The sequence below is a fragment of the Stomoxys calcitrans genome, chromosome 3 (genome assembly GCF_963082655.1).
Source record: "Stomoxys calcitrans chromosome 3, idStoCalc2.1, whole genome shotgun sequence".
NCBI classification, from domain to species: domain Eukaryota; kingdom Metazoa; phylum Arthropoda; class Insecta; order Diptera; family Muscidae; genus Stomoxys; species Stomoxys calcitrans.
In genome coordinates this window covers 14,133,626-14,250,357 of record NC_081554.1, presented here as the reverse complement: position 1 = coordinate 14,250,357, position 116,732 = coordinate 14,133,626, and the positions used below count along the sequence as shown (strand labels likewise).

At 35.1% G+C, this 116,732-nt stretch overlaps 4 protein-coding genes and 1 long non-coding RNA gene across 12 annotated transcripts; 2 read left to right on the top strand and 3 right to left on the bottom strand.

Annotated features, from left to right (window-relative positions):
* Nucleotides 1-447: 447 nt before the first annotated feature.
* Nucleotides 448-2,185, bottom strand: LOC106092873 (la protein homolog). Its single transcript, XM_013259817.2, has 3 exons — nt 1,459-2,185; nt 1,073-1,405; nt 448-992 (listed from the first exon to the last, which is right to left on the bottom strand). The coding sequence occupies exons 1-3, from the start codon at nt 2,050-2,052 to the stop codon at nt 792-794; spliced, it is 1,128 nt and encodes a 375-aa protein (XP_013115271.2). The 5' UTR covers nt 2,053-2,185; the 3' UTR covers nt 448-791.
* Nucleotides 2,186-3,614: 1,429 nt separating this feature from the next.
* Nucleotides 3,615-5,418, top strand: LOC106092871 (nuclear FMR1 interacting protein 1). The gene has a single exon (XM_013259815.2). The coding sequence runs from the start codon at nt 3,816-3,818 to the stop codon at nt 5,349-5,351; it is 1,536 nt and encodes a 511-aa protein (XP_013115269.2). The 5' UTR covers nt 3,615-3,815; the 3' UTR covers nt 5,352-5,418.
* LOC106092872 (mediator of RNA polymerase II transcription subunit 11) lies at nt 5,398-6,045 on the bottom strand. The gene is made up of 2 exons (XM_013259816.2): nt 5,933-6,045; nt 5,398-5,872 (listed from the first exon to the last, which is right to left on the bottom strand). The coding sequence occupies exons 1-2, from the start codon at nt 6,003-6,005 to the stop codon at nt 5,415-5,417; spliced, it is 531 nt and encodes a 176-aa protein (XP_013115270.1). The 5' UTR covers nt 6,006-6,045; the 3' UTR covers nt 5,398-5,414.
* Nucleotides 6,046-8,181: 2,136 nt separating this feature from the next.
* On the top strand, nt 8,182-87,520 carry LOC106092874 (serine-rich adhesin for platelets). 8 transcript variants are annotated; one of them, XM_059364333.1, is made up of 10 exons: nt 8,182-8,545; nt 45,679-46,156; nt 46,218-46,418; nt 49,011-49,209; nt 49,274-49,495; nt 49,554-49,808; nt 57,141-57,588; nt 59,818-60,072; nt 67,543-68,487; nt 86,920-87,520. In XM_059364333.1, the coding sequence occupies exons 2-10, from the start codon at nt 45,819-45,821 to the stop codon at nt 87,051-87,053; spliced, it is 2,997 nt and encodes a 998-aa protein (XP_059220316.1). In that variant the 5' UTR covers nt 8,182-8,545; nt 45,679-45,818; the 3' UTR covers nt 87,054-87,520. The 8 variants fall into 8 exon arrangements, with proteins under 8 accessions (XP_059220316.1, XP_059220315.1, XP_059220314.1 ...); XM_059364332.1 differs by having other exon boundaries at nt 67,543-68,544; XM_059364331.1 differs by lacking the exon at nt 86,920-87,520 and adding an exon at nt 79,846-81,026.
* LOC106092875 (uncharacterized) lies at nt 31,875-38,512 on the bottom strand. Its single transcript, XR_001222251.2, has 2 exons — nt 38,424-38,512; nt 31,875-32,502 (listed from the first exon to the last, which is right to left on the bottom strand). It is a non-coding gene; the product is annotated as an uncharacterized LOC106092875 (long non-coding RNA).
* Nucleotides 87,521-116,732: the final 29,212 nt, after the last annotated feature.

The window sequence follows — 116,732 nt, the reverse complement described above, 5'->3', positions numbered from 1 at the left end:
TTAGCATGGATTTTGGAAATTGCTTAGTACAACGACAGCTTTGCACGCCATCACTGTCGGGGTCTCGACCATTGGCACTGGTCCTATCATAGGCTTTCGATTATGAGGACATCGACAAAACACAAAAAAGGGATATTCTACATCAAACTGTCATCAGGCAGATCTAAATAATATACATACATGAGGATATGAAAACAGGAGCGATTAACAGCTACATAATGCATGCCGCAATTGGCTCCCAATTACAGTCCCTACAGTAGACGAAGTTAAATGTCGAAGAACAACTGTCTTGGGTAACTTTTTTAATCAGCCTCATGCAACTAGAAACATGTGAAAAGATTTCAGTTCAGCCTTACAATACCCTAGTCTTTCCCAGAGGGCCCAAAATTTCAATGCAAGCCAATAGACTATGAGTTATAAATGGCCTATGCAAACAATCATAAAAAATTTTGCTAAGTTTTTATATTGGAATTTATTTCTTTTCTTTAGTCACACATGTTAAATAGTACAAAAGATTAAAAATTATTTGTAATATAGGTATTAAGCAATATGCTGGGTAAACCTACTAAGGATCTACTGTGATATTCTACAATATTCTCATACAACATGCTCGCTTGTTGTAAGATTTGAAAAGGAATTCATATATTAAAAACGGAAGAAGTTATTGTCTTCCAACTACAAGTACTGGAGAAAACCAATTAAAACGAATATGTTTCGTTAGGCTGGTGTTAAGAGTATAAAATATTGATAAGTGATTTCCCTACAATGGAAACTAAAAACTATGGATTAGTTCAATCATCACTCTTTGCTTTCTTTTCATCATTGCGCTCGTTGTGGTTGCCACTGCGACGCTTACGATTGAAGCCTCCTTTCTTTTGGTTGAAATGACTGCGACGATTTTTCATGTTTTCCACAGCTTTGGCAAGGAATTCTTTTTCCTCTTCTTCGCTGAGTGTGCGGAGATCAAGTGAAACATCGTCATTAATTTTGAGCTGCAAATAAAAAAAGATGTATCATCAGTGTCATTTAGTAATATGGTGAAATTCTTGCAAACTCTTAGTGAGCACTCTACCTTCTTATCTTCTAATTTTTCCAAATATTTTTCAGCAGAGCCTTCCTCGTGGAATCTGACATGACCATCCTTGTTGCCTCTGCTGAAATCAACATAGGCTATGTCCCAATCGCTGCTAACCTTTCCAACGGCTTCCTTAATGAGTTCACGTGTAACCGCTTCTGTGGCTCCTTCAAAGAACAACACTGAACCTTTGGCCAAGGTAATTGTGTTTTCCTCCTCCTTTTCCTTCTTCTCTTTTTTCTTGTTTGCTTTGGCCTTTTGCTCTTCGCGTTTTTCTTCAATGTACTTCTCTTGCCATTTGACAATTAATGGGGTATCTTTGTACTTGGGCTTTAAAATATAAATTAGTTGGGAGTTTAAATTTTTTGGTTTGCTTGACTTACATTGGCTTTCTCTATGAAATTCTCAGTCTGTTCCTTCTTCTCAAAGGTTGCAAAAACGCTACCCTTGAATTTGTATGTTTTGGTGGGTTTATCCAAATACTTGCGCATATTTATGTGCACGACTTTCTCAAAGCCGGCAAAGTATTCCAACAATTCATCCATTGTGGAATCCAGGGGGAAACCTTTGGCATAAGCTGTGCGAGATGAAATGTCCTTGCGTCTCTCCTCGTTGTGCTCTGGCATTGGTCTTTCGGGGTGTCTTCTGATTTTGCTTTTATCCTCGCTCACTTCCACCAAACCTTCATCTGATTTGGCGCAAGCCTCCGCAATGACAGCAGCATCAGTACTCAAAGAAGCCAAACGCTTGAAGGTCAATAGAACAGAAATAGGTACCCAACCATCGGAGTCTTTGGCAATCTGGTCCAATAGAAACTTATCGCGATTTAAATTGGAATCTCCAAAATAGTATTCCACTTGACGCATGATTTTTCTTTCCACGGGGCTGATGGTTTCGGCCTCTGTAGCTTCAGTTGCACCACCATTGGAAACCTCTTCGACTTTCTCGGGTTTTTGTTCGGCGACTTCAGCGGTCATGTTGGCGATGTTTTTCAATGGGTTTTTATGAATTTAATACGAAAATTTTAAATTCTAAAATAATTTTCCCCAGCCAGAAAACACGTGTTTGTGTATTTGTATTGAGATGCTGTGAGTGAAGGGATCTAAAAATCGACTTTAGACTAATCGACTTGTTGTGTAAAAAACATCGAAAAGTCGAAGTCGACTTTAACTGAATAAAAAAATCGAACAATCGACTTTTAGGCTAAAAAAATCAAAAGCAGGAATAAAAAAAATTATTTTTACAGAGAAAAATACCAAAAATAACTCGAAATGGAGCGTTTTAAAGAAGAAAACACAAAAACCCCAAACACCACCAAAGTCAAAAGTTGATCTATCCAAACAAGATTATTAAAGATTTCGGAGAGTAGAATGAGTATGTTACTACAATAGTTCGCGCCATTTTTCGTTTCCGTGTATGTTATTGTTCTTAACTATCGTATAATATTCACACACAACCAAAACTTGTTGACAGAAAGTGCACTTCGCGAGAAAAAATTATACTCAACAGTTTACGGTACACCACCTGGTAATTATGTCATGACACAATACGAACCAACCTATATAAGTTTTTTTTTTTGAGTGCTGCGCGAGGTATGTAACTGTACCTTAAAATGTGTATCCAAATATCTAGGAGACGCATCACCTCAAAAGCAGAGTATACTTTGCAGCTTTCGGAATTGCTGCAAACAATTTTTAACAAAATATCTTGATTTTTGTTAACATCAGTGTTAAGTCACTTGCCCAGCTGTTGAAATATTGTAATTACAGAGTTGTATCCAAATACACTCTTAAGCACGTTTATATTGAAATGTATATGGTCTGTATTTAACTAAATTAAAAAAAAAAATCCTGTACGTTTCCACTGCGTTTTTGGGGTTTTAAGTGACACAAGTGTGCATGAATGTGCATGTAACACACCTCATACACAATTCTTGAAAACAGTTGCATATTTTGGTACTTTCAAGCGAAAAGCCGAATAAAGTACCAACTAGAGCTGGAAAATTATCGATGGCACTATCGATATTTAATTTTTTGACTGAATATCGATTGATATTTTCCCGATGGATACTATAGCAAAAGTAAATTTTTTTGCAAAACTAATCAAAAATAAGCAATCCGACGATGAATGTATCCTTTAAGACACATTGCGTCTAAAGAGGGAGCAATTTTCATCCGATTAGACTAACATTTTGTACATGATTTCAATGATTTCTCCCATGGCTTCCAATTGACTTTATTAACCTTGGTTTTATTTGGTCTGTGCATTGATATTGTTTCTATACAAATCGATCTCCGGAATTTTACTTCTCATTTTCGTTTGAAATATGGATGATTGCAAATTAACGATAGTATCGATACTATCGATATTTATTATTAAAACTATGGAAAATATCGAATGTTGCGATTACCGATAGTTTGTTAGCTCTAGTACCAACACGTAGCGAGAAAATCCGATTAATGGGTAAATAAAACACCCCTAACGTACAAATTTGTAGCAGTCGCATGATTATTCAACATATCATTTAAAACTAAAACAATAATATATGAAAAATAAAGAAACAATATTTGAAAAACTTTTAAAATCCAAAGTATTTGTGAGGTTTTAATACAACTCTGAGATTGGAAAATTCCATCAGCTGGGCTAGCGACTTTACCTTGTATAAATTCGTGTAGCTGTCATAAAATCAAAACAAGTTGATTTGTTTATTTTTTGCCAGTGTTTATTCAAACTCGACCTCATGGAGAAGCCTTTCAAATTTCTATTACCTTCGCCAAACTTTGGTGCCAAGACCAAGGAAAGCGTTAAACCAAAACCACACTTTCTAACACCTTCAGGTATGACTTTATTACCACGTGATAAACAGCCACCCCCAATGTATGGGAAGAGAGGTGCTACAATACCGCCAAGATATTTAAAGCCTGTTGCTCCACCACCAACAATGACACAACCTTTAAAACAGTACTGCGAGCCTTGTGAAATGGAGCTGGGATCCTTGGAAGATTTCAAACAGCATAGGGCACAACATGAAAAATGTCCAGTGGATGGCTGTCAATATCGAGGCCATCCAACGGTTATGGATAAACATGTATCAGCTCTCCATGCATCAGGATTATTTGATAAATTCAAAAAATTAAGTACCCCAGAGGAAATTGCCGCATGGCGCGAGGAGAGACGCAAGAAATATCCTACAGTGGCGAATGTGTTGCTTAAGCAAAAGGCTCAGGAGCAAAGGCAAAAACGTGGTGAACGTCTGGAGGCTAATAAGAGTCGGTTTGGCAAACAAGATGACCGGAAGAGAGCTTTGCCAAATAAAGAATCTAAAGATGGCAGTGAAACGACCCATGATCGTTCTCAGCCAAAAAACAAGAACAAAAATAAAAAGAAGAGAAAAAACAATCGGGAGAAAAATCATGAGAAACAGAAACCAGTAGGCCCGGATGAAAAAGAACAGAAAAGTTGTGGGGAGGAGGAGGAAATAAGAGGTCCTATGTTTCCTGGTACACTCGGGATGGAAGGATACGAGCATTTTCATAAAAGTCCACCAAACATTCCTGGCAATGCTCTTTTAGGTCTTATTGGCGCATACGGTTCAGACGATAACACCGATACTGAAGATGAAGGCTCCCATAATATTGCAGAGAAAAGTATATTAGAGAAAGATGTTAACTTGAAGAGCACTACTATAATCGATTCATCGAATGCTGAAATGGAAAACTCAAAAATTAAAGAAGGTTCCTTAGATTGTTTAGAAACTAAAATCGAAGATAAGTTACGTGAAAAGTCGCCCCATGAAGCTGGGCCAGATGAGCGTACTCACACGCAGGAACATAGTGAGCAACCGATTGTCGCTGAAGCAATAAAACAGACATTAGGTGAAGACACAAATTTGCACCAACTTTTACTGACGGAGTCTTCCAAACCAAACAAAGAAAATTCCTCCGACGAAGGTCCAGAAGAAACAGCCATAATGCGAACCATGCCTGAATATAAAACAGAAAAACAAAATTCTACTCCACCTACTCCATCTCCCGCTAAACCAAAGGATGCAACTACAGAAAAAAATGAAACGAACAAAAAAGCCAAACAAGCTGTAAAACGAAAATTTGGTTTAGACTATCGAAAGGCGAAAGTGCGCAAACAAAATACCATGTTGGAAAAATTGCTGGAGACTGATATCAGACATGAGCGCAATGTTCTCTTACAATGTGTACGATATGTATGCGAAAATAACTTCTTTGGTGTAAGTCAAACACAAACTCCTCCAAACCCTTAGCAGCCATTCAATTTGAAATGTTAATAATAAAATGATTTTTTCGAAATAAATTATAAAAACTGTTTAATTTCCTCCTCCTTGATTCATATTAACATCCTGTGACATTAAACCTCCACTTGGATTTGCATTACTCCCACCAATGTTTGGGTCTTGTTGTAGCGTTTGCTGTTGAACCATTTGTTGCTGCTGCTGTTGTTGCTGAAGTGCGGCAGCGGCCGCATGCTGCTGCTGGCGTTGTTGCTGTTGTTGTCTAGCTGCATGTGTATATTTTGCCTTGGTTTCCTCCAACTCCCGTACTCTTGAGCGTACATGTGATATGCGATGCCAGGCCATTTGAAGAACTTTGGCCGAAGCATAGCCGGAGCCTTCATGGGGTTGCCCTGTAGATACTTGTGTCAAATAGTTGATCTGCTCGCTTAATTTCATCTCGACATTTTGCAAAGATTTAAGAAATTGGGCAGTCTGTGTTTCGGCATTTTTTTGCGATGATTTCTCCTTGCTAAGCTCCTGTAAAGCTTGTCCTGTTAGAGGTAAAGAAAATTTTAGCAAGGGGAAAGCAATGTTTTTGTGGCCGCCCTTACCAGCACTTTGAAGACATAGGATAATTTCCTTTTCTATATCATCTAAAACATGAATTTTCTCCAGAGGATTCATTTTTCCAAAGCGTTCATACTAATTCTGTCAAAATCTAAACGAAATGTTTACAAAATGACAACTAATTAAAATGCGTGTGCATTAATACAGCTGATTATTTTAAACGTTGAGTTAGTGAAACGCAAATGCTCCTACCTGTTTTAAATATATCTTGGTACCTCTATGGCGAAATAATTAAAGTTTTCATTTGTACAACAACCACAAATTAGATGCTGCGATCCGCCATCTTGTCATCAAGCTGACCGACGTTTTGTGTGCGTACATGAGCAGAGAATATGTGAGAAAAAAGGTAACAACAAAGAGAATGCAAATGCAAATCTACTACTTTCTATCCTGGCCGGCTGTTAACAGCTTTTCGCGTGAGACCAACTTTTTACATCTGCCTTGATCAACAACAAAAAAGTCGAGTACATTATCTGTCAAAATCATTAATTAGTGCATTTCCATGGTACAATTAGAAGGTTTTTTCACACAACAACAAAAATCTACCCCCAACGAAACTATCTTGATTAGGAAATGCCATAACTCCAAATGCTAAAGCGGTTTTTGTGGTTGTTGTACAAATAAGACCACCTTTAATTGTTCCGCCATGAAATAAACTTTGTTATACAACTCATCTTTTTCAAATGTGTTTTATAAATGACATAATACCGTAAACAGCTGAGTACAATTGATTTATGACGAAAGTAAACGGTTATAATACTAGCCGCTAACTAAGCAAGAAAATCTGCTTATAATGCACACTCACACACACGAACGTTATGCGAAACTCGTTAAAAGATAGTGTACTCAACTATCTGCAGTACACGTCCTGGGTTAATTTATCTTAGAAGTGCCATGACATAATTAAAAGGTAGTGTACCGTAAACAGCTGAGTACATTTTTTTTTCGCGAAGTGCACTATCTGTCAACGGGTTTTTGTTGTGTGTGTGTATTATAGTTAAGAACCATAACACACACAAACAACGAAAAATTACACAAACTAGTAACATACACAAAATCAGAGTTGCACTATTAACTGATTTGTGACGGATAGTGCACTCAATGTTTTGTTGTTGGGCCACTGCCACTACCTGTAAATGAATATATCTTGGGAGGTACATAGGAAAAATTGCTCGGGATAAATACTCTTTACAAGGCGCATTCCCGATTTTTTGTACCTCTCCAAATTTTGACCAAAGGAACACGTATCTCAAAACGTCGGCGATACGCTGGAGGAAAATAGGCGAAAAAGTAGGACTCTGTTTATATTGAGGAAAATGGAAAAAAAAATTCAGTGGCAAGGCTTGAAACAATTGTCGGCATCATTTTTGTTTGTTTTATTGGTTTCAATGTTTCGTTTCTTCTATTTGTTATTTAATTAAAACCATGAGGGCAAATAAAAAACTTATTTTGGTATGAAAATAAAAACAAATGATTACTGTCAAATTTCGTTCGAATTCGAAGAATTAAACATTTCATTAAGCTGAATAGAATACCAAACCTTATGTGAATACAAATCAATAATACTATATGATTTTGACAGTGTTGGATCAAATTTGACTAATCTGAACCTTCCTTTAGACGCGCTACGATACGAGTAGTAATAACTACTTGTTTATCTGGCATTTAATAATACGTTGCGGTTATGATTCCCACACTAACCCACCCGAATGTGTCAAATTATGTACGACTCTGTTCGCTGTTTTTCATTACTATTTATTTTTTGTGTGTTTAATGATTCTAAAAATAGTTAAGTAATTACTTTTGGGGGAAAATAAGTGCAAAAGTGTGTTTCGAGAAATAATTTACATAAGTTAATAATCAAGAGTGGTTTGTGTGAGTGTGCAGAGTTGCGGAAAATAAAACAGAAAATGAAAATAGAAAATATTAACAAAAAATCTAGCTGAACCGACCAACCTAATTACTCATCCACACTATTTGTGGGAGCAGAAGGCAAGAGTAATAACTATCTTCAAGTGTTTCTTGCTTTCTTTTATATGTTAAAGGAACGGCGTAAATGTTCTTGTATATTCATGTAAATAAAAATACGAAAAACACAAGATAGCATCATAACTTAAAATTGCCCGATTATTACATGCTATGCTAGTTCCATTTGTTTCTGCGAAGGAAAGAAGAACTGCGACACATATGTACATCCATCCGTATACATAGCAGCAGCAGCAGCAGCAGCAGCAGCAGCAGCAGCAACCCACAACCTCTCCTACAACAACGGCGACAACATACAACCACAAAAACAACATCATTGGTTGCTTTTAATATATTTTTAATATTAGCTGCCATAATAGCAAAAAACAATAATAACCGCATTTGTTGATTGATTCTACTGCCAGTTTTCGTAAAGATACAATTTGGTCTTTACAAACACACAATTCAATTTTGTTTTTATGTTTGGCATAGAAAAGATTATTGAGTTGTGTCATCACATCATCGAGCAGTAAAGGGCTACGCCGCTTGTACGAGTTCTGGAAAAACAAACAAAACAGTGTTCGAAAGATAAATCTATCTTTGCCGGTAGCGTCATCTCGCTAGTCCAACAAGTAAGTCGTTTGTGCTTTTTTGTGTTTATAAACTTATTACATACCTACTATGAAATGGGGGAACACTCATGCATAGATTAATGCGAGAACAGAGTATTACACATCTACATTTGGGTCAAAGACTTGTGGGGATGTCATTGCCCAAGTCTAGTTTGTAAATAAATAATTGAATATTGTATGTATAAAAATATTTGTTTAAATGTCAATGTTATTGCTGAAGCAGTGTGTTGTGTTCTATCTTCTATCTTTCTCCTTATTGGTTCTGTTGAATATCCAAAACCAGGAACTCTGCGACTACGATGAGGTGTGTTTGGAGGGTTTTGGGGCTGTGTCGAGTGGGTCTGGCTGGGCAATGAAACAGGTGACGTTTGTCGTGTGGTGCCTGTTTACAATCGGAAAAGACATCCTGTTCATTGGCTTCAGTTCTAGCTCTATAGGAGTTGAAGTGGCTTCATTTGCCGGAACGTAATTGGGACACAAGTGTTCTGGTTGTTGTTGTTGTAAATACATTTTCGCGTGGAGGTGGCGATCCTCGTCAATCTCCTGTAGGTGAGCAAGCTCATTCCGGTCCAAAGGACCGATTGCCGCGGGAACGGGTGGCCATTGGTTATTTAAAGGCGTCAATAACGCGCCTTGTCATATCGAGCAGCATAGGCACTCAGTATTTGCACAAAAGCCAGTGCCACCCGACCTCTCACTCTCCACTCGATACCGCTGATTGTCCGCGACTGCAAATACAGCTTCTTCCTATGGAGCATTCCACTATCCGCAACCTGTGGATGCGCCCGGTAGCTCGCAGCTAAGCTAAGCTAAGCTCTCGTGACAGCAATGAACACCACATATATCCGAACTCAATGTTCCAGCTTGTATGGTGCTCACAGCTATCCCGTGTCGGGATTGCTCTGATTTGCAGGCGAGATCAATTTCTTCAGGTTCAATGGCTGACGGTCGTTCTCCAAGGATAACATTCCCCGGTAGATGTTCACCGCATGTGCAAGCGTGTTTGCATGAATGTTGTCCACACACGTTTGATATGCGCCTTGATATAGCGGTTCTCTTGTAGCGCTGAACCACTCATGTATAGAGTAGATCCATGCAGATCCACTTTAAGGCGTCTGCGAGGTGAATACCTTTGCACAAGATGATAATTTGGATGGTTTCTGCGATAACAGCCCAAATGTTATGCTTAGACAGCATATAGTTGCGTATGTTTTCGCACGTGAAGATTTAACTGTATGTCTTTGTCTCCTGATAATGGTAGTCCACGTGAGAACTGAGGAGACAGCCCGGCACTGATGAATATTTGGTGTGTTTGGATGGCTGAATATTTGGTGGCAGATATTTTAAAATCTCTTGCAGCGAAATTAGTGGCAAGATTGGTGAGATAGACGTTTAACCTATCGCAGATGTCATCAATGGGGCTTGGGCCAGATGCCATGATAGTACAATGGTATGTATATAAGTGGAATAGAGGACAGGTAGAGGTTTAACAGTGCCGGAGATATCACCCCCCTTGGGTCACTTCACTACGGGGTTTCGACTTTTTATCTCTAAATTCCACAAACGACTAGCGACCACGAAGATAATTGTTGTTGTTGTAGCAGTGTGTTCTACACTGAGACGGCAGCGCTTGCCGATGAAGGACTCCATTGATGAAGTTCTTTATCGGCAACGACAGCCGCCTCAGTGTATAACACACTGCTACAACAACAACAACTCCTGAGCGTCCCGCTGGGATTCAATGCAGTTGTTGTTGTAACAGTGTGTTGTACACTGATGCGGCTGTCGTTGCCGATGAAGAACTTTAAACGCAGACACATTTAATCTGCTTCGACAAAGCTATGCCACGCTGTTTGTTAACTAGGGTAGAATGCGCAATAAAGTCTTATAGAACCAGGCGATTATGGCCAGCCGGAAGGCCATTAATGTCGAGTCTGTAAACTTGGAAAAAAAGGACGAATACGTACCCTGAGACGGCAGCACCACACAAAATCGCCGCCATCCGATTGAAGTCATTAGTTTTTAGATTTTCTCGTAAGTTGCGACTTTCCCGTGAGTGGTAATTAGCTCAGCTGCCGCAATTGTTTCACATTCAAAGTTAGACATTTTTATTAGATTGCCCCCTTACCACCAAAAAGATGTAAGTGCCAAATTTTGGGATTTTGAGTTTTTAATAGCAATCGATAGCTGACGCCTGCTTCCACTTTCTGTTAAAATTTTGTGTCAATAATCCAAGCCGTAATGATTTTACAACACAAGCAATTTTATTGTAAGTGCCATTTTAATTTTTTTAGATAAATTCTGTGACAGCGAAGGGCACTTACATTATTTTCGCCAGACACAAGTACCTCAAACAAATTAAGGAATAATTGCAAAAAGTATGTAAGTCAACATAATGAAACGTTTTATATTTGGTACTTCCAAAGTACGAATCAGTTGTTTAAAAGTAGGGCTAAGTATCTGAGTGGCGTGCCTCCTTCGAGCAAACAGCCAAAGGGAAATATTGGACTCAAATTTAAAGTCTTTGGAAGTACAGTGGTCACCAATAAACCCATATTGGTCATCCAGGACAACATGGGACGCAAAAAAAAGCGTTTGGAAGTAAAGTATGAAGGTCAAATCCAGATTTGGGGACACCCAAAGGAACTCCCCAAGACCAAATTATGGGTGGATTGGAAAATATGCAAATTGCAAATTTTGCCCATGAACATTCCACTAAGGAACAAGGGCAAACTTCTCACATATCAATGAGTGCAGTCCGATTCAAGTTTTAAGCTCAATGATAATGGGTCTCCTTTTTATAGCCGAGTCCGAACGGCGTGCCGCAGTGCGACACTTCTTTCGAGAGAAGTTTTACATGGCATAGTATCTCACAAATGTTGCCAGCATTAGGAGGGGAAAACCACCGTTGAAAATTTTTTCTGATGGTCTCGCCAGAATTCGAACCCAGGCTTTCAGCGTCATAGGCGGACATGTTAACCTCTGCGCTACGGTGGAAAATATAGGATTTAAATTAACCGACTTTGGAAGAATATTATGGATTTGATATATTTGGGACGAAGGCAGCGGAGCGGCCCAGTTTCGGCCACTACAGTCTGCTCCAAATCTCCGATTATAAATAAGTAAAAACACGTAAGATCGGCCAGGCTTTAATTCGATAAAAAAAACATTTCATTCGAGAAATCTTTATACATTTATACAATACATCCATATCATATTATGTTCCGATTTAGACTATATCGGGCAAGAGTTTGAGGTTTCAAAAATAAATCACAGTTTCAAATTTCGTTGATATCGGGTATTAAGACAATTTGGGCCCATTATTTCTACCTTTAATCGCAGATCGGTATATACGGCAGCTATATAAAAAAGTCTGATCTGGACCATATTTAGGAATTGTGTTGAGGACCCTTACACAAAACTCTGTTCTAAATTTCGGCAAAACAGCATAACAGACGCATTTGTTATGCATTATGGCCCAAGACCATATATTGGGAGATCAGTCTATATGGCAGCCATATCAAATTATGATGTGATCTGGACCATATTTGGTCACGAGGCTTTTTACGATACACTGTTCCAAAATTCAAAAGAATCGGAAAATAATTGCGGCTTTTATGAGCTTCAGCCCCTAAATCAGGAGATCGGTCTATATGACAGCTATATCTAAATATGGTCGAATATGGACGAAAATTGGCATAAATGTGTAGGAGTCTACTATGGCTCTCTGTTCGAAATTTCATTAAAATGAGATTTAAATTGAGATTCACTCCAGATCACTTTCAAACAATGGTATTAATTGCACCTATATTTAAATTACTTAAAACAAGGTCATTTATGTGACAGCAAAAAAGATTTGAATGCCAAAAATACCATTTAAATGTACAGAATTTGTTTACCACTATATGCATCAGCCAAAGAAGTGATACATATGTAAAAATCATATTTCAATCTCAGGTATGCTATGATTTTTTTTTCAAATTTAGTTTGTTTCTCTTTCGAGACGAGCTCAATGATGGAGAAAGAGAAAGAAAAATTGTAAAATTTTAATGATCTTCGCCCTAACAGGAAAAAAAAAATTGAAAAATGAAAAATTCGGCAGAGTTCGGCCAGGATTCAAACCTGGGCTTACGGAACAACAGCGAGAGCCATTGCCGTTGTCTCAGCGTTTGAAGCCATCGATACAACTTCCAGCAGATGCGCAAAATCATGTGCAATACGGAAGAAGTGTAATTTGTCAAAGAAAGAATGTCTGTCATTACACAAAAATACATGCATTGGGAAAAGTACAGCTAATAAGCAGGGTTGTCGAGCTTGGTTAATGTGGTATTTGTATCAGAGATGAGTTTTCGCTATTAATACGATTCAAATACAACATACCAGCGCACGGCCTTTGAAGCCATCACACCTAATATGGTTTAAAAGTTATCTAACCAGAGACGAAACGCTTCCCATAGTGGTTGGTGTGTGTTGCTATCTTTGGCTTTCCTTTTCCATTTGCATCTCGGATCATTGAGCTCGTCTCAGAAGAGAAACAATCAAAATTTTAAAAAATTTAATGATCTTCGCCTTTGCCTGTTAGCAAAAAAACTTGAAAAAATTAAATATGCTATGATTTATTTAATAAAAACCTTCTCCTGTAAAGTTTTGATTTTACCACTTACATCTTAGGGGACGAAATAATCCCCCATCCCGCCACTACTGTGTATTAAGATTTATTCTCATACAAAATTTCAATTCTCTAAAATCTACCGTTTCGTTTTGGCCTCATTGAATCAGTTACCATTTATTACCATTATCAATGATTGCCGAAAGTCTTTAAAACTAGGTTCGGCAGGCGCGTAGTGTAGAATTCGATATGAGACAACGCATGTTGCTATAACTCTTCCTATTTATGCCTCTATAAGTTAGTTATGAATATAAAAGAACTTAGTTTAATAATTCCCTACATTGGCCACATAATCCTCATTTCACCATAAACATTAAATATGCTTGGCTGTTTTTATTTCCCTTCTCCATAATGTGTCCCCTAATCCATCGGTCGGTCGTTTTATTGCAAAGTGTTAGAGGGTAAATATTGCCGGTTGCACATAATAAAAAATTTATATTACTTTTAAATATTCTATACGACAAATGGAGACGACACAAAAAGAAACAAATAAACAAAGGAAGAAAGTCAAACACACACACACATGCACAAACCCATATCTTTCTAGACACATACGATCCGTTCATACTCATCATCATCATCAACGGGGCCCATCATCCACATAAATTCTGTTGACATCTGTTGATAGAGAAGCAGCAGAAGAAAAAACTTTACAGTGTCCATGATGGGTGGGAGGTAGTAGAGGGCATTCATAGTAGGCATAAAGGAGGCAACTTGAAAAGAAGCATCATTGAATGAAGCCATGATAAGCACATACACACACACATATAGCTGAGGATAGATTTACATGTAGAAAAATTTAACAGCAAAAGAGTTGAAGCAAATTTTTAAAAAGTAATAGAAATGTCCGGAGGCCACCGTAGCGCAGAGGGTAGCATGTCCGCCTATGACGCTGAATGCCTGGGTTCGAATCCTGGAAAAATTTTCAGCGGTGGTTTCCCCTCCTAATGTTGGCAACATTTTTGAGGTACTGTGCCATGTAAAACTTGTCTCCAAAGAGGTGTCGCACTGCGGCACGCCGTTCGGACTCGGCTTATCATTGAGCTTAAACTTGAATCGGACTGCACTCATTGTTAGGTAAGAAGTTTGCCCCTGTTCCTTAGTGGAATGTGGAAAATTTGCATTTGCAGAGAAGGCGTTAATCTCCTTCTTACACTGCAAGACTGTTCGTTACCTTACCGTTCTGGTTGTTATTGCCCTTATGGCAATTTTACTGTCGGTAAAGATGTTCACACTCGACGTATTCGCGTTAGCACCACACCACTTCACGCATTCCGTGATCGCCCCGATCTCCACCTATGGTCAGGCAGTCTAAAACAGATCTCCCTGGGTTCTCAATGTAAACCCCCAGTCCCACTCTGTCCTCTAGCTTTGATCCATCCATCTAGCTTTAATTATCCTTAACACTTTGGATTGAAATGTTGCAGTAGTTTTATATTGTGTTGGTATCCGGTGTTCTAGTTATCTTCCAGTCTCAAGAGGAGTTCCACAGTGGTCTGTATTGGGTCCACTCTTTTTTTCCTTATATAGTAATGACCTTCCTGGACAGTTGCGGAACTGTGGTATTCATATGTATGCCTAAGATGCACAAATGCGTCTTTTTAATGCACGCTGGTTAAGTTCTTGAACGGGCCAAATCGGGCCATATTTGGATATAGCTGTTATATAGACCGATTTGCCGATAAAGGGTCTAATGCCCATAAATTCTTTATTTTTTCCGATTTCACTGAAATCTGAAACAGTGAGTAGTTTAAGGCTTCCCGTCAACTGACAAAAATATGGGTCAGATCGGACTATATTTAGATATAGCTGACATATAGACCGATCTCCCGATAAAGGTTCTAAAGGCCATAAAAGCTTTATTTAATACCCGATTTCTCTGAAATTTATAACAGTGGGTTATTTTAAGCCTGCCCACATCTGTCGTAAATATGGTTCAGATCGAACTATATTAAGATATAGCTGGAATATAGACCAATCTCCCGATAAAAGGTTTGAAACTGAAACTTAAAACAGTGGTTTATTTTAAGCCTCCCAATATCTGACCTAAATATGGTTCAGATCGGACTATATTTAGATATAGCTGACATATAGACCGATCTCCCGATAAAGGGTCTAAAGGCCATAAAAGCTTTATTTAATACCCGATTTCTCTGAAATTTATAACAGTGGGTTATTTTAAGCCTGCCCACATCTGTCGTAAATATGGTTCAGATCGAACTATATTTAGATATAGCTGCCAAATAGACTGATCTCCCGATGAAGTGTCTGAAGGTCAAAAAGGTTTATTTTTTAACCAATTTCGCTGAAATTTTAAACAGCGAGTTATTTTTAGCCTCCTGCTGACCCCCGACCTAAATATCGTTCAAATCGGACAATATTTAGATATAGCTGTCATATAGACGGATTTGCCGATAAGGGGACTGAAGCCCATAAAAGCTTTATTTATTAGCCGATTTCGCTGAAATTTGAAACAGTGAATTTTTCTGAGCCCCTCGATATCCTATCTTAATATGGATCAGATCGGGTTATAATTATATATATCTTCCAAAAAGACCAATAGTTTGTTCTACAAAATTGAATAGTGACATATATATTAGACCACTCCGTCCATCCGTGCCGAATTTGGGTGCTTAGGTTATCCAGTTTTCACCGGATTGTGACGAAAAGGGGTTTACATATATACCCGAGGTGGTGGGTATCAGACAGGCCGAACTTAATGCCTTTTTACTTTTTACCAATTATTATTCTACAAATACAACAAATTTTGCCCATGAACATTCCATTAAGGAACAGGGGCAAACTTCTCACACATCAATGAGTGCAGTCCGATTCAAGTTTTTAAGCTCAATGATAAGGGGCCTCCTTTTTTATAGCCGAGTCTGAACGGCGTGCCGCAATGCGACACCTCTTTGGAGAGAAGTTTTACATGGCATAGTACCTCACAAATGTTGACAGCATTAGGAGGGGAAAACCACCGCTGAAAATTTTTTCTGATTGTCTCGCCAGGATTCGAACCCAGGCGTTCAGCATCGTAGGCGGACATGCTAACCTCTGCGCTACGGTGGTCTCCATTATTCTATTTAAATGAATACTTATTGAACTCATTGTGCTTATCAATTTACCAACCCATGCTTTATATAAGACATTTTCTTTTGTATGGGTTTTATCATAATAATATACAAATACATAATACAAATATGTCCAGATTGGTTTCAATATGCATTTATATATAAGGTTTCTGTTTTCCAAAGAGAGTTTTGAGCTGTATCCGATTGGGTATTTCATTTCGCTCAATTGAATATCGAATATCGAGAGCCTCTCTTTTAATTTGGATGTGTTTCTTTCATTCAAGTTTTCTGTCTAGATAAATGCAACCTTGGTGTCTTGTTATCTATTACTCAGTTCTCAATCGTCTTATACAATGTTGTATTTTTAAAGGAAGAGTTCAGTTCTTGAAATATTCTGTAATGGTCTTGTATAGTCCTTTGATACAAAAAAACTAAAAAACACACAAAGCGCATCCCTTTCATTTTTATATAATTGAAGATATTTTATATAAAATAGCCTCATGCGCTGAACGCAGACAGGGAAGATAAAGTCATTTAGTCTCAGTAATTTTAGTACTTTGTGTTTGTCCAATTTTTTTCCAAGTGTATTTGCCACTGGTTGATGCCATTCATGGTTCGTTCGTTTGACTTCGTACTTGAAAACTAGGAAGTTGAGACCAATCATATTTGAATTATTCATAGGCATGAGAAGAGAGCAATTTTTATTCTGCAACGCTTGTTGATGTCTTGGGCGTTGCAGGAACCAAAGTTCAAGTGTATTAAATACCATACCAATCAGAAAATGAGAAAAAGGGAAACAAATTAATTAAATTTGCAATTTAAAACAACGCAAACTATTATTCCTGTCACTAAGCATAAAATTTTCAAATTTGTTTTTATGCCTAAGGGCCCGAGGAGTTATACTTGTTTTTTGTTTGGCCCCAAAGACTTATCTAAGTGGCCATTGGCATTGAGACGTCTTAAAGCAGATAAAGTTGGTTGTACTGCTGCTTGAGACATGTCAGGTCGCAAAAAACATTTTTTGCATAATCATTTTGGCACAGAGAAAGCTCTTAAATATTTTAATACGCCATCGACTAATTCGACTATAGATGTTTTACCCATGAGTCAGTCTGTCAGCACTGGAAATCAAATATTAATTTTGATATTTTTCAAAAAGTCTCATGTTGTTTAAATTTCTTGGAATATATAGAAGAAAGACATTGAATGTCTGAAACAGGGAAACAAAAATAGGTCTTAAATTTGATTATGTATATTCAAAAAAAAAAAAAAAAGAAGAAAAAATAGAACTTTGTATGACTAATTTTAAATAATTACTTTGTTTTCCAAGGGGCTTAACAAGATGATGAACTCACTTGGGTTCACACAACTTTATAGAAAAATTTTAATTTCCTTAGCTTAGTCGTAGGGAATAGATGGCCATATATTTAGATTTTATTCACACCAGCCTTTCAATTAAACCAATTAACATTTTTTCCATTTGTTCATTTTCTTTTTAATCTTAAATAAGGCATTTTCAAAAACTACATTTCAATCTTCCTTCTCCTCCGTCTGTATGAAAAATCCATTATTATTTCCATTTTAAAATATTCTTCATTATTTCAATTACAATTTATATGCCGACATTTAAGGCAAACAAATTGAATTATTAATAAATTATTTATATATGAAACATAAATTGATGTAATTTCACAATGTACATACATTTTAAATTACAATTTGCCTGCAAAGAAATCTCCAGCTGCTGCCAACGAAATATTGCACAGAAAACCAAACCACACAGAAGACATTAAATGTCCAATTGTGTATTTACATTGTACGTTGTGTTCCTGTCAATTATAAGGACTATCCTAATATATTCAAATTATATTTCTAAGTTTTAGAAAAGGAGGCCACCGTAGCGCAGATGTTAGCATGTCCGCCTGGGTTCGAATCCTGGCGAGAACATCAGGTACATTTTCATCGGTGGTTATCCCATTATTTTTATACCCACCACTCAAGGATGGGGGTATTTTCATTTTGTCATTCCGTTTGCAACGCATGGGAATATCTATTTCCGACTCTATGAAGTATATATATTTTTGATCGTCGTAAAAATCTAAGACGATCTAGCCGTTTGTCTGTCCGTCTGTCTGATGAAATCACGCTACAGTCTTTAAAAATAGAGATATTGTGCTAAAACTTTGCACAGATTCTTTTTTTGTTCATAGGCAGGTTAATTTCAAAGATGGGTTATATCGGACTATATCTTGATTAGCCCCCATATAGACCGATAGGCCGATTTGGGGTCTTAGACCCATTAAAGCCATATTTATTATCCGATTACTATCCGAATTTTGGACAGTGAGTTGTGTTAGGCCACTCGACATGCTTCTTTAATGAGGCCCTGATCGGTCCAGATTTGGATATAGCTGCCATATAGACCGATTTCTCGATTTAAGGTCTTGGACCCATAAAAGGCGCATTTATTGTCCGACTTTGCCGAAATTTGGGACAATGCGTTGTGTTAGGCCCTTCGACATCCTTCTTCAATTTGGCTATAGCGCATTGAAAAGGCGCATTTATTGTCCGATGTCGTCGAAATTTGGAACAGTGAGTTGTGTTAGATCCCTCGACATATTTGTGCAATTCGGCCCAGATCGGTTTAGATTTGGATATAGTTGCCATATAGACCGATCTCACGATTTAAGATTTTGGGCTAATTTCTTGTCCGAAGTGGGCGAAATTAGGTTCAGTGAGTTGTGTTAGGGACTTCAACAACCTTCTTCAATTTGGCCCAGATCGGCCGAAATTTGAATAAACCTGCCATATAGACCGATTTCTCGATTTAAAATTTTGGCCCCGTAAAAGGCGCATTTATAATGCGATTTCGCTGAAATTTTCATTGTGCCTTTTGTAAGGCTTTTCGAAATCCGCGCCGTATATGGTTGGGTCAGCCTATATTTGGATATAGATACCAAAACAGACCAATATTTTGTTCTACAAAATTGAACAATGACTTTTAGTTATTGGACAACTCAATGTCGGTGCCGAATTTGGTCCAAATCTGACCATATTGCGATATAGCTACTATGGGGGCATAAATTATGCACTTTCACCGGATTATGACGAAAGGTGGTTTACATATACACCCGAGGTGGTGGGTTTCCAAAATTCGGGCCGGCCGAACTTAAGGCCTTTTTACTAGTTCTCTTTTTTCACTAAAAGATCTTCAATTGTCGAAAATAAATATTCCAAGGAAAATTTTGTTCCATATAAAGTTATAGAAGGCGCAGCGGAGCGGGACCGTCTCAGCTAGTTTTTTATATAAAACAAATTTCCTCGAATAATTTTTTTTATTTGACAAAATTTTCTTTGAAAATAAAGTTTTTTCGCAATAACACAAATCATTTAAAATATAATGGAAGTCCAATGGGTTTTGTGCTTTTTTAAATTCCTTCATCCATATATCTCAGGACAGTTCGGTATCCATACTCAATGTTTGCGAATGTAGGCAAGAAAGTTTATTTACTTATGTGATATCTTTGCAGACGTTTTCTTTCCCATGCATTCCTCCATTCAGTGGCAATTATTTTCCGATTTCTGGTGGTCACTTCATTTTGTAGGAATTTCTTTGGTTTTGTTGTCTCTTGATGTTTTTTTCTCTTTCTGGTGTGTTTTGTGTACTTTTTTGTTGTTGTTTAAATTTTCGCACGCTCAAAGGCTTTTGTCGAAATGTCTCATTTTTCGTTTTTTGTTTCTGCCTCAGCGTCCGTCTGTGAAGGCTGGCATAAGGCCAACATTTATACATTTTTTTTGATTCATTTTTCCTGTGTGTGTTGAAGAAGCGGCGACAGCGGCTGCAGCCAAAAAGGCAGCATTTGTGGCGGCAAATACAAAAATTGAGTGACTAAAATTTTCTTCGATGTTGGTTTTTTTTTGTTTTTCATTCAACAACACATAAAAATTATCATAATAATAATAATGAGCTATATGTGCGACTGTCCCCTATTCAAAAGACAAAAACATATATAGACAAAACTTGGTATAAAGTCTATACATGAGTGTTTGCGTTTTATAATTTTGGATTGGGGGATATATCCAAAATATTTAAAATATTGACACTAATAGAATTTATATTTATATTCGAATAAATTGTGATTTTTCAAAAGAATTTATGTATCAATTTTGAATTGGCGCATGACGATGTTGTGTGATCCGAAACAAATCGTGTCTATGCTTTTGAAATTGAGTTTATTAAAATTTTTTTGCTTAAAATTTGATATGCTTAGGTATATTGGATTTCATTAATTGGATTTAATTTTCTTCAATAAACTAAGAGAGGTTAAACAGACATAATTTTGGTTGAATAACTTTTCATCGTCATTTGAAGATATAAGGAAAAGTATTATACTGTTATAAAGGTGTTATATTGTTATAAAGTGTTATACAGTTTGAAAAGTGCAATACTTTTATAACTTTTATAGAGTGCTAGCCGCTTGAAATTTTAAACAAATACTTCTTAGTAGTGTAGACAAATACTTCTTAGTAGTGTAGAATGTAGTAAATGGGCTATATCGGTCCATGTTTTATATAACTGCCATATAAACCGATCTTGGATCTTGACTTCTTGGGCCACTAGAGGTCACAATTCTTATCCGATTTGGCTGAGATTTTGTATGAGGTGTTTTATTATGACTTCCAAGACTGTGCTAAGTATGGTTTTAATCGGTCTATAACCTGATATAGTTGTCCGATCTGGGGTCTTGACTTCTTGAGCGTCTAGAGGGCGCAATTCCTATCCAATTTGGTTAAATTTTTGCACGACTCGTAGTGCCAAAAATGGGTCAAATCGATACATAACCTGATATAGCTGCCGTATAAACCGATCTGGGATCTTGACTTCTTGAGCCTCCAGAGGGCGTAATTATTTGGTCTGCACTCATTGACATGTGAGAAGTTTGCCCTGTTCCTTAGTGGAATGTTCATGGGCAAAATTTGCAATTTGCAAAGTGTTATACTGTTTCTTATAGCGGGTTTTCCATATTTTCCTATTTTAACGGATATATTTTTCATCTTAAAATGTTTTCCATAGCCGGTATAACAGTTTTAAAACCTATTAACTTATGCTTTGAACTTAGGGCCTCATAAGTCTGAAACGTTTAATAATCTTAACTGGTGGTAGTATACTGTTATAAAGTGCTATACATGAGTAAAGTGTTATAACTGAGTTACGTGTTATATTTTTTATATTGTTGTTCTTGTTGTAGCAGTGTGTTGAACACTTAGGCGGCAGCCCTTGCCGATGAAGGACTCCATTGCGTCAATCCGGTACGTACAACCGGCTGCCATGAGATTGGGAGTGTTATACCTGAGTAAAGTGTTATATTTTTTGTATTGTTTACCTTTATATGTTAACCTTTTATATTTTTATAAATTCTTATACTTTTATTAACTGTTATACTTTTATAAACTGTAAGACTTATAATCGATTTAACTTTTTTGTTTAGAAAAAGTGTTATACTGTTTCTTGTAGCGATTTTTGCCATATGTTCCTAATTAAACATTTATAAAGTGTTATACTTTTAAATTTTTGTAAATTTTTATTCTTTCGTAAACTGTTATACATTTTTAAATGTTTATATTTTTTAAATACATGTCCTTTTTTTATTTGAGACAAGTGTTATACTATTTCTTCTTGCTATTTTTGCCATATATTTGGATTTGAAACCAATATTTCTTATTTTATAATATTCTCCGTAACCAGTAAAGCACTTGGAGAAACTAAATACAAAATGTTTGACTAATATTAAGGCCTCATAAGACTGAAACGTTTAATAAACTAAATTGATGTTTGTAGACTGTTATATAGTGTTATATTTGAATTAAGGGTTATACTCTTATAAATTTATATGTTTATAGTATTAGTATTAAACATTTAAAAAGTATTATACTTTCTTTATTTTTATAAAGTGTTATTTTTTTACAATTCGTACACTTTTCTAAACTGTTATACTTTTGTAAACCGTTATACTTTTATAAACTGTTATACGTTTTTAAAGATATATACTTTTTTTTGGTAAAGAGCCATCCTGTTTCTTAAAGCGATTTTTGCTTTTTATTCAAATTTAAAACCAAAATTTCTTTTATTAAAATATAACTAGTATAGCACTTTCAAAAACTATGAATATATGCTTTGGCCACTTTAAGATCTTTCAAGTGTGAAAAGTTTAATAAACTATACTAATGTTAGTAGTAACAACTGTGCCACATATGTTACGTATGCCACATCTGCCAATAATTTAAATTGTTTATTTTTGTTTGAGGAAGTGTTGGTGGAAGAAGAGCGGTAGCTAGGGGGCGGAGGTAGAAAAGTATGCAAGTCTATATACTGGTACATGCCAAAAACGAGCATAGCGTAGCCATGACGTCGTCTGCCATTAATTATAAGCTCTCAAACTCAATTGTAATCTCACATATTGATGGTATGTTGTATTGTGTGGTCTGGTGGTGATGATGCTTCTGTTGCATACTTGATGATTTTAATTATGATTATCCTCATAAATTATTTTTGCCTTGTTTTGCACACCGAAATTTAGATGGAAACAAAAATACATAAAAGTTGAAATGCTTTGTTTATTTTACTTTTGAAATTACCCTAAATTTATAATATGTGTGTGTGTGTGCGTGTGTATTCCAATGACAATGGTGCTAAATGATTGCAGTAGAATTTTTAACAGCATTCATTAAAAGTTTTTTTGACTACTGCTACAAACAGATATGAAGGCTATAATGGATATAAATATTTTGTCAGAAATTTTAAAGCCATTTAGAGAATAAATTTTTTTATAATATAAAGAACATATGCACTTCATGTTGAAAACTCTCGCGGCCTTATTTACAAAACTTAATGAAGCCTTAAAATAGGTTTATTTCACAGTTCAATAAAGTAAATCTGTCAAATAAACCATTTCATATTTGCATTAAGTTTTGTGAATGCAGGTGTTATTAATGTTAAAAATGTGAAGACTTAGAAAGAAAACGAAGCCTTTTTTAATAATGTAACGAGTGTTAAATTAAGACGTTTTAATATCTTATCCCATCAAACATGAAAGATAACGTGTTTTATTTTGTTTTCCTTTAATATTCTCATACGCTGTATATGTATATAAAAATGATCCCCCATTTATGCCAGATTTGTATAGGGTGTCTAATTTATGAAAAGATTTTTGCTTATATGTTCTCCACATAGCTTTGCGTGTTTATCTTAAATGATTATCTTAATCGTAAAAATTTATTTGTCTTACTCTTGAAATGATAAATAAAACATATTCACATTTTGTTTCTATACAAAATCATATACTATAAGCATTTCAAAAACAGGATACATAATGCGTATAAAAATATATATTTTGCGATTTGTGAAATTTAAATATTAAATTTTGAATAGACACGTTTTTATATTGTGATGCTATTGTCATAGTCGTATATGTTTTAACTAACAAAATTAAGAAGAAATTTGAAAAAGTCGTGCACCATGCCAGGCGGTGCACTGTGCCGCACCCACATCAGTTGTTGTTGTTGAAGACACATTTTCATGTGGAGGTGGTGATCCTCGTCAAGTTTGTTCCGGTCCAAAGGAGCCGATTGCCGCGGGAACAGGGTGGCCATTGGTTACATGAAGACACCAATAACCCGCGTTGTCATATCGAGCGTCATAGGCACTCAGCATTTGTGCAAGAGCTGGTGCCGCCCGACCTCTCACTGAGACTCCGCTCTAAACCGCTGATTGTTCGCGACTACCGTTGCAGCTACCCCGTGTGGCGCATTCCACTATCCGCAACCTGTTTGATGCTCACAACTATTCCAAGCAGGGACCCACATCAGTGTTCACTACGTGTGAGTGCATGCCAATAACCCTGGGTACTTACGCTGATCGAAAAGTATACACCAAATGTACTTATTTTGATGCCATACGGTATTGATAGTGAAGCAACACCGTATGGTACCAAAACGATACCGCCTGGAACGAATGAAATTATTACCGTTTGACATTATATTTATAAACAAATTAGATTTTAATACCAGACTATTATTGGCTGTGATTGTTTTAATACCATTCTCATTATTATTTTAACATTCCACTCTCTAACGAATTAAAACAAAATACCGATGCAAATAATTTAAATTAAAGTTTATTCCGTTTGTGTATCAGAGAGGTGCTTTTTAGATCTTAGAATTTTTAGAGTGGATAAAATTAGTACCTTGATTGGATAAAATAGTACCGTTTGGTATTATATTTATTTACAAACAGGTATTGCTTTCAATAACACACTGTTATTGACTGAGATTGTTTTAATACCATTCGCATAATCATTTGAACATTCCAACCCCCAAATGAATTAAAAAAAAAACATTTTTAAAAAAATGTTATTCCGTTTGCGTATCAGAGACGTTCTTTTTATATTTTAAAACCATGCAAATCTGTTGAGTAGATAAACATTTATAGGTCATACAAGGTTAGAGAAATTGAAAGTGGTCAACTTTGACACCATTGACACAACGCCATTTTCCTGAAAGCCTATGTCCTCCTTTACAAAGGACTAGAATAAACAAGTAAAAGCGTGCTATGTTCAGCCAGGTCGAATCTTATTTGTCAATCGCATTTGTCAATTTCTTTGCCCCGTATCTCTTTATAGACACACAAAGGATATTGTATAAGAATTGCTATTGGAGCTATATCAGCTTATGAACCGATTCGGGTCATACTTGGCTTGGATGTTGTAGACAATAGTAGTTACCATTGTGTAAAATTTCATCGGATAAGAATTTCGCCCTGTAAAGGCTCAAGATGTGCAATGGGGAGATCGGTTTATGTGGGAGCTTTATCAAGTTATGAACCGATTTAGACCTTATTTGGCACCTATGTTTATGGTCATAGAAAAGTCACTGTGCAAAATTTCAGCCAAACCAGATAAGAGTTACGCCTTCTAGAAGGTCAAGAAGTTATAACGGGAGATCGGTTTATGTGGGAGTTATATCAGGTTTAAGACCGATTCGGACCATGTTAAAGGTCATAGAAGAAGTCACTGTTCGAAATTTCAACTAATTACGCTCTTTAAATGCTCAAGAAGTAAAATCGGGAGATTGATTTATATGGGAGCTATATCAGGTTATAAACCGATTTCAACTATATTTGACACGTGTGCTGAAAGTCATAGCAAAATTCGTTGTGCATTTTATGGCTGTGGAATCCAAAATTTTAGTGCGATCTTAAAAAGATTTAGCACGAAATGTTGTATTTGACGTCCTAATACGTGCTCAAAATTTCATTAAAATCGGTCCTGATTTAGATATAGCTCCCATATATATATATTTCACCCGAAATGAACTTTTAAGCCGGTAGAAGCTACAATTTTGGTCAGTTCTCTACAACATTGGGCGTGTTCTATTTGACCTCTCAGTATGTGGGCAAAATGGCCTTTTAAGGCTGTATAAATCCACAATTTTTGTTCTATCGTAAGAAAATCTTGCAAGGTTCTATTCGATATTTCAATAGGTATGCAAAGAGTCAGACTGGATTTAAAGATAAGTTCTATTTATAACAAGTAGTATGTAGACTAAGTGGGTAGGGTATTATATAGTCGGCTCTGCTCGTTTTTTGCCTTTCCTTACTGGTTTTTATTTTATTTTGTTTAATTTTTTTTTATATATTTCACTCAATTTCTATTTAAAAAGGGTTAAGGTTTTTTATTTGTTTTATTTTTATTTTAACATTAAATATTGATATATTATTATTTTATATTTTTTGTGTGTTTTTTATAAAGTTTATTTTTTTGAGTTATTGGTTTTCGCCTTTTTTTATATATATTACACTTTTTTTTAATTTTTGTATTGTATTTCAATTTATTTTGTATTATATCAAAATTTCCATCGCTTGGTCGTAGCACAGTCTTATGTTTCGCTTTCTGGTAAAATGTTTGGAGTGCATGTGTACTCGTTTTACTGTAAGCTTTCGTTCTAACGCTGTGGGAAGCCTATGCATATTGTTGATTGTCATAGGTTGCGTATGATTATTACTCATACGCAACCTTGTACAGAAAGGTTCAGTTGTGAATGATTAATAAAATTTAATAATTCATTTTTTGATGATTGATTTGTGGTTTTTTTTTATTTTTTTATATATTGATTTTTAATTCATTATTAGCTTATAACTAAAATTATTTCTCTTAATTCTAGAAAAAGTAAATTTTCTAGAATTTTTTATTTTCACTTTTGGTCCAAAGCACGTGTACAATATTTTTAACCAGATTATTTATAAATATTCCCCCCATTTTGTTTTAACGTACAAAATTTGATTTTATTTCGAATTTCTTATTAAATTGAAAAAGATTTTTTTTGTACTGGCTGCCACCAGCATCAACTGCTGTGAATATTCCTCAAACCTTTTTTGTCGGTTTTTTTTTCATACAATTCATGTCATTGCCTTTACCAAACGAATGACCGACAAATCAAACACCCATTCTGTTCTATTTGCTTTTCCTCTAAAATATATAAAAACCCCAACAAAATTTAAAATCTCAAAATGTTTGTTTTTCTTTCATTTTCTTCTCTGTGGGACAGTTTCGAGTGTTTTTCTATGGTTTTTGTTTTTCTGATGATCGTCGGGTTTTTGCAATTATTGGCACATTGCTCTCTTCGTCGATAGTGTGAATTGAATGTATTTTCAAATAACCAATGGCATATCTTTTTTTATACGTTTTTAAAACTCTTTAATCTGAAATGTGAAATACGGCTTTGTCTTTTCGCCAGTAAATTTCTGTCGCTTGATTGATAGATAGTACCATAACAAAAAAAAGGGACATAAAAATAAAAAAAAACTGTGCGAAATGAAATTGAAATACAAAGAAATTAATGGGCACATATTTACACAAAACGATTGCCATAGCTGACATATGGCGTTGGCCGTAGTATGTACTTACATATTGGCATATAGGGTATGGAAATGTAGTTTGTCCTTCTATTTGCCGTACTAATTAAAAAGAATTGTGGTTTGTAAACACAATATTGACAGTTTGTATAGGGAACAGTTTTTTTTTACACTGTGAGAATTGGATGCAGTAAAAAGTTTCTATTTGGCAACATTGTTAAAATTATTCGCTAATGTTGTACAAATTAAAACAGAACTTATATATGGGGGCAATATCTAAATCGTAATCGAATTTTCCAGCTTCACTAAGCCTCAAAAGTAAACTGTGCTACATTTAAAGCAAATCTAATTAAACTGAATGGACACGCGGACAGAAATACAAACTGATAGACGGCAGACATACAGAAAGGCGAACAGGCATCTAGATAGGTGGACAGATAGAAAGACAGATGGAGCGAAAAACGGTCAGACTGATAGACGGACGTTATCGAATTCTCCCAGCTTCAAATAGGCCTATAAGCTTAAAATTGAATTGGGCCAAATTTCAAGCAAATCCGATTAAACTGGATAGAAAGACGGACAGAGAAACAGACGGACAGACAGACAGATGGACGGACAGACAAACAGACGGGGAGACAGACGGACAAACAGACAGACAGACTGAGAGACAGATGGACAGATGATCGGAAAGGTAGGCATACTGACTGACGGAAGTTATCGATTTCTCCCAGTTTCAAAGTAATTGCGATTAAAGTGGACAGAAAGACAGATAGGTGGACAGACAGAGCAGCAGACGGACGGAGAGAGAGACAAAGAGGCGGACAGGCTGAGAGACAAACAGAAAGGGAGACAGACGGACGGACAGATATACACACTGATACATAGGCGGACAGAGAGACGATGGGCAGACAGACTGACACACAGACAGACGAGTAGATAGTCGGACTGAGAGACAGACGACAGATGGAAAGTTCAGAAGACAGATGAAAGGAAAGGTAGGAATACTGACTAACGGAAGTTATCGATTTCTCCCAGTTTCAAAGTAATTTCGATTAAACTGGACAGCAAGAATGACGGATGGACAGGTGGACAGACAGGTTAACAGACAGACAAGCAGATGGACGGACAGAAAGATAAAGAGGTGCACAAGCAGGGAGACAAATAGACAGGGAGACAGACAGACAGAAATACAAAAAGACAGACCGACAGACGGACAGATAGACATTCAGACGAATACATACATGGACAGACATACAGACAGATACAAAGACGGAGAGACGGGCGAAAAATTTAAGATGCTTCTAAAAGACTAAAGTGCTCTGGACCAAATTTCAAAAAACTTTGCTTAAATCTGATAGAATAGAAACTTCGCTTAAATCTGATAGAATAGAAACTTCGCTTAAATCTGATAGAATGACAGGCAGACAGATCGTCTGAGAGACAACCGTGCAGTTAGACAGATGTTTCATAATTTCAAAAGGCTTATCTTAGCCCAAAGGTAAATTTTAAATTTGCTTGACACATATCAATGAGTGTTGTCCGATTCAAGTTTAAGCTTTTCCTTTTTAGCCGTGACCGATCGGCGTGTCATAAACAGAGTTGCCGTTTTTGGTAGGTTCCTACCAATATTGGAAGGTTTTTATTCTTTTGGTAGGTCGCCGACCCTGTAGCTGAGTTGGTAGCGTGCTCGGATTACCAGTGCGGGGTTCAATTCCCACAAGGGCCTGGTCTGTCGCTATTGTGGTATCACAATGGACTAAAATTGTCTAAGTGAGTCTGTTTAGAATAGACCTAACCTAACCTATTCTCTTGGTAAATTGGTAGGTTGGTAGGTTGAACTCAGTTTTTGGTAGGGTTTTCCAACATATAAATACAAAATTTATTACTGAAAAAATCGCCGGGGATAACTCAAAGTTTATTCACTTCTTGTCGTTTCTGTATATTCGTTACAAGGGGTCTCAGTGCTTAAAATTACAGGAAAAAGGCAAATTCTGATTTTGACTGTAACTGGTACGAGTGCTAAGGGATCTCTTCCAAAATTTCATAAATTTTTGGTAAGAAATGTGGGATTTTTATACCTTCCACCATAGGATGGGGATATACTCATTTCGTTTGTAACTCCTCAAAATATTCGACCCCATAAAGCATATATATTCTTGATCGTCATGACATTTTAAGTCGATCTAGCAATGTCCGTCCGTCCGTCTGTCTGTCGAAAGCACGCAAACTTTCGAAGGAGTAAAGCTAGCCGCTTAAAATTTTGCACTAATACTTCTTATAAGTGTAGGTCGTTTGGCATGGTAAATGGGCCAAATCGGTCCATGTTTTGATTAAGCTGCCATATAAACCGATCTTGGATCTTGACTTCTTGAGCCTCTGGAGGGCGCAATTCTTATCCGATTTGGCTGACATTTTGCAAGTGGTGTTTTATTATGACTTCCAACAATTGTGCTGAGTATGGATCAAATCGGTTCATAACCTGATATAGCTGCCATATAAACCGATCTGGGGTTTTGACTTCTAGAGCCACTAAAGGACGCAATTATTATCCGATTTGGATGAAATTTAGCTTGAGGTGTTTTGTTTTGACTTCCAACAACTGTCCTAAGAATATTTCAAATCGGTTCTTGATTCTTGTGCAACGGCTGGGATCTTGACTTCTTGTGCAACTGCTTCTACCATGACCTTCATCGTAAGAGTCAAATATAGCCTTTATCGGTGCATAGCTTAATGCAGCTCCCATATAAACCCATCTCCCTATTTTATTTCTTCAGCCCCTAAAGTGCGAAATTCGATTTGGGTAAAATTTTACACAATGACTTTTACAATGGTATGCAACCTTCAATTCAATTATAGTGCGAATTAGACAATAGCTTGATATAGCTCCAATAGCATAGCAATTCTTTTCTTTTATCCTTTGTTTGCCTAAAAAGAGATACCGGAATAAGAACTCGAAAAATGTGATCTATGGTGGAGGTTATATAAGATTTGGCACGGCCGAGCTAAGCTCGCCTTAACTTGTTGTTGAAAGCATTCAAACGGAACACAGCTGCATACAAATATGGTTGATCTGGTCCATGCTCAGATGTTGAGCGGTCCAGGCAATTCACTCGCATTCCTTAGCTCAAAACTTAAATCGGGATATCGCTTTAACCAAACTTAGCACGGTTGTCCATTGAAATCGGGGCAAAAATACGACTTTATGAAACCAAGATTTTTTATCGGGAGATCGGTATTAAAGGTGCTATATTAAGATATAGGCCGTCTTTGAACTTTAGGCTGTAGAGTGATTCAATAAACAGACGGACATGCCTAGATCGTCTATGAATGTAACGACGATCTTGTACTTTGTAGCTTTGAAAATTTGTACTTTGGTGTGTTGCTAACGAAATGGCCAAATGGCCAACTCTTCGGTGATGGGTATAAAAAGATATAAAGGATTTTTGGCTAGTAGAACATTTGGTAGGTTTTGAACAGATTTGATAGGATTTTTCTTAAATTTTGGTAGGAAATAATTTTCTTGAGTGGCAACACTGGTCATAAGGCATAACTCTTTGGGGGAGTAGTTTCTTCTACATCAGTACAAGGACTCAAAAATGTTATCAACCTTAGAAGGGGATAGCTTCCTTTGACAAATTTTCTGATACCCTTATCAGGACTCGAACACAAGTGTTCAATGTCATATGTGGACATGCTTCACGGTGGCCTTCAAGCCTTAAAGTAAGGTGGGTCAAATTGCAACCCCCATTAAACTGGATGGACAAACAGAAAGGCAGAAAGGCAGACCAGTACCCAGAAAGACAGAGAAATAGACAGCCGGACGGACCGACAGAATAAATTTACTCCATTCTTTGGCGGGGGTTATAGAAAAATGTTTCTGTCTATGAAAAATTGTTGTAAAACTTGACAAATATGATCCGTAATGAATCCATAATGCGTGTTTTCTTGGGTTTTGCTAACTCTGACATAGCATATAATTTTACATGACATACATTTATTTATGCCGGATTACTACAGAATGGCCCATTGTGAAATAGGAGGATTATCTCAACATGGTATTAAAATATCGACATCTGATAATCTCTTGTTGCTTGGCATAAAACTTAAAAATTTCCTAATACATTCATCATTTTTCTTTTGAGGACACATCCCATTTGTTGAGTGTATAAATCTACATATGTTGCTCTCGTTTATAGACCTTTGCTTGTTTGCTTTTCTTTTCGGCTAAAAACTAAATTCACTTCGGCTGAAGGAAATTTTTGCCTCTCTATTTCAGTTGCCCCGTGAACACAAGCGTGATGTGTCGTCTGTAAATTCTCAAAGAAACTGAGATCGGAAAAAATATAAATTTTCTTATAACCGTTCGTTGTTGTTTGTGTGGCCAATCATAAAGAAAACCAACCAACATATGTGCATATATAAAAAGTGAATAAATTAAAATAAAATATTAAAAAAAATTGTATTAATAAATGTGAGCTGCCAATGTCAATCACCAAGAAAAATTTCTCAATGTAAAATAATCATATACATATATAAATGTGAAATAAAAAAATGTTACAGTTAAAAAGAGAAAAATAAATATACATGGCCGACCTTGAGAAAATTAAAAAAAAAACGAAATTTCGTAAATTGAATAAAAATATGAAGTGTTAAAATTTGTAAGCTTTAATGGGCTGGGAGTAAAATTGTTAAAGTTATAATTTATTACAATTAAATTGTTATAAAAGAGTATGGCAAAAATAAATTTATAACAAAACAAAAAAAAAGAAAAAGAAAAATCTAATACTGCCAAGATCGGAAATACCTTCGAAATTGCCGTAATCAGCATTATCGCCTACTTTGTTAAAGTATTTTCTTGAAACAAAAACCATTTCCCCAAAGAAAAAAACAAAAAAAAAAAGAAATATGAAAAATCTCTGCCGTTATTAAATCTGTCTGCTTGGGGATTTTTCGTTGCCACGGGCGGAATAGATGTCATAGCCGTTGTCTTTACCGGATACAAGTGCATATTTATTTATTTTTCTTGGTTTTTGCCATACGTTCTCTGTTTTTGGCATTTGAGTTTTTACCGCCTTGCAGCAACATTGTCGCTCACTCATATTGTGCGTTTTTTTTTCTTAGTCCTCTGACGTGCATTGTCAACGGGGAATTTTTGAATTTCTTTTTTTGTCAACATTTATCACCATACATTTTACATTGGATGAGACAATTTTCAACTTGAACTTATTCTTCATTCTCTTGGTGTTTGGAATAATGGATGCTGAACCATGAATGTCTCGCCTTCTCCTTTGTACGCAACATTATCGTGCTGAAAACCAAAAACAAAAATGTTTTAGGCGTTTATCATCATCATCAGCATCATACACTGTCGTTGAACAAAGTGTAACGACAACAACATTCTTTAGAATTTCAAGGTATGTCTTTTAGACTTGAACTTGAAAATGTTTGTTTTTCCTACTCGGCCATTTAATAGTTTTTACATGAGAAAAACCAAAATAAGAAAAGAAAAAACAAAAATGTTTTCACACATATATATAATGGAATATATGTAAACATACATGAGGCTATTTGTTTGTTTTCTCAGTTGGAGAAACAACATCAGCCAAAATTTTTACCAAAACTGAAGATCAAGGCAAAAAATAGATTATTGAAATGGTTTTTTCTTGAAAATTATTTTTAACATTTATACTCGGAAAATTATTAAATGGATGTATATTTGTTTCGTCATACTAGGTAATTTATAGTTACAAAAACACAACAACATATTTATAATGTTTTCGAATGAGGCGGATGATTTACTTAAGGCTTTTAAAAAGGGAGGAATTTAAATACATAATAAAAAAAATAAAAAAAAAATGGATTCAAAAATATGCTCATATATTTTCTTTTCTACAATATATGAATACAATTGTATTTTGTGAAATCCGCAAAAGCAAATGGCTAAACAAAATTAACTTTTAAATGTTTTTTTGATATTTTTTTTTTATTTATACCCTACACAACTACTGTAGTACAGGGTATTATAACTTAGTGAATTAGTTTGTAACACCCAAAAGGAAGAGAACTAGACCCATAGATAAGTATACCGATAGACTCAGAATCACTTTCTGATTCGATTTAGCTATGTACGTCTGTCTGTCTGTCTGTCCGACCGTCTGTCTGTCCGTCTGTCCTTGTTAATTTGTGTACAAACTACAGGTCGCAATTTTCATCCATCATCGTCTTCAAATTTGGTATGGGCATGTTTTTCGGCCTAGAGACGAAAACTATTGAAATTGGAAAAAAACGGTTAAGATTTGGATATAGCTTCCACATATATGTTCGTCCGATTTGCAGATTCTCTCGAAATTTAGCAGGAATCATTTTCTTATGACTCTCGAAACTACTGGTAAATGTCATAGAAATCGGTTCAGATTTGGATATAGCTCCCATATATCTGTTCTCCGATTTCCAGTAATATAGCAGTAAAATGGTCATTTGTTGACCAATTCTCTTTAAATTTGTTGGGAAGGATTTTCTTATGACTCTCAATATTACTGGCGATTTTCATAGAAATCGGTTCAGATTTGGATATAGCTCCCATATATCCGTTCGTCCGATTTCCACTAATACAGCAGTAAAATGCTCATTTGTTGACCGATTCTCTTGAAATTTGTTGGGAAGGATTTTCTTATGATTCTTAATATTACTGGCGATTTTCATAGAAATCGGTTCAGATTTGGATATAGCTCCCATATATATTGGGTTGCCCAAAAAGTAATTGCGGATTTTTTAAAAGAAAGTAAATGCATTTTTAATAAAAATTAGAATGAACTTTAATCAAATGTACTTTTTTTACACTTTTTTTCTAAAGCAAGCTAAAAGTAACAGCTAATAACTGGCAGAAGAAAGAATGCAATTACAGAGTCACAAGCTGTGAAAAAATGTGTCAACGCCGACTATATGAAAAATCCGCAATTACTTTTTGGTCAACCCAATATGTTCGTCCGATTTCCAGTAATATAGCAATAAAATGGTCATTTGTTAACCAATTCTCTCGAAATTCGACAGGAAGGATTTTCTTATGACTCTCGATATTACTGGTGAATTTCATGGAAATCTGTTCAGATATATATATATATATATCGCCCGATTTGCAATCCTAAACCCACTGCAAGCGCATTTATTGACTAATCTTCCCGAAATATTTAACAACAGTTTCCTCGACGAATTCTACAATATCCATAAAGCTTGGTCGAAATCGGTTCAGATTTAGATATAGCTCTCATCTATATGTCCATCGCATTTTGGATAATTTTTTGTTATTTGTCTACCGTAGTTATTACATTTTGAATATATTTGCTTTGCTCGAAATTTGATACAGGAATTTAATTATCTGTCTGGATAAATCAAATTTGTTTCAGCATTAGATGTAGCCCCCCTTTTGTGTTTATAGGGTAGGTGTAGGGTATTATAAAGTCGGCACCGCCCGACTTTTGCCTTCCTTACTGGTTTTTTAAATTTTTTTATCAATGTATTTATTTTTTTAATATATTGGGGGTATACTAATCTAGTCGTTTCGTTGGTAACACCTCGAAATATTGATATATATATATATTCTGGATCCTCTCGATATTGCGATCTAGCCATGTCCGTCCGTCCGTCTGTCAAAATCACTATTGCGGTCGAACGCGTAAAGCTACCCGCGTGAAATTTTGCACAGATACTTAGTATTGATGTAGGTCGTTGGGGTTTGCAAATGGGCCATATCGGTTCAGATATAGCTCCCGGTCTCCTGATTTGACTTCTTTAGCCCCTGGAAGCCGCAATTTTCATCCGATTTGGCTGAAATTTTGCAAGTAGTGTTCTGTTATTACTTTCAACAACTGTACCAAGTTCGGTCCAAATCGGTTTATAACCTGATACAGCTCCCATATAAGATAAGAAGAACTTTTATTTCATTACCTTATTTTAATACACTACTTTTGTTTTTTATGTAAGTTTATTTATTTTTTATTTGATTGTAATTTATAAAAAAATACTTTTTTTTTAATTTTTAGGTTTTTAAATTTTGTTTTGTTCATTTGTTTAGTTTTTTGTTATGTTTTATTTTTTATATTTAATTTTTTCGCCTTTTTTATTCTATTGTTTTATTATTATTTTTATACCGTTCATCGTAGGATGGCGTATACTACTCATCGCACCCAACATTTTTTCAAAATTGCCAAAATTTTTCTGCTACTGTGAAATTGGTAAAGATACATAGAATTTTTTATTGAAAATTGTGGTCGGTAGTAGGTACGAGAACAATTAGTGGTCATAACGTCAGAGCTTAATCTTGCACTGCTTGCCAACACACTATTTATAGGCCGATACTAATCTTTTAAATTCTTTAAAATGTGCTTGTCTTTGCGAATATCGGTAGGCATTGTGGATCTCATCGTTCCAAATTTCAGAAAAATCCGGTAATAAGTGAGTCATTTATGGTCTTAAGGCTAAAAATTGGCAGATCGGCAGCTATATCGAAATATAGTTCGATTTTGACCATATTCGTTTCGGACATCGTTAGGCATAGTACAACTCACCGTTCAAAATTCAGCGAAATCTGGTAATAAATGAGGCAATTATGGGTTTACGGCTAAAAATCGTCAGATTGGTTTATATGACAGCTATATCGAGATATGGTTCGATTTGGACCATATTCGGTTCGGACATCGGTAGGCATAGTACAACTTACCGTTCAAAATTCAGCAAAATCTGGTAATAAATGAGGCAATTATGGGCTTAAGACTAATAATCTGCAGATCGGTCTATACGGCACTAATATCTAGTTATAGTTCGATTTAGACCATATTCGGTTCGGACTACGGTAGGCATAGTACAACTCACCGTTCCAAATTTCAACGAAATCGGTTAATAAATGTGGCTTTTATGTGTTTTTGAACGCTCTTTCCATACAAGTCCGACCACAGTGGATTGGTGGCGGTATTTCTCCCATATCAAAGAGTGCTTTGCGTATCATGTTTTTTTGACAAATCCCAACGGCTTGCCGCAGGGTTACAACACTTAGTAGGAAAGTTTTTCACGGAACAACCACCGTTGCAATTTTTTAATGATATCGGCGGGATTCGAAGCCTGTCCTTCAGTGACATGCCGTGGATATACTAAGCTCTAAATTAATAAATTTTTGCAACTTGTAATGCGTTTAAGGTTTTATATGTGTTAAAAAAGGTTCCCTGACGCGTATGAACAATTTTAATTGTTATACTATGGAGCGTATGCTTTACCGAAATAACCTATTTGAGCTTACAAGTACAAGAGATGGGTCATTCTCTTATCCTTAGTTTTAAGAATACCGATCAACTCCGAATCATTTCCGATTCGGATTAATCATGTAAGTCTGTCTGTTCATGAAACAGTTAAAATTTTAAATGAATGCATTTTTTTGTTGAATTTGCCAATGGGTTTATGTTTCTATCTTGATTAAAAAAGCAAAACAATAAAAACCTTTCAAAAAGTTTAAGCCAATGCAAAATGCATTAGGCAGGCTACAGCGATCCTGATTTTTGCCTTACCAGGGGCCCCGTCGGACTGCATTGCCACTAAAAGATTACATGCTTCCACCTACTCACTATTTCACGTAACGGTCGGTAGGACGGCGATAATTCTATGGGGCGATCCAGATCGTGAGAAGACGAGGCTATTACTGAAAGGAAGCAAGAAGGAGGTCAGTATACCTGTTAGTATCATAACGGGACACATCGGTGCGGAAAGTGATATCATGTGTAGGGCATTCGGGGAAGATGATGAGACGTTGGAGCATTTCCTTTCTCATTGCACGGCTTTCGCGTCTAACAGATACCAGCACTTAGTTGGAGACACAATACCAGACATGACCCAACACAGGGGAGTGGTATTAAAAACAATTAAGGATTTTGCAAGTACCACGGAATTCCTAACTTAAAATTTCCTTTTTAGAGGTTACTTTATAGTTTTTAGAGCGCTCAACAAGCCGATTACTGGCTTAGGTGTATGGCCATACACCTTTTTTTCTGTACCTTCCAGCTTTACAAGTTTGAAAGTTATCAAGCTTTCGGCAGACGGACGGAAATGCACAGAGATATTAATTTGTATAACAACATAACATTTGAATTAAAGATTAAAAGAAGTTACCGACATTTTTTTGTAAGCTAAACCCTCCACCATAGGATGGGAGTAAACGAATTTCGTCATTCTATTTGTAACATCTCGAAATATGCGTCTAAGACCGCAAAAAGTATATATATTCTTGAACGTCGTGACATTTTAAGTCCGTCAGGCCGTCCGTCTGTCTGTCGAAAGCACGCTAACTTTTGAAGGAGTAAAGCTAGTCACTTGAAGTTTTGCACAAATACTTCTTATTAGTATAAGTCAGTTGGGCTTGTAAATGGCCCAAATCGGTCCATGTTTTGATATAGCTGCCATATAAACCGATCTTAGGTCTTGACTTCTTGAGCCTCTAAAGGGCGGAATTCTCTTCCGATTTGACAACTGTGCTAAGTATGGTTCAAATCGGTTCATAACACGATATAGCTGCCATATAAACCGATCTTGGGTCTCAACTTCTTGAGCTTTTAGAAAGCGCAATTCTTATCCGACTTGGCTGTTATTTTGCACGTATTGTTTTGGTATCACTTCCAACATTTGTGCGAAGTATGGTCCAAATCGGTCCATAACCTGATATAGTTGCCATATAAACCGATCTGGGATCTTGACTTCTAAAGCCTCTAGAGATCGCAATTCTCTTCCTATTTGGCACAAATTTTTTCCACCGGCTTCTTCCATGGCCTTCAACATACGAGTGCAATATGGTCTGAATCGATATATAGCTTGATACAGCTCCCATATAAACCGATCTGCCGATTTTCCTTCTTGAGCCCCGAATCGGACTATAACTTGATATAGCTCCTCCTCCTCCGTGCTTATTCATTATACCTAGTTTGCCTAAAAAGAGATACTGAGCAAAGAACTCGACAGATACGATCCAAGGTGGAGGGTATATAAGATTCGACCCGGCCGAACTTAGCACGTTCTTACTTGTTTATTATTTATCTCTCACATTTACATTATAATCTAAAAAGAAAAATTAATTAAGCTACTTCTGGCATCCCATTTAAATTCTATTTCAATTTTGAAAGAGTATTCCTTGGCCACTTTCACATATTTTTTTATAGATTCAAATTTTTGTTTTAATCTTGAAATGTCACTCACCTTAACACATGCCGCTATTTTAAAATCGATTGAAATAAAAAATCTCAAATATTTTTCACTTTACGGTAGCGTCTAAGCAATTTGAAAAAGGCAAGCCAACACCAATGATATTCATAAAAAATTATGAAATTTTTTCATTTCGTTGGGATTTTTATACCCTCCACCATAGGATGGGGGTATACTAATTTCGTCATTCTGTTTGTAACTCTCGAAATATTCATCTAAGACCCCATAAAGTATATATATTCTTGATCGTCATGACATTTTAAGTCGATTTAGCCATGTCCGTCCGTCTGGCCGTTCCTCCGTCTGTCTGTCGAAAGCACGCTAACATTCGAAGGAGTAAAGCTAGCCTCTTGAAATTTGGCACGAATACTTTATATTAGTGTAGGTCGGTTGGGATTGTAAATGGGCTATATCGGTCCATGTTTTGAAATAGCTGCCATATAAACCGATCTTGGATCTTGACTTCTTGAGCCATTGGAGGGCAAAATTCTTTTCCGATTTGGCTGAAATTTTGCATGAGGCGTTTTATTATGACTACCAACAATTAATTTCATTAATTCAATTTTTATAAAAAAGGGAAAATTTTACACAAAAAAAAAATCCACGTTGTTTACTCATAAGCGTAGTTTTTAGAAATGTAAAGTTCTTAAATAGGCGTATTAATAATGATTTTCAAAAAAAATATTACACCAGAATTTGTCAAAATTTTATTTTTATATGAAGTTTTGTCGAATTTTATGTTTTGTAGCAAGTTTTGACAAACGTCTTCAATGACGTGTTTTCTGTGATCAAATCCATCGGTTGTTTGGCAATTTTCAGTAACCAAAAAAATTTTTCATTTCTGGTGATGTTAATTTTTATGGCCAGATTAGCTCGCCTCACTCCTCTTTGGGAGAAATGACGTAAAGAAATACCTCGGTTTAAGTTTTAAAATTTTCTGTAGTTAAATCAATCCAGGATGTACCTTATTTAAGATTTGTTTTTTTACTGTCCATATTTAGGTTTATTATAACCAGTCAATTAAATAAGCAACTTAATTTTAAAATTTAATAAAAATGAAATAAAAATTCCATTCTGAACATTTTTTTATTATTATGATGCTATTCGTTGTTACTGAGGCTGTTTTTTTTACATTTTTTTTTAATATTTACTTGACGTTTTATTACTTTTCTCATTATTATTATTTTTGTTGAGATAACATTTCAATGATTTTTCACTCACTCAAATAATCTCCTTTTTCCCATGACTTGACCTTGTTGCCGGGTGATGGTTACTTAACATCTTCTTGATATCGGTGGTGCTGGGGAATAATTTTTAGGATGAATTTTTTCGCCATCGCCACATTTCAAAAATGAATGAATATGAGCGAATATGGTATGTATTATTCATATTAAAAGAAAATGTGTTGATGAACATTTTTTGTGCTTCTTCAGCACACACGCGTGCCCATGTGTCTGAAAATATTTTTTAATTAGAAACACTGAAGCAAAATTTGAAAACAAAAAAAAAAAATAGAAAATCAAAATTTAAAAAAATATGAAATCAAATTTTGAAATTTCAATTAGAAAACCAGTCAGTTCGGCCGGGCTGTATCTTATATCGCCTCCCCCTTGGATGGCATTTGTTAAGTACTTTGACCGGTATCTCTTTATAGGCAAATAAAGGATAATCGATAAGAATCGCTATGCTGTTTGATACAGATCAGGTTATGGACCGATTCGTGCCATACATGGTGTGGTTGTTGGAGACTATAGTAGAAGTCATTGTGGAAATTTTCAGCCAAATGGGATTATACTTCTTGAGTCTAGAGAATTCTTGCCAATAAAGTCGATACTAGAACAAATAACGAACTCTGTAAGCTACGCTATATGAGGAAATGTACTAAGTGTGTTTTTTTAAAAATCTTACATTTTAAACTAATTGTGCAGGGGAAAACAACCTTCTCAGAACCCGGAGTCTGACAGACCGATCTCCTAAGATGCTTGATGGACTACTCCTCCAGAGCCTCGTTAAAGAATTTCCATTCGCCGAGCATCAGCATTAGAGCTGACAAATTATCGATAATCGCCACATTCGATATTTTCGATAGTTTTAATAATAAATAATTTTCCCTATACCCATATTTCAAACGAAAATGAGAAGTAACAAGTAAGAGCGTGCTATGTGCGGCCGGGTCGAATCTTATATACCCTCCACCATGGATAGCATCTGTCGAGTTCTATGCGCGGTATCTCTTTTTAAGCAAAAAAAGAATATTGAATAATAACAGTTATGCTATTGGAGCTATATCATGTTATAGTCCGATTCGGACCATAAATGAATGCTGAATATTGTAGAAGTCATTGTGTAATATTTCAGTTCATTCGGTTAAGAATTGCGCCTTGTAGGGGCTTAAGAAGCAATATCGGGAGATTGGTTTATATGGGAGCTGTATCAAGCTATTGATTGATTCAGACCATATTAGACACGTATGTTGAAAGTCATGAGAGAAGCCGTTGTTCAAAATTTCTGTCAAATCGGATAAAAATTGCGCCCTCTAGAGGCTCAAGAAGTCAAGATCCCAGATCGGTTTATATGACAGCTATATCAGGTTATGTACCGATTTGCGCCATACTTAGCACAGTTATTGAAAGTCATAACAAAACACCACACGCAAAATTTCAGTCAAATCGGATGAGAATCGCGCACTCTAGAGGCTCAAGAAGTCAAGACCCAAGATCGGTTTATATGGCAGCTATATCAAGACATGGATCGATTTGAACCATACTTAGTGCAGTTGTTGGAAGTGATACCATTTAGAATGCCAACAGACCTGCACTAATAAAAAGTATTTGTTCAAAATTTCAAGCGGCTAATTTTACTCCTTCGAAAGTTAGCGTGCTTTCGACCGACCGACTGACGGACGGACATGGGACGACTTAAAATTACATGACGATCAAGAATATATATACTTTATGGGGCTTCAGGCCCATATTTCGAGGCGTTACAAACAGAATGACGAAATTAGTATACCCCCATCCTATGGTGGAGGGTATACAAATCAGGAGATCGATTTATATAGAAGCAATTTCAATGCACAGACCAAATAAAACCAATGTTAATAAAGTCAGTTGGAGGTCATGAGAGAAATTATTGTACAAAATGTTAGCCTAATCGGATGAAAATTGCGTCCTCTATAGCCGTAATGTATCTTAAAGAATACAGTCAGTGTCGGATTGCTTATTTTTGTTTAGTTTTGCAAAAAATTTTGCCTTTGCGATAGTAACCATCGGAAAAAATCAATCGATATTTAGTCAAAAAAATTAAATATCGATGGAATCGATGGTGCCATCTATATTTTGCTATCTCTAATCAACATGGAATACGTAGATTGCATAGCTCGGCGACTGGTTTGCACGTTATCATCGCACACGTTTCCCGTAGATTCAATCCTGGCGAGAACATAAAAAATAAATTTCAGAAATACAGCGTACAGTGGGGTATTTGGCCCTCTTAGCAGCGCTTAATTGATTTTTTAAGTTTCCGATATAATAACCGATTTTTTATTTACGACAAAATTCGATGATGCTATCCGAAAATACAAAAATATTCATCGATAATTTCGATCTGTACCATTGCTCCAAAATGAAACTTTTTGAAAGTTTCTTTGAAAAATGAACAAAACAGAAAATTACATAAACTTAATTAAAAAAAGAAATAGTTTAAGTCAAAGAAGTTATTTTTACTCAGCAACCTAAAAAAATTACTTTACTCTACTATTGTCTCTCGGAATGATTTTTTTTTAATCAGTCCGAAATTGGTCACATTTCCACACATATTGGACAATTAAGAAGCAATCCGAAAAAATTCAATTTGAGATATTTTGAATATGCGTAGTGCTAGCTGTAAACTAACGCACTGTGTTCGTGAAAATTGCTACAAATTGAAACATTTTTAAGTTTCATTGATTCTTTGCAATTTTCGTATAGTAGAAACAAGTAAAAAAATAAAATCGAAGCACCGTAGAGTGAAGCAGGGAATTCCCCAAGGTGGGGATAACTCCGGCACTGTTTAACCTCTACCTCTCCTCCATTCCACCCCCTCCAGACGGCATGGAGATCGTATCATATGCAGACGATTGTACGATCATGGCATCTGTCCTCCCACCCATTGTTGACATCTGCAATAGGTTGAACGTCTACCTCAACGAACTTGCCTCATATTTCGCTGCAAGAAATCTGAAGATATCCGCCACCAAATCTTCAGCCACATTGTTCGCTACAAATACGCGTGAGGTGAATACTGAGCTGACTGTAATGGTCAATGGAGAAATGATTCCGACCATCAAATGCCCCGAAATACTTGGCGTCACATTTGACAGCTCTTACACATTCTAGACAGCTCTTACACATCTAGAGCGTGAGGTTTAGCGCTACAGGTCTAGACAACATTCATGCAGACACGGTAGCAGATGCGGTAAATGGCTACAGGGTTAATGTAGTCCTTGAAAAATTCCGCCTTCCATTGCACCTGAAGAAATTGACCCCCCACGGCAAACCAGAGTAATTCTGGCTCAACTACGTTCCGGCAGATGCAGCCGCCTCAACTCCTACCGCACGATACACGTCACCTGTTAAAGATATTCATCACAAATTTGTGGATGAATATATTTTTAAAAAAATGAGTTAAAATTTTGGCCACGTTTCTTGAAGAAAACACCCAAAATCCCCACACTGGGAAAATATGTTTGCAAAATTGGCATTTTTAGTCAAATGACCGTAGAGACCTCAATCCTTGGGTGGCATCAAAAATGTTTTGCATGCAATTAATTATTAATTTGGGCAATGAAAATATGTTATAAAGTTGGGGGTCTCAGCTTTACGTTTTGAGAACTCGAAGGGTTTTCCCAGTTTTTTTGTTGTTAAAAAGGTCAATATTGTACTTCACAGATCTCCTATTAGAGTTAACACAATTAATAAAAGTTACACTTAAAACGCATCTACATTAAGTCTTCTTTACAGTACAGTAAGCAAAATTGATTGTGCTGGGCCCTGAAATTTTGCATATAAACTGAATAACACCTCAGCTATAACCATGTAAAATGGCAGACTTATTTCCACATATTTTTTTCCCCATCCGACTGTGTGACGCTATATTTTTGCCGCTCTTTTGACATTTCTCTTCAGTAAGGTTTGCCATTTCATGATGGATGTGTATGTATGCGCCGTATGTTCGTGAATTGGGCTGAGCAACAACTTGAAAATGATTCAGATTTTCATCAAAACCATCTTCAGCGGTGGTCATTTTTGGCTGAAGGGCTTCGTCAGACAGCAATCCACACGTGCTCCATGAGCCACCATTGCATCCTAAAAAAATTACGGTTTGGTGCGGTTTATGGGTCAGCGGCGTCATTGGGTCGTACTTCTTCCGTGATGATCAGGACCGGCAATGTGTTACTGTGAATGGGAATCGTTACCGTTCAATTGGATGATATGCACTTGGAGGACATGAGGTACCAACAGGTCGGCGCCACAAGCCACACAGCGAATGTCACAATCAATTAATTGGATACCAAGTTTGGAGAACGTGTTATTTCATTAAATGGTCTAGTCGATTGGCCGCCTAGGCAGTGCGATTTGACGCCGTTGGACTATTTTCTGTGGGGCTACATCAAGTCAATAGTCTATGCCAACAAGTCAGAGACGATTGATGAACTTCGTACGAATATCGAACAAGAAATTGCAGCAGTATCGGCCAATTTATGCTTGAAAACCGTCGAAAATTGGGTTCAGCATCTGGACTTCTGCAAGCCTGTCAGTGGTAACCGTGCAAAAGAAATAGAGTTCTATACATAATGGCATCGAACGTACTTTCACAGAAATAAAATATTCCATTGATATCCAAAACTATTTTGGTTTTATTTAGAAAGAAACTTTTGTAGCGCTCTTATTGAAAATCCGGATACATTTGCCATATATAACTATATATCCTAACTGCGCAAACTGATTCAAAGTGGGTCCATATCCGATGCTCCAAGGCATGAACCAAGTAGTCAGTATCATCATAAATATTACCATTCAATATTACCTAAATCGCCGCGGGATGACTATGAGCATCACAGGCTGGAACCTGTGTGGTGTTCTTCGTTATCACAATCAGCTTAGCTGGGAGCTACCAGGAGGATCCACAGATTGCGGATAGTGAAATGCTCCATACGAAATAGCTGCAATTGCAGGAGCAGACAATCAGCGGTATCCAGCGGAGAGCCTCAGTGAGAGGCCGGGTGGAACCGGCTCCTGTCAAAATACTGAGTGCCCATGATGCTCGATACGACAAGGCGAGATATTGGCGCCTTTAACGAGGATCACCACTTCCACATGAAAATGTGGCTACAACAACAACAACATTGTGTAAATGGACTTTCTTTTTGACTTACTGGAGGAAAGAATTCTTTTCTTTTTAGGAAAACACAATTAATGTCTCTTAATCTTATGGAACTTGGTCGTTAGGGTGACCAGGTGTAAGTGTTTGGTTTTTTTTAAATATTTGACACCGTAAGACAATCATTAACCGGATTACTGAGGCATTTTAATATAGGCAAAATCATAGAAAATACGATGTTTCCTGGGCCACTTCTACGTATCCTGTTGTATGACAATTCGTAAATCAGTCTTGTTAGCGTGGTATGCCACTGTTAATCGGAATATTAAGGCATTACAATTTAGACAAAATTATTGAAAAATATGCATCCATCGCTTTTTTTTTTTAATTATAATACTTATACTTTTTCTGTACCACCCTACAGCTGTTATCCTATGGTGAAGGTTAAAAAAACATAATTTTCAACAAAATATGCATTAAAAGTTAAGAATTTGCTAATTTTTTTTATCCACATTGAGGACGATGAAATGAATGAATGGGCAAATGTGTCTCGCATTATTCATATAATTTTTAACAAATATGTAGACTAGAAAAAAAAAATAGCCATGTGTATATATGTACGTCTGGAAATATTTTTCGCATTAGAAATAAGCCAAAAACGAAAAACAAAAAAAAAACCCTAGCACTGGCCAAAGAAAATAACAATAAATTAGCCGTAAAAAACGCAAACAAAATGAAAAAAAATATTATTTGTGTTAGATGGGAATTAAAATATTTAAATGTTTAGAGTGGGAAAATTTATAATCATGGGCTCTTAACATTTGACTTTAAAATCTTCAAAATAAACCCCATTGATAATTTTATACATTTTTTTCGCTTTTCTTTGCAGCAGGATCTCGTCAGCGGTTTGGCTTAACTTTGCATCATCTCACCTCTGAAACTCAAGCAACATTTGAGGAAAAACATATTGCTTGCATGTTGTGCAAAAAGATTGCCAAGTTAATTTAAATAGAAAAAAATATATACAAAATGGAACAGCCATTGATTGTACAGGCCGAGTACTCTTTTAAAGGGGGCAACAACGATGAGTTGTGTTTCAAAAAAGGTGATCTAATCACTGTGACACAACGTGAAGAGGGTGGCTGGTGGGAAGGCACCCTAAACGATAAGACTGGCTGGTTTCCCAGCAACTATGTTATGGAATATAAGGCACCCTTGCCCATTACAGATGTCATACGACCCCCCGAAGAGATACAAGAGTACAGATCAGTAGTTCTTAAAGACCTATTGGACTCGGAGAGGGCCCATGTGGCCGAGGTGCAAGGTTTGTTGGAGAACTTTTTGGAACCTTTGCAGCAAACACAAATGTAAGTAGGAAAAATGTTCCTCTTTCCCTAATAATCTTTGGTCTTTTCCATTTTTTTACAGTTTAAATGCCGACGAATATGCCCAACTAATGTGCAATTTTGTTGAGGTGGTTAAAACCCATGAAGAGTTACTCACACAAATGGAAGAGTGCAATGATCGCGTGGGCAAATTGTTTCTAAATAAGGCCCCTTTGATGAAACAAGTTCACCAAGCCTATTGTGCGTCACATCCCAAAGCCATTGTCATTTTAGATAAATACAAGTGAGTTGCCCATTATGGTTACTTGACTAATAACAAACAAGCCAATGACATACTTCTTGAGTATGAGTGGTACATTGCATTATGGCATTTAGCTAAATTAGTTAGGTTTTTAAGAGATTATGTGTGCCACTTGCGATAAAATTTAAATTTATTTTTGCGTTTCATGCTAAAATATCATTTAAGTAATGACATCTTTGTATGCCGTAGTAAAGAGTGAGACGAATGAATACTCACCAAATAAGCATATGAAAAGTTGACCACCAAAAGGCATGGGATTTTGTTAAAAACATTTTAGAAATATGAAGTAAAAACATTTTGTCTAAATATATGTCGGCATTGAACGTAGTTAGTTTAGGTTATAACAAATAAATTCGAGTAAGGAAAGACAAGAGTCGGGCGGTGTCGACTATATAATATCCTACACCACCTATTCAACATATTGGGTTGCCCAAAAAGTAATTGCGGATTTTTCATATAGTCGGCGTTGACAAATTTTTTCACAGCTTGTGACTCTGTAATTGCATTCTTTCTTCTGTCAGTTATCAGCTGTTACTTTTAGTTTGCTTTAGAAAAAAAGTGTAAAAAAAGTATATTTGATTTAAGTTCATTCTAAGTTTTATTAAAAATGCATTTACTTCCTTTTAAAAAATCCGCAATTACTTTTTGGGCAACCCAATATATACTATCCCATGGCAGCCGGTTGTACGTATCCCATGGCAGCCGGTTGCCCGATGGAGTTCTTCATCGGCAAGGGCTGCCGCCTCAGTGTATAACCCACTGCTACAACAACAACAACATCCTACTTTCAATACATGAAACCTATGTTGAAATTTAGTCAGATTTTAATTTCGCATACCTATCCCATTGAAAAACTGAATAGAACCTTGTAACACATTTTTCGATAGAACTTAAATGGTTGCTACTACTGAATTTAAGGGCCATTTGGGAGATATATCTAAATCTGGCCTGACTTTAATGAAATTTAGCACACGTGCTAGGACGTTAAATAAAACATCTCACGCAAAATTTTATAAAGATCGAACCAAAATTGTGGTGACTACAGCCAAAAAGGCCATATCGGATGAAAGATATATATGGAAGCTCCATCTACATCTGAACCGATTTTAATGAAATTTTGCATATGTATTAAGACGTCAAATAAAACATTTAATGCAAAATTGCGTAAAGATCGGACCAAAATTGTGGCTACTACAGCCTTTAAAGGCCATATCAGTTGAAAGATATATATGGAAGCTATATCTAAATCTGATCCGATTTTAATGAAATTTTGCATAAGTATTGGGAAGACAAATAAAATATCCCTTGCTAAATTTTGTAAGAATCGTACCAAAATTGTGGCTACTACAGCCTTAAAAGACCATATCGGATGAAAGATATATATGGAAGCTATATCTAAATCTGATCAGATTTTAATGAAATTTGGGATGACAAATAAAATATCTCTTGCTAAATTTTGTAAGGATCGGACCAAAATTGTGCCTGCTACAGCCTTAAAAGACCATTTCGGATGAAAGATATATATGGGAGCTATATCCAAATCTGATCGGATTCCGATGAAATATTACACACATATTGGGACATCACAAAAAGCACTTCATGCCATATTTGGTAAAGATCGGACTAAAATTGTGGCTTCTACAGCCTTAATAGGTCAAAACGGATAAAAGATATATATGAGAGCTATATCTAAATCTGACCCGATTTTTATAAAATTTTGAACACGTATTAGGACGTTACACGAAACATCTCATGCCAAATTTTGTAAGGATCGGACCAAAATGGTGGAAACTAAAGCTTTAAGAGGCCACATCGGATGAAAGATATATATGGGAGCTATATCTTAACCGATTTCTGCTGGTTATGATCTAGATAGTACCATAATTGAATAAAACCCCTTTAAAGTCCGATTTTCTGACTAGACTTTTTGAGCTCATAATAGGGACATTCTGATCAGATTTCTCTGGGATTGCGAAAATGGAGTTGTGCTAGACTCCATTACATCTGTACCGAGTGTGGTTCAGATTAGACCATTTTGGATATAACTGTCTTCTTTGAATTTATAAATGGTGCATATTCATCTAATTTTGACAGAATATAAATAACATATACACATATCTATAGGAGTGGGCATCCTTGGGCCTTTGAAAGCCTCAAATTTAAGCGAAATAGGATAAAAATGCGATTTTGCTTAAATGTGAGTGTATTAGGCCCCTCGACATCCGTGGTGGGTATGATCTAGATCGTACCATAATTGAATAAAGCTCCCTTATAGTCCGATCTTCCAACTAGACTTCTTGAGCTCATAATAGGGGCATTCTGATCAGATTTCTCTGGGATTGCGAAAAGGGAGTAGTGCTAGACTCCTTTACATCTGTACCGAGTGTGGTTCAGATCAGACCATTTTTGGATATAGCTGTCTTTAACGGAATATAAATAACATATACATATATCTATGGTGGTAGTCATCTAAAGTTCGGCTCGGTCGTACTTAATGCTATTTAACTTATTTTATTTAAAAAACGTTTTGGGAACAGTTCTTATGAAAGTCTAATTTTGACGTTTGTTTTTCAGAGACGAATTGGAAAAGTATATGGAACGACAGGGAGCAGCCACGCCAGGACTTTTAGTGCTGACAACGGGTTTATCGAAACCATTTCGGCGTTTAGATAAATACTCGGCCATGTTACAGGAATTGGAACGACACATGGAAAGTAGTCATCCCGATCGAGGGGATACTCAACGCAGTGTAGCGGTATATAAGGATATAGCAGTAAGATATCATTGGAACATTTATATATGGACAATGTTTGTTTAATACAATTCTTTTGTTTTAGGCCACTTGCTCCGCCACACGAAGACAAAAAGAATTGGAACTACAAGTTCTTACGGGTCCTGTAAGAGGTTGGCAGGGTCAAGAACTCAGTTCGTTGGGTGAAATTATACACATGGGTAGTGTAGCGGTGGGATTGGATCATCGTGATCGTTATTTTGTATTATTTCCACAAACTTTACTCATATTGAGTGTTAGCCAAAGGATGAGTGCTTTTATTTATGAGGTATGTTGCAAACAAAAACAATTTAATTGGCACAGCTTCATCATTGACTGTATTTCAGGGTAAATTACCTTTGACGGGTATAATTGTTAATCGTCTGGAAGATTCGGATACTTATAAAAATGCCTTTGAAATCAGTAGCCCTCTGATAGAACGCATTGTTGCTGTATGCCAGGGACCCAATGAGGCCAACAAATGGGTTGACCTCTTGACATCGACAAATAACAGCAGTGTGCCCATAGGCATTAAACGACAACACAGTAACCTAAGTAGTGCCTCAATAAGTGGTGGCCACATATCAACGCCTCCCAGTCATGTAAGTATGCAGTAAAGAAAAAAAGCCCCACCTTAAGACCAAGAACTATAAATCCCATAAAATACATTGGTGTAGCTAAGGATTTGGTTTCATAGTTTCCTCTCCCCAATATGGATAACATTTTTTAATAATCACTAGAGAAAGTTTAAAATTATATTAATAAAAGGAATTGGCCCTTTGGTCATGCTAAATTAAAAATTCTACTAAAATGATCCCTAGCCCTTTGATTCTATTCCTTAAAAAGACTGTTCCTAGCTCCCCCAATGTTCACCTAATAATTTTTTGTATTAAAAGAAAACGAGAAAACAAAATCCCTATATTTTTTACATTTTCTAAAAAAAACGACCAAAACTTTATTGTGTGATGTGTTGTTGTACGTTCGTTCGCGTTTTTAGTCCACTTATAATTTGGATGCTCGTGGTTATTGTACCCGATTCTCACTGTGTGCCTACTTCAATTCACCCCAAATGTGCATTACCCTACCGCCCAGCAATTATCCACCGACGGCTCCCTATGCCAGACTCAGCGATCATTTTGCCAAATTGGTAAAGGCTGGTCTGCTCAAGAATTTCATAGTGAAAATGTTGCTGTATCCTCAGTCAAGGCAAAGTGTTGATATGGGCTCGGTGCCATTGAGAAAGAAATCGCATAAAATATCCAAAAAAATTGTCAGATCTCATTTAGAATACGGAGTGGGTGATGGGGAGGAGGAGTTGGGGAGCAAGGAATCGGAGTTATCGGAAAAGGGGCTTTTGGAGAGACAAGATGCTTTTTCTTTGCCCACTGATTCAGAGAGTGGTAGTGGCAGTGGCATTGAGGCTAGCAAAGATTTTGAATTTATGCAATTCTCCAGAAATGATTCCATAATTTCAACGGGCACTTTTATTGATCATGGCTCGGGAGCGGCCACACCCAACAAGGCACGACATTGTTCTTCTATAAATCTCATAAATTTGGATTCAGCCAGTGAGGATGGCTGCGGAGGAGAGAGAAGTTGCTGTTGCAGTCCCTCACCCAGCACTGCCCTGAAGAAGGAGTCCTTGGTAATAGGCTCCAAAACAATGAGGGCCATAGCCCGCAAATCGTCGGAACAAAGTATTATTATACATACCTCAAAAGCTCACTTGGATCTCGGTAGCGGTGGTGGGTGTTTCCATACCCTGCCCATAACTAATGATGTGGTTGATCATCCTAACCTGGCTACTCCCCCGCTGTTACAACAACAAATTTCGGAAACTTCAGGCAAATCCTCAGTATATGCTGGCCGTCTGAAAGGAGCCTATATTGCCTGTGAAAATCTAGCTGATCTCAGTGACGAGGCCAAAATTAAGGCCAGCACCTCTCAGTTGGCCATATCTCCTACAGAGCGTCACAGCATGCCCAATATGTTTGTGGGCAATCGTTTTAACCGCAGTTCCAAGACCGCTGTCTATGTGCCCTCATGGCAGGATCGTAATGACAAGCTGAATCAAAGTGCCGATGGTGTTGAAACCAACTCCCAAGATCTGGTTGATGGCGAAGTACATGCCAGTACGTTAGACTTACCTGCAATGTGCCGCGAGGCCCCTGATAAACTGCAAGCTGAACTATTATATAACTTTCAGGAGCAACATGATGCGGACAATGATGTCATAGCTCCACCTTCCATGTACAAAAACTTCCAACACAATTCGAGGAACTTGAATAATTTCACTTTATCACAGACTGAGTTATGCTTTGAGCCCAAACGCAGCAGCAATGGCAATGAATCAAAAGACAAACGTAATTCCATAAAACGATGCATTAGTTATCACTATGTTCCCCTGGCCAATGTTGAGGTGGGAGATGGGGAGCCCAATGGCCCAGCTGCAGATAGAAATGCCAATCGACGACATTTCGGATCCCCAGACAAAAAAGGCGACAGCACCAGCACAAAATGTAAATGTTGTGAAAGTTCTCAATGCCCCAGTCCCAGATCCAGTGATTCGGGTATGGCTGGCAGTTGCACAATAAACTCACCGGATCCCCCACAATCGGATGGAGTCAACTATGAGCCCTACTATGATGTGGATGGCAATTTGAAGCTAATGGCAAATGGCAATGGTCCCTGCGACGATTTGGCAAGATTTGATGTGTGTGGCACTTTTCGGGAAAAGTTTTTGGAAATAACTCAACAACAGCAGCAGCAACAGCCGCATGAACTACCGCTAGTTGAGACTAGCCCTATGGAGAGCCCTTTGGCCACACCCACAGCTACGCAGGCTGAGACTACTGTAACTTCTTTAGAATTCCAAAGAAATAGCAAAAGTATTTATATTAGCTCCACAGCACCTTCCCATCCCCAGGGAAGTTCTTCAAATTTTGTATTTTCCTCGCAAGGCAGTGAAAGGGACTCCACCACAACCGCTGGCGATGTCAACATAGATAACAGTAGTGAACCTAGTGTTTTTCGCTCTGGCATGTATGCCCATTGGTGGAAAAAGGAAACTCTTCCCCACGAGGTGGTCAAGAGTATAGCAAAGGTTTACAACCGACGTTTGCCTCCCTCGAATCAGATTAGTTTGGATTCACGTTGCTCCCTATGTTCCAATTGTTTTTGTTCCATGGAGGCCAGTGGTTACAGCGAAGGTGCCACCTATTGTACCATGTGTCAGGATTGCATATCCAATTGTAGTTCATCCAGTCAGCAATTGGCGGCTACAAATACCACAACCACCATAACATCAGCCGAATGCCCTTTGTGCTGTAATGTGCCCTCATCAAGGAATTCAGGAGAGGTCAATCAAACCACAACTGTTGCATCATCCAGGCATAGTTTGCTAAGTAGTCCCGCCTCTTCATTTGATGTAGACTGTCCCATTTGTAGCGGTAATTATTTGGCTCGTGTCGAGTCCTTGAGTTCGGGCAAAGACGAAGAAGTATCCCACAGTCAGAAGAAGTCGAAGAAAAGCAAGAAGACAGGTTCGGCAGCGACGACGATGGGGCCATCTGCAGAAGGCAAGCATTTTAAGCCAATATATCCTAGCTATGCATTTGTCAACATTGTGTGCAAATGTGTAGTGTGTGATATGCGCGTTTGTGCACGTTCTGTTTTGTAAATTCGTTTTTTTTTCTACTTCTTCCTAATTTTAATCGATTACATTTTCTTTCTTTAAATTTGATGTCAAATTAATTAGAAACCAAATTAGTTGATCAACCTAGTAAAATCATTCTAGAAATTGTGGTTTTCTTAGAATTCGAAATGGAAATGAAGGAGTGAATTTTTTTTGCAAGGGCGATTTTTCTTTGCAGAACTTGTTTCGATGATTTTTCTCTTAGGCAATAAAATAGCGCAAATCAAATTTCTATGAAAATCAAACTTTGACAAAATTTTCTAGAAAATCAAATTTTGACGGAATTGTCTATGAAAATGAAAATTTCGACTATGTTGTTAAAACTTTTAAAAACTCATTGGTAAAATGAGAAACTTCATTTTTTTATAAATTTTTTTTATGAACAAAAAAAGAATTTGTCCAAAGTTTCAGCTGAATATCTCTATTTTTAAAGACTGTAGCGCGATTAGCTGACAGACTGACGGACATGGCTAGATCGTCTTAGATTTTTACGCTGATCAAGAATATATACACTTTATGGGGTCGTAAATGGATATTTCGATGTGTTGCAAACGGAATGACAAAATGAATATACCCCCATCCTTCGGTGGTGGGTATAAAAATATTCTCTAAAGACAAAGTTTTAATGAAAAATTTTAAAAAAGGAATTAAATGAACTCTACTATTTAATACAATTTTTTCTACAGACAAAATATCAATGAGATTTCTTTAAAGACGTTTTAATTTTTAAAATTTTCTAACTACAATATGTTTTTGAAATTTTCTCTTTAGATAAATTTTCAATAAAAAATTCTTTGAAGACAAAATTTTATAAAAACTTTCATAAAAGACAAAATTTGGAATTTTTCTAAAGATAGATTTTCAATCAATTGTAATCAATTTTTTTAGCAAAAATATTTTGATAATTTTTTTCAAGTAAACAAATTTAAAGAAAGATTTCTGAAGACAATATTGCAATGGAATTTCTCTAAAGACAGAATTTAAATAAATTTTTCTTGAAAAAAAAACTTTTCTAAATTTTCCAACGATAAAATTTTGATGAAATTTTTTTAACGAGAAATTTTTTTTAAAGTCAACATATTCTCCAAAAACAACATTTTGCCTAAAGACAAAATTTTTTCCAAAAACAAAATTTAAAAGAAAGTTTTTCTAAAAACGAAATTTCAATAAAATTTTCTCTAAAGAAAAATTTTCAATAAAATTTTCTAAAAGACAGGATCTTAATAAAATTATCTCTAAAGATTTTTTTTTAAAGTTCATATAAATTTTTAACTTAAAATTCAATGAAATACTTCTCAATTTTGATTTTACTGCAGCCCAAATTTCAGTTATCTTGAATACAAAATTTTGCCAACGATAAAATTTTGCTGAAATTTTTTCTAAAGACAAAAATTTTTTTCTTTTTTTCTAAAGACAAAATTTCAAAGAATTTTTCTCTAAAGACAAATTTTGAACAAAATGTTGTCTTAAGACAAAATTTTATTGAAATTTGCTAAAAGACAAGATCTTAAGGAAAATTTAAATATTATTATCTCTATAGACAAAGTGTCTCTTAAATTTTAATATTTTTTCCAACCCCAATTTTTTTTTTAAATTTCATATACATTTTTAACTTCAAATTCAATGAAATATTTCTCAATTTTAATTTTACTGCATCCCAAGTTACCGTTATCTGTAATACAAAATTTTTAAAAAATTTTCCAACGATAAAATTTTGCTGAAACTTTTTCTAAAGACAAAATTTTTCTCTAAAGACAACTTTTTTTTAAAAACAAAAATTTAAACAAAGTGTTGCTTCAATTTATTTCCGATATTTCGGTTGACTTCGTCTAACCGTTTTCACAGGCAGTTTTTAACATAACAATAAAGAATTAAGTGAAATAAATCACAAAAAATGTTTATGTTGTTGTGAGGAGTTACATTCGATGTGCTGCTCTTTGTCTCACTATTTAATTGAATATCCATTAAAAATCGTATTTCACTTGGAAAACTTAAAATGACTGTAACTTCTAAACTATATGTCCTAGAGGGAAATGCGCATTCATTGAAAATACATTAAAAATGGAAATTTCACTTGGAAAACTTAAAATAGCAGTATCTCCTTAACTATGCTTCCTAGAGGGTAATGGGCCTTAATCCGTAACACCATCAGAAAATTAGAATATTCATTGAAAATCCATTAAAAATCCAAATTTCACTTGGAAAACTTAAAAAGGCTCTATCTCCTAAACTATGCGTTCTAGAGGGCAATGGGCCTTAATTCATGACACCATCGAAAAATTAGAATTTTCATAGAAAATCCATTAAAAATAGAAATATCACTGAGAAAACTTAAAATGGCTGTATCTCCTAAACTGTGCGTCCTAGAGGGAAATGGCTCACACAAAATTTTCTCTAAAGATAAAATTTCAAAGAAATTTTTTCTAAAAACAAAATTTCCAAATTATTTTTTCTAAAGACAAAATAAAAAAAAATTTTTTTTTTCTTAAGACAAATTTTCAAAAAAAAAAAATTCTCTAAAGACAAAATGTCAATGAATTTTTCTTTTAAATTTCAATATTTGTCACAGTCCGATTTTTTTTTAAGTTAATATAATTTTTTTACTTAAAATTCAATCAAATCTGTTTCAATTTTAATTTTACTGCAGCCAAAGTTTCACTTATAGGAAGCACCCACTGTGTTATAAGGAAATTTTTAATGAATTTTCGAACAATATTCTAGCTTTTAGATCATATTGAATGCTTTCTATTCAAAAAAACATCAAAGCAATGAACTTATAAAAGTTTTATAGGTGTGTGCTCTTATGCAGAACACTTTGACTGGCATGGTGGATCGCGATTTCTGATACGCCATGTATCTTCATCAACACCTTTGTCAACTTAATCAAATTTTGAATAACAGCACACACTAGCAAAACTTGTATAAGTTGTTTGAATATGATCTGGATCTAGAAAATTGTTCAAAAATCATGAAAAGATTTTAAAGAATACAAATAAGAGACTGCAAACAAATAAAGGATTTTTTTAATTTTTCTATTTTTTTTTCTTCAAAATATTTTGTGAAAAAAACACATTGTTCCCCAAATTTTAAAAATAATGTTAAATTTTTATTTTTTCAACTTCTTTTGTGTTAGTTTTGAATTTTATTAATATTCCATAGTATGAGCCGTCCAATCCCTTACAAATATGAGAATATTCATCCGCCTTTATCGTTTCCAACAACTTTTTAATTCGATTTCAAGGAAAACCACGATTAACTCAAAATCACAATTTACAAAAAGAAAAAATTTAAAAAAGTAATACTCGTTCGTTTGTTTTTGTTGAATATGAAAAAAGTAAAAAAATAACTTAACTTTTAGTTTTTGTCGTTTTTTAATGAAATTTTGTTTGCTTATCATGTCCAAACATCAATTGTCATCTAAGCACCAACTTGACCACAAATGCATTCTGCTTGTCATTGAAATCATGCAAATTGAAACTTTTCAAAATTAAGGCAAACAAATCGAAATCATGGCATCATCATAATCATCACAATAAAGTTCTGACAAAAACCAAAAGGAAGGAAACATCGGAGAGGTCTAGTGTAGAAGTCCTTCTTCTTCATAGACTTTCTTTGTCACAACTCAATTCAATCCCTACGCTACCCTTATCACAACAAGCTTACTTCATTTGTATAAAAAAAATCCAGCACCTGAGAAACTGATCGAAACTGAGAAATAATCTTCATGACAATTCAACTTCCCACGCCTTTCCCATATACCAGAACACCCAGCTTCTCTCATCTGTGTAAAAATCAATCAAACATAAGAGGAACCGATCTTAAAAAAAAACGAATTTCAAAACATGACCTCACCACAAACCTCATACATGTGTATATTTGCTTAACTTTGCTTGCGCTTTTGTTTTATGGCCACATCTCTCAAACTCTGCACCACCTCCAGGACGAAAAAAAACGCAAACAAACAAATAAATCATGTGTCGTTGTTATGAAAACACCAAAAGTTAAAAACATAACTCCAACTACTTCAACTAATTTCAGGAATGTAACATTTTGTTGAAAATCTAATATGAGTTTTATTAATGCAATGAACTCTACTACTTCTACTACTATACAATTACTACTACTACTACTACGCACTCTTATATTGTTTGAAATGCAATACTAACATTTCTTTTTTATTTTAAGGAGTTTTAAACGTTATTAAAACTTTCTAATATGGTATTTTTGCTTTATTTTACAGATGTCTCCACCCTCAAATCTCAGCATGCTGACACAACGAATAAATCAGCAACAGCAGCAGCAACAACAAGTGGTGGCCAGCGGACAATCACCAGCAACAGTGGCTGGAGCAATAACAACAACGAATCCTACGGGCCGAGTGGAGAACAACAGTGTGTCCCCCTCGGCCCAGTCGCAGGGAGCAGCAGCAGCAGCAACGTCACAACACAAACGGAGCCTATCGTTCAATCATCACCTCAGTTACAATCAATACACGCACACTCAGCATCCACCACCTCATCCAATGCATCATCCACAACAACCACCAAGTCTACCAAGTCATCCAGTGGCAGTGCCAAACCACAAATCAAGTTTAGTCCCGACATCGAACAGTATTTCGAAGACACAACTCCCGGCACATCATACGGCAAACACCATGGCGGTAAACGCAAGGACCGGAAACACAAAAGGTATGCTCTACAACAGTTTTGATTTACCTGCCAATCGTTTAAGTGCGAATTTGATATTTCTGCCAAATACCTAACAAGTGGATATCTTTGATTCACCTGCCAATCGTTTAAGTGCGAATTTGATATTTCTGCCATATACCTAAAAAGTAAATTTCTTCTCAATTTTCTATACAAATTATTCTTTTAACGGCAAATCGTTTAAATGCGAATTTTATTTAACGACCATTAATATTTGGTGTAAAAATCCGGGCTAATTTCTCAAACTGAAATGGACTGTATTTTAAATAAGGTTCCCAGATATGTAAATCAGTGTAATGAAGCAGAAATGGAAAAAAGGCAATTTTAGTGTTCAGTGTGACAGTGTTTGTGTTTAATCGTGGAAGGCAGCAGCTTACCAGTTCAGATGTTTAGGAGCAAGTGAGTTTAAAATGCAAAGAGTCAGGTAGACATACCGATTTAGAAAAGTTTTAAAAAAAGGTTGACAAAGAAAGGTTTTAAGGTGACCGCCTTTGTCAAATTAATGGTATCTAAGAATTCATTTCATGAAGTATTTCAATAAGTTCATATCTTAATTTCTAAAGTTCAATAATTGTGGAATGGAGTTCAACATTTGAAAAGATATCACAATTTTCACTAAGTCTTTTTTATTTACCAGCCACAAAAAATAAAAATTAATTTTGCGACACACTGCACTATTTTGTGTGGAATAGAAAAAAACCAGTTTCCTACTCATACACAAGGCAGAAAGATCTGACTGAATATTATACTTAATATCCAATTCTGTGGCAGGTAATGGAATCTGTGACTTTTTGGCCCTTAAACATTTTAAAGATATGTGCGAATTTCGTCACTTTGCTGCCACAAAAATAGTGCAAAACTTGTTTTGGCAGCTAAACAAAACAAATGTAAACATTGGTTATTTAAAGGCGCCATTATCTCGCCATGTTGTATTAAGCTTTATAGGCACTCTGTATTTAAGTAAGAGCCGGTGCCACCCGGTCTCTCGCTGAGACTCTCCACTCGATACCGCTGATGGTCCGCGTATGCAGTTGCCCTTATGAGTCTTAAGATAAGGAAAATTACTCCACTTCATATATTTCTACCAAATGAAGACATCCAACTATTACAACACTTGCCCAACTGCTACTCTAAGCAATCTTCGATTGTCATAAGAGGATGTTTTCAATGTAAGCATGTTGGAGTCTACACTGCTTGCGACGTGCCTCCCGTTAATTCACAAATTTTTTTTTAATTTTTTGGGATTGTAAATGACCCATATCGGTTCATGTTTTGGCGTAGCTGCCATTTAAACCGAACTTGGATCTTGACTTCTTGAGCATCTAGAGGGCGCAATTTTTTGGCTGAGAATTTGTATATACTGCCAACAACCGTGCTTAGTATTGTCAAAATCATATAGCTGCCATATAAACCGATCTCGGATCTTGACTTCCTAAGCCTATAAAGGGCGCAATTCTTTTCCGACTTGGCTGGTATTTTGTATGAAATGTCGATTTTGGTCCAAATCGATTCATAAACTGACATAGCTGTCATATAAACCGATCTGCCCACTGTGTCTCTAGGGGGCGTAATTCTTATCCGATTTGGCTGAAATTTGTAACAGTGAGTACAACGACTTCTACTATGGTCTCCAACAGCCAAACCAAGTATGACCCCAAACGGTCCATAACTTGGTATATATAGCATAGCAATTCTTATCCATTATCCTTTGTTTGCCTATAAAGAGATATTGGCCAAAGAACTTGACAAATGCGATTTATTCCTATTTATTTTTTACTTAAGTTATTCTATTTATTTTAGTTTTTTATATTGTTTATATTATTTTTTTTTTGTTTTATTTTTTTATTTTATATATATATTTTTTATTTTATATATATATTTTTTATTTTTTTATTTTATTTTTTTTTTTTATTTTGTTTTTTTTTTATTTTATATTTTTTATTATTATTATTTTATTTTATTTTTATTATATTATTTTTTTGTTTTGTTTTTTTTTTATTTTGTTTTTTTTTTTTCATTTTGTTTTTTTTTAATTTTTTTTTTATTTTGTTTTATTTTTGGCTTTCTTGTTGGTTTTCTTTAGTCTTTATATTTTTTTTTTATTTTTATAATATATTAATTTTTTTTATACATATTTAGTTTTTACATGATATTTAATTGAAAAATTTTAAATTTCTTTATACAACTCTTATAATACTAATTCTCTTTCAGCTAATTGGAGCATAACAAATATGCGCCCAGCACCACCTTTACGTCCAGTCATTTTGAATTCTAACCCCACTAGTGGCAGCAGTAGTGGTGGAGGCAGCGGCAGTGGAGCTGGTGTTGCCAGTTTGACTACATTATCCAGTTATTGTAATGGTCGAAAAAATCAACCAACTTTTGAAGAGGATGCCTTAGTGTTGCGGGTATTTGAGGCCTATTGTGCCGCCTATCAGAATACAACACGAAACACCATACATTCTGGTAAGTTGTGAAGTACTCTATACTTGTATTGCTTTCATTAAACTTTAGATGGGATATTTGTTACACATCCATTTCCAAAAAACAAAAAAAACAAATTCAAATGCATAGTGCTAAAGTTACATAAACTGGCTTGTAATACATCAACGCTTTTTTTTATGGATATAATTGTTATTTTTTGAAACAAAAAATGTTTTCTCACACATACATTTAAATGTTTACGTACACTATTACTAATGGGTTTTTGATATTTACATACATACATACATGCATATCCTACAACCATAGCGCTGTAATATATGGTATAGAAAAGATAAAGAGTTGTAACCCAAAAGATGAATCCATTTAAGGATAACGATTGATACATAATCTTTTTTTGAGTAGATTTATACATATCCGTTTGTCTGTCTTTTTGTGGAATGAGTAATAAAAATTTCACATTTTTTCATTATAAATAAAACAAATTCAATCAATAATGGTTTTTCTGCTATTTCTTAGAATCTTCTTACACCATTCGACTGGTTTGTTTAGCTATAATTCGGTTGTTCTGGTCTTAAAGAAGCTATCGAGTTATTTTTTACCCCCTCTTTGCAAATAGGAATTAAAAAAATATACTGATGCCATGAGCAAAAAAAAAAAAAATTGTAAAAAACTACAAAATTCGGACACCCGAATTAGGAACTTAGTTTTGACTTGCCAAACCGGTTTAAAATCATTTACCATATACTTTTTGCCTCATTTCCTTCGATTGATATGCACTATGGTTTATGGGTATCAAAAGGTCGGACTTGCCCGACTTTAATCTATACTTATTTCTTATTGAGTTAATACGGTGTGACATTTGAACATTTTAAATAACATTTTTGGGGACTTGTGTTTTTTTTATTGACATTTTTTTGTTTTTGGGAGTTCTTTAATGTTCAAATAAACCATAAAACATTGCTTTTCAGATTATCGCAAAAAATAAAAATAAAAAAATTACATAAATGAATAAATAAACCACAAAAATCAATGCCAACACCTCATAACTTGCTGCATATAATTCACTTACACTTACTATTTTTTTTTTGTTTTATTAAATTATCATAGATAACTTTTATCATATATAGACATTTATTTGCTAATGGTTTCTATTGTTATTACATTTTTTGTTAAACATAATAAAAATAATACAAAAATCCAACAACAAACATAATTGTTCACCACCTAACGTTTTCTTTCTTCAATCTGTTTTACAATTTATGACTATTTTGCAAAACTTTGTTTTTTTCGTTTAAATTAAGTTGAAGCTAAACAAACATTCCTTAAAACATAATTTAATGACCAATAATAATAATAATAAATGATAGCGAATATCTCACCACCAATTGTAATGGCTACTTACCCACAATAAGGTATAGGTCTATTGTTTTTTTTTTGTTAATTTTCTTACATAGCTGCTAAGATTTTGTTAATGTTTAGATTTTTGTAAATATCTACATATTTAAAATAATTTAAGCCCACTGTACTGATCAATAGTTAGGCTAATAGTATATCACTTTAATTTGCCTACGATTTAATTTGATTTAACACACACACACAAACATCTCAATTAAAAAAAAACAAAAGCTTTGATAAAGATTTAAAAATTGTTGGTTTTGTAACCCCCTCTCCTCTGCCTGTAGTTTTGTTTAATTTGTTTAATTTTGTCCATTTCTTATGTTTTGCAACAACAGACACACACATTCAAAACAGTGGCGTTTCAATGATAACAGTGGCCTTTGAGGTTTGAGCGAAAAATTGGCTAAGCTTAAATTTTTTATGAAATTTTTTTCAGATAGAAAGTTTGGAAGCATTGAAGAAAATCTAGTGTTTTTGTAGAAGACAGGTTTTATAAAAAATTGTACTTAAATGGGATTTTTGTTAAAAAAGTTTATTAATTTTAGAAATGTAAATTTTTTTTAAATTTTTTATGAATGTGTTTATAAAAAGTGGGTATTCTCTAAAAAGTAAACATTTCTAGAATGATTTATTTAATTTAAATTTTCCCTACAAATGTTTCCTATAATCCCATGTGTTCATTCTGATTTCCCTCTAACAATCCCTTAGTATTTTCGCCGTTCTTTAAACCGTCTCAGGCACAGCTCTTACTGTTTACATTGCTGTATGCATCACCTGGTGCTTACTGCCAATTTTGTGCCCTCTCATTCCCTTTTACTTCCCTATGGCTGAGCAACCTATTGTTACGAATAAAACTCTATTTTTTAGTTAGCGTTATGCTTTTTTTCATTCCAATTATAAATAACTTAATTTTTATTATATTTTTTTATTTTGTTTTTTTTTTAATGTTTTATTTTTTTTTTTTAATTTTTAAGTTTTTCTTTAATTCTTTTTTATTTAATTTTAAAAATTTTATTTTTAAATTTTTTATTTGTTTTATTTCTGTTACATTTTTATTTTTTTTTTAATTTTATTTTTTTTTTAATTTAATTTTTTTGTTTCTTAATTTAATTTAATTTTTAGGTAATTTTTTTAAATTTAATTTTTTTTAATATATTTGTTTTTGAGTGCAATTTAATTTTTATTTTTGTTTTTTTCTGACTTAACTTAATTCCTATATTTTTTTTGGTTTTGAAAATTTGGTTGAAGAAGACCAGTCTGGCCTGTTGTAATAGATACACCGGTGAGAAAATGTCCGTGATGTCTTCAAAATGATCCGTCACGTCTTAAAATATGTGCATCTTCAGATCATGGATCTACGCTCACTTGAGTGTACTCAGGAAATGCATTTATGTTAATTTACAATTTTAATTTATTTTTTTAATTTTTTAATTTCTATTTTCATTTTTTTTTATTTTTATTTTCATTTTTTTTTTAATTTTTATTTTTTTTTAATTAAAAAGTTAATTCTTAGTTTTATTTTTTTAATTAAAATTTTTATTTTTCTTTATTTTTTTTTATTTTTCTTTAATTTTTTTTTTATTTTTTTTTTATAATTTTTTATAATTTTTTTTTATTATTTTTTTTTATTATTTTTTTTTATTATTTTTTTTTATTATTTTTTTTAATATTTTATTTTTTAGCTTTTCTTTATTTATTATTTTTTTCAATATGTATAAATTTTTCAACATTTATTATTTTTTCAATATTTTTTTAATTTTTTATTATTATTTATTATACCCACCACCGAAGTATGGGGGCATATTCATTTTATCATTCCGTTTGCATCACATCGAAATATCCATTTCCGACCCTATAAAGTATATATATTCTTGATCAGCGTAAAAATCTAAGACGATCTAGACATGTCCGTAGGTCTGTCTGTTGAAATGACGCTACAGTCTTTAAAAATGGAGATATTGAGCTAAAACTTTGCACAGACTCTTTTTTTGTTCATAACCAGGTTAAGTTCAAAGATGGGCTATATCGGACTATATCTTGATTTGCACCATATAGACCGATCCGCCGTTATAGGGTCTTAGGCCCATAAAACCCCCATTTCTTATCCGATTTTGCCAAAATTTGGGACAGTGGGTTGTGTTTGGTCCTTCAACTTCCTTCTTCAGTTTGGCCCAGATCGGTCCAGATTTGGATATAGCTGCCATATAGACCGATCCGCCGATTTAGGGTCTTAGACCCATAAAAGTCACATTTATTATCTGATTTTGGTGAAATTTGTGACAGTGAGTTATATTAGGTCCTTCAACATTCTTCTTCGATATGGCCGAGATCGGTTCAGATTTGGATATAGCTGCAATATAGACCCATCCACCGATTTAGGGTCTTAGGCTCATAAAAGTCACATATATTATCCAATTTTGCTGAAATTTCGGATAGTGAGATTTTATGCCCTTCGACATTATTCTTCAATTTGGCTCAGATCGGGCCAAATTTGGATATAGCTGCCATATAGACCGATCTCTCGATTTAGGGTCTTGGCCCCATAAAAGGCGTATTTATCATCGGATTTCACTAAAATTTGGGATATGGTTCTGATCGGTTTATTTTTAGATATAGCTACTAAAAAGACCAATATTTTGTTATACACAATTGAACAATGACTTGTTTTTGTTTTAATTTATTATTTTTTATTTATTTATTACTATTTTACTCTTTTTTTATTTATTTATTACTACTTTACTCTTTTTTATAATTTTGATTTTTATTTCTTTTTTTACTCTTTTTTATTTTTTTTTTTAATTTTTATTAATTTTTTTTACTCTTTTTTATTTTTTTTTTAATTTTTTTTTTTAATTTTTAATTATTTATATCTTTTTAATTTTTTTTTAACTTTTAAGCACAAATTTAATTTGTTGTTGTAGCCTAATTTATATGTGGAGGTAGCGAGCTCCTATATTTTATTAATTCTTTTTCTTTTATTTAATTAAATTTTTTTTAATATTAATATTAATTTTTATTTTTTATTTTTTAATTTAAATTTATGTTTTCTTCTTAATTTAATTTTTTTATTTATTTAATTTTTTTTAAATATTTTATTTCTTTTTTTGTTTTGTTTTGAAAAATTGTTAATTAGGCCAGTCTGGCCAGTTGTGATACCTTACTGAAAAAGTGTAGGTGAAAAGCTTTCTACCTCTTAATGTCTTAAAGTGTAAAATATAAGAAAGACCGTACATTAGTCTGGCAGTTTCACTTACATACCGATGTCGAGTGTAAGCCCCAATACCGTTGCGGACTCCATATTGGAACCATCTCTGAAATCCGAGGTCTTATTCTCCTGAAACATAGCTTACCCTTCATACATCTCTCTTTCCTCCATATTCCTTTTCATGGACAGTTTCGAATCGAGAACTAGGCCCAGATGTTTTGCCTACTTCGGGAAATGCACAGTGCTCACGTAGAAAGAACATTGCCTAAAATCCGCAGTCTTTCCTAAGTATGTCCTTGACTCATTTCTAGTAGCCCATCAACAATAGATAGCCTCCTCAGTGATCTCATTTGCAATATGATTTCGTTTTTCACTGGTTCCATAGAATAGATTGAGAATTCCCTTTTCACTGACCACACTATCTCCCAAGTCCGGGTTGATAATTCTGCCGCGTAGTACACACTCCTACCCCCAGGAGATATTCGGATGGACCCCCGTGCGGTTCCGAGTGGCAATAATGGACACTATGGATGTCCAAGAAGGCCGCAATCGCATACTCCTTCAGTTGGGAAAGAAACCTCGACTTCTACCGCTTTCTCCGTAACCATCTCACTGTCCGACTGCAGGACCGCGTTCTCATTAGTCAACTAGGAACAGAACTCGGTTCTGATACCTGTATGTAGATACCCACACCTCTCTATGTTTATTTACGAGCCATTTGAGTAGTTTGGTCCATGGTAATTGGACAAGAGTTCCTTTATCTTATGATTTTCATCTTGGCAGCAGTGTTTCTAACTAAACCTCAGATGTCGTCTCAGGTATTCGATTCGAAAACTCTCAAAATCAGACATGGTGCCTATAGTTGTCTTCATTATTATTGGGTCGATGTGACCTGTTCTCAAAATCTATCCCTTCTCTCAGATATTTGATTTGAAACCTCTGCTTATATATACTCAACGAAATTAGTTTTTCGAAATAGGAAAAATTTTTGCTAAAACAACATTTTTGTCTGCTGAAATGGAAAATGGTTTGCTGTTTCAGCAAACAAAGGCATGCTGCTTTAGCAAACATTTTGTTTTGTCATTTCAACTACAAAATCTGCTAAAATATTGAACTCGTATGACTGCTGAACAGGCAAAAAATTGTTGCTATGATAGCAAATAAATTATTTTATTTTAGTTTATTCAATTTTACTTTCCCCTAACAACCCCATCATAAATTGAGCAGCAGACATTTTCAACAAACAACAGATAATTTAGCAGGCCCCTAATAGATATCTAGACAGTCAGAAGACAATGTCTGCTATTATCTACTATATTTTCCATGAACATTGCAATAAGAAACAGGGTATGCTTCTCTCTTATCAATGAGTACAGTCCGATTAAAGTATAAATGATAAGAGGCCTCCTTTTCAATGCCGAGCCTCATTGCGACACAACTTGGTAGAGAAGGTTCAACATGGCACAATACCTCACAAATGTCGCCAACATTAGTAAGGGGTCAATCACCGCTGAAAATATTTTGATGTTCACGACGGGGCTTGAACCCAGGCGTTCATCGTCATAGGGGGATATATTTACCTCAGTGTCATGGTTTCCTCGATGCAAACTTCTCCCCAGACGAAGATTCTATAAAAGTTTTTTGAATACAAAATTTCTATGAAATGTTTATTTTCGAAATCAGGATTTAAGGATTTTAAACTGTTCCTCTATTTTCAATAACACAAGTACGTATTTATATGCATGAAAACTTTTCTTCATATGAAGGGTTATTTAAGTAATTTTTCTGTTTCTCATTTCAACAGTTTCTTTTACTGCATATCAGTTGGGGAACTTTTGAGTATTTTCCATGTTTATTGGTCACATTTAGATCTTTACCATAGTATGTACCCTAGTATCTTCCGAAGGTGGACTTCTGGTACTCTAGCCCTGTGAATATGTGCTGGTTTGAAGCTGTACTTATCGTACTCTTCTGTGTATGAAAATTAAGTTTAGTAGTCTTCCATAGCCCAGAGGGTGGTATTTTTATTATTTTTATTTCTAGAAAACTCTTTTAAGCTTTTGCTTTTGCCGTATTTTTAGAAACGATCCACTTAAGAAAAGGTTCTTTTAGTACGTGTCCGTATATAATAGGGAACTTTTGGTACTATTACATTATATTTGTAGTCTCTGTTTTGTTCATGTATTTTAGTACTATTTCAAATTTGAAAGGGATTCTTTCAGACTTTTTCATTAAAAGTTTATGGCCTTATTCACAAAATTTTATGAAACCTTAAAAAAAGGTTTATTTGACAGTTCTATAAAGGGAACATATCAAATAAACCTATTTCAAATCTATTACATTAAGCTTTATTAATAAGACCGTAAGTTTTTTAATAAATAAATAGATTCTATTATTATTCGAATTTTGCCATATCAAGAAGATTTTAGTATTGAAAGTTGTCCATTTTAAATGAAATCCCTCACACAACGTAGGCCACAATACTCTCACGCTTTGTTCTCAGTTCAATGCTTGAAATCCTTTCAGTTTGTTTGTTCTTCCTTTTAAGTTTATGCCACACATTGTTTTTTGGGTGTTTACTATTTGGATGTTTGCGTGCTATCGCTGTTATGGTCTTTATTTTCGTTTAATGCGCTGTAACAAAATCTTCCTACCAAGTCATGTCAGTCAAGCATCCCGCCCATCAATCGTTCGATCAGAATCCATTACATTTGAATATGTGTTGTGTCTTGTTGTCTTTGTTTCATTGTTTCGTTCGTTCTTCGTATTCATAGTTTTTCTTTCTATCATTGTTTCTCTTTATCTTTCTCTCTTTCTCTTTTACGTCCTGCATCTGTGGGAAATTGAAAACAAACATCAACAACAACAATTATAAATTATTTCTTTAGCCCTGCAACCATGGACTCCTTGTTTGCCCATACGAGGCGGAAAACTAAAGACTAGCAAACATTTTTCCACATCCAATCCACATCTACCATTTTTGTGCAATACCGGTGTTCAATTTCCCGGAGCGGCCAATGTCAGCCACAAGCAGAACTCGACGAGTAGCTTGAATTCTTCATTTATATGGCGCGAGGCCAGTCCCAATAATTTCAATTTATATTCATCATCAATTTCATCGTTAAATGCATCTATTGGAGGCGGCGCCGGTGTTGGTGCTGGAGGAGCAGCAGGTGTAGGATATCGGTATTCTCTGTCGGCCTCAGGTTCAGGATCGGCCATACCAAGTGGTGTTGGCGTCAGCGGAGCAAACAACTCAAATTCACCTTCCATGGCTTTGGATTATCGTGCCTTGTCAGAAGAGAGGGCCACCCGAAAATCCTTGAACCGTTTGAAAAGTGGCTTTGGCTCCGGATATGACAACATATTTATGACACCCCTATTGCCTCGCAAAAATAAGGGCTCTCCGAAAATTGTCAAATCGAACTATAATTCACCCCAAAGACTGCCACCCGTACGTAATAGGTCCGAGGATCGCCAATCTTCAAGCAGCATAAGCAAAAATATGCCTAACCACCCCGGACTCTATGATCGTCGACTTAATCGTTCCTTTGAGACAGGCACCTCTCACCGCTATGCTGGCTATGGCGGTGGCTATATGATGGGCTATGGTCTAAAATCGACCTCTTTACGACGTAGCACTCCTCAGTTGCCCAATGAGGATGGAGGTGGCGGTGGGGTGGAGAGTGACGATGCTGGAGACTGTCACCATTTATCACACAAAGGCTGCACTGAGGCTCTGTTGGCACGTAATGGCCATGGTTCGAATTCGACAATGATGGGACCAGGAGCGGGAGCTGTTGGCGGTGGTGGAAGCGGACCTACAAGCTCATGTACGGGAAACGGTGATCGTGATTCCTCTCAAAGCCAATCTGGCAATTGGTGTTGTGGTAATTTTGTAATGAAACAGTGGCGCAAGATCAATAATTACTGATTATCGCCCACTGGTTCAGCGAAGATCATCAAGCATGAATGATGATGGATGAGATATCCTTCATTCATGGCCATAGCCAACCATAAGCGCATGTTCATTATCCTATACAGCTCACCATCGTCATCACCATTATCATCATCATCATCATCGTTCCCCCAATGTCGTTTGTCATATGTAAAACTAGATCAAAAATCAAATTTGAAAATCATAAACACAAAACAACCAATCAACAAAAAGCTGTTAAAACGCTCTGATACAATCAGAATAAGAAAATTTGATAATGTGTTTCTTAAATATATATTAACTATATAGACATACATACATACCATTGCCATTAATAGAAAATATTTGTTACTAAACAAACAATCAAGCAAACAAAAACTAATTTTGTTGTTTCTAGCATCCAATCATCATCAATATTTTTTTTTTTATTTCAACAACGAAGTGTGTATATCGGCCTATATATGTATTTATTTTTTCTATATTACTTTTGTTAATCCGATAATACTATATGTCTCTGCGCCTTAAAACAATTAAGTACAAGCAAAATAATTTTCGTAATAGCAAAAAAATTTTTTATTACTGTGCTATCCGGTTCTTATGATTCTGAGAAACTTATTTACTCAGTACCAATTTTTAATGAAGGAGGCCCCTTATCATTGAGCTTAAAACTTAAATCGGTTTCTTTTTAGTACCAGTTACTTTTAGTACCAGTAACTTTTAGTAGCAGTTACTTTTTAGTAGCAGTTACTTTTTAGTAGCAGTTACTTTTTAGTAGCAGTTACTTTTTAGTAGCACTTACTTTTTAGTAGCAGTTACTTTTTAGTAGCAGTTACTTTTTAGTAGCAGTTACTTTTTAGTAGCAGCTACTTTTTAGTAGCAGTTACTTTTTAGTAGCAGTTACTTTTTAGTAGCAGTTACTTTTTAGTAGCAGTTACTTTTTAGTAGCAGTTACTTTTTAGTAGCAGTTACTTTTTAGTAGCAGTTACTTTTAGTAGCAGTTACTTTTAGTAGCAGTTACTTTTAGTAGCAGTTACTTTTAGTACCAGTTACTTTTAGTACCAGTTACTTTTAGTACCAGTTACTTTTAGTACCAGTTACTTTTAGTACCAGTTACTTTAGTACCAGTTACTTTCAGTACCAGTTACTTTTAGTATCAGTTACTTTTAGTACCAGTTATTTTTAGTACCAGTTACTTTTAGTACCAGTTACTTTTAGTACCAGTTACTTTTAGTACCAGTTACTTTTAGTACCAGTTACTTTTAGTACCAGTTACTTTAAGTACCAGTTACCCTTAGTACTAGTTACTTTTAGTACCAGTTACTTTTAGTACCAGTTACTTTTAGTACCAGTTACTTTTAGTACCAGTTACTCTTAGTACTAGTTACTTTTAGTACCAGTTACTTTTTATTACCAGTTACTTTTTATTACCAGTTACTTTTTAGTACCAGTTACTTTTTAGTACCAGTGACTTTTAATACCAGTTACTTTTAGTGCCAGTTACTTTTAAGTACCGGATACTTTTTAGTATTTAGTACTAGGTACTTTTAATGTCAGTACCCTGGTGATGGTACCCTGATACTAAATATCACCCTGGTACTAAATAGTACATTGGTACTTAATAGTACCCTGGCACTAAATAGTACCCTCGTACTACATAGTACCCTCGTTCTGGTAGCTTGTGGGCACCGCAGCTTTGACGTTAGCATGGCCGTCTTTGAATCTGAAGGCATGAGTTCAAATCCTGGCGAGAACACACAACAAATGTTCAGTGGTGGTTATCGCCTTCCCAGGTAATCAGCCTTGAAATGCCTCTAATAACTGGTGTCGTTCTACGGCAAGCCGTTCGGACTTGGTACTAAAAATGAGTTCCCTTATCATTGAGCTTAAACTTGTATAGGACACCACTTATTGATATGATAGAAGTATCCCCTCTGTTGCTAATGAAATGTTCGTGGGCAAATTCGAAAATTTGCACTGCAACCCTGGTAATAAATAGTTATATGGTACTAGATAGTACCTTGGTACAAAGTTTGTATTTAATGACTGGAGTGTGTGATCGCGCCCCGCTGGTAGTTTTTATATTTTTATTCGAAATATCAATATTCGACCCTGCAAAGTATATATATTTCGGGTCGTCGTAACATTTTAAGACGATTTAACAATGTCCGTGTGTCTGTCCGTTGTTGTTGTAGCCACATGTCTATATGTGGAGGTAGCGATCCTCATCTAACTCCTATAGGTGAGCAAGCTCGCTCCGGTTCAAAGGACCGATTGCCGCGGGAACTTTATGGCCTTTGGTTATATAAAGGCGCCAACAACTCGCCTTGTCATATCGAGCATCATTGGCACTCAATATGTATGCAAGAGCCGGCGTCACCCGGCCTCTCACTGAGACTCTCCACTCTATACCGCCGATTGTCCGCGACTGCCATTGCAGCTATTCCTTATGAAGCATTCCACTATCCGCAACCTGTGGACATAGCTAAGCTTCTCGTGATAACAATGAACACCACACAGATCGGAGTTAAAAGTTCCAGCCTGTGTGGTGCTCACAGTTAGTTGTCACATTGAGCTGAAATTTTGCACAGACGTAAATTTCTTTAATTCGCAGGTTATGTTCTTGAACGGGCCAATATAGACCGAAATTTTGATTTAGGGTCTTGAGCTCATAAAAGACGTAATTAGTATCCGATTTCGCTGAAATTTTAAACAGTGAGTTGTACTAGGGCATCCGATACCCGAACGGAGTAGGGCCGAGGTCGGACCATATTTGGAGATAGTTACCATATAGACCGATCTGCTGATTCAGGGTCTTTAGCTAATAAAAACCGCATTTATAACCCGATTTCGTTTAAATTTGGAATAGTGAGTTGGATTGGGCCACCCGATATCCGAACCGAGCATGGTCCACATCATACCACACTTTGATATTATTGTCATATAGACCGATCTGCCGACTTTGGCTCTTAAAGGGCGTATTTTTTATTCAATGTAGCTGAAATTAGGAATTGTGAGTTGGTCTACGTCACCGATTGCCGAACCGAGCAGAGTCAACAGCAGAACTTATTTAGGTATTGCTGCCATATAGATCGATATGCTGATTTAAGGTCTTAGGCACTTAAAAAGCGCATTTTATACACGATTTGGCTGAAATTTGGAACAGTGAGTTGTGCTAGGGCAAACGAATCGATTGGGGTCCACATTTATTATTTGGACATAGCGGTCGTCTAGTGCGATCTACCGATTTAGGATTTTACGCTCATAATAGCCAATTTATTAACCGTTTTCTCTGAAATTTGAATCTATAACTTGTATAAGGCTTCGCGGTACCTGAACCAAATATGTCCCGATCGTCATATAGTCGATATAGAGTCCAAGTATAGAAGAGTTACGATAAAAGAAGATTATAAATATAGCCATGGTTGTGGCTATGCAAAGTTCGGTACGGCACGGCGTTTTTACTTGTTGTTATTGAATTGGAAACTTCAGACTTATATTATCCATGACAATTGATTTCTATAAATTTGTTATAATTTTTTACAAAGACACATAAAGCTTTAATTACATTTTGACCACCATGAGAGCAGTTTTTTTAAATTAATTATGTTAGACTGAGTGATAATTTTTTTAGGTTTTGATTAAATATTTTACAAGAATTTAATTAAACAACGAATATATACATGCTTAAAAATCGAACTTTTTTTTATTATATAAAACATTAGGATCAAAAAATTAACTCTTACACACTTAAGGGTACTACGAGTATCGAAATTATTTCAGTAGACATTTCTAAACTAAAAAGCTAATTTTTTTTAAACGGCCGATTAGATTCTGTGTTAAGAGTAGTACTCGTTAGAAATTTCTAAAATTAACTCTAAGTAACTAGGGAATATTTCCAATTTTTTTTTATAAAACTGAATAAAAATTAAAATCTTTTTTATAAATTAGAACATGATAACACAACAAAACAGGTATACTTGATTAATAATCTAAACTAGGTTATAAAGTTACTTTTAAATTAGATGACAATTTTTAATTTAAAAAAATTTTTATGTACACCCTTTACACTGAAAACAACACTTGAACAAATTATTGAGGTTTATTGATTGACAAGATTTAAAAAAAAGCATGGTATTTAAATTGTAAAAAAAATAAAAACATTGTTTAGTAAATTCATAAAAAGGCTGGTATTGAAATTTTTTAAACAAAATAATTGAAAAAGATATATGACAGCTATTTTTATATTAAAGAGCTTGGAGTTATTTTCATTAAATTGTATTTCACTTTTTCTAAGAAAATAGATCTAGAAAAATTTTTCTATTTTTTACCCATGTATTCCTACAATTGGAAATTATCTTCCTAAAAAATGCTATACATTGACAGGGTACTGTTTTAGATTCAGGTTCCTTTGCAAGGTTTAACTTACGAATTTATTGGTTGGCTACTTACAAACTAAGTTATATCTTGGTTAGTTAGCTGGGATACAGCTTACTTAAATTGAGATTTATACTCGCCACACCTTTTGAAACAAAGTTCTTAAATATAGGAATTTATTAAAAAAATAATTAAAGGCAATTGTCAATCAAGAGAAGAACTTTTTTTTTATAAGAATACAAAAAAAAAAATTCAAAATTTCTGTCTTACACACATTTGGATATAATCACCATTATTCACACATATACACACTTATACACTTATACACTATACAAAATCAAATAAAAATCAAAAACTTTATTCTTACTAACATTTTGCCAAAGAATACAAAAAAAGTAATTAATCAAATTAGAACTTAAAGAACAAAAACGTAAATATATCAACAATCAAAACTTAATGTTAACAAACGAATTAATACAAACTAAAAGTTTGTCTGCTTTTTTGTATGTACTTATAAATTAATAAGTAAATAATTAAAACTAAAAAACAAAACATATAAATAAATATACAAAACATTTAAACAACAAAATAAACCAGAAACATTTGAATTTTATTTATTTTATTTTTTCTCCAAATACTCGTATGAGCAAAAAAAAAACTTAAAGAAAAACATAATTAGGCAAAGCCACATTAGTATTCGCTCTCCATTGATGTTAATATTTTAAGTGTTATACAACTGTTATACTTTGTTAGAAGTAATATTGATTTAGTTTTTCTCTAATATTAGTGCGAGTTATTGTTTATATTAATATTGTTTTTTGTTTGTTAGTTTTATAATTTAATAATTGTTACAATTTGTTTTGTTTCTTAAATGATTATTGTTATTGTTTTATTTTTTTATCGTTGTAAAGTTGATTGTCCAGTTGCAGCAATTTATGAAGTGTATTTGTTTTATTTTAAGTTTATTTTTTTAATAATTTTAAACTTCAGTTTTATCATTAAAAATGCCTTTTGTTTGTTCATCTCAGTGCTTTAGTTTAAAATTTTTATTTTAAATATTTTTTTCGGCAGCTGTGGATTCTATTATAAAAAATCAGTTTCTATCAAACTTCAATATTTTTGCCTGGGTGCATCTTAGAGTGTCCCAAAAATCCAAGTTTTTTTTTTTTTTGAAACGCATATCCACCATTTGTTTCCTTTTGGTCCAAATATTATGAGATCGGTTTACGATAACCCATGCCGACACATCGTCCCCAGTAGGATATAGTTCTTTCTAAGGGATAAACGTTCTTGTGATGATTGGGTAAAAAATGCGATCTCCTAACAAATTGGCAAAATTTCAGCCAAAACGGACAACAGTTGCGGTTTCCAGGGGCTCAAGATGCCAAATAGAGAGATCGGTTTATATGGAAGTTAACTGAGGTTATAAATGGATTCGAATCATACTTGGCAAGATTTTTGAAAGTCTTAATGAAACATTACGTGTAAAATACCGGCCAAATCGGAAAACAATTGCGGCTTCAAGGGATTCAAGAAATAAAATCTACGGACCACTTTATATGGTAGCTATATCCAAATCTGAGCCTATTTCGCCCATTTGCAATCCCCAATGACCTACATTAAATAGAAATATTTCGGCGGCTAGCATTAAGCGTTCGACGCTATCTTATTTATAAATGATCATTTGTTAACCGATTTTCTCTTAATTTGGCAGGAAAAATTTTCTTATAACTCCCGACATTACAGATGGATTTCATAGAAATCGGTTCCGATTTGGATATAGCTCCCATATATATGTTCGTCCTATTTGCAGTAATAATGTAATAAAATGGTAATTTGTTACCCGATTCTCTCGAAATTTGGCAGAAAGGATTTTCTAATGACTCAACATTACAGGTGAATATCATAGAAATCGGTTCAGTATTAGTTATAGCTCCCATACATATATTCGTCAGATTTTGGGTAATTTGCAATAATGTTGTCTGGTGACATTACTGAATGAATTTCATAGAAATCGGTTCAGTATTAGTTATAGCTCCCATACATATGTTCGTCAGATTTTGGGTAATTTGCAATAATGTTGTCATTTGTCAACCATAGTTATTACAGTTTGAACATATTTTTGCTCGCCGAGGTTCATCAAAAATGGGTCAGAATGGGATATAGCTCCCACATTGTACTTATAGGGTAGGTGTAGGGTATTATACAGTCGGCACCGCCCGACTTTTGCCCTTCCTTACCGGTTTTAAACAGTAAATGTTTTTTATTTTATTTTTCCAAATTTGTATACCCACCACCGAAGGATGGGGGTATATTAATTTTGTCATTCCGTTTTTAACACATCGAAATATCCATTTCTGACCCTATAAAGTATATATATTCTTGATCAGCTTAAAAATCTAAGACGATCTGGCCATGTCCGTCCGTCTGTCTGTTGAAATCATGCAACAGTCTTTAAAAATAGTGATATTGAGCCGAAACTTTGCACTGATTCTTTTTTTGTCCATAAGCAGGCTAAGTTCGAAGATGTGCTATGCCGGACTATATGTTGATATAGCCCCCATATAGGCCGATCCGCTGATTTAGGTTCTTAGGCCCATAAAATCCACATTTACAATATTATCCGATTTTGCTGAAATTTGGGACAGTGAGTTGTGTTAGGCCAGTCGATATCCTTCCTCAATTTGGCCCAGATCGGTCCAGATTTGGATATAGCTGTCATATAGACCGATCGCCCGATTTAGGGTCGTAGGCCCTTAAAAGCCACATTTATTATCCGATTTTGCTGAAATTTGGGACAGAAAGTTGCATTAGGCCCCTTGACATCTTTTTGCAATTTGGCCCAGATCGGTCCATATTTGGATATAGCTACCATATAGAATGATCGCTCGATTTAAGGTTTTGGACCCATATTTAGGTTCTACGTTGGGAGGCCTAAAACTACTCACTGTTTCAAATTTCAGCGAAATAGTTTAAAAAATAAAACATTTGTGGGTTTTAGACTCTTTATCAAGAGATCGGTCTATATTACAGCTATATCTAAATATAGTCTGATCTGAACCATATTTAGGACAGATGTCGGGAGGCTTAAAATAACCGACTGTGTTAAATTTCAGCCGACTGTGTTAAAAAGCTAATTTCATCGGATAAAAAATAAAGCATTTATGGGCATTAAACTCTTTATCGGCAGATCGGTCTATACAGCAGCTTTATCCAAATATGATTCGACTTGGCACATTTAAAAACTTAACCAGCGTTCATCAACAAGACGTATCTGTGCCAAATTTCAGCTCGCTTTCTCAATTTTTGAAAGCTGTAGAGTGATTACAACAGACGGACGGACAGACACACGGACATCGTTAAATCGTCTTAGAATTTTACGACGATCCGTAATATATATACTTTGTAGGGTCGGAAATTGATATTTCGATGTGTTGCAAGCGGAATGACTAAATGAATATACCGCCTATCTTAAGGTGGTGGGTATAATAAAAACATATTATTGTTGGATTTCTTTGTCCAGCTGAAACCAATTGGCTTTAGTTTTGCATCTATTTAGAAATGAAAACAAAATAAAAAATTAAGGCAAAATGTGGTGTTCTATAAATGCATACAGGGATCGCATTTTGGAACTAACCAAAGTTCCATCATCAGTCTGATAAGCCCCAAAACGATTACATGCTTTCATCCACCTACTCACTACTTAGTGAGCTGTGCAACGGTAGAAACATGACTCTTTGAGACGAACATTGGATCATATCAGGGTACTTTTCTTCGAGCTCAATAAGAAAAGAAACTATCAATCGCCAATATGTCTACTCAAGCCAAAATCTGTTAACCAGCAATCTGCCAGTTGTCCAGCCAGTAACCAGTTGGCACCACCATCTAGTTCAGTAGCTAACTTTAAGAGCCAATTTTGTCTCTGCAGTTCCATTTTAAGCAAAATTCTAAGAAATATAGTTATTTATGCATTTGGCCCACAAATTATATTTACCAAACTAGTAACAAGTACTCCTAAAAGTTTTTTTTACGGTTAACAGTTTTAACGGTTTTTTTAAAGGTTTTTGAAAATGATCGTGCTTCTTGGGTACAAGATCGTGTCGGGTCCAAAATTTGCCAATTCAATGGAAACAGCTGTTTTCACTCTATAAAATCAGCTGTTTTTAATAAATTGGCACGCGAATTGAGGGACAAAAATAAAAAAGTAAGTGGTTTTGGCCGTTATTGTTAAATTGAAAAATATTACATTTTCAATTACATTTTATATATAAATTGTTTTTAGATTCTATTAAAATATTATTGAATATTATTGAATTTAATCAATTAATTTTTTAATTGAAAATTGCCAAAATTTCAATCACGATCGTAATTGAAAAAAAATCCGGATTCAATTAAAAATGATTAATTATTTTTAAATTATTAATTAAAAAATTGTTCGTGATATTTTTTCTATGTACGTACCATATATTGTCTTAATTGGTTCATAACCTGATATAGCTCCCATATAAACCGATCTCCCAATTTTATTTCTAGAGGGGCTTAATTTGTGTTTCACGGAAGTTAAAGTTATTTAAAAAAAAAAAAAATTAATTGATTTATCATTTTTTAATTTAATATAAAAAATTTTAAATAAAAAATGTGAATGAAAATTTCATCTTTTTCAATGAAATTGCCGTATTCACAAACTATTTATACCCTACACCACTACAGGATATTATAACTTAGTGCATTTGTTTGTAAACCCCAGAAGGAAGATAAGTATACCGATCGGTTCAGAATCACTTTCTGATTCGATTTAGCTATGTCCGTCTGTCTGTCTGTCCATGCTAATTTGTGTACAAACTACAGGTCGCACCTTTCATCCGATCGTCTTCAAAATTGGTACTGGCATCTTTTCGGCCAAGAGACGAAACCTATTTAAATTCGAAAAAATCGGTTCAGATTTCGATATAACTCCTAGATATATGTTCGTCTGATATTGAATAATATTGCAATAATGTGCCATTTGTTAACCGATTCTATCGAATTTGACAGAATTCATATAGGTTTATGCATGAAATACTATTTTATTACGGTGTTTAACCCTTTAAGTTCTTCAGATTTAAAATTTGTTATATGTTGGTAAATACAAAAAAACACATTAACCTATTTTTCGTTTTAGAGCAGTTTTAATTCTTTGTTGTAAGACTGTAAGTTCTTGTAAACATTTTGAATCGGAATTTTTTTGAAATTTCAAATATGATCTTATAGCCAATAAAATGTACATTACTTCTCGTCCTATCACTTTAGCTCTGTCATGGTCGCCCGTTTTAATTGATTTAATTAAAAAATTAATCGGAAATTTCAAAATTCCCAGTCATGTTTTTATTTGAATCAATTAAAATTCTAATTAAAAATTTCAAAATTTTCAATAATTTTTTAAATGAATATGCATTTTTTAATTTAAAAAATTTCTCAATCACCTTTTTCAAAACTGATTGATATTATAATTTTCGTGATTGAAGCAGTTTCAATTAAAACATTAATTTGATCATTTAATTTCGTGATTGAAATCGAATTGTACTCTTTTCTGTGTAGCAGTCGCAGAGGTTAGCAGGTCCGCCTATGACGCTGAACGCCTGGGTTCAAAGTCTGGTGAGACCATCGTAAAATTTTCAGCGGTGGTTATCCCCTCCTAATGCTGGCGACATTTGTGAGGTACTATGCCATGTAAAAACTTCTCCTTAAAAGAGGTGTCGCACTGCGGCACCCCGTCCGGATTCCGCTATAAAAAGGAGGCCCTTTATCATTGAGCTCGAACTTGAATCGGACGGCACTCATTGATATACGAAAAGTTTGCCCCTGTTGCTTAATGGAATCTTAAATACAGGTTCTAGAGGAAGTATCAGTGCGCAGATAATTCCTGCGTTACATAAAAATGATTTCGACTATGTTGATTCATAACTCGATTCTTTATTAGATCATACTATTGCCGGCTTCGACCAGCTTGGATCACGTCTTTTGATGTTTACCATTAATCGTCCCAACGGAACATCAAGAGCTATTGATTGTTCAACATTGCCTCTTCTTTTAGAAATCAGTTGAACTTTCGGAATGCATGAGAAAGACTAGCGCACAGTTATCAAGGTTTAAAGCCTGCGTAACGAACGAACACACGTTGAAGAATACTTACATAGGACATGTATCTATATGACATTCAGGCGCAGGGATATATTAGCGGCGAGATCTGCAAAAATATTTGAGGTATACGTCTTAAATAGGGGAATTTTTCGCAAAGATGTCAGCCAGTCTTCATAAACCGTTCCAGTGGATATGTATAATCGCCTTTAATTAGAGTTGGGATAGCCGAAGAGTACAGTTTACCAGTATTATATGGCTATTCTTCTTATAAAATGATTTTACATTTATAGAAATCAGAGATTTTTAAATGAGTTGATATGATTTTTTTTTCTTTTAATAATTGAGAAATTGTAATTACATTTTTATATTGTTAGGAATCCACAGCTGCCTTACTTATTATCCTCTTAAAGTTAGTCCCCAAAAATCCCCTATATTCGTATTTACTTCATCAATTTTAGTTTAATTTATAGAAAAATAAGTAAAAATACTAGATCTGATCACCAACAACACATTGCCCATTGTGTTTATGATTTCTTTCTTCTTTTTTATTCTTTTGCACATCCACTTCTGTACCACTACTACTACTACTACCACCACTACAAAAATAATCTACAACCTCTACAACTACTCGAACTACAACCAAACTTCAATTCTGCAAACAACAAAAAAATCATCCTTCAAAATTTAAACACTCAACAACAACAAATTCCATAAAAAAACATCAAACATATCGAATGAACGAACACCAAACACTATGTAGGTTTGGAAAATGAGGATATGACACCAACATTGCGTCAATTATGGACAGCCATAAGGCAGCTACAACAGGATATGACACAAATCAAACAGGTCATCAATGATGAGGTAGCTTTGCGTGTGAATTTGCAACAGTTGCTGATGCAACATTTAGAAACTGGTAGTACATCATCGAGTAACACACCGAAATGTTGACTATGGAAGTAAAATGATCGCCACCATGCCTACCAGCTTGCCCTCACAATCAAGCCAAGAAATATGGCGATCAAGGAGTTTGATATTTTTGTAATTTGTACTTTTTTTCTTTGAGGAACCATAAAACCAATGTTATGAAGGAACTTACTGTTTTCTTATATCTATAAATATGTATTTTTATTATTATATATGTTATTAATGTAAATTATTTATTTATTTGAACAAAGAAATATCAACTAATTTTGCTTTTTTCCCCCAAAACACACAAATGACTAAGTTCTGCAGGAGTTTTGGAAGGCATAAGTACAATTCATGTGAAGTTTACAATTGTATAACAATTTGTGAACTGTTATACATAAAGAAAATGCAAGTATCTTTAAGCGGTATAAACAATGATATGTCCCTTGCCATATTGGCTTCCATAAAGTGCATATAGTTGTACAACAGTTATTGTTTATAATATTTATATATTTGGACAAAGGAAATTGATTTTTTTTTCTTTTATTTTTGTCAAAAATTTTTACTTATATAAAACAAATATAAAATTGGTATTTCCAGTTCCTGTAAAGTGTAACACAATTGTGTAACATAAACTGTTGACATAAACTGTTAGCATAAACTGTTATCAATTGTTGAAATTCAACATTTGTCATATTGGTTTTTATATACATTTGTGCATAGTTGTATAAAAATTTAATACAGTTGTAAAACAGTTAAGTATATCATATTGGTTTTTATAGACAATTGTGCATAGTGGTATAAAAATTTAATACAGTTGTATAACAGTTAAGTGTGGTTGTATAACAGTTGGTCTCTCATTTGCATATATAAACATTCCTTTAAAAAAGTATAAGAAACACACATTTGACGTTTATATAATGCAACGGAGTTGTTAAACAGTTTCTAAAGGGTGATTTTTTTGAGGTTAGGATTTTCATGCATTAGTATTTGACAGATCACGTGGGATTTCAGACATGGTGTCAAAGAGAAAGATGCTCAGTATGCTTTGACATTTCATCATGAATAGACTTACTAACGAGCAACGCTTGCAAATCATTGAATTTTATTACCAAAATCAATGTTCGGTTCGAAATGTGTTAAAATTTTGACAAATTTTGTTCAGCGATGAGGCTCATTTCTGGTTGAATGGCTACGTAAATAAGCAAAATTGCCGCATTTGGAGTGAAGAGCAACCAGAAGCCGTTCAAGAACTGCCCATGCATCCCGAAAAATGCACTGTTTGGTGTGGTTTGTACGCTGGTGGAATCATTGGACCGTATTATTTCAAAGATGCTGTTGGACGCAACGTTACGGTGAATGAACACATTTTGAACCGAACACTGATTTTGGTAATAAAATTCAATGATTTGCAAGCGTTGCTCGTTAGTAAGTCTATTCATGATGAAATGTCAAAGCATACTGAGCATCTTTCTCTTTGACACCATGTCTGAAATCCCACGTGATCTGCCAAATACTAATGCATGAAAATCCTAACCTCAAAAAAATCACCCTTTATAACTGTTATACGTATGTTTATACATTTAATTTTATTTTTTTTTTCAGGGTGCAGAATTGTTTATATAAAAGGGTATTGTATAACAGTTTAGGATTGTAGAAGATCGGTAAAAATTCAATAAATGCTTTACAGTTAGTGTGAAATAAGATAGTATAACAATTAGTATAACATTTTAAAAGTGATAAAATGTTGGGTACATTTATAATTTAAATGCTGCTGACTACATATATGCATCTTCTTTCTCCAAAAACTGTAAAGTAACTGTTATAATCAATTTAATACTTTTTTCAATTTTTAAATATTTTATACATAGTTGTATGGAATTTTATACAATTGATGTACAAATCTTGTGTAGTTGTATAACAGTTTAACAAGTAACAAGTTTTCAGAAATGTAGTATAAACTTATGAGCTACATATTTTGCGTAACAAAAATTTTGTATAACAGTTAATACATATAAAGAAAAACTTTTTAGTATTTAACACACTTGCTGTCCCTTAGTTCTACAAAGTTTTGTTGAGAAGATTTTCATATAAACTGTAACAATAGGTGTTTGTGGAAGTTTTCAACAAATTTAACTGTTATGCTCAGCTCGTTAATCAAATTATATACACCCTTTATAAAATGAACTTCAAATTTGAATAAACTGTTACAAACATGTGTTTTTTTGGAGCACAAAAACTTTCAAAAGACAAAACATTTGTTATAACAGTTTTTACAGATAATACCACCTTATGACTTTATTGTATAACAGTTTAAGATTCTTAGAAATGCATCAGTTTTTTAAGTAAAGTTGAGAGATTTGGTACTTAGTTTGATTTTTTTGTAGTATCGGACAGCTTGTATAACAGTTCATATATATGTTACAATAGTTAAGGATTCATATGTAATTGTGCTTATGTTTCTAGAAATACAATATGTCGCTTTAAAGTGCATAATTTGTACAAACAAAATTGTATAACATTTAAAACAACTTCTATAAACAAAGAGTAAAAAGTATCAAGTAACTGTTATACACAATTTTTCCATCAACTGTTTTGACAAATGTATAAATATTTTAGGCCTAGTTTGCATGGCCATTTTTATAGATCTTGTGCAACAGAATTGTAGTTTTTATAACTATTATACAACTATAAAAAATTGTTTTAAAACTATTATACAACTATTATGAGCTTATTTTCCTTAATTTAGATAAATAAACATGTATACAATTTTATGTAATTATAGTACTGTCCTGTTTCAACTTTTGCTGCAACAATTTATAGAACTGTTATACTTGTTGAATAGTGAATTAATTGTGCTTATGTTTCTAGAAATACAATATGTGGCATCGAAGTGCATAATTTGTATATAAAAATTGTATAACAGTTAAAACAACTTTTATAAACAAAAAGTAAAAGGTATCAAGTAACTGTTATACACAAATTTTCCGTCAGCTGTTTTGACAAATATTTAAATATTTTATGCCTAGTTTATATGGCCATTTTTATAGTTATTGCGCAACAGAATTGAAGTTTTTATTACTGTTATACAACTGTTATAAAACTGTTTTATAACTATTATACAACTATTATGAACTAATTTTGCTTAATTTGGATAAATAAACATGTATAGTATTTTGTTATGATATTACCCTGTTTCAACTATTGCTGCAACAATTTATATAACTGTTATACTTGTTAAATAGCCAATTAGCTGTCAAAACAAAACAAATTGTTATACAATTTTCTTTTTTTTTTGTTTGATATGCAAACTTTCTCTGAAGCTTGTATAACAGTTTATACCTATGCTTTGTAAAACTGAGATATAAATGTTAATCTGTTATACAATACATGTTTATTTGCAAGCCTTATATAACAGTTCACAAAATTTGTAAAACGGCTTAACATGGTTTATAGAAATATTGTTTATAATGCTAAAGTGTTTATGATTCTATGCCTATATAATGTATAACAGTTTATACAATTGTTCTATCAAATTTTGTATAAAGTTTTTGTATTTTTAAAACGTTGCTCCTCCCCATTTTTTTGAAGCACAAATCAAACGCAACAACGAAGAGCTTCTTTGTAGTTTTAGTACTTAGTTTTGCTACTTATCTCTTATATACAATTATACTATATAAGCAAACAAATGAACAAAAAACACAAAAATGTATTTATCTTTTTTTTTCTTAAGGTTGTACTTGCACAATCCGTTTTTATGCTTAGAAAACACACAAACGAAACGAAAATTATGTAACAAATTTACAAAATAAATTTATTTTTTTCTCCCTACCCCTTTTTCTGTATAGATTTAAGCCACATAATTTAAAAAATTTAGTAAATTTTAATTTATACCAAAAAACCCAAAACGAAACAAATGAAAAAATCATTGTCTTAGAATTCTTAGTAAATAATTGAGCGTGTATTGTAAGAATAAACGAAAAATCATCGCATAGTCTTTAGCCTCAATGTATGTATAAATAGTCAATAACTAATTTAAATTAAACCAAACACTCTCCCTTAAATAACAAATAAATGAGTAATCCCAAATGAATTGACAATAAATAGAGATTTTTTGTTTCTAAACATTTTCCTAAACACGAATTTAGTGTTCTAATATCATTTCTAACATGCAAATAACTAATGACAAAAATGTATGTAATTTAAATGTTTATATTTATTTATGTTTTTATTTTTGGTTTGGAAGAAATTTGCTCAAAATAGTCGACATACAATTTGATAAAAACAAATTTTTCGAAATCTCTTTCTATATATACATAAAAGAGACGCGTGACCAACTGACTGATCAACGTCCAGTCAAAATGGCTAAAGCTAGGCAATAGGCACGGGATTAGAGGTGGTTTGGTGATTACTGTACGTTAAGGTACTAAAAAGTACCAAATAGTACGAAAATGTTTAAAGTTTGTAAGGGGCGAACGGAAATGGCTCGCATTTTGTTTGCCCAAATTAAATAACGTTTCAAAAACATAAGACTGGGAAAAAATTTCACAAAATGGTACCGGAAGTGATAGAAAAAGTACGTTTAGTGTCGCAGTTAGTACATTATGTACTTTTTTTCTAAATTGAGCTAGAGCTCCGAATTTTGGTACATAGGTATACTATTGCAACAACCAATGTTAGTTCACTAAATTAATATTTTGAAAATTTGTATATTTAGGTACTAAAAAGTACCAAAAAGGTACGAAATAGGTGAACTTATCTCAGGGCGAACCGATAGAGCTAGAACCTCCATATTTGGCTTAACTGATTGCTGAGAAAGAAAAAATATCAAAAAATTGTACTTGAAAGGGCCACATTTTGGCGCTATTTGCTACTTTCTTTATGGATTAAGCTAGAGCTATGAAATTGGTCATGTAGGTACAATAACGAAGTAAATGTTGACTAAATGATTTTTTTAAAATTCGTACATTTTGCTACCAAAAAGTGAAATAGGTACCAAAATTGAAATATTGTGCTATTATTGGTACTATTTGGTACTTTAGTTACCGATTAAGCTATATCTCATAAATTTTGGAGACAGGTACAGTTTAACAGTATTTACTTCGGGACAAGAACATTTTTTTTTGAAAAGTCGTACATTTAGGGACTACAAGATACAGGCGACTAGGAGACAGTATATATTGGGCCAATAGAAGAGTTTTTTTGAGATTCATACATTTAGATACTAAAAAGTATAAAATAAGAAATAATGATTTATCTTAGTCCACAATGGGGCAAATGGCATGTTAAACAATGCAAATTTGCTCATGAACATTCCGTTAAGGAACAGGGGCAATCTTCTTAAACAATATAGTAGTAAAATACGTACGGAAAATGGTAAAGGTACAAATTTAGGCACTATTACGAACTTTCCTTACGGACTGGCCTAGATCCTCAAATTTTGGGATTCAGGTATACTTTGAGACTATATCGGGAGACTGAGAGATTTTTTTTGAAATTCGTACATTTAGAACCTAAAACGTTGAAAATGGTTCTTTCTTCTAGCGTTCGAAGCCATCAATACAACTTCCAACAGATGCACAAAATCATGTGTAGTACGGAAGAAGTGTAATTTGCCACCGAAAGAACGTCTGTCATTACACAAAAATACACGCATTGGGAAAAGTACAGCTAATAAGCAAGGTTGTCGAGTTTGGTTAATGTGGTAATTGTATTATAGATGCGTTTTCGCTACTAATACGATTCAAATACAACATACCAACACACGGCCCTTGAAGCCATCACACCTAATATGGTTAAAAAGTCTTCTAACCAAAGACGAAATGCGTCCCATTGTGGTTGGTATGTTTGGCTTTCCTTTTCCATTTGCATCTCCGATCATTGAGCTCGCCTCGAAAGAGAAACAAACAAAAATGTAATTAACATAGAAAATTGCGGCGAAATTGGATTTTTATAGACAATGTCGTCCTAATCTATATTGTAAAGAAAATTTCGTCGAAATTTGAATTTAAAAAATTTTGTTCAAAATTTGAATTTAAAAAAATTTTCAAAATTAGAATCTTAAAGAAAATTTTCTTGAAATATGTTTGTTTCATAAAAAAATTCTTCGAAATTTGATTTTTATGAAACATTTCATAGAAGTTTAATTTTCATAAAAATTTTTGTCGAAATTTGATTTGATTTTCATAAAAAATTTCCAGATCTTTTTTTTTTAATTTGGTTTTCTTGTTCATTTTATAGAAATTTATTTTTCATAAAGAATTTTGTCCAAATTAAATTTTTTTATAGAAAATTTCGTCTAAATTACATTTTTATAGAAAATTTCGTCCAAAATTGATTTTTATAGAAAATTTCGTCGGAATTTTATGTTTGTAGAAAATTTTTTCAAAATTGGATTTTGCTAGAAAATTTCGTCAAATTTGAATTTTAAACAAAATTTCATCAAATTTTTATTTACATAGAAAATTTTATTATTTCGTCGAAATTTGATTTTTATAGAAAACTTTGTCGAAATATGATTTTTATAGAAAACTTTGTGGAAATATGATTTTTATAGAAAATTTCGTCAAAATTAGATTTTTATAGAAAATTTTGTCGAAAATTAATTTTTATAGAAAACTTTGTCGAAATGTGATTTTTTTTAGAAAATTTCGTCCAAATTTGATTTACCTAGAAATTTGCGTTGAAATTGGGTTTGGTAAATTTCGTCCAAATCTGAAATTTAAAGAAAATTTTGTCGAAATTAGCATTTTAAAGTCGAAATTTGATTTTCATTGAAAATTGCGAAATTTAACTTTCTTGGATTTGTTGTAAAATTTCATTTATATTTTTCTTCAAAACCTTGTTATTTTGAGCAAATTCCTTCTCTTTTGAATTGAATTTTTTTTTTGTTCCTCATATTCATAATTATTTCATTTTATTTCAGCAACTAGAGCAAATCACATGAACTACTATAATGCAATTGCCAAAGGATATGATGGAGGAGATGTATTTCGTGGATCTTCCAGTAAGGCCTCGTCATTTTGGTTTCCCAGGGGCATCTTTGGAACAAAATCGTAGTAGAATATGAATAGACAAAAAAATTATATTAAATATTTATAAAATATTCTATATCATCTCTGCATAGTTAAATGAAAAAAGCTGGAGTCAAATTATACACATACGTGATCAACTACGCTTTCGTATCGAGTGAACTATCATCACGTATTTAGTCAATGTTTGAACGATCGTATACACATTTTAGATTCAATTTTTATGATTAAATTTCAAAAATTCTCGTTCAATGAAGAAATACATAAATCAAAATTGAAAGATTTGGAGCCCTTGTACTCGTTCACGTATGCGGTAATATGGCACCCGGTCTTTAATTTTCAAAGTTTTAATACCTATATTTTACACAAATGTTTATATGCCGGCGACTTCAATTACTCAAGTTAAGAATTTATAACAGCGTTACAGCAATAATTTTCAAGCCAAAAATTTATAATAATTTACTAAAATAAAGGATTTACAATATCTAATGAAAATATAAAGTTGTGTTTCAAGGGGTAAAAGGGAAAAATGAAACCAGCAGCAGTCCAAGTAAAGGCTCTTTACAATTTTTATTATAAAAAATATGTGCGTACGGGTTTGATCTTGGTTTCATTTCAGCGTCTACTAGTTCTTCTTATGCCTCATTTGAAGCATGATTTTAGGCTCGAAATCGATACTCATGTCATGTACTGTCTAAACCACTTCTTTTTTTTTATTAAAGTACAATAATTTTAATTAGGACCTTATCATTGAATATGTATCATACTTTTAGGAGCAAGTGAGAAAAATTTTAGCCGCTGTACTGGACCGTTAATTTTTTTAAACATATTTTGTGGAGCTGAATATACTGTCTAAACCACTTTTATTGAACTACAGTAATTTTAACTATAAAGTTAGCATTGAATATGCGGCATATTTTTGGGATAAGATGAGATGAAATATCAACCGCTGTACAGGATCTTTGATTTTTTTCCAAACATTGAAAATTGAAAAGGTTATAAACAATTTAATGTATAGAATATAAGCGAAAAACATAAAGCATACTTAAAGGATTAAATATTATTTTATCTTACCATGTTGCATACAATAATTTTCATGTTTATTTAATGAAATTTAAATATTACAGCAATGAAAGCCATATTTGGTAAGCTTAACATTTAGTTGGCAAAGCCTTGTGGAATTTAAATTTATATATATGTATATTGAAGTAGAATTTGTATATTGAAGTATATTTTTTTACAATGGACGCTGTATATTCCTTCCCTCCGTCTTTCCTTCTGCCGAAATCTCGATAGGGGTTGATCGAATTAAGATATTCGCTTGACACATTTACTTCTTATTAATGTAGGTCGTTGGGGATGGCAAATGGATGGATACTATCGGTTCATATTTGGATATAGCTCCTATATAAACCGATCTCCCGATTTAATGTCCTGGAAGCCCAATTCTGTTCTTTTACGACTTTAGACAACAATTTCATTTTTATTCCCACCTCCATAGGATAGGGGGCATATTCATTTAGTCATTCCGTTCGCATCACACCAAAATATAAAAAATTCCGGCTTTCAAAGGCTATTTCACGATGACCGTGTGTGTCTCCGTCTGTTGTAATCACTCTACAGCTTTCAAAAATTGAGGTATCGACGCCAAAATTTTGCACAGATTCTGAATACGTTAATACGTAGGTTAAGCTCTCGAATAAGCCAAATCGGATCTTTATTGGATATAGTTGCATATAGAACGATGTTCTGATTTACGGTCTTGACCGCATAAAATACTATTTGTTTACCAATTTCGCTGAATTTTGGAACAGTGTACTAGCACTGTATTAACGTCGCCATTGTCCAAAAAGAATATGTTCCATATCGGCCTATATTTATATATAACTGCCATATAGACCGATCAGCGGATTCAGGGCCTTAAGCCCTGCATTTGTTGCCCTATTTCAACAGTGAGTTGAACAAGGCCGCTCAATACCCGTACCGTGTACGGACCTCATCAGACTTAATTTGGATATAGCTGCCATATGGAGCGATCTGATGACGTATGGTCTTAAGCGCGTAAAAGGCGCATTTATTATCCTATTTCGGTGAAATTTGGAACAGTGAGTTGCAGTAGGCCACCCGCTTTCCGCACGGAGTACGGTTCAGAACGGACCATATTGGATATAACTTCCATATAGACCGATCCTCGGATTCCGGGGCATAAGTCCATAAAAGCCGCATTTATCACTCGGTTTCGCTGAAATTTGGAACACCCGATATCCGAAATTTGAGCCATCAGATATCCGTACCGTGTATGGTCCATATCAGACCAAATTTAGATATAACTGTCATAGATTCAGGGTCTTAAGCCCATAAATCACTCTGGTTCACTGACATTTGCAACAGTGAGTTGGAGAAGGCCTTTCGATATCCGAACCGAGTATGGTCCACATCAGACCACATTGGTATATAACTGCCATATAGACAGATCTCTCGAATCAAGGTCTTAGGCGCGTAAATGACGCATTCATGTTAAACGGCAGGGCGGCTGGATATGATCCAGATTCTTGAATCATTATATCAACATTAGATTCGAACTCTGACATATACCTGATAAAGGGTGATTTTTTTGAGGTTAGGATTTTCATGCATTAGTATTTGACAGATCACGTGGGATTTCAGACATGGTGTCAAAGAGAAAGATGCTCAGTATGCTTTGACATTTCATCATGAATAGACTTACTAACGAGCAACGCTTGCAAATCATTGAATTTTATTACCAAAATCAGTATTCGGTTCGAAATGTGTTCAAATTTTGACAAATTTTGTTGAGAAAAGACAAACAAACAAATAAACCCACAAAAAAACAAAGCGCAACAATTTAATTTTTATGTAATAGATGTTCTCTAAATTTTAATTTTATAAAACAAACATTTAAAAAATATATTTTTATACAAAGTAATATGGTAATAATCTTTTTGTATAAAACCCCTATTACTGATCCGTTCTGCTTAAATCGACTTTTTGTCCTATTTCAAAAAAATTTCAATGATATGACTTCTGGTAATCTCATAATAGAGGTGGTGGGATGACTACGGCACGGATTGACATAGTTGGAATTTTGACTAATGTGTGCGGTGAAAGCTGCAAAGCAGTCGTCTTCCTGTGCAGCTTACAAGATTACCATTTTGATAGTTGCACTTAGAAAATTTCCTTGGAAGCTAGGGAGGAATAGCACCTCAAGTGTCTTTGGCTACTGGTAGAGACACGATGGGTATTAGCGCTGTGGATGACATAAATAACATGTCGCCAAAAAGTGGCTGAGTCCTATCGTTTAGCGTGGGCCAAAGTAACGAAAGCCATTCAGAGGTATTCCACCAGCTGGTATAAATCTCCAATCTTCTCATATTCCCTAATATAACCCTGAATATTCCATAATTTTTTTTAATACCGCATCTAAACTCCCAAATTATCAAATTTCACTTTCAATTAGTTGACTGTAGACTCAGTTAATATGCGCTGCCTTCATTAAAATTGAATGCTTGAAGACTTAAACAAATCTGATTAAAAATTCCCACATGCAAATGAGGAATTTTTCATTTTTATTCGACTCAACAAAAGAATGCAAAGAAATTTTACTTTTATTACAACTGTCTGTCCGTCTGGATGATTATTTAAAACTTAAACGCAACAAAAAACAACAAATCACTGCCACTATTAGCCCCCGTTTTTGCTGCCGCCAACCTAACAAGGAGATGAGTTTAAAACGAAAGACTTAGGGCACATGCAGCTTAAAAATATGACTATGAATACAATAGACATATGAATTAATGAAACCATTTTTTCTTATGCACAAAACTGAGCACATAGGTTAGAAGGTTGAGAGAAACACAGATAGGTAGGTATAGCTGCTAGGTATCAAATGTTTAATTACAAACGACCTTAATTACATTGCATACACAGCCCAACGGAGATGAAGAGTAAGCTAAAAGCCCACAAAAAAGGTAGGAGAGCACAAAAAGTCCATCTTTACCGCAAGTAAAAGTGGTGAAAAACTAAGAGCTCATCAAAAGATCATTAAAAGAGACCATAGCCAGAACAACTACATTAAAAAAAACAAACCACAAAGATTTGCAAAAAGAAAATCTTTGCCAATCTCTTGGAATGTGTATGAAGATAATGTTTGTGGCCATGGCTGCTCGACTCCCATGATGAAGTCTTATGATGATGATAGCTTATGCTGATAGCTTTCATAATAAAATGTTTTATTTGTCTTAAAACAAATAAACGTCAAATTGAGAGATCCAACCACATTGGCTATTGACCATGGGAACCCTTGGTGGCTTTTGAAAGTTTCAAGACAGGAAGAAAAAATTCTATGATCATAGTGATTTAGTCAAAGTTATTTCGATTTGGAAATGCCACAAACGCAATAAAGTGATTAAAAGCTATTAACCAGTCTTCATATTCTCATTCTTCCCTTCTCTCAATTAGATGGTTACAAAATTTAGAAAATTTCATTTTATTTAAGCTTGCACAAATTACACTTTTTAATAGTGAGCAAAGCGAAAGTTAATCTCTTTTATCGTTAAAGTTATTTGAGGCATATAATTTTTTAATTAAAATTTTTGTTTAATGAGTTTAAGGGACTTTTAAAGACTTTAGGTCGAAAGATATTTAATATGCGGTTCAAAAAAAGTAAAATTTATAAAAAAAAATAAAAACGTGCTAAGATCGGTCGGGCCGATCGAGAACCCGCCATCATGGATTCGGCTAGAAAATGCCAAAAATTAACATAGTTCAAGAGCATATGTGTAACTTACATATCAAATTTCTTTCAAGTCAGGCAGAAATTGAAGCTTCTCTGAGCCTTAGAAGACTAATCGGGATATCAGTTAATATTGAAACTATATCAGAGTTGGACCATACTTGTCATAATAGTTGAAAGTCATAATCGAAACACTGCTTGCGCTCAGACAAATCGGAAAAAATTGAAGTCTCCAGGGGCTTAAGAAGTAAACTCGGGATATCGGTTTATATGGGTGCTATATCAGGATATACACCAATTTAGACCAAAGCTACCACAGATGGTAAAAAAATTCTTTTCACCAGCAGCCATTTTGTGGTCTTGAGAAGCACACCGGTCAGCTAGAACCAATTTCACTTCTTGAGCCACTAAGGGGCAAAACCATTGATTGAATATCTGGTACTATTTCTCATATCCAAGCCACGTATATGACCTATATCACAGAAAAACACTACTTACATGCAACGAATTTTGTTACTCAAAATAACAAAAAAGTTTGCGTCCAAATCAAAAACATTTGGTTTACTTCGTCTTTTTAGCAGAATAATCGCTGAAATATGTCCATTACCTGAGTTCCATAAAATTGTGCACACAGTATTTAAATATTCAGGAGTCATATGCGCAAAATTTTATGGAACTCAGGTAATGGGCATATTTCAGCGATTATTCTGCTAAAAAATCGAAGTAAACCAAATGTTTTTGATTTGGACGCATACTTTTTTGTTATTTTGAGTAACAAAATTCGCTGCATGTAAGTAGTGTTTTTCTATGTCTTTCAATATTTATGGCAAATATGGTCAAATTTGGTCTACAACTCACGTATATCCCGGTCTTCATGTTTCAATATTTTACCTTTTCGGCTGAAACTTGGTTCATAAAGTACAATTATGCTCCTCACACACTCATAGCCGCCATATAAGTCGATCCCACTACCCGAAAACTCCTTAAAGCCTCAATCATAATTCGAGCAATTTGATTAATTAAGCAAGAATTTTAGCAGAATTGATGATGTTGGATTCCAAAGATTTGGACCAACCGCATTTTTACTGATTTTGAATGCTTTATTTTAACTTAACCTTCTTTCATTCCATAAAAACACACCCGATGTTTGACAACAAAGAATGTCTGCAAGATATGCTGCAGCTATGGCAGCAATTCCGAACAGATGTTTATCATATTTGCAGTTTTGTGTCGTTTTTCATTTGCCTTAAGCCGAATTTGAAGCTGCAAAAGCGATTTTCTGCTGCTCACTTAATCCTTAAGGCTATAACGGAGTAATGATAGAGATTTCTCCCCAAAAACTACTTCAAATGACTACTCTTTACAAAAAATTCTCTTATTTGCCTATAGTTAACATTAGAGTCAGAGTGAACTCTGATATTTGTTAAGACGAATGGACAGCAAGAATTGAGACTGGCAACCATAAGGAAGGAGTATGCAATTTTTCAATAACTTTAAGAGGGTAAGTATGGGTTTGAGTATTTTGTGTGGCATAGTCCAATTGACCAAAAGAATTTATGTTTGAATGTTGTTCTACGCCATGAAAAGTTGCCTGCCTGACATAATTGGTTCATTGAGTTGTTGAATTTATAAGCCCAAGGACTTAAAATGTAATAAAAGTTTACGGTAAGAGTGAGGGTGATTACCTTAACATCTATATTTGCATTTTATGTGTGTACTGGCATATTAATTATTCGAAATACTGAAAGAGAAAATTATAGTTTGGAAACGAATGAACATAATGGGAGCAGAAAGTCTAGTATTGGGTTGCAGACTTAAGTCTTCCGTAATCCATATTTATATTATCAGAAAAAGTAAAAATTTTTAAGGTTACAAAAAGAGTATTATACTCAAAGAAATTAGTCTGCTGATATCAGCAAATATTGTCTGCTGATATTAAATTAAAATTTTAAACTTTTGAATGAGTCCATACAAAATTTTTGAATTTCTTAACAACTATTGAGGCACTTGCTTTATATAAATGAAAAATTTGCCAATTTTAGAAATTAATTTTTTGTTTGAAAGTATAGATATAAAAGTAGCAGTTATTTTGTCTGCAAATTCGTTCAAAAATTACCAAATTGTAGAATATGGAAAAAAATTGTGTGAAAACTTATATATAACAAGTAAAAGCGTGCTAAAAAAAGGATAAAAGAAAAGATTTGCTCTGCAATTAGAGCGATATCAAGATATGGTTCGGTTCGGACCACAATTAAATTATATGTTGGAGACCTATGTAAAATGTCAGCCAATTCGAATAAGAATTGCGCCCTTTGGGGGCTCAAGAAGTAAAATAGAGAGATCGATTTATAAGGAAGCTGTATCAGGCTATAGACCGATTCAGATCATAATAAAAACTTATTTTGATGGTCATGAGAGAATCCGTCGTACAAAATTTCAGACAAATCGGATAATAATTGCGACCTCTAGAAGCTCAATACGTCAAGATTCCAGATCGGTTTATATGGCAGCTATATCAGGTTATGAACAGATTTGAATCTTATTTGGCACAGTTGTTGAAAGTCATAATAAAATACGTCATGCAAAATTTCAGTCAAATCGGATAGGAATTACGCCCTCTAGAAGCTCAAAAAGTCAAGTCCCCAGATCGGTTTATATGACAGCTATATCAGGTTATGAACCGACTTGAACCTTATTTGGCACAGTTGTTGAAAGTCATAATAAAAACGTCATCCAAATTTCAGCCAAATCGGGTAGGAATTGCGCCCTCTAGAAGCTCAAGAAGTCAAGCCCCCAGATCGGTTTATATGACAGCTATATCAGGTTATGGACCGATTTAAACCATACTTGGTACAGTTGTTGGAAATCATAGCGAAACACGCCGTGCAAAATTTCATTCCAATCAGATAAGAATTGCGCCCTCTAGAGGCTCAAGAAGTCAAGACCCAAGATCGGTTTATACGGCAGCTATATCAAAACATGGACCCATATGGTCCATTTACAATCCCAACCGACCTACACTAATAAAAAGTATTTGTGCAAAATATCAAGTGGCTAGATTTACTCCTATGAAAGTGAGCGTGCTTTCGACAGACAAACGGAGGGACATGGATAGATCGACATAAAATGTCACAACGATCAAGAATATATATACTTTATGGGGTCTCAGACGACTATTTCGATTAGTTACAAACAGAATGACGAAATTAGTATACCCCCATCCTATGGTGGAAGGTATAAAAATCAATTTGTGTTTGTGTTCAGAGATAGGTGGTGCGATTTAAGCGAAATTGTGTGCTCTCATATAGTAAAAAAAATTATAGTAAATAAAAAATGTTGTATTCAGATTTCGGATGGTGTACCGAAGGGGGCCGCCCCAATCCCAAAACCTACCACAAATATATACAGACCAATCATTACAATGTGGGACTCAAATGAAAGGTATTTATGATTAGAAAACGTATCTGATAACCAATTTTGGAGTCAATTGTTTGGGGGACCACCCCAACTCCCAAACACCCCTAAATCTGTCATATTTACCGACCATGGCAATATGGGTCTCAAATGAATGGTATTTGCGAGTAGAATACGAATCTGATATCCAAATGTGGGACCAAGTTTCGAGGGTCCACCCCTTCCAAAAAACACTCCCCAAACAGGACTTATTTACTGACCATGGCAATATGGGGCTTAATTAAAAGGTATTTGAGTGTAAATACGAATTTGATATCCAAATGTGGGACGAAGTGTTTGGGGGTCCGGCCCTCCCCAAAAACATCCCCCAAAGAGGACAAATTTACGACCATTGCAATATGGGCCTCAAATAAAAGGTCTTTGAGGGTAAAGCACAAATATGGTATCAATATTCGGGACAAAGTGTCTATGGGGTTACCCTACCCCCATAACACAACGCAATATGGGGCTCAAATAAGGGGTATTTAAGAGTAGAACACGAATCTGATATATTTTTTCAAGGCCGAGTCACCGAGTGGCCGCCCCATCCCCCAAACCCTTCATGTTTGCCGACTATGGAAATATGGGGCTCAAATGGAAGATATTTGGGAGTAGACCACGAATCTGATATCAACATTCGGAACCAACCAGGGGACGTCCCACCACCATAATAATCCCCAAATAAAAAGTATTTGCTCACAAAGACAATTTGGATCTTCAAGACAGTTGAGCTCGATCGTTTTAAGGGCCCATACCCCAAACCGGACAAATTTGCTGACGTTTGCAATAAACGATTTAAATGAAATGAATTTTATACCCAATTACGAGGCCAATGGCAATATGGGGTTCAAATAAATGATATATAGATATATGAGAATAGAGCACGATGCTGATATATTTTCATAGTTAAGTGGGACCACTCCCCAAAACCCCTCCAAATCGGGCATATTTACCGAACATGTCAATGTGGGGCTCAATCGAAAGGTAGTGAGAAGTACAGCAAGAAATTGATACCCACTTTGGGGACCAATTTTCTGGGGGTCCCCTTTCCCAAAATAACCCACAAACTGCAAATATTAAGTGGGAGTAGAATACGAATCTTATATCCAAATGTGGGACCATGTATTTTGGCAAAATATTACTACAGTCCCATTTTCAGCATACACTCTGGTATAACGGCAAACATTTTTGCTGTTTTTACTAACCAATTTCGCGAAGTGAATGATTGCATAGCTAACTAAATGCTTAGAAAATTATTTACAACTTCATATTTCCATGGACAATTTTTAAATTTAAAATCGAAAAAATAATTCTAAGGTTTTATAATTGTAGTGCCTAAGAGCCCAATTTGAATTCTTAAAATATCCTAAAAAACTATTCAAGTAAAAGTAAAATTTAATCAGAATTTATCCCAGTCTCCCCTTGAATGATCTAGATCCGCAATATCACCATAAGTATAAATCCCAAATGTGGTTAACATTCTTTGCTCTAAACACGGCTGCTGCTGCTTTCTAGCCATTCCACAACACATTCATCAGTGACAACAACAGCTGCAATGGACACCATCACCATCACTATCACCATCATCACATTCTTTTTTTCTCATCAATCCAAGAAAAGTGACAATATTGCGGTTGCGAAGTAAGCTGAGATGCTAAATTGTAATTAGAAACCATATATTCATATGGAATGGCCAAAATGAAAGAAAAACAGCAAAAAAAGCGAAAAGCCAAGGAAGTCAGAAGACCATCATAGATAGCAAACCTTGAACAGAAGGGGGAGATTAAGGGGCGAAGTATGAATAAGCTTTAGAGAATAGTCATCTCAGAAAAACCTCAACCTATTTTATTTTATTACAATTTTCTTGTTGGGTTTCTTTGTTTTTGGTTTTATTAAAAGAAAAGTAATTGACACACTTTTCCTTTTCTCTTAAAACAACAACAACAACAAGAGAAACAAATTTCCCTTGGCTTCAATGCGATTGCGCAGCTCTCAACGTTGTCTGCCGTTGTGCCTACTCTAGTTTTCAGTTAATGACAAATTAATTATTTTGGGCTTTTGATGTTGATGACTTCCAAGGAAAACAGGGCGAGAGGGTGAGTAGTAGGAATGGTCTTTAAGCAAATATCTCTTACTCCATGCCATTGTTTGGCAGGGAAAAGTTTATCGCCTACCAGAACCACCAGGGAATCTAAAGCGACTATCATTTCCCAGCCGCAGATGCACAATGTGATTTGGGAAGAACGCAAATTTCTTTGACACACTATTTTACTTTTTGGCTAACGACTAATTCACTCAACTATGATGGTGCTGGCAATGAAGAACGTGTAGATAGCAACAAAGATAGATTCCAACAAATGACTTTAATATCTGGAGCACAACATAATTAACGAAAAAGAGATGGCGTAAAATGGCAAATGAAGAGCCTTAGCCAAAAAAAAAGTTGGTTGGGACATTTGGTGACTATGATGAAAATTGCTGGAATAAATCTGGTGTCTGGTGCAGAGGAGTTCCAAAGAACGGAGTAGGTAATTGTGAGCTGCTTCTTAATCGCTTCTAATTTCACAAAAGCAACATTGTCTAGCATAAAGAAGCATGGAGAATAAACGTTGTGAGAATTTTTCCATCTCATTATTTGAGGCACTACATAAAACTTAATGAATAGAAATTAAAAGGTTGTAATTTTAAAGCGAAAATTAATATTAAAAATTTTGAAATAAAAATTGTAATTAAAAAATAGTTCTGGTCGAACATTTTGTAACCACGCAAAAAGATTACACAAATTATCTCGGTTTATTTGTAGATAATTAAAGAAATCAAAATGCTAGATCTATTTTGCATAGAGGTCCCAATGTGGTTTTCAAGTGGATAAAAAGTCACATTTGAAGGAGAATTGGCTTTTCGAAGTCAGGAAAGCTCCAAAATTTATACAACATTTTTTTTAAGCCCTTTGGAGTGGAAAATTACTTTACTGTCTTACTGCATTTGGTGGTTTCTATATTAAAGCACATTCTAAGTTTGGCCGGACCGCATCTTGGAAACCTACCGCCATGAATTGCATTAAACATCAATACAAACGAACTTAGTTGAAGGCCACTGTATACTTTACGTACAAAATTTCTGCCAATGCAGCCAAAAATTGAAGCTTCTTGGAGCCGTAGAAGACTAATCGGGAGATCGGATAACTCGTTGCACGGACTTCGCTAACCCGTGCAGGGACAGGGTAGTCAATGAACATAAGCGGAATTTGTGGCTGGTACACTTTAATCAATGTAACTTAGGTACCGGTTTCGGCAAGCTGTGGTCTTCTGTTAAGTCACTCTCGAATTCCGGAAGAAGGGATGACAGGACATCAGTCACTTTTGGCGACGTAAGTGTGACTGACCCGAAAAGTCAGGTTGTGCAACCGTCAATTTATTGATCATTTCTAGAACGACTAGGCTAACAGGAGAACAATCGTCGTATCCGTGGTCTCAGGGCCGATGGAGAGCCATCACAATTTACAGTGGACGAAGTTACGAATGTCATTCACGGCATCTCTACACTGACGCTGAAAAATCTGGATCTACCTGGAATCGAGTACCTTACAACTGTCAACAACCTGTCTTTGAACACTCTTATAGTACCCGATGTCTGGAATATGGGCAGAGTGATCCCGCTACAAGTGCTGAAGTCAGGAAAGGACCCGAAGAAGGAGAGAGTCGTTCAGACCGATCTCCCTTCTCCCACCAATAGCCAGGACGCTTGAGGAACTACTTTTCCCGAGCCTGTTTGAGAATTTCCATCCGCTGATCATCACATGGTTTTCGAAGACTGCAGAGCACAACAACTGCTTTGTATGCCATCACCGCACACATTTGCCGTAGCTTCATCAGCCCAGACCATGCTATAGGACGTCCCTCCAGCCAGGCCTGAAACGCTGGTTCACGAATTATCTGTGTGGTCGCCACTCCTTTGTGAAATGAAGAGATAAGAATTCGAAACCCCGTTGAGTGAAACATGAAGTTATAGAACCCGATGTCTGGAATATGGGCAGAGTGATCCCGCTACGAGCGCTGAAGTCAGGAAAGGAGCCTAAGAAGGGGAGTCGTTTAGACCGATCTCCCTTCTCCCATCGCTTGAGGAACTACTTTTCCTGAGCCTCGTTAGAGAATTTCCATCTACCGATCATCACATGGATTTGGAAGACTGCACAGAACAACAACTGCTTTGTATGCCATCACCGCACACATATGCCGTGGCTTCAATCAGCCCAGACCATTCTATAGGACGGTTTGTGGCACTGGACCAATCGAAAGCATTCGCTACGATCAGTCATGCGAAACTAATTAAGGACATCGCCAACACGTTCCACCAGCAGGCCTGAAAAGCTGGGTCACGAATTATCTGTGTGGTCGCCACTCGTTTGTGAAATTTAGAGATAAGAAGTCGAAACCCCGTAGAGTGAAACATGGTGTTCCCCAAGGCGGGGTGATATCTCCGGCACTGTTTAACCTCTACCTATCCTCTATTCCACCCCCTCCAGATGGAATTGAGATCGTATGATATGTGGATTATTGCACGATCATCCCATCAGGTCCCCACCCCCCTTGATGACATATCCGATAGGTTAAACGTCAACCTTATCGAACTTGCCGCTGATTTCTCTGCAAGGGATCTGCAGATATCTGTTAGAACACGTGAGGTGAACAACGAGCTGAATGTGATGGTCGATGGAGTAACAATTCCGACCATCAAGTGCCCAAAATACTTGGTGTCACATTTGACAGATGTTACAAATTCTCCTCACATGCCACTGTAATCTGCGAAGTAGAAACAAAGTTCTCAAGTCACTTGACGGCAGCACTTGGTTTGCTGACAAAGAAACCTTGTTGACCACGTACAAAGCAATTGGCCGGCCTGTGGTAATTTATTCAGCGCCAGTGTGCTCCTGTCAGTTATATGACATGACATGGAATTATATTCAGATCTGTTAAATGTTGCTCCTAGAACTGCGACGGGCTGCATCTCAAGTTCTTGATGGGAAAACTCCCTCAGTAGAAAAGGGTCCTAACCGTGCGAAGCCATTACTATTTGCCCAAAAAGTAATTGCGGATTTTTTAAAAGAAAGTAGAATGAACTTTAATCAAATATACTATTTTTCATTTTTTTTCGAAAGCAAGCTAAAAGTAACAGCTGATAACTGACAGAAGAAAGAATGCAATTACAGAGTCACAAGCTGTGAAAAAAATTGTCAACGCCGACTATATGAAAAATCCGCAATTACTTTTTGGGCAATCCAATACTTTCTGTCCAAGCAATACCATTTGGGCTGTTATCGCAGGGGCCATTCAAATCATCATCTTGCGGTATATATAAAGCGAGAGGTTCTGAGCCACAAGAGAGAAACTCAAGATCAATCGGATCTAGATAATATTCACACAGACACGGTAGCAGATGCGGTGAATTGCTACTGGGTGAATATGGTCCTTGGAGAAAGACCGCTTCCTATTGCACCTAAAGAAATTATATCTCTAGAATATTTCTGGATCAATGACGATCCGGTAGATACAGCCGCCTCAACTCCTACAGAGTAAGGATTGATGCCAACGTGCAAGAAGTGTGTCCTGATTGTGATGTGGGACCGCACGACACATGTGACCTGTTTAACTGTCCAGCCATAGCCATTCGTCTCAGATCCAGATCCCTCTTGACCCACCCCACCTTAGTCGCACAGTTCGTGAATCTGCATATTCAACAGAATCAAGCTGAGGAAAGGAAGAATACAACATAGTGCTACAATACAACATGGTGCTACAACAACATCAGGATAAATACTGAATTGGACTGTAGTTGGCACAGTTGCTGGAAGTCAAAGCAAAACACCACGTGCAAATTTTCAGCCAATTCGGACAAAGATTGCGCCTTACGCAAATTTGCCCATGAACATTCCATTAAGATTGGGGGATTGCACCTATATATTAATATATCACATCGGGAGATCGGTTTATATTGCAGTTATATCAGGTTATATACAGATTTTGACAGATCTTGGCATAGTTGTTGAAAATCGTAACTCAACACACCCTGCAAAGTTTTAGCCCAATCGAATAAGAATTGCGCCCTTCATTATATAAAATGTTATTAGGGCGTTAGTATTCAATAATTCTGCCTGGGCTTATTAATGGTGGTACCACCCCACGAAATGAGGTAAGAGTTCGTATCGCACGCTATGAGTATCTCATTTCATGTATGTTTCGCCTTCCTTACCAGCCGTTGCAGCTCCGACGAGCTGGAGAGTCGAAAGACAAATAAACTGCTGCCATGTACGCTCCACCGTCTCGCTGTATCAGCACTGTTGCATCCGCCGTAGACAACCTTGGGGAAAATATATAATTGAAATATTTATGACAAATAATGTAGAACCTCGATTGATTTCCAGTGGTATTTGATATGGTTCAGTCCAGAAACTTTGTTTCGGGTCGTCCATGGCTTATGAATTAACGCAGTATGAATCTTGTCCCTGATGATTTCCTCCATCCGAGCGTTACGCTCCGGTGAAGGTTCTTTGCCTATTGTAGTCTTCCGAATCTTGAGAAGGTAGGTGATGACTTCATCGATTTTGAGAAAGAAAGCCTTCATCGCGTAGAAAGCCATGTCCTAAATTTTTGCCTAACTTCACGGAGACTTGATTAATGCCAGTAAGGAGAGTTCCTTCCTTCTTCTTCTCCCTGTGGAAGATCTTCCATTTCTCCACGACCAAAACTCTGTTTTCCTTGCCTAAGAATCCCACCTTGCGTTCCGTAGCGAATTTGCTGCCCCACCCCTTGTTGAAGACCGTTGCCTTTGGGAGCTAAACGATCTTCATCTTTTTCACCTGGCCGAGCTTGGCGCCTTTCCAGGGATTGTAGATACTTCCAACGAGCATTTTGTCGGTATCAATACATTCTGCTGAGACAAAGCGCAGCATCAAGTTGTTCCCTCTGTACTCGTAGTTCGTAGTTCATAATTTGTAAGGGTGGACCCTCTTCAGAGTTTCGCAGTTGTTCGGAAATCCTATGACTGTATATGTCAGCTCGTCTCTGCTGTGCTTTCTTGCCACTCTGTCGTAAGTGGGCGGCTCCTTTCCTTTTTCAGCGATCATCTTCCCCTTCCGTTATGGCAGTGGCCGCCTTTTGGTAGTCACAATCCTCCATGAAGACTCAGGGGCGGTGCGTACTTAATTCGTTCCTGTTCCGACTTTGTCCCCCTCGGCAGAACACTGTCTGGAGTCTCCATTGAGGAAAAATTGTAGAGCGGACGACCTTGCGAGACTAGGCAGAATTGGAATCTAGGTAGGCCTCCAGGTTCTATTCTTCTAGTCTAGTCACGCCAGAAGGGCGAAGGATGATAGATGGTCACAAAGGGCGGATCTGTCGGCTTTCTCAAATTATATGGCCTGGTCTAGACTTGAAGTGGTCTTCCGTTTTACTGTCCCAGGAACGGACGTCTCAGTCATTGTGTCCGTCATGACAGCTCATTGTTTGATCGGAAAATATGCTGACAGACTGAAGGTTACCAGTAACGACTTTTACCGAAGCTGTGAGGACGTCGAGGAAGAAGAGACTAAAGAACATCTGCTGTGTATGTGTCTCGCACTGGCAGTAAGAATGAGTTCCACTTTACGTTCTCATTTCTTTAAAAACTTGTCTAATTTAGTGGGTGTGAGCCTTAACAAGTTGTTGGTCTTTGCAAAGCGATCAGGATGGTTCAACGGTAGGAACTAGAAGGCATCTTCCTGCTCCCGTTCCTGTAGTACGGACAAGTGAGTCTAATGGCAGATAAACTTGCATAAACCTGATCTTCTGTAGAAGTGATTGGGTTGTCAATTCTATCCATAACAGCATTCTGCATCCTGCCGGTGAATACTCCTCAGTCTCCTTCGTCGTGCCCGGACTGCTTTCTCGGTTTTCTTGTGAGCTTAGCAAAGCCCTCGTTCACTACTATCGTCATCCCGTTGTCCTCATCTTCCGATACGGCTGCGATGACTGTTTCATTTTATTGACACTGAAATTGAAGCGGAAACACCATCTATACTTTAAGGCTGGAGACGAAGTACTTAGTGGCATGATTTATTCCAAATCTCCTGTCCACTCTCTTATCGACTTAAGTCTTTCGGCCGCAGTAGTGTCCCATACTTAAACTGTTTGTCTATGTAATTATGGGAAACCTAATCGGGTTGGAAGAGGTTTCGGGGATGCCTAAGAGTACACTTATGTTGGTGAAGGTGGGTGTTTGCTAGATTAAATGTAAATTTGCTAACGAACTATCCATTAGGGAACAATGAAACCTGTCCGCTTCAAGTTTTATTTTAATTATAAGGGACCTCCTTTATATAGTCGAGTCCGAACGACGTGCCGTATGGCGACATCTCTGGGGCAAATTTTGGCATGGCCATTTCCATGCCATACCTAATGCATCAGGAATGTTGACAACATTAGGAGGGGATAGCGACCGTTGACAATTTTTAAGATGTTCAAGCCAGGATTTGATCCCAAGCGTTCACCGGCTAGAATGTTATTGGCGTTAGAATATCAAGCGATATACCCCAATTGATTTCAGTTTGATATTTCATGGTGTTACAAATGCAATGACAAATTAAACATACCCCCAATACTATTGCGATGGGTATAAAAACTAAAACAAAAAAAACACCAAAGTACCGGCACAATTTTGGATTTAATTTAGTCTCATATGCTGCACGACATAGGTACATAGACAATAAGCATGCGCTCACTCTTTACAAGCTTCCACAACTACTACCAACAAATGGTTAATGTAATCAACAAAGGCAACGGCGACATCATGCACAGTTATTCGGTGACAATATTTTTACTCAGACACACTTGAATGTATAATTCTGGCAAAAATAGAAAACATTACGCCTCTTAACTCTTGGAGACTTCACACGCATAGCAGCAAGCAGCACACGAAGCATCGTCAAATCATAGTCTTGAAATCTATTTCCGCTGTCTAACCTCCCAAAGAGCTCAAGAAGAGTTTGTTGTGAATCCAGGTCCAATTGAAGTCACATTCAATGGGAAGAAAGACGACCATACCCACAAACAGTTACTAGGCATGAGATATGAAAAAACTTCGATACCCAATGCTTTTTTTGCCATGGCGCTTCTTTTGTGGGCCAAAGCTTGTGTTGCTTACTAAGACACTAAAAATCATCATGGTCGCTCGCTTCAACTTGTGTGAGAGAAAAGAATGCTGAAGAATTTCAAGCACTTAATGTCTTTAATCAGAGCATGCGAATACAATAGAATTAGCAGACAATTTCAGCACCCACAACCACTAGCAATTTGGAGCTTTGAGCGCCTTTACATAATTTGGCGCTTGAATTTCTCATTTATTCGTAACAAATGTGGGAGTTTCATATTTTGTCGTAACATTTAACGGCTTTTTCTTAATGATGAAGAGCCCACTGACACACTATGGTAGAGAATTTTTATTTAATTTTACTTTATATGGTTTTTACAAAGGAAAGAGCATTATGTCGTAAAATCCAAGCAGAAACTTAATGCCCTCTAGGTTCTCAATAATTTAAAACAGTAAGTTATAAAACGATTTGAGCAATACTTTGATGTTTGAAGTTATTAAAGAAGTCATAGAGCGAAATTTTAACTAACAAAGTCTAATCGGGATATTGGTTTATACGGGAGTTACTTGTTCGGATAAAGTTTGAGTGCTTTCGACAGGCGAAATCGGCAAAGACCAAATCGTCCAGGTCACCCCGGTAGCCGAGTTGTATCGTCCACGGATTACCTGTGCGGGGATTCTGGGTTCGATCTCCACTAGAGGGATGGTCTGTCGTTACTGTGATATGACAATGCGTTAAAATTGTCTTAGTGAGTCTGTTTAGGAAATAGACTGCCACTCAAACCAAGACCAAATCGATCAGTATATGGTCGTAGATTAATACTTCAAGGTTTTACCTACGGAATGACTAACGTGATATTTTTTGTAAATTAAATTAATTTTTTTTTATTAAAAAAAAATATTTTTCTTAAAATTTATTGTAAATTAATCAGATTTAATATTTAAACAATTTTTGTTTATTATATTCAATGAAATTTTATCTTAGACCGAGGGCGCCAAGTAGCCGAGTTGGTAGCGTGCTTGGATAATCGATTTCCGCCAAAAGCTTTGGTCTGTCACTACTGTGTTATCACAATGAACCTAAAGTTGTCTAAACGGGTCTGAAAAGGACTGCCACTCTACACTCACTTCTAACCTAATCTATCATAGACCAAAACTTGTGGATGAATTTTTAAAATCTGTGAAAGTTTTGAAAAAATTTATTCCCAACACGTTTTGATAAAGCAAATTCCTACCATATAATACAAAGCATTGTGAAATTTCTCCCCCCTGTTGTGCTCTAGTTAATTGTGTTAACACAAAGAGTTAAGATAACAGATTTAACGACATAAATTCCCAAACAAATGGAACAAAAGAAGAAAACTGAGCTAATTTAAAGTTTCTTCAGCCCAATAATTTTTTTGGGGGGTATTTAAGGCCAATAATCAAGTAATTGTTTGTTCCTCCTCACAGACACACACATTGTATAAATATCCATTCATGTAGTCTTCTGCTGTCATCGCCAGAGTCATTAATAGCTTCCTCGTCGTCATGGGGCAAAGATGTCATAAAAATATGGATTAGCTCAAGACATTTGACTTTGGTTCACGTTGGACCAGTTTCTCTTGGTGGCACGCGAGCACTGACCGCAGCAGCCAATGCAAATCATTGTCCAATACTATTAGTATCAGTAGCTCTTGTCTGGGGTGTTTATTGAGCAACGAACAACTGACTGATCGAACAACTTTCATAAATGCCCCATCATCGTCATTTTAATCAGCATAAAGTGTTGACAAATCTTTGAGGTGACTTTCGCGTTGCTTGCAGTGTTGATCTGAACTGTGCTGTGTCCCAAAATTCTAGATGTGTGAGGACATGAATCTTACGGCAACAGACGTCCTCAATGGTTATTGCATTAATTTCATTTATTCTAGATTTCCATTTTGAAAAAGATTCATTTTCCGATTAGGCACAGTGGGGGTAGTTGTTGAAGATTAAACATGAAAAAAAAATTCTTAAAATATAAAAGAACAAAAAAATAAATAAAATAAAATAAGTTACCATAAAATAAAATAACATAAAATAAAATAAAATAAAATGAAATATTATAAAACAATAAAAGATAAAATAAAATACTTTATAAAATAAAGTGCACAATAAAAAAATAAAATACATAATTAAATACATAATAAAATAAAATACATAATAAACAAATAAATAAACTAAAATAAAGTGGAAAAAGGTAAATAAAACTAAACCAAATAAATTGAAATAAAATAAATTAAAAAAAAAAATATTATTAAAATAAAATAAAATAACATGAAATAAAATATAGAAAAATAAATAACACAATTCACTGTCTTAGACCATAAAATTAGTCAATATGATAAATATAAATTCATCGAAATCATTAACAGACTTCGATTTGTGCTTTTTATGGCCGCTGGATTAAAATCGGTCAGTATATATTGGAGCTATATCCAAATATAGACTGGTGTGCACCATACTCAGTTCGATTGTTGAAGGACCTAACGAAACTAATTATGCCAAATTTCAGCGAAATGGGGTAATAAGACTTAAATCGGGAAATCGGTATATTTAACAGCTGTATCCAAATGTTGATCGATTGCGATCATAAAGAGCACTGAGGTTGAAGAGCCCAATAGAACTAATTTTGCGAAATTTCAGCGAAATCGGGTAATAATTGCGCTATTTATGGTCCCTAGACTAAAATCGGGACAACGATATATGTGACAGCTATAACCAAATATTGACCTATCGGGACCATATAGAGCACGGATGTCGAAGAGCCTAACATAACTCATTGTGCGAAATTTCAGCTAAATCGAATAATAAATCTAGACTTTATGTCGGAAGATGGATAGGTATGACGGCTAGATACAAATATAGATCTATCCGACCAATATAAGGCACTGATATTGAAGAGCTTGACATAACTCATTATGCCATATTTCATTGAAATCGCATAATTAATTGGCTTTTTATGGGCCCAAATTTTGAAATCGGGAGATCGGTATATATGACAGCTATATCCAAATATAGTTCTATCTAGACCATGCTCGGTACGATGGTCAAAGGGCCTAACACAATTCGTGCTGAATTTCAGCGAAATCGGGTAGTAAATGCGGTTTTTGTGGCTCCAGGAGCTTAAATCGGGAGATCTGCCAATATGGGGGCAGTACTAGGATGCCTAGGGAGAAAAAAACCTGTGCAAAGTATCAGCTCTATATCTCTATTTTTAAAGACTGTAATGAACTTTCATCAGACGGACAGACGTATCTACAATAGATCGTTTTCGATTTTCACCACGGTGAAAAAAATATATATAGTTTATATGAACGGAAATTAATAATTCAAGGTGTTGCAAACGGAATGGCAAAATAAATATACCCCATTTGTGGTGGGTATAAAAATAATTTAGTAAATCTTAAAAAAAAATTATACATTTAAATCACAGATTTTAGCCAGACTGTGCCTCTTTTGGTCAGCTGTGAACTAAAAACTAGGCAAAATTAATACAAAAAAAAAAGAACAACTTGTTCTAGATACACGCACACGCCAAACTGGAAGTATGAAAAGAATGAGCTTAATATTAATGATGTATTTTCAATTTTCTACAAACAAAAAGAAAATCATCTTGACTTTTCCTCCTTTCCTCAGTTGTCTTGCAACCAACCGTTGGTCTGTCTATTTATTTTAGATTTCGTTTTCCTTTTTGTTTTGTTTTGGACCTGGTCGACATCAAATTAATGACATGCATGTAAACTAGTTTCAGCTGCTGTTGCCAAAGCTACTAGTGCTGTAAAGCGGAGCCATGTACCCGACCATGATGACACTGGACGGGATTTGAAATTGAAGCTGCTTTGGCTGTTGCTGCTGTCGCCTCTTGTCTGAGTTGGCCCCGCATTGAGACATAGTCGTAAATATGAAATTGAAAAGAACAAATTTCTATAACCATCGCCTGAAGTGGAAGAACCTGAGTAAAATCATCTTGTGAAAGTTAATGATAGACTTGAGAATGCAGCTAAAACTGCCTACAAGTTTGTTATGCTCCATTCCACTGATTCCTTAGTTTTGATGATCTTTTAATTGGGTTGAACTACTAAATCAATGAAATTAGTATGGATTTAATTTTTATTCTAGGAGAAAGTAAATGATTCTGGTTTTTTTTTGTGGTTGTAAGTAAGCAGGAAATTGTATGCAAAATGATAACGTGGGTAGCTAGGAAAAAAAATTTGTAAATGACGTTCATTAAGAATTACTACACTTTAAGAAGAGTTTTCAAATTGGTATTATTTGTCTTAAGGAAAAAATTTTATAAATTGTGAAAAAATTTTCGAAAATTTGGTTTAACAAAAATTTTTGCCAAAATGTTGTGTTAAGCGAAAATTTGACTGAAATTGTGATAAAATTTTGTGAAATTTTTGTTTTGAAAGAAAAATTCATAAAATTCTTTCTTTAAAAGAGAAGAAAATTTAAAAGAAAAAATTTCTTTAAAATTTCAAAGTTAAGAAAAAAATTTATTGAAGTTTGACCGAACTTTGCGCAGTTATTATTTACATAATCCTCCCATAAAAGAACACAGAGCTTTGGCTTTGGGTAATTTAATTTATTTGTCTTGAATGTTGATAGACACCACTTTTCAATAATTTTTCTTTTATTTGGAAAATGTATACCAATATTTATAGAAAAATGATTGTTAAGGGTTATTTCTTAGCTATTATCTTTTTGGCAACACTAGTTTAAACAGCTCAAGCCCGTTTCGTGTTTTGTTTCACTGTCAAACATCTTCAGTTTGCTCCATAATTTATCCATGAATCTTCTTACAAACGAACAACGCTTGCAAATGATTGAATTTTATGATCAAAATGCGTTCTCTGCTAAGAAAGTTCGTCGAGCGCTTCTTGTGTTCAGCGATGAAGCTCATTTTTGACTCAAAGGGTATGTAAATAAGCAGAATTGTTGATTTTGGAGTGAAGATCATTCAGAATCATTGCAACAGTTACCAATTCATCAAAAAAAGTTACAGTTTGATGGGGATTATGGGCTGGAGGCATCATTGGACCGTACTTCTTCATAGAAAATGCAAATCGTAACTGTGAATGGTGAGCACTATCGTGAGATGATATCCAAATTTGTTTTGCTCAAAATGCAAGAGCTTGACTTGCAACACTGGTTTAAACAGCTCACGCCCGTTTCGTGTTTTGTTTCATTGTCAAACATCTTCAGTTTGCTCCTTAATTTATCCATGAATCCTCTTACAAACTAACAATGATTGCAAATGATTGAATTTTATGATCAAAATGCGTTCTCTGCTAAGAAAGTTCGTCGAGCGCTTCTTGTTTTCAGCGATGAAGCTCATTTTTGACTCAAAGGGTACGTAAATAAGCAGAATTGTCGATTTTGGAGTGAAGATCAGCCAGAAACATTGCAAGAGTTACCAATGCATCCAAAAAAAAGTTACAGTTTGATGGGGATTATGGGCTGGTGGAATCATTGGACCGTACTTCTTCATAGAAAATGTTAATCGTAACTGTGAATGGTGAGCACTATCGTGAGATGATATCCAAATTTGTTTTGCTCAAAATGCAAGAGCTTGACTTGCAACACTGGTTTAAACAGCTCACGCGCCTTTGTGTTTTGTTTCATTGTCAAACATCTTCAGTTTGGCTTATAATTTTACCATGAATCGTCTTACAAACGATCAAAGCTTGCAAATGATTGAATTTTATGATCAAAATGCGTTCGCTGTTAAGAAAGTTCATCGAGCGCTTCTTGTGTTCAGCGATGAAGCTCTTTTTTAACTCAATGGGTACGTAAATAACCAGAATTGTCAATTTTCGAGTGAAGATCAGCCAGAAACATTGCAAGAGCTACCAATGCAGTATGGCTGGTGCATCATTGGACCGTACTTTTTCATAAAACATGCGTATCGTAACTGTGAATGGTGAGCGCTATCGTGAGATGATATCCAAATTTGTCTTGTCCAAAATGCAAGAGCTTGACTTGTATGGCATGTGGTTTCAACAAAACGTTGCCACATGCCACACAGCACGCGTAACAATGGATTTATTGAGAATCGAGTTCGGTGTACATTTTATTTCACGCTCGGGATCGGTCAATTGGCCGCTTAGATCGTGCGATTTAACGCCTGTTGGCTATTTTTTGTGGGCTACATTAAAGCTCATGTCTATACAGACATGCCCGCTTGTATTGACACATTGGAAGACAACATTAAAACATTTTTTCGTGAGATACCGGCCGAAATGTATTAAAGAGTATGTCAAAAATGGACTAAGCAGATGGACCATTAGAGACGCAGTCACGGTCAAGATTTGCATGAAATAATCTTCAGACATTAAATTATATGGACCGTACTATAGATTGAAATAAAGATTTCATGCATTTTTTTGAATTTGGAGTGTTTTTTTGACTTTCCTATAGCTCTTAAAAAATCACCCTTTATATATATCCAAATTAATCTTTTATTTATTTATATGTCTCAACTGCAAGTAAGATAAGTTACAACTTTAGCCATGATAACTGGAAAGAAATTTTATGTTTGAAGTCATGAAACTTACTCAACTATTTATTGGGGTGTGTTGGCTATGGCCGGTTTCTCATCAACTTTAATATTTGGGAAATAAGTTTGTTTGAGTTAACTGAAATGGACATGTTACCATGTGATATTCAAAGTTTATTAACCCCATTTAAATTTCACCAATGGAATACAAATAATTTTTTGTTATTGCACTGAAAGGCTTATCGAATTGATGTTAATTGTATTACCTCATTAAATTTACAGCCTATGTAAATAATTAAAGGAGACAATTTTTGCTTTTGCAATAATAGCTACATATTGCCGTAATGGTTATCTCAACTGGATGGTGGTACCGGAAGCTGAGTCAGGAAGAGAGGGAGATGTTGAACGAACATTTTATTAAGGAACAGCCTGGAAATATACAAGTATAATGATGGCGAGTGCTACTAAGTATTCCAAATTGTCACGAACATCCAATTAGAAACTGTTGTCAGATTAAAGATCAATGATTGTCAGATTATGTCAGATTAAAGGTCAAACAAAGTGCTTTAAAAATAAATGCAGTATGAAAAAAGGCCCTAATACAACAAAGCCCCAATCTGAACATGAAATAAAAATCCAAAAATTGGGCTTTATTTCATAATGGAATAAGATCCCAAAAGCAAAATGAAATGGAAAAATATCTCAAACTAAAATTAAATTGGTTTGGGACAATGAAATAAAGCTCCAAAAGAAGCGAAATAAAGTCCCAATTATCGTTGTTTTTGTTTCATGTATAAAAGTTTTAAATCTCATTCTTTTCTACTTGTAACAACGCACATCTCATTAGTGACAGACAAATCTTTTTAATTCAATTAACTATTCTAGTCGATAATTAAATTTCACATGCCTATCGGCCTTATATGTGAACTTACTACTACTTGTTCCTCATATGGAAGAGAGCATTTGTACCTTAAAGAATGAAAATTAGTACGATCACACAAGTTTGCCATCAGATTAAATGATACCAGGCAACAGATACAAATTGCAGTTCTGTTGTTTTGTTTTATTTTTTTTTTTTTTTGAAGCAACAGCCCGTTTATGCCTAGATATCGGTCGCTTACTCAAAGCTAGACCAAGGTATTTCAGTGACTGGCGTAGCACGGCTTTGACAGTTTGATGGACGTGTAAACATTTTGTACTTCTCTTTGTTCCATCAATTCTCAGTTATAGGCAATGAGAAGGATGGAGGACAGACCCTGCATGGCATTTGAATGGCTGAGTGCACAGTCTTAAAGTTAAAAACCCTTTTGTGGCAGCTGTCTGGGCTTTTTTTCCATCTGTCAGTTAGTCATTGCGTCAATGTATCAGCCGGGGTATGCTAAGAACCAAAGAAGCCAATCTAATAACAAGCAGCCATAGAGAAGAGGTAACCTCAGAATGTGGCATTTACAAGTGTGTTGAGAATTCTTAGATTTGTCCGCAAAAATCTATGGTCATGTAATTCATGTTGCCAAGATACTTCATATGGGGAGAAAGAGAGGAATAAGAGTATCTACAATCTGCATTATCAAGATAATGTCTGGCATAAAAGGTTGATGTTTTTGTTTTGTGCTTCTTTGTTTTGTTTCTTACACTCTTCACTTGTCGCTTACAAAGAAACTTCGGTTTAGGCGAAATCGGTAGCATTTGTTAAAGCACACGTTTGGCTTATGATGTAAAAATAGCAAAACACAAAAAACAACAAACCAAAAATTAAAATCAATAACAAAACATACACTGATTTAGTAATGATAAAGATTTACTTTCCCCTTTCTTTCATTTATATCTTCACCGAAAAAAGTCTGATTTTGTATTTATCCCATGCATAACATTGTCGAAAATTGTACCCTTATTATTTTATCATTATCAAAAGAAAAACAACAAAAATTTCAAATTAAGTTCGCTTTCATTTCAGCATGGTGAGATTTTATCAACTAACTAAAAGTTATGTTTGTTTCCTAAGTCTTTTGTTTTTGCTTTCGCAGTACAACTGAAAAAATATAGCAGGGGACACACACCATCTTCGACAATGTTATACAGCAATTATATAACGTTTAATAAATATTAATTTGTAACAAAATATACAACGAAATATTGTTAAGTTTTTTTGTCTGAAACAAATAAAGAATTTAAATAAGATTGTTTGTGAAGGTACAATTTTAATTAAATTCAATCTAAGGAAATGTGATTAAAGTTTTAGAGACCGCGACTGATTCGGCACAGAATCTTTAAGATTTTTTTTTTTTCGCAAGAGGGAAGATTGGGTGATGTAATTTTTTTTGCGGAAGTCTTCAATTTTGGTTCTAAGAAGGGCTTAGGATATGGGACGTAGAGTGTGCAGAGTAGAGGTAGAGTAGAAGTAGAGTAGAGGTAGAGTAGAGGTAGAGTTTGGTGCGGATTATGGGCTGGTGCATCATTGGAGCGTACTTCTTCGTAGAAGATGCGAATCGTAACTGTAAATGGTGAGCACTATCGTGAGATGATATCCAAATTTGTTTTGCCCAAAATGCAAGAGTAGAGGTAAAGTAGAGATAGAGTAGAGATAGAGTAGAGGTAGAGTAGAAGTAGAGTAGAGCTAGAGTAGAGGTAGAGTAGAGGTAGAGTAGAGCTAGAGTAGAGGTAGAGTAGAGGTAGAGTAGAGGTAGAGGTAGAGGTAGAGGTAGAGGTAGAGGTAGAGGTAGAGGTAGAGGTAGAGGTAGAGGTAGAGGTAGAGGTAGAGGTAGAGGTAGAGTAGAGTAGAGTAGAATAGAGTAGAGGTAGAGTAGAGGTAGAGTAGTGGTAGAGTGGAGGTAGAATAGAGGTAGAGTAGAGGTAGAGTAGAGGAAGAGTAGAGGTATAGTAGAGGTAGAGTAGAGGTAGAGTAGAGGTAGAGTAGAGGTAGAGTAGAGGCAAAGTAGAGGTAGAGTAGATAGAGTAATTTATATTGGGAAAATTTTATAGAATTTTAGTTTTTATAAAAATTTATGTAGAAATAATTTTTTTTGCAATTTTTTTTAATGAAGCATATTGACGATTTTTTTTTGCAAATTATAATTATGACAAAATTTCCCACTGATTAGAAATTGTGAAAATTTTTTTCTGCAAATAAAATTAGTTTCCATCAACTTCTTAAGTAATTCTTACCTAATCTAATGGACAATTTTTTTCACAATGTAGGGTACTTTTCCCAATTTATTGTTTTTGCGTTTCTCAATGTTCTTCCATTTGCTCTTCTCCTTTTTGCCCAGCCTTTTGTTGCTTTTTTTTGGCATAAGCATGGAACAATACAACTAAAACAAGTTTGGTTCTTAAGTGTTTTGTTTTTCACCCTGAGTACTAGATTGATGTTAGAATTTCTTGCTACGGTAGCCAAGCTAATGTTAAGATCACAGGAAAATAGACATAAAAGCCGTAACATCAGAATATTTATATGTTAGTGTGGCGCAAACAATTTCAACACAACCTGCCACTCTTGTTGATGAAGTTGTCGGTGTCGGCATAGGAGTATGTTGCAAGTCTCAGTAAAAATACTTCCAGGAATCTGCTCATAGTAATTAAATTAATTTCTCATAATATTATGGATACTCTAACGTTGCCATTATAACACTCCATACCATGAGAACGTATATAGTAGAGTGTTTATTAATTGTATTTTTGGCACCTTGCTGTTGTTGCAACATTTTGCTGCGGTTCGTTCCACTAAATTGGAGTTAATTTATGGGCACTTAAATATAGGTAAAGTTGCAAAATATAACCGGGATATGTATATGGCAAAGGTAGTAATTTTAAAAAACTCCAGTGAAAAAATTCTTCTTCTTGGTGTTTTTCTATGCCCTTTTTCTGAGGGCTTAAAGAAAGCTTCTCGAAAAGATGGAAAAGAAAACAAAAAACTGAGAGGCAATTACTTTAGATTGGTGTTATGGTGGTTTTTTGTTCTTCTCTAGCTGACCATAAAAATATTGGCCTCTTCATTTGTTTGAGGCGTAAATTCATAATTATATCATCCATGGCGAAAGGCATTTTTCGCATAGCAGGCACCACTCACTCTTATTGGGACCGCCTAAAATTGAGCGTGGAATTTTTACCATGGGTCAGCAATTAAGATGAAAGCATTCCTAATCAACTGAATTATTGAAGTTTGTGTCTGTTGCAATTGTAACTTGTAATAAATTTTAGTGATTGGCTGTTTTTATGCTGGGTTATAAAAATAAATGATTTAATATTTATACTCACATTTTGAAATGATTTTGTAATACAACCAAATAAAGAGCATTCAACAATTTTGCGGTCTTTCATTTCATTTCATTTTCTTTAAATCCCCTTTGAGCGAAATGGAGCCCAAGACCATAGACCAGATAACCCACTTATATTTAAAATAGACTTTTGTCTTTCCAGCCGTAACACACGACTGCGACCACCACTATTGGCACCGAAAAAAGGGCTTCGTGAAAATATTGTTCCACTTTTTCTTGCACACTCAGCCATCCGTAAAAGCCATTATCCACTACCCATTCATGTGGCAGTCTTTGCATTGTTGAAAGACTTTGAATTGCTAAGACGAAGTCACGTTTTGGGCCAAGATGTTGTTGAGGTAATGTTTTCTTGTTTGGTTTTCCTTCCTAGACCCTAGACTCCCAACTTGGTGGTGTCTTTGATTAATGGTAAATAACAGTGGGGAGGATTTAATTTTTCATAGGTCATTCAAATGAAATTGGACAGAACTTTAGTTTGATTGCAACTAAATTAGAGATGATTAAGAAGAGAATACCAAAACCTGGCATAGAATGATTTAATGGCCTAATTAATTACATGAACATGAAAGTTAAAGTTAAAGGCTTTTATAATGTTGATGGAAAAATTGCTAAGAAAAGAGAACCATGTCAAAAACCTTAAGCCCTAGTCAACAGAGGTCTCAATGTTAACCCAGAGAAGACTGAAATATGCCTTCTCACGAGGAAGACGAAGGTGGGCCAATTTAACGCACCACGTTTCCTCAATAAGACGATTTCGATATCTGAAAAGGTCAATTGTCACTTTTAGGAGCGTACTGAAAAGGCTCACAGATATTGGGCACTATGTAGGCGGGCCGTAGGCTCGAAATGGGTCCTGAATCCGGGGATAGTCCACTGGCTCTACAGGAGCGTGATTGGACCAATACTTACTTACTCCTCAGTAGTTTGGTGGACTGCTGTGGAGAAAAAGTGTAACATAAGGACCATACAACAGGTTCAGAAAACATATTGTCTTGGCACAGGCGGAGCGATGAGGACCACGCCCACTAGGGCACTGGAGACTATTCTAGATATCCGACCCATTGACATACAGATAAAGTGTGAGGCAGCCACTACGGCTTTGAGCCTTAAGGCAATGGGCACATTGGGGACCAGCGAAACGGTCAGTAGGACCGTCCTACGGGGGGATCCAGATCGTGTGAAGACGAGGCTATTACTGACAGGAAGTAAGAAGGAGGTCAGTATAGCTATTGGACGCAGGAGGAAATCCCGGCGATCACAAAATGTGTGAGGTGGTACGATATTACGGCGAGAACATCGAGTGCGAATATCTTTATAGATTGTAGGTTAGGTTAGTTAGGCTAGGTTAGCTTGAAAAGAGGGTGCAGATATTAATCCGCCCATGCCACTATGGGCATACACCTAAGCCAGTAATCGGCTTGTTGTGCGCTCTAAAAACTATAAAGTAACCTCTAAAAAGAAAATTTTAAGTTAGGAATTCCGTGCTATTACAAAATCCTTAATTGTTTTCAATACCACTCCCATAAGTTGCGTCAAGTCTGGTATTGTGTCTCCACCTAAGTGCTGGTATATGTTAGACGCGAA

Bases quoted from the DNA above. Each gene is read 5' to 3' on its own strand.
- LOC106092873 (XM_013259817.2), bottom strand. From the start codon at position 2,052: ATGACCGCTGAAGTCGCCGAACAAAAACCCGAGAAAGTCGAAGAGGTT. The intron at 1,406-1,458 runs GTAAGTCAAGCA...TATATTTTAAAG, and splicing joins ATTTCATAGAGAAAGCCAAT to CCCAAGTACAAAGATACCCC. The intron at 993-1,072 runs GTAGAGTGCTCA...TTTTATTTGCAG, and splicing joins AAAAATTAGAAGATAAGAAG to CTCAAAATTAATGACGATGT.
- LOC106092871 (XM_013259815.2), top strand. From the start codon at position 3,816: ATGGAGAAGCCTTTCAAATTTCTATTACCTTCGCCAAACTTTGGTGCC.
- LOC106092872 (XM_013259816.2), bottom strand. From the start codon at position 6,005: ATGAATCCTCTGGAGAAAATTCATGTTTTAGATGATATAGAAAAGGAA. The intron at 5,873-5,932 runs GTAAGGGCGGCC...TACCTCTAACAG, and splicing joins CCTATGTCTTCAAAGTGCTG to GACAAGCTTTACAGGAGCTT.
- LOC106092874 (XM_013259821.2), top strand. From the start codon at position 45,819: ATGGAACAGCCATTGATTGTACAGGCCGAGTACTCTTTTAAAGGGGGC. The intron at 49,210-49,273 runs GTAAGATATCAT...CTTTTGTTTTAG, and splicing joins CGGTATATAAGGATATAGCA to GCCACTTGCTCCGCCACACG. The intron at 49,496-49,553 runs GTATGTTGCAAA...ACTGTATTTCAG, and splicing joins TGAGTGCTTTTATTTATGAG to GGTAAATTACCTTTGACGGG.